Below are 144,179 nucleotides of genomic sequence, written 5' to 3'. Positions count from 1 at the left end.
CAAGTATAGAGATTTCTCTGCTCACTCTGGCAGTCTGCCAAGGTTTTAACAACATTGTAACTCTTCCATCTTAGATCAAAGGGATAAAACTTCTGTGTGAATATGCAGGAAGCTTAACCACTTAAAGTCTAAACCTTTTTCTGACACTTGTTTCTTACAGTTAAAATCAGATTTCTTTGCTAGAAAATTACTTGGAACCCCCAAACATTATATATATTTTTTTAGCAGAGGCCCTAGGGAATAAAATAGCGATTGTTGCAATATTTTATGTCACACTGTATTTGCACAGTGGTCTTTCAAACGCATTTTTTGGGGAAAAATACACTTCAATGAATAAAAAACAAAACAGTAAAGTTAGCCCAATTATTTTGTTTAATGTGAAAGATGATGTCACGCCGTGAGAATCGTGACCTATCTTCTAAGCAAGAAAATTGTGATTCTCATTTTAGCCAAAATCGTGCAGCTCTAGTTGGCGTACCACATTCATCTGGGCTAGTCGGGAGCAATGAGGATCACTCATCTCAAAGCGGTGAAGCAGACGAAAGTTTCTATGGACAGGAAATGCAGAATGGAATGCATGGGTATACTAATCTCGCCTTAACATTATATCATCCACTGCTTCCACTAGAGCAGTGGTTCTCAACTCCTGTCCTCGGGACCCACTAATAGGCCAGGTTTGCAAGATAACTGAAATACATCACAGGTGATTTCATTTGCTGATCAGTGATTGCAATATTCTAGTCTGCACCTCCCCAAGGTAATACATAAAATGTGGCCTGTTAGTGGGTTCTGAGGACAGGAGTTGAGAACCACTGCACTAGAGGATCCCCTAGTCTGCATTTGAACCTAAAGGCTGGGAAGTCTACATTTGGTGTCCTCTACGTCTCACCCCACGTGACACCATACCTCCCAACTTTTGAACTTCAGAATGAGGGACGCTGGAGGAGTAAAAAGAACTGTGGTGGGCAAGTGCCTAGCAGTGGGAGGGGCTTAAATGATGTGGTTAAAAAAAACCCATGCTTTCTTGTACCTATAAAATATGCTTTGATTGCTTTGCCTGAGCTCAGCTTGAAGAATTCATTAAAATAGTCAGACTGCATAGGAGAGATATGGACATAATACAGGAGGCGGTCAGAGACTGCAGACATGCCACAGGAGGCGGTCAGAGGCTGCAGACATGATACAGTAAATGATCAGAGACCATGAACAACCTACAGGGGTTGTTGGAGACTGGGGGGAATGCTTCAGCAGTCAATCATAGGCTGGAGACCTATAGTACATGACATAATACAGATAAGTGTCTGCAGGGGGCCAATGGGCCACACAAAAAGTGTCAATGGTCTACATGTGGCCCCAGGCACTAAGCACTGCATTGTACATTTGGAGGTAAGTGCACGTGCTTTTTCCAAAACCCCAAGAGCTAGCTCTTTTCTCCAGCTCTGGCAACACTGCCAGGATGCTTGCTATGAGAAGTTAAAATCTATTGCTGAGATCGGGGACATGCAAAGGCCAGTCTTCACTAGGGTGACCACATTTTCAAACTGCCATTCAGGGACACCCCCCTTCCCAAAAAAGATATGGGGGGGATTCAGCGGCGGGGGTGATGTCAGGCAAATGGCTGGCTGGTGTTGTACTACATTGTAATATATAATGAAATTGTTCAACTTGCCATAATGCAGAATCGGTGGGAGCCCTGAGCTTGCAGCTTGCCACTGTTGCCTGCCCCCAGATGCAGCTTGCCACTTTCCGCCCATAGCCTGCCACCAGTCCAACACACGAGCCCCAGGAAAGTGAACGCCCCTCCCGCCACTGGATGCTGTTGTGACTCCCTCCCTTCAGCTCTGAGGGGTTCATGCTGGAACCTGTAGTTCTTCACTGTTTGGGGGGGGGGGGGTCACAAAACTACAAGTCCCAGCATGAACCCCTGATATCTAAAAAAAAAAATTGAAGGGCTACAGGTCCCAGCATGGACCCTTGAGAATTAAGGGTGGTACCCCAAAGATTTCACGGGCTCATGCTGGGACCTGTAGTTCACTAATTGGGGGGGCCCATCACATCTTCAGTTCTGAGCGGTTCATGCTGGGACCTGTAGTCCTTCACTTTTAGGGGATGTGACCCCCCCCAAAAGTGAAGGACTGCAAGTCCCAGCATGAACACTGTCCTGATATCTAAGGATGTGTCCTCCTTGCATCCCTCCCAAGGTGTAATCTCATCTGTCAGTGTCCTCTCCTCCTCTTTTGCCAGCATACTTCTCTGCCTACCCTTATCTGCCGACCCGGTTGAGAGGTATGTGACACAGGTCTTGGAATACAGGGTGAACGGTTCACTTATTCGGGTCCAAGGTTTGCTGACTGACAAAATCTGCCTGCCGTGTATGCATGGCTGGAATGTGAAAGTCAACAAAGCATAGGATTTGCTATACCTTTTTGCCACAGCAGTACCTCTTCTGGTTTCTTCCTGATGATTGATGTACATCACCGCTGCAGTGTTGTCTAACTGAATTCAGATTGGATGATCTTCCAGCAGGATGGTCCAATGCTTCATAAACAGCTAAATTGTCTGAAGTTGCAGGCTGTTGATCAGAAGATTAGAGCGGTTACCCTTCGTTACATTTTTTTGGTTTGTTTGTTTGTTTTTTTTTTTTTTTTTTTGCCAGTGTCCATTTTCTTCTGTAAGATGGCAGTATAACCTCTAAATACAGTGAATTTATCATTGCACTGCATATCTTCTTTTGTTACTGATATTTTAAAGTGGTTCCAAAGCCTAAACATTTTTTCAATTTAATGCATTCCCTGCATTAAGTTAAAAAAATTTTAGGTAGCAAAATTGCCCCCCTCAGCCCCTTATACCTAGCTCGATCCAGTGCTGTGCCAAGCTTTTGTCTTGTCTACTCTCATAGGGATTAACAGGTAGCATGAGGAGCACTTGGCAGCCATGCTGTTTGTGTCAATAGACGCAGGCAACATGACTCAGGACTGAGCCTGCACGTATGCCATGAGGTGACTTTCTGTGGTGGCACACTAAGAAGAGGTTTGGGGCTGCTCTGTGCAATGCCATTGCACAGAGCAGGTAAGTATAAATCTGCTTGTTTAAAAAAAAAAAAAAATTACGACTTGAGTTTGAGTGTGCTTTTTTTATTATTTTTTTTTTTTAATTATAGGTTGTGATACAGAAGATCCTGGGTATCAAATGCATATTATACGGAGCAAAAGGAGTACATGTGACATTCACTAAATCAGTACTACAGGTGTAATTGCTGTAAATGAAAAGGCATGCACTGAATGTTTGGCGACTGTCACATTCACTGCTTTTGCAGATGCCTGCAATTTGTGGAAAGTGGCAGTATACCTTTTTTTTTGGGAGCACAGACTTGCTTTGTGATAGTGATTTAAAATGCTAGTTACATGTGCCAAAATAACTGCATGTACAGGCTTTTTATTCTTATATTGATCAAGCAACACTAACTGCACACTATCTTTACAGGTTGTTCTTTCAGACGAAAGCAACACTAAATTATTCTTCTTCATTTCTGTGACATGCTGCCGCACCTTGCAGATTGCCCCTCAGGATGATTTGCCTTATGTCCTGCTCGCCCCACTTTCCTCACTGTGGTATAATAAGTCTGTCTTGTTGGCTTTTGTAATTCAGGGAGATTTTTTGGAATTGAAGTTTGATTATCTGCAAACCATTTCCTAAATAAATAAAAAAATTACAATTGACTACATTGTGTAATTTATTTAACATTATGGTATATTATTATTATTTTTTTTTTTACCTAGTATACTGATATACGTTAGTAGATATTCAGTGGTTATATAAAAAAGTATCACATTTTGTTGCTTTGCAACTTTATATAAAGGCTTTTTTTTTTTTTTAATCCAGCTGTATTTTCTTATAGCATCCAAGTAAAAGATATAACACCATGTCAGAAAATTAAAAATCGAAATCAAAAACAGAATAACTGAGTTGGGAGAAGGATCACCCCCCCCCCCCCCCCTAAAAATGACTTGTAAAATCAGGTGTAGCTAATTGCCTTCTCAATAGCACACAAGCCTATTTGACTTTTCAACTATGATCGGCTGTGGTCATTTTGATTAACTCAGCATGAAAAGAGCTTTCCTGCAGCATTTCAGTCCCTGATATTGCAACTGAAGCAATCAACTATGAGTGGCAAGGCACTGTCAAAAGATCTTCGGGATAACGTTGCAGACAGGCACAAGTCAGATGTATACAAAAAAAAAAAAAAAAAAAAATTCAAAGGCTTAGAAGCACAGTGACCAAAAAATACTAAATTACTGCGCTTCCCTACAACCCCAAGCTGCAGTTCTAATTTGTAGGTACAAAAATCACATAAATTAAAATAATTAACAGAACCGTGCTAATGTGAAGATATCTTATATAATCGCAAATAATCTATAACAAGTAGAATTACCATTAACAAAATATCTCATATATTGTGTCAAGATTGAGACAACACAATATATTCTAAACCCAAATATTAACAAAACACCATGTGTGACTAAATAAATAGTTAATAAAAAATCGGTGAAAATTGTGACTGTATTGTAAAAATCTTTAAAGCAAATGAATCCTCAAAGTAATAAAGGAGATGAGTCCGTGACTGATAGTGACTTCAATGAAAACAGTCCTTAACATAGATGATTCCACCAGAAGTGATTGAAGGCTTAATTAGCAAACACCCCGTGAGAAGGATCCACCACCTATAATGATGTACGCTTACCAGAGGTAAGCTTTATTAAAGCTTATGTTAGAAATCCACTCTGCGGGGACACCACCATCGGTCTCAGCACAGGGGGAGGACAACCCGGAACTCTCCGTCCAAAGAAGCCAAAACTCAGCAGGAGGAACCCAGGGAAATGAAAGACACATCCTCCATAGTGTGAATCCGCATAAACAATTTATTAAATAAAAGTAACACACTTACATGGAAGTATCGAATAAAAACAGCAGTATCGTATGGCAGCCGGCCGGCCTGCATGCACCCGTTCACAGTGGGATAGAAACGATGACGTCAGCGCGTCTGCCTTCCGACGTACGTTTCATCCTATTGGATGTTGCAATAGGACGAAACGTACGTCGGAAGGCAGACGCGCTGACGTCATCGTTTCTATCCCACTGTGAACGGGTGCATGCAGGCCGGCCGGCTGCCATACGATACTGCTGTTTTTATTCGATACTTCCATGTAAGTGTGTTACTTTTATTTAATAAATTGTTTATGCGGATTCACACTATGGAGGATGTGTCTTTCATTTCCCTGGGTTCCTCCTGCTGAGTTTTGGCTTCTTTGGACGGAGAGTTCCAGGTTGTCCTCCCCCTGTGCTGAGACCGATGGTGGTGTCCCTGCAGAGTGGATTTCTAACATAAGCTTTAATAAAGCTTACCTCTGGTAAGCGTACATCATTATAGGTGGTGGATCCTTCTCACGGGGTGTTTTGCTAATTAAGCCTTCAATCACTTCTGGTGGAATCATCTATGTTAAGGACTGTTTTCATTGAAGTCACTATCAGTCACGGACTCATCTCCTTTATTACTTTTTGAGGATTCATTTGCTTTAAAGATTTTTACAATACAGTCACAATTTTCACCGATTTTTTTTTTTTTTTTTTTTTTTTTTATTAACTATTTATTTAGTCACACATGGTGTTTTGTTAATATTTGGGTTTAGAATATATTGTGTTGTCTCAATCTTGACACAATATATGAGATATTTTGTTAATGGTAATTCTACTTGTTATAGATTATTTGCGATTATATAAAGATATCTTCACATTAGCGTGGTTCTGTTAATTATTTTAATTTTTTAGAAGCACAGTGAAGTCTATTAAGAAGTAGAAGGTATTTGGTACAACACAGACCCTCCCTGGATCAGGGTGTCACTCCAAACTGGAGGAAAGAGCCAGGAGAAAACTGGTCAGAAAAGCTACTAAGAGGCCTACAGCAACTCTGAAGCAGTTGCAGAATTTATGACAGAAAGTCATCTGTGTGCATGTGACAAGAATATCAAATTCTCCACAAATGTGGCTTGTATGGGAGGATTGCAAGAAAAAAAGCTGCTCAAGAAAGGCCACATGCAGTCATGACTGAGCTTTGCCAAAATGCACCTTTTGAAATTTCTGAAGCCACATGAAAAAGGTGTTCTGGTCAGATGAGACAAAAATTTAATTATTTGATCTTGACATCAAACCATATGTCTGGTGGAAATCCAATACAGCTCACCATTGAAATAACACCATGCCTACAGTGAAGCATGGAAGGGGTAATATCCATGTTATGGCCTTTCTCTGCAGCAGGGACTGGGGCACTTGTCAGGATAGAAGGAAAACATTGATGGGGCAAAATACTGTTAAATTCTTGAGGAAAATCTGCTGCCCTCTGCCATGAAGTTGTCAATGGGAAGAGAGTTTACCTTCCGACATAATAACCCAAAGCACACAGCAAAAATAACCACACAGTGGTTTGAAGGTGAAAAAGGGAAATGTCCTTGCATGGCCTAGTCAGAGCCCAGACTTAAACCCCATTGAAAATCTGTGGAATTACTCAAAGACTGCTGTCCACAAATGGTCACCATCAAATTTAAGTGAACAGAGAAGCTGAGCTGATGCTGTCAATCGCAGGCTGTGTGCTGGAGATCCCTCCCATCGCTTTTTTTTTTTTCGCTCTCTTCTTCTTTCTTGGTGTCAGGAAAACTTGTCAGAAGTGATTCATGGAGATAGCAGAGGAATGAGACAGCACACAGAAATGACACTTAGTGCTCTGGATTGAGACAAGTACACACTGTAGAGGGATATGCTTTGTTCATATTTCATGTCTGAGGTTTACAGCCTTTTAAAGAGGAGCTCCAGCCATATTTGTGTGGTGTTTTAATAATAAAAAAAAAAAGTCAGCAAATGACCCCATTTTGGAAAGTAGACACCCCAAGGAAATTGCTAAGAGGCATGTTGAGCCCATTGAATATTCATTTTTTTTTTTGTCCCAAGTGATTGAATAATGACAAAAAAAACAATTTACACAAAGTCGTCACTAAATGATATATTGCTCACACAGGCCATGGGCATATGTGGAATTGCACCCAAAAATACATTCAGCTGCTTCTCCTGAGTACGGGAATACCACACGTGTGGGACTTTTTGGGAGCCTAGCTGCATACGGGGCCCCAAAAACCAATCACTGCCTTCAGGATTTCTAAGGGCGTAAATTTGATTTCACTCCTCACTACCTATCACAGTTTCGAAGGCCATAAAATGCCAAGATGGCACAACCCCCCCCCCCCCCCCAAATGACCCCATTTTGGAAAGTAGACACCCCAAGCTATTTGCTGAGAGGCATGGTGAGTATTTTGCAGCTCTCATTTGTTTTTGAAAATGAAGAAAGACAAGAAAAAAAAATGTTTTTTTTCAATTTTCAAAACTTTGTGACAAAAAGTGAGGTCTGCAAAATACTCACTATACCTCTCAGCAAATAGCTTGGGGTGTCTACTTTCCAAAATAGGGTCATTTGGGGGGGTTTTGTGCCACCTGGGTATTCCATGGCCTCCGAAACTGTGATAGGCAGTGAAGAGTGAAATCAAAAATTTACGCCCTTAGCCTGAATGTGGTGATTGGTTTTCGGGGTTCCGTGCGCGGCTAGCCTCCCAAAAAGTCTCACACATGTGGTATCCCCATACTCAGGAGAAGCAACAGAATGTATTTTGGGGTGTAATTTCACATATTCCCATGGCATGTTTGAGCAATATATCATTTAGTGACAACTTTGTGCAAAAAAAAAAAAAAAAATTGTCTTTTTCCTGCAACTTGTGTCACAATATAAAATATTCCATGGACTCGACATGCCTCTCAGCAAATAGCTTGGGGTGTCTACTTTCCAAAATGGGGTCATTTGGGGGGGTTTTGAACTGTCCTGGCATTTTATGCACAACATTTAGAAGCTTATGTCACACATCACCCACTCTTCTAACCACTTGAAGACAAAGCCCTTTCTGACACTTTTTGTTTACATGAAAAAATTATTTTTTTTTGCAAGAAAATTACTTTGAACCCCCAAACATTATATATTTTTTTTTAGCAAATGCCCTACAGATTAAAATGGTGGGTGTTTCATTTTTTTTTTCACACAGTATTTGCGCAGCGATTTTTCAAACGCATTTTTTGGGGAAAAAACACTTTTTTTAAATTTGAATGCACTAAAACACACTATATTGCCCAAATGTTTGATGAAATAAAAAATGATCTTAGGCTGAGTACATGGATACCAAACATGACATGCTTTAAAATTGCGCACATACGTGCAGTGGCAACAAAATAAATACATTTTTAAAAGCCTTTACAGGTTACCACTTTAGATTTACAGAGGAGGCCTACTGCTAAAATTACTGCCCTCGATTTGACCTTTGTGGTGATACCTCACATGCATGGTGCAATTGCTGTTTACATTTGACGCCAGACCGACGCTTGCGTTCGCCTTAGCGCGAGAGCAGGGGGGGACGGGTGCTTTTTTTTTTTTTTTTTCCTTTATTATTTTTTTGCTTTTTTATCTTATTTTTAAACTGTTTCTTTCATTTTTTTTTTTTTTAATCGTTTTTATTGTTATCTCAGGGAATGTAAATATCCCCTATGATAGCAATAGGTAGTGACAGGTACTCTTTTTTTTTTGAAAAAATTGGGGTCTATTAGACCCTAGATCTCTCCTCTGCCCTCAAAGCATCTGACCACACCAAGATCAGTGTGATAAAATGCTTTCCCAATTTCCCAATGGCGCTGTTTACATCCGGCGAAATCTAAGTCATGAAATGCTCGTAGCTTCCGGTTTCTTAGGCCATAGAGATGTTTGGAGCCACTCTGGTCTCTGATCAGCTCTATGGTCAGCTGGCTGAATCACCGGCTGCATTCTCAGGTTCCCTGTTGAGACAGGAGAGCAAGAGAGAAACACGGAAGACAGTAGGGGGGGCATTCCCTCCCACTGCTTGTAAAAGCAGTCTAGAGGCTAATTAGCCGCTAGGATTGCTTTTACATGAAAGCCGACTGCTGGCTGAAAAGAACGATACCAAGATGATACCTAAACCTGCAGGCATCATTCTGGTATAACCACTCAAAGTCGTGAATTGCGTACCTGAAGACAAAAAAATGGTTAACAATAAAACACAGTACACGGTAAAGTATAAAAATTGCATACCTGAAAAGCAAACATGATAAAACATAATAACAATAAAACATTGCAGAATAGAATACAGTAAAAAAGAGCAGAGCAATAGAGAGAGAATAGAGAGAGAGAGAACAATAAAACGACAACTATTTTTTTTTTATTTTATATATATATATATATATTTTTTTTACACTTTTGTTTTTTGTAACTAACTTTTATAACTGTAACCGGTTCCAGGTTCGGGTCTCTCAAAATGCGATGGCATCTTGGAAGACCCTGTGAAAGTGTGCCTAGTCTGTGCAATGCTGTACCCTACGCCAATACTCAACTAGTGAATGGTAGCGTTCAAAACATTCACCAATGCAAAGACCAGGATTGTCAGGACAGGAGGGACAATAATAGTGGGTGTCACGCCTATATCCGCGCTTGCTGCAGACACAACATCTTTATTGGGGGGGTTCGTTGGGTAGGGGTATTCGGGAGGACATAAAAATGCCTCTCATGCAGCCGGCTGCATTTGGTTGGGGATGTGAATGGGGGAAGTATGGGCGCTGCAGAAGTGGTGGGTTCCCAATTAGGATTGGCGAATGCAGCAGGAAGGGCACTATGGGCACGACGGGCCTGTGTTCGTCTTCTTCTTGGTGGCAGCGGGACACTACTTGTGCTTGCCACCTCACCAGCTTGAACTGCATTTATGGGACTCGCCACGTCACCAAGTGTTACTGCAGTGCTGGTTTGACTACGACCGGGGGGTACTAGGCTGCTGGTGCTTACCAGTTCACCAAAACGCTACCATAAAAAAACTGTTAGCGATCGCAGGGATCAGGCCTGACTCTGCGAGCGCTGCAGTTATGCATTTAGTGTTTTGTAAGTGACAGTGATCGATCAATACTGCACTTGGGTGGGCTGGGCTGGCGGGGGGGCAAAACGCAGGTGCTAGCAGGTATCTGGGCTGATCCCGCTAACACTGCATTTTTGGGAACCCTAAACTGCTGGGGACGATAGTATAGATCGGATCGGATATTGATCTGTTCAGATACTATACCACTAAGGCATCCATGGGTGTTAGCGGTACTGCCGCTAATCTGACGTTGCCTGGGGCGACGCATATCACCGCCAGGCGATTAGGGGGCTAAACCTTTATTTGATAATAAACGGCGGGTGTCCTGACACTATAAAAAATAAACGAACTAACCAGCGTCACCCGTAACGGTTATATGGTGATCAGTGGTGAAAGGGTTAACTAGGGGGCAATCAAGGGGTTAAAACATTTATTAGATAGTATATGGGGGTCCCTGTCGCTATAAAACGCTGACGGCAAACCTAAATATTTACCTCCCTAACTAGCGTCACCAGTGACACTAATACAGCGATCAGAAAAATGATTGCTTAGCGACACCGGTGACGGGGGATGATCAAGGGGTTAAAACTTTATTAGTGGGGGTTAGGGGGGTATCCTAGACCTAAAGGGGGCTACCACTAACTGCCCTACCACACTAACTGTCACAAACTGACACCATGCAGTAATCAGAAAAACTGCTTGGTGTCAGTGTGACGGGGGGATCGGGGGTGTAATGTGTGCCTGGCATGTACTTCTGAGTGTGTGTGTTGTGCACTCACATTACAGTCTTCTCTCCTAGGCGCCGGAACGGAAAATACCGAGACAAGGAGAGATGACATTTCCTTTGCTGCTGTTTAGCATACAGCAGCAGAGGAAGAACGTGATTGGCTGGGAGCGATCGCGAGGGGGGGGCCACGAATGGATGGTCTCCCCCTCGCCTCTCATCGCTCCCAGACACAAGCCGACCGCCTCGGGCACCGATCGGACCCCCCGCCCGTGGGAGGCAGATCACGTACAAGTACGTGATTCTGCCTGCCCGTGCCATTCTGCCGACGTACATCGGCGTGAGGCGGTCGGCAAGTGGTTAAGTATGGGGGAACAGTCACATTATCTTTCATAGGGAGATTAGTAGTCAATTCAGGATCCATATCTCCCCAAATAATAGAGATTACAAAGGGCAGACATGTTTGGCATCTGTCTGTCCCCATAGACAGTGGTGAACCGAGGATAGCCACCCTGAGGGCAGGAAATGTTTATTCACAGAATAAGCAGGTGAAAATAGATGTGGTGGCTGCATTCGTTTTCCATTTCCCCTTTAAGAACTGGTAAATTGCCATGTATTAAATTCTCTACTCCCTGAAGGAGCTGCTTGGTAATTTTGGGTTCTCTGTTGTGCGCCTTGACTCCAAGAACAACCGCAGCCCTTTGACACATTTGGTTAAGTGACAGTTACTGCGCGCATTTATAAGAATACACGAATGGATACCTTTTTTAACTTGACTATGAATTAGTATTAGGAAATGGCCAAAAGGATGTTTAGTGGTAAATAAACTTTGGTGTATTGGTTAGAGTAAATGGCGGTTTGAGTATAAATGATCATACAGAAGGGGTGTTCAGACATAGTCCACTAGACAGTATAATCTCTATGCCAAAGTCATTTATAATGGCGTTCTGTACAACTAAATGGGGATTACCTCATGAATTGCCAAAGTTGGCAATAAACAGTGCATGTAAGTTAGAACTGCAGTGTGTATAAGTCCTCATGCACACGGACGTTTTTACAGCTGCTTTTTTGAGCTTTTTTTGCAGCTTAAAAAGGCCTGTCTATGTTAGTCTATGGCTTCATGCCCACCTAGGCGTTTTTGAGCTGCAAGTGGCATAGGCGTTTTTAAGCTGTAAAAAAAACCCAGGACCAGTGGGTTCTGAGAGACGTTTTTCAGCTGTAAAAACGCTCTAACGCTGAAAAACGCTCAAAAACGTCATTCGTCAACGTTTTTTAGCGTTTTTGATCCATTGAAAAAAAAAAAAAAAAAAAGCTAAAAACGCTAACGTGGAAAAACGCTCAAAAACACTAAAAAACGCTATTGCAAAAACGCTGAAAAAAGTTTTAAAAAATCACTGCAAAGATACTGGCGTTCTCATAACGTTATTTTAACAGCCTGTGTGCATGAGGGCTAATACTATAACCAGTCTAGAGTGCATTCTAGGAGAATGGGTAGGGTATGGTGCAATGTTCCCTGAGATTTACCTCTTGGCATAAGCAATAGGTAAAGGTCTCTGTGTAGCAGTTGGAAAAAGACAGTTTTCAGTCCTAACTCTGTGCATTGGGGCCCAGTTGTACCATTTGGTGCACATGAGAATAGTCTCAGTCAATCTTTGGGGCAACAATAGGGCTACTAGATGGCTGTGTGGTCAGTTCCTAAAGGGCTCAATGTCTCTCATTAGAAGTGGAAGTCCCCACAGCAGCTCCCCAGTCCCAGTGATATTGCAGCTCACCATGTAATCACACACAGCAATTAGTCCATTCTCTGTTCTGAACCCAGGAGACTCTGGCTGTCAGCATACCTGGACTTGGCACTCTTGATCCCGCTCAGGCAGCCATTATGCAGCAGTGGTGGTGTACACTCTCCTGTCTCCCTCATGGTCATAGTTATGTCCTGTACAGACTAGGAAAATGCAGCTATTTTCCTCCTGGCAGTATTTCTCTGGGGAATGTAGATCAAAAGCTCTTGATTACAGTAGAGGTCTCCTCTGGACTACAATTCCCACAGTGCACTGCTGCTTGACTCAGTCTATTGAACATTTCTTGCTCAGCAGCTTCCTCCTCTTGCTGAAACAGCTGTTAACCAGTTCAACACTGCAGGGGAGTAGCTACAGCCATTGTTCTCTCATTCTTGGCCAAGCATCTGGCTACAAATGTTCTTTATGTTTAGGTATACTTTAGAGCTGCACAATTAATCGTTAAAGAATCGAGATTGCAATTCTACACCCCCCCCCCGCAATCTTAACACAGCACTTGCCCGATTCAATGTAGAGAGTTCTCTGCTTAAGCCAACAGCTGTCAAAAAAAAAAAAACAGGCAGCCTCACAAGTTTATCACAACATTGCTAAGGCAGTTATAAAGAGAAACATTGTAACATTTCCTTCTTTCCGATCAATGCAATGAACTTCTGTCTGTAGATGAGGGCAGTTTAACCACTTGAAGACTAAACCTTTTTCTAACACTTGCTTACAAGTTAAAATCATTTGTTTTTGCTAGAAAATTACTTAGAACCCCCAAACATTATATATAAATATATATTTACGCAGAGACCCCCTAGAGCAGGGGTAGGCAACCTGGGGCCCTCCAGCTGTTGCAGAACTACAAGTCCCATCATGCCTCTGGGAGTAATTGTAACTGCCAGCCTTGCGATGCCTCATAGGAAATGTAGTTCCACAACAGCTGGAGGGCCCCAGGCTGCCTACCCCTGCCCAAAAGCACAGGTGTCAAACACAAGGCCCGCGGGCTGAATCCGACCCTCCAGGCCATTTTATGTGGACCTCGCACTTCTCCTGCAGCAACCCCTTTGTCTCTGCTCAGACCTTGTCTCAGTCAACAGCAGAGTGGAGTACAGACCTCCTCCGGCAGATCCTGCACTTCTCTTTGCAGCCGCAGAGAGACTCATCTCTGCCCCCTCCCCATCTCAACAGTCAGCAGCAGAAAGGAGTACAGAACTCCTACAGATTTTGCACCTCCACTGGTCTCCTCCCAGATCCTACACTTTCTGCCTCCCAGCTCTTCCCCCAGCAGCAGCACAAGGTAAGAGGGGTGCACTGTGATGTAAGGGAGGGTGGGGGACTCTTGACTTCTGATGGTGGTGGGGCTCTTGACATCTGATGTAAGGGTGAGTGCGGTGCTCTGGACATCTCGTCTTACAGATGCAACCATAATGCTGATGCGGCCCGTGATGAAATAGAGTGCGATACCCCTGCCCTAGAGAATAAAATGGCAGTTGTTGAAATATTTTATGTCACACTGTATTTGCGCAGCGGTCTTTTAAAGGCAATATTTTTGGGAAAAAAAAACACTTTAATGAATTAAAAAAAAAAAGGAAACAGTAAAAGTTAGCCCAATTTGTTTGTATAATGTAAAAGATGATTTTATGCTGTGAGAATCGTGAACTTTATTCTTAGCAAAAAAAATCGTGATTCTCATTTTAACCCGAATTATGCAGCTCTAGTATACTTTAATAACATTTACCCCTGTGCAAGAGGGTTTATTCGAAATAGCTGTTTACGTGTTCCTTCTTTTGTTTTTGATACAGTCTTTGGAAGAAAAATAGTGCTTCAAAAAATTATGGACCAGCAGACAGAAAACACAATTGTTTCCTGGTGTAACTGACAAACTAGCCATTCTACACAATGCAATTTAATCTGAAAGACACCACTCTACTGGTAAAGGTCTATTCCTAGTGTCCCTTTTCTGCAGTAAAATATATGAATCTTTACTTCAATTTAAGTAAACATCCCACTGTGTCCTAAATTACATCTATAACAGTTTAGTGCATTTTTAAAGAGAAACTATAACAGCCCATTCATATCTACGAATGTGCGACACCACATGCCCTGCAACACACATGCATTAGAGCTGCACGATTAATCGCCAAGAATTATCACGATTTTTTCCCCGTACTGACAAAAGTGTTTCTCGATTCTTAAAGTGGAGTTCTAGTCATATTTTTTTTTTACAGTATTCTGCTGCATTAAATCTAAATAACAACCTTTGGAAAAAAAAATTTATTTTTTTTTACTCACCTTTTCAGGTCTGTTGCTAGGGGGTCCCTCGTAATCTGCCTCTTCCTCTCCAAGGTGCCTGATGTCATTTCCCTCGTCGCTAGTGCTGCTGGGAGATGGCTGTCATCATTTCCCAGGAGTCACTGGGCAGCGGCAAGGGCTTCGTTGCCATCACAACGGGGGGCGGGCACTTCCGACGACGACGCCCGCTGTGATGGCAATGTCTGTACGACGCATGCGAGAGAACAGGCGGTGCATGCTGGTCGCTCAGCTGCACCAGAGCCCCAGAAGATAGTACTTGTGGGCTTCACATGCCCACAAGCACTATGGAAACTGCCTGTAAAGAGGAATATAAATTATATTCCTCTACGAAATCGGCCATCGAGGGCCGATTCAGCAAAGAAACGTGAGTGCTCTAAAAATACTTATTAAATAAAGATATGGATCCTAAAAAAAAAATAACAGTGGGAACTCCACTTTAGGCAAAGAATTCTCTCTGCTCTTCTGAAGCCACAGCCATCAAAAGAAAGGAAGAAAAAAAACGGGCAGTCTGCCAAGAATCACATTCTTTAGCAGTGAGGCCGGGTTCACACTGGTGCAACACGACAGAAGTCCTACTTTGGATCCGTCTTTGCCCTGCGATTTGAAGCCGACATACGTTTGACTTTCAATGAACGGGGATCCGACTTGGATCCCCGCCAATACCAGGCACTGTGTTTGATATGAATCATGAGGGGGAACTCCACGCCAAATTTTAAATAAAAAACCGGCATGAGTTCCCCCTCCAAGAGCATACCAGGCCCTTGGGTCTGGTATGGATTTTAAGGTGAACCCCCTACGTTGAAAAAACGGCATTGGGGTCCCCCCCAAATCCATACCAGACCCTTATCCGAGCACGCAGCCTGGCCGGTCAGGAAAAGGGGTGGGGACGAGCGAGCGCCCCCTCCGCCTGAACTGTACCAGGCCGAATGCCCTCAACATGGGGAGTGGGTGCTTTGGGGCGGGGGGGCGCCCTGTGGCCCCCCACCCCAAAGCACCTTGTCCCCATGTTGATGAGGAAAAGGGCCTCTTCCTGACAACCCTGGCCGTCGGTTGTCAGGGTCTGCGGGCGGGGGGCTTATCTGAATCCGGGAGCCACCTTTAATAAAGGGGCTCCCAGATCCCGGCCCCCCACCCTATGTGAATGAGTATGGCGTACATTGTACCCCTACCCATTCACCTAGGAAAAAAAGTGTCACACTAGACAGGTTTTTAAAGTAATTTCTTAGGCAGCTCCAGGGGTCTTATTCCGACTTCGGGGGGTCTCTTCCTTCTTCTCCGTGCTCTACGGCCTCTTCTCCATGCTCTCCGGTTCTTCTCTCGCTCTCCGGTATCTTCTGCCGGGCTCCTCTGCTATCTTCTGCTCTTTTGCCCGCTCTTTTGCTAGTGATGGCCTGGTCTTCTCCGCCGTCTTCTTCCCTCTTCTCTTCTTCCGATGTTGACACGACGCTCTCTCCCACTGTAATGTCGTGACTTATATAGGGATGGGGCGTGGTCACCGGGTGATGTCACCCTGTGACCCCGCCCCTTATGACGTCCCAGTCCCCAGTCCCGGGGCATGATTGGATTGTGACGTCATAAGGGGTGGGGTCACCGGGTGACATCACCCGGTGACCACGCCCCATCCCTATATAAGTCGTTGCGGACCGCGCACACGGCATTACAGTGGGAGAGAGTGTCGTGTCAACATCGGAAGAAGACAGTTACAGTTTCTTGCTTTAAAGCGGAGTTCCAGGCTTTTTATGTTTATTAAAAGTCTGCAGCTACAAAAAGTGTAGTTGCTGACTTTTAATAAACAGACACTTACCTGTTTCACGATCAAGGGATGCGGCCGAATGGAGCATCGCTCCTCTCCCCCTCCTCTCCACTGGTGCCTCCATTGCCACTCTGGGCACCCGGCTGTGACAGCTTTCGGCACGATGCGCTCCCGGAGTGGACAGGCGATTTCCTGGGACCTGTCACGTGTCCCAGGAGATCGCCTAGAGGGAGGGGCCGCCTAAGGCGGAAGGAGGAGTCGCCTTGGCGGTCCCTGGGCAGAAGGAGGAAGTGGGACAGGAAGTCCCCCTCCTAACGAAGCCCCCCCCCCCCTGAAAAAAAATTACATGCCAAATGTGGCATGTAAGGGGGCGAGGAGTGCTTAAAGCGGACCATTTTTGGGTGGAACTCCGCTTTAAGTATAGGAAATCCCAGTCTCAAATCTTATATATGCTTTAGCATGCTAATGTAATTTTCAGTCTTTGCAAATCTGCATTTTTTTTTTTTTTTTAATTTCATCTGGTGATTCTGCCATGAAAGTCCTTGTACAAACATTTTCTGACAACATTATCCCCCCTCAATCATGCTCCTTTGTCATCCTTTCACATTCGATGGAGAGAAGTGGCCATTTCAACATTACATAGCATGGTCCCCTGTTATTACAATTAGGAAACCTCCCCTGAGAAAAGCCATACGGTAATTACTGGAATGCATGCATTTAGACAGGAAGGGCTTCAAAGAGGATACAGGAGATCTACAGTACTGAAATACAACAAAGAATAATAAAAAAAAAAAAGAATTTAAACAGTGTTTTATTTTTAAAAAAAAGCAGCAAAGGTTTGAGATACACAGTGTTTTAGTAAACTAATTGTCATTAGGTTAGGGTCCATTCACATACACACTGCCATAAACTTGCACATTAGTGCAACACATATTTGTACACTGCGTTGTCATTAATTGTGAATGGCATTCCAAACGCACTTCCACAATGCACATGTGCTGTGAAAAAGCATGTTTCATCATGTGCGAAGGTGCACTGCATTCATTCTGAATGGGCTACCTAATGCTATATGTGACAACACACAAAAATACATCAGCTCTCTGCTTTGCGGTTTAACCAATTAAGGACCGGAAAGCATTTTCCCCCTTAATGAGGCACTGCGTTGCTTTAACTGACAATTGCGCGGTCGTGCAACGCTGTACCCAAACAAAATTGATGTCCATTTTTTCCCACAAATAGAGCTTTCTTTTGGTGGTATTTGATCACCTCTGCGGTTTTTATTTTTTGTACTATAAATAAAAAAAAGAGCGACATTTTTGAAAAAAACAAACAATATTTTTTACTTTTTGGTATAATAAATATCCAAAAAAAAAGTTTAAGAAAACAAATTTCTTCCTCAGTTTAGGCCAATATGTATTCTGCTACATATTTTTGGTAAAAAAAAAAAAAAAATCACAATAAGCGAATAATGATTGGTTTGCGCAAAAATTATAGTGTCTACAAACTATGGGATAGATTTATGTCATTTTTATTACTATTTTTTTTTTAACTAGTAATAGCCGTGATCTGCAATTTTTAGCGGGACTGTGACATTGCGGTGGACAGATCAGACACTGTTGACACTTTTTTGAGCTAACAATAGCCACTGATTACTGTATAAATGTCACTGGCAGGGAAGGGGTTAACACTAGGGGATGATCAAGGGGTTAAGTGTGTTCCCTGGGAGGTGTTGCTAACTGTATGGGGGCTGGGCTGACTGGAGGAGGAGAGAGATTGCTGTTCCTAATCACTAGGAACAGTCGATCTCTCTCTCCTCCCCTGACAGAATCTGTTTGAATCTGTTTGTTTACAATGACAGATCCCCGTTCTGCCTGTTTCTGGAGCAATCAGGGGTGGCCGGCGGACATCGAGTCCGCCGGACCCACTGGTTGGCTCCCCCACTCGCAAATGGGCGTGTGGGCACCCACAAATTGCAGTATACGCGCCCAACATACAATGAGGGCGATTCACGCAGGGGAGCCAAACTGCCGTAGTAGAACTGCGACAGGCGGTCCATAACTAGTTGATTATTGTTAAACTTTGTCTACATCCAGAAAAGGCGTCTTTGGGATGGTAGTCCACTGTTTCCAAAATTTTTTGTGTACAGAAAGAAAACACTGAATACATTTGTAGTCTTCTTCAGTGATGGTAAACATGAGTCTTTATGTATGTATATACAGTATCTCACAAAAGTGAGTACACCCCTCACATTTTTGTAAATATTTTATTCTATCTTTTCATGTGCCAAACACTGAAGAAATGACACTTTGCTACAATGTAAAGTAGTGAGTGTACAGCTTGTATAACAGTGTGAATTTGCTGTCCCCTCAAAATAAGTCAACATACAGCCATTAATGTCTAAACCGCTGGCAACAAAAGTGAGTACACCCCTAAGTAAAAATGTCCAAATTGGGCCCAATTAGCCATTTTCCCTCCCCCGGTGTCATGTGACTCAGTGTTACAAGGTCTCAGGTGTGAATGGGGAGCGGGTGTGGTAAACTTGGTGTTATCGCTCTCACTCTCTCATACTGGTCACTGGAAGTTCAACATGGCACCTCATGGCAAAAAACTGAGGATCTGAAAAAAAGAATTGTTGCTCTACATAAAGATGGCCTAGGCTACAAGAAGATTGCCACAACCCTAAAAATTAGCTGCAGCGTGGTGGCCAAGACCATACAGCAGTTTAACAGGATAGGTTCCCCTCAGAACAGGCCTCACCATGGTCGACCAAAGAAGTTTAGTGCACGTGCTCATCGTCATATCCAGAGGTTGTCTTTGGGAAATAGACGTATGAGTGCTGCCAACATTCCTGCAGAGGTTGAAGGGGTGGGGGGTCAGCCTGTCGGTGCTCAGACCATACGCCGCACACTGCATCAAACTGGTCTGCATGGCTGTCCTCCCAGAAGGAAGCCTCTTCTAAAGATGATGCACAAGAAAGCCCACAGTTTGCTGAAGACAAGCAGACTAAGGACATGGATTACTGGAACAATGTCCTGTGGTCTGATGAAACCAAGATAAACTTATTTGGTTCAGATGGTGTCAAGCGTGTGTGGCGGCAACCAGGTGAGGAGGAGTACAAAGACAAGTGTGTCTTGCCTAGAGTCAAGCATGGTGGTGGGAGTGTCATGGTCAGGGGCTGCATGAGTGCTGTCAGCACTGGGGAGTTACAGTTCATTGAGGAACCATGAATGCCAACATGTACTGTGACATACTGAAGCAGAGCATGATCCCCTCCCTTTGGAGACTGGGCCACAGGGCAGTATTCCAACATGATAAGGACCCCAAACACACCTCCAAGACGACCACTGCCTTGCTAAAGAAGATGAGGGTAAAGGTGATAGACTGGCCAAGCATGTCTCCAGACCTAAACCCTATTGAGCATCTGTGGGGCATCCTCAAACAGAAGGTGGAGGAGCGCAGGGTCTATTTGGGTCAGAGGCCCCTCCCCTCTCCACTGTATACAGTCGGGAAGAGAACTACTAGCTCCAGGGGAGAGCCCACGGGCACCATAGGGCGGCCGATCGCTGCCTTCCACTTCACCCCAGGTGGGGGGTACAGAGATGTGCTGGGGGTTGGAGGTTCACAGCGAAGAGCGGCCCAAGTACAGGGGAATGGAAACTCTGGAAGGGGGGCAGCTGTCTGGGGACCCTGATGTAGAGGGGTGGGGGCAGTCTGGGGACCCTGATGTATGGGGAGGCCCTCTGGGGACCCTGATGTATGGGGAGGCTCTATGGGGACCCTGATGTAAGGGGGGGGCTCTTTTGGGACCCTGATGTAAAGAAGTGGCTCTCTGGGGTCCCTGATGTAATGAGGGAGGCTCTGGGGACCATGATGTAAGGAATGGCTCTCTGGGGACCCTGATGTAAGGAAGTGGCTCTCTGGGGGCCCTGATGTAAGTAGGGGGGCTCTCTGGGGACCCTGATGTAAGGGAGGAGGCTCTCTGGGGACCCTGATGTAAAGGGGTAGGCTATTTGGCGACTCTAATGTAAGGGGAGGCTCTCTGGGGACCCTGATGTAAGGGGAGACTCTCTGGGGACCCTGGTGTAAGGAAGTGGCTCTCTGGGGACCCTGATGTAATGAGGGGGGCTCTGGGGACCCCGATGTAAGGAAGGGGCTCTCTGGGGACCCTGATGTAAGGGGAGGCTCTCTGGGGACCATGATGTAAGGAAGTGGCTCTCTGGGGACCCTCATGTAATGAGGGGGGCTTTGGGTACCCTGATGTAAGGTGAGACTATCTGGGGACCCTGATTTAAGGAAGTGGCTCTCTGGGGACCCTGATGTAATGAGGGGGGCTCTGGGGACCCTGATGTAAGGAAGGGACTCTCTGGCATAAAAAAGGGGCTCTCTGGGGACCCTGATGTAAGGGAAAGGCTCTCTGGGGAACAAGAAAAAGAAAGAGGGCGCACTGGCCTAGTGCATTATCCTTTGGATAGATTTTATTAATAATGGATATAAAAGAAAACTACTCATAAACTTAGGTGAATGGCTCATAATGTAAATAGTTTCCACAAGTAGCAGCAATAAGTCAGAACCAGATACACTCCAGATGATCACAGAGGAAATGACGAAGGCCACTGCTGACTGACGCGTTTCGAAGGATCGCCTTCTTCCTCAGAGCCTGACGTCAATGAGATTTGAAAAAGAACATTGATCAAAATTAGAGAACACTTTTGGATCCCCCCCTCCGTTATTGGTGTTAATGCAAGAAATTAGCACAAGGTGCCAGATTATCTGACAAACCCTATTTAACTGGCAGCCTAATTGTCCAGTTTTCACTGACTTTGCAGGATGGTCAGCCATTCTAAGGTGACTGAAACCCTCTGGCAGCAGGTTGTCTAGATGAAGGCCAAAGGGATGATCCTTTCAGCCATAGCAAGAGAAGTTTGTTGTTCCAAATCTGTGGTTTCTAGAATATTGTACCCTGTTTCCCCGAAAGTAAGATTGTCAGTGATGGCTGCAATATAAGCCCTACCCCCCAAATAAGCCCTACCCTGTTTCCCCGAAAATAAGCCCTACCCTGAAAATAAGACCTACAAGGACTTTAACTAGGGCTTATTTGGGGGGTAGGACTTATATTGCAGCCATCACCGACAATCACGCTAGGTCTTATTTTCGGGGAAACAGGGTATCTTTACAAAGGCTGGTCGTCCACGAAAGACAAATGCAAGAGAGGACAGGATAATGTGGAGAATTTAAATGCGCAATCGGTTCAACACTGCAGCTGTGATTGCCCGCCAGTTCAGCATTGAACAGAGTAAGGATTTGTCTCGCCGTTTAAGAGAATTTTGACTGAAACCTACTCTGCAGTGACCAAACCTCTCATTAGCAGAAAGAATCTAAAGGCTAGACTAACCTTTGCTGAGGAGCATGTTGTGCGGACAGAGGAGAACTGGTCCAAAATTCAGTCTGATAGGAAACATGTTTATCATCAAACTGGGAAAAGACTGAACCCAAAGTGTGTAAAGAGGTCAGTGAATGGTGGAAGGGGAAGCGTCATGGTTTGGGGGATGTTTTCTGCAGCAGGAGTTGGGCCTCTTATACAGCTACATGGCAGAGTGAATGCAAATGTTTATCAGAACCTTCTTCAACAACATGCGGTTTCTTCCCTGTGTTCCTCACCCAATCAGCCAGCAATTTTCATGCAAGACAATGCCCCCTGTCACACAGCAAAACGGGTAAAGCAGTTCCTTGGAGCTGAAAACATTGAAATAATGAATAGGCCAGTACAGAGTCCTGATCTAAACCCAGTAGAAAACCTCTGAAAAATCCTTGGTGACAAAGTTATGGCCAAGAAACCCACTACAGTCACCAAACTGTGGAAGAGACTGGAAGAAGCATGAAACAAAATCACACCAGAATACTGTGAGAGACTAGTGATGTCCTGTGACTGCAGATGTGCTGAAGTCATTCAAAGCAAGGGCTTGTACACTTCCTACTAATTGTTGATTGTTGTAACCTTCAGAAATTTTAGTTTCTGTTTCCGTGCTACAGTCATTGCTGTTCTCTAATTTTAATGATTGTGTTTTCTACTAAATAGTTTTTTTTTGTTGAATTGCTTTGGTCATTTTGAAAAAGACTGTTCTATTAGCATGGTATAGACACAACAAAAATTCCATCAAATGTGGAGCAATGAAGATTACATTATTCCTGAAAAAATGAAGCGTTCATAAATTGTTCTTTAATTTTGATATCCGGTGTACGTGTGTATATATAACATTTTTACTACATTTAATTGTAAGTAAATTGTTAAACAAAAATGTGTGCAACTTCTGTCCACTTAAGGAAAAAAAAAAAAAAAACACAAAATACCCAGCAGGCTGCTTACCATAAATCAAAAGAATTATTACACGATATGGTCCCCACTACATCGCTCTTTTCTGGTCAGCTTGCTTGAACAGGCTATGTGCTGTTTCAGCTCTTCTGTGCACTAATAATAAGGTACGTGATTATTTCCAAAGGATCTGGGGCGCGAACGTACGTGTACGCGGTGAGGTATGTGACTATTTCCATCAGCTCTGGGTGCGCACATGCGTGCTGCTGCAGCCACGCTCCTGCTGTGATTGGACACAGCGGGAGCCAATCAGCAGGCCGGTGGCAGCGATAGTCACCCGCGATCGTTCGCTGGAGAAGCAGAACGGTGGTCTGCCTATATAAACAAGGTAGGCCGTTGTTCTGTCAGACAGGAAAAGAGAGATCTGTGATTCCTGCTAATCAGGAACACAGATGTGTCTCTTCCTCGAGTCAGTCCATCCCCCACACAGTGAGTGCTGATTCACACAGGGGCAACCCGACTTACAGGGCGACTTTGCAAGGCGATTTGAAGGCAAATTCAGCACGACTTAGAACAACTTACAGCACAACTTAAAGTCGCCTCCAGGACAGGCGACTTTGGCTGTGGCCAATCACAGAATAATCAGCTCTGTGGGAAGGATGGGGTTGCCTGGGTAAAGGTGGGGAGTACCTGGGTAAATTATTTTCTTTTTCCTTTAAAGTCGCTTCAGTATAGATGGAGATCTGACTTGGAGGCGACTTCCATAGGTACAAGTTGCCTAGAAGTCGCCTTGAAGTAATACAGGAACCTTTTCTGAAGTCAGAGCGAATTCTGTAGTGTACATTAACCGCTTGCCAACGGGCTCACGCCGATATACGTCGGCAGGGCACGTACAGGCAGATTAACGTACCTGCACATGGCCCTTTGAGAAGTGGTTTGCGGGTGCGCGCCACGACCTCCGTGAGTGTGATCACGTGTCCCGCGGCCTCGATGTCCGCAGGGATACCCGCGATCGTCTCAAGGAGAGGAAGAACGGGGAAATGCTAATGCAAACAAGCATTTCCCCATTCTGCCCAGGGACAAGGACACTGATAACCGCTCCCGGCAATCGGGAGTGGTGATCAGTGTCGTGTCACACATAGCCACGCCCCCCCCCAGTTAGAATCACTCCCTAGGACACACTCTTACAGTGCCACCTAGTGGATAACCCCTTCACTGCCAGTCACATTTACACAGTAATCAATGCATTTTTAATCTCACTGATCGCTGTATAAATGTGAATGGTCCCAAAATCGCGCCAAAAGTGTCCGATCTGTCCCTCATAATGTCGCAGTCATGATAAAAATCGCTGATCGCCGCCATTACTAGTAAAAATTATTAATAAAAATGCCATAAAACGATCCCCTATTTTGTAGACGCTATAACTTTTGCGCAAACCAATCAATAAACGCTTATTGTGATTTCTTTTTTACTAAAAATATGTAGAAGAATACGTATCGGCCTAAACTGAGGGAAAAAAATGTTTTTTTATATATTTCTTGGCGATGTTTATTATAGCAAAAAGTAAAAAATAATGTGTTTTTTTCAAAATTGTCGCTATTTTTTTTGTTTGTAGCGCAAAAAAAAAACAGCAGAGGTAATCAAATACCACCAAAAGAAAGCTCTATTTGTGGGGAAAAAAGGACGTCAATTTTGTTTGGGAGCCACCTCGCACGACTGCTCAATTGTCAGTTAAAGCGACGCAGTGCTGAATCACAAAAAGTGCTCTGGTCTTTGGGCAGCCAAATGGTCCGGGGCTTAAGTGGTTAAAGTGGTTGTTAACCCACTTTTGGTCATTTACACTATCCGTTCTGTATGCCCCCCTGTCTCTGTGTTTCATTAAAAAAAAATATCTCCTTCACCGTATTTCACGGTGGCCCCCAGCGTTCCTGTAACCAGCTGTTCTTCCTCTTTGCCCGTCTTGCAGAAGCAGGGGGTGGGGCCGAGGTTTCCCCGTTGACATCAGTGGGACGCGAAGGAGGAGAGAGAAGGCACAGCTGGTCACGTGATCGCCGGGAGCCGCCGTGAGATACGGTGAAGGAGGTATTTTTTTTAATGAAACACAGAGACAGCGGGGCACTCTATTAGCATACAGAACGGATAGTATACCAATGTTCATGTTATTCCTGCAGCAGGAGGGGATGGGGTGGCATTGTCACTAGGTGACACGCTGAGAAGGGGGGGGGGGGGGGGCACAGAGAGGACAGATACCGGATAGCAGGGCTGCGGCTGACGGAGGCGCGCAAATAGACCACTATGTCAGGGTCTCAGCAGCCATGATTATCATGGTCTGTTTGCATAAACTGGCAGGATCAGCCAGGTTTTTTACATGTTACAGGGGTCCAAATTATACAGCACAAGCAAATGTGCTGTATAAAATGCTTTAAAGCAGGGATAAGCAATTAGCGGACCTCCAGCTGTTGTAAAACTACATCAAGTCCCATCATGCCTCTGGGTGTCATGCTCGTGGCTGTCAAAGTTTTGCTATGCCTCATGGGACTTGTAGTTCTGCAACAGCTGGAGGTCAGCTAATTGCATATCCCTGCTTTAAAGGAACAGAATCTGTGTTGTTTTTTTTTTGGGGGGTTAACAAAGGCTTTAAGACAGCTCTTATTCACTTCTATGGCATTTCTTATGTCCAGCGACTTGGGGCGACTTGAGGAGTTCAAGTTGCTCTTTTTTTTTTTCACAAGAAAGAGTTCAAGTTGCTCTAGTGTGAACCGGCACTAAGAAAGCACACCCAGGGAACACAGTTAACCCCTTCCCTGCCAGTGTAATTTATAGTGTCAGTGTATTTTTTTTTATCAAGCACTGACCACTGGCCACTGTATTGGTGTCACTGGTCCCCAAAAAGTGTCACTTAGTGTCAGATTTGTCGGCCACAATGTTGCAGTCCCGCTAAAATTCACTGATCGCCGCCATTACTAGTAAAAACAATAAAGAAAATAAAAAGTCCATATAAATATCCCATAGTTTGTAGATGCTATAACTGTTGCACAAACCAATCAATATACACTTAAGTGGTTAAACGTCAGTCGCATCACCACAGTTCTACTTGAGGCTACATGTACTGTAAATGGGTGATTTAGCCCATCGGGATATAATTGTGGTTTTTGGTTGTTGAAAGGCACAGGTGCAGTGTATACCAGTTACTGTGGTATACTTTTAGGGATGTATACCTGCATATTGCCCTAAACGTAAGTACAGAATCCAGCTGCTGCATATTTTAGCCTGTTATAGATTCTGACAGGCTGCTGACAGTGGGGCTGGACACTGCACCTGCAATAAAAAACGCTGGGATTTGGCACTGACAGGCCAAATACACTTTATGACCACATGCACATAGACTATCTAAAGACAAAACTTTTTTTAAATCTTGGGTAGATTAAGAAATAGTTAAAAAATACAGTTATTGTTTTTTTTGTCATCTATGTTTCATTAGTGGGGGGGTCCTTTCTTGTCCCTTCGGCCACAACAGAGGAAAACTCTTGTAAACAATTACTAGCTCAACAAGTGTCCCTATTGGAAGATTCTCTCTGTAGGCCTGGTTCACACCTATGCATTTTATAGTGCACTTTCGGTTTTTCAGAAACACACTACAGTCCATTTAACATGGTTTCCTATGGATGTAGTTCACATCTGTGCATTTTATGGAAAGGGCCAGATTTTTTTTTTCTGGTTTTTGGTTCCATATACCAGTGTTTCTCAACTCCAGTTCTCAAGGCGCCCCAACAGGTCATGTTTTCAGGCTTGCCATTATTTTGCACAGGTGATTTAATCAGTTTCACTGCCTTAATAATTACCACAGCCATTTCATCTGAGGGAAATCCTGAAAACATGACCTGTTGGTGCACCTTGAGGACTGGAGTTGAAAAAACACTGCCATAGACTTCCATGGTTTAAAGATGTGTATTGAACAACGCAAAATGCACCTGCAATATGCAAACTGCAACCTGCACATGTGTGAATCAGGCCTTACTTCTGTTCTAGTGGCAAACTAAAATTTTGGTTTAGGTCATGATCACCAGGATAAAAAGAGGGGAGAATTGCCTTAATAGGTCCACAGATGGCAGTAAATACCTGGAGGGGTTAATCCTTCCTGACTTTTTTTTGTTTGTTCTGGATATAGAGTACAGAACAGGTGTTTTGTGCCGTTGGTTACACTAGAAATGAATAATTAGCGAATTGGCTCTGTTGTAAGTAATCCCTCTTGTGGTCAAATGTGGAACTATGCATGTTTCAAGGATTAGTGCACACTGAAATAAAAAAAAAAAAAAAAAAAAAAAGCTTACAAATGTTCCTTCCATCAGATAATGTCGTGATGCAGGGTTGCAAAGCTAATAAAATGTGCACATTTATTCACAGCTGCACGATAAGTTATCCCGCATTGTTATACCTGTTATAGAACACATCAGAAATTATACAATTTTAATCAATAAGATGTTCTATAACAGGTATAACAATGCGGGATAACTTTTACCGTGCAGCTGTGAATAAATGCGCACATCTATTGGCTTTGCAACCCCTGCATCATGACATCTAATGGAAGGAACATTTGTAAGCTTTCTTTTATTTCAATGTGCACGAATCCTTGAAACGTGCATAGTTCCACATTTGACCACAAGAGGGATTACTTATAACAAGGTTGCTTAATTGGGTTGAGATCAGGTGATTGACTCAGCCATTGCAGAATATTTTATTCCACTTCTTTTCCTTCAAAAGCTCCTGGGTTAAAAGCAACGTGTGTTTTGGATCATTGTCCATCTGTACTGTACTGTGAAGCGCCATCCAATCAACTTTGCTGCATTTGGCTGAACCTGGGCTGACGGTACATCTCTAAACACTGCAGAATTCATCCGGCTGTTTCTGTCACATCATCAATAAACACCAATGACCCAGTGCCACTGGAAGCCATGCATGCCCATGTCATCACACTGCCTCCACCATGTTTTAAAAGATGACGTTTTATGCTTTGGATCATGAGCTGTTCCAAGCCTTCTCCACACTTTTTTCTTCCTGTCATTCTGGTACAGATTAATCTTAGTTTCATCCATCCAAAGAATGCTTTTCCAAAACTGGTCTGGCTTTTTTTAGATGTTTTTTTGGCAAAGTCCAATCTGGCTTTTCTATTCTTCAGGCTTATGAACGGTTTGCACCTTGTGGTGAACCCTCTGTATTTGCTCTTGTGAAGTCTTCTCTTGATTGTAGACTTTGACAGTGATACGTCCACCTCCTGGAGAGTGTCCTTCACTTGTCTGGATGTTGTGAATGGATTTTTCTTTACCATGGAGAGGATCCTGCGATCATCCACCACTGTTGTCTTCCGTGGATGTCCAGACCTTTTTATGTTGCTAAGCTCACCAGTGTGTTCTTCTTTCCTCAGGATGTACCAAACTGTTGATTTGGCCACTCCTAATGTTGCTGCTATCTCTCTGATGGATTGCTTTGGTTTTTGAAGCCTTAGCCTCGGTTCACACTGGGACGACTTGTCAGGCGACCTAGCCACCTGACAAGTAGCGTCCCGTTCTGTACAATGGAACCATTCTAATCGGAGCGACGCAAGTCGCTCCAACTTAGAAAAAGGTTCCTGTACAACTTTGGGGGCGACTTGCATTGACTTCTATACAGAAGTCGTTTTGCAAGTCGCCGCTGAGTCGTGTCCTGGGTCGCCTGAGGCAGTCGTGCTGCCTCAGTGTGAACCGACCCTTACAGTGGCCAGTGTTCACTTGCATGGACAGCTCCTTTGAACATATGATTATAGTTTCATCGCAATAGATTCCAAATGCAAATATCACACTTAGAATCAACTCCAGACCTTTTGCCTGCTTAATTGATGAAGAAATAACGAAGGAGTAGCCCACACCTGGCCATGAAACAGCTTTTGATTCAATTGTCCAATTACTTTTGGTCCCTTTAAAAAAAAGGGGGGATGGTTATTCTTAAGAGCTGTACTTCCTAAACCCTTCCTGCGATTTGGATGTACATACCCTCAAATTAAACCTGAGAGTGTGCACTTTCAGCCCATATCCATTTTAGAACTATAGCTTGAATATGTTTTGGTAAATACCTGAAAAAAACTAAAATTGTGCCCGTGTCCAAATATTTATGGACCTAACTGTATATGCAGCACCTGTGCATCCCTGTGATGGTAAAAGATGACCCTGCACAGGGCAAATCACCCTGTACACCCCTGAAGCAGTGCAGAGTGCCACAAATCTGCGTTTGGCATCTGATTTGGCTATATTGAAATTCATTGCATTGCTGAGTTAAAAGCTAGCGTGTAAAGGTTTTACTGAATACACGTACTGCAATAAAAATGTGTAAGCCATTTATAACACACTATCTAACCTATGAAAAGTGGAGGAAAGAAAATCTGAGCTTAAATGTTGCTTACAGCAGGTAGATTTCAAGTGTTCCTTTTCTTAAACACTTAGCCGCCTGCTGCACGACGATGTATGTCAGCAGAATGGCACGGGTGGGCAAATGGGAGTACCTGTACGTCCCTCCATCATCACAGGCCTGCGGGTGCGCGGTCACCGCGCACCACGGGAGCGTGCCCAGGGGTCCCACGGACTCGATGCCCGCCGGTGGCCTGCAATTGTGGCAAGGAGAGGCAGAACGGGGAGATACCTATGTAAACAAGGCATTTCCCTGTTCTGCCTAGTGACATGACAGGGACCTACTGCTCCCTGTCATTGGGAGCAGTGATCTCTGTCATGTCCTAGTGACCCCACCCCCCATACAGTTAGAACACACTGAAGGAACACAATTAACCCCTTGATCACCCCCTAGTGTTTACCTGCCAGTGACATTTATACAGTAATCAGTGGCTATTTTTAGCTCTGATCGCTGTATAAATGTCAATGGTCCCAAAATAGTGTCAAAAGTGTCCGATCTGTCCGCCGCAATGTCGCAAATCACCACCATTACTAATAAAAAAAATAATAAAAATGCCATAAATCTATCCCCTATTTTGTAGACGCTATAACTTTTGGGCAAACCAATCAATATACGCTTGAATATATATCGGCCTAAACTGAGGAAGAAATTAGTTTTTTTATATATTTTTTTGGAATATTTATTATAGCAAAAAGTAAAAAATATTGGGGTTTTTTGTTTATAGCGCAAAAAATTAAAAAGGCAGAAGTGATCACATACCACCAAACGAAAGCTATATTTGTGGGAAATAAAGGACGTCAATTTTGTTTGGGTGCAACGTCGCACGATTGCGCAATTGTCAGTTAAAACAACGCGGTGCCATATCGCAAACAATTCTCTGGTCATTAAGGGGGTAATCTTCCGGGACTGAAGTGGTTAAATAAAAGAAACAATGGATTAACAGCTTTGCTAAATAAAAATTTTAACCAAACCTAGAGTAAAGTTATTAAATAGCCACTTGGGTTACATTCACAGCTCTACATGTTAGCATTTATAAACATGAAAGCCTGAATTCCAGCTTAAATTTCACCCTGAAAACCCAAAAATAAGTAATTTAGTTTAATATGCAAACATCAACTGCCTCCTGGGTCATTTACTTCTGCCCCCCCCCCCCCCCCCACACACACACACTATATGCCTATCACCTATTATGGGATGCCTTCATTAACCAATAAAAAGACAAGCAAATAGGCAGGGTCTTTGCATACCAGTGCATCCTAGTGTTCTGGGAGTTTTGGGAGCTCCAAAAGAAACAGAAGACACCTCAGTGTGCATAGGTTTACTATAATAATTATTTTAAAAGAAAGCCACACTGTAAAAGAAGACTACTCATACTCCTTTTCTGCACCTCTGAATGCTGCTCTCATCCTGAGCAATCTTCTACTGAAGTCTACAATGAACTTCGCACTTCAGGAGTGTTATTAGTAGTTTCTCCTGCTGACCTCCATGTCATTACTGTATTCTGCAATGGGTGATGGTCAGAGGAGACATTTATAGTTGTGGGGGCGCGGTGGCACAGGCAGCTAGAATGTCTTCCTTACTGGTATGTCTTCACTTTAAAATCATATAGCTACAGGGTCCCTGATGAGCAATATTACATTTTGCAGCACAGAATTGTTTTTCTTTTTTTTTTCCTTCTAAAAGTTGCTGTTTTTTGAACACCTCCAGCAAGAATGTAGATATTAAACTGTATGGATTATCAAGAACTTAGGAAAAAACTTTTGCCAGAGTAGGGAAGGATTGGAACCCCTGCCAGGCTTTAAATGCTGTGTGCCTCCACTAAGGAGATCCACCATTTCTATCTAGGGTAGTGACCCTTAGCACTGGGATAGAAAGAAGTAGGAAAGCATCATTTTATGGTTGTTGCCAGAGAAAAAGTTGAGAAGATATCTTCCAATGAAAACACGTTTGTTGTCTCCTCAATGCCTGTTTAACACCTAAAAGTCTGCACCACAACCGCATGCATTGCACATGATTGCGGTGCTGCCCTATTCAACTGAGTTGGTCATGTTAGCTGGGGGATCATTTTGCTGCAACATGATAAACCCCATATGGCTGCCTTTGCAGCTTGAGGGGTGGTAAAAATGGGGCTCAACTGCCTGTATTTAGCACTCCCAATTGTAAGTATAAACTAGGCCTAAAGCACCTTTCAGCTCCTGTTTGGGACTGCTAAACACAGATCTTAATGGAAATGCTGTCACAAGCTGCTAGCAGTCTTAAGCAATCCTTAAAACTTGCTGAAGCAACAGAAGCACTACAAATAAAGCTATATTAAACCCAAAACCAAAAATGCAATACATTACAGCTTATCAATCATTAGATGTGGTGGATGCATTAGTGTTCTTTTTTTAGACATTTTTCCTCTGTTTTCTCCTGGTGATCTGGCCTGTAAGACACCTCCTGTATTATAGCAGGCTTGGAAATATCAGTTTGTAAATGGATAGAAAACTGGCTAAAAGACAGAATTCAGAGAGTAGTGGTTAATGGTGAATGGTCTAAGGTTATCAGTGGTGTACCCCAAGGTTCAGTGCTGGGACCCTTACTCTTTAATATCTTTTTTTTTTAATCAGAAAGGTTTTTATTTTGCATAAAAAAAAACAAACAAATACAGATAGCATACAGATACTTGTACATAACATATACAAGTTTCGAAATTCTCACAAAGCATGTTATGGGAACATTTATCAGCTACCTAAAATTATTGTAAGACAGTTCCGATTATATCCTATCAGGAATATCACCTATCGTGCTCTTATCTTTTAGTTATAATATGTCTAACATGTAATATAATTCGCAAGGAGTATGACTCCAAATAAGGTACAAATTTAATCAAATACAAGCTATAATAATGTTACCCTTGTATGCTGAAAGCTCTAATGATCTCTGATTATCTTAGAGTGTAAAAATAGCAAACCCGTTGTTCATTTAACAGTAATATCAAAATCAACTCTACTGCATTATAATTCCGACAACCTTGACTTGATTCGTTATGTTTAGTTCAATATAGTATTCATCGGTAAAGTAAAGAAATAAAATAGAGGAGAAAGACAGGAGAAATAGAGAAAAGGAGAAAGAGAAAAAGAAAGATAGGAACAAAGCAGAGTAAAACCTTGCCATGCAGTACCTCATCATATATACTGTTATATATCCCACAGGGGCTGTCTCTTTTTATACTCCACACTTCCTTGCATGCGTATAATTTCTATACAGTAGTCAAGTCTACATCAACCCAAGAGTAACTTATCTTTAATTAATTGGTGCGGGGCCAAACCAGGAACGTCTAACCACGCCTGCCATATGGAGAGGAATTTTTGTGGAGCCTTCCTACGTTGGTAGGTTATTTTTTCTCTTATTAGGAGCCTGTTCACGCTGTCTATCCATTGCACTCTTGTGGGAACTCTCGGGGTAATCCACCACTGGGCAATTAGTTTCTTCGCTATGTATAGTAAACGAATAAGCGCTATACATGTAGGTGGGGGTGCTAACTCTTCATCTATTCCCCCCAGTACACATACCACTGGAGTTCTCTCAAGAGGTATCATATATACTTCTGAAATCGTGTCCAGTACTTCCTTCCAATATCTGAATAGCTTGGGGCATTTCCAGATCATGTGGAGTAAATTTCCATGATCCCGTTCACATTTCGGGCACAGGGGTGAGTCCCTAATTCCCCATTTATAGAGTTGAAGGGGGGTTCTGTACGCCCTATGTAGAAGGTAAAGATGTGAAAGTTTCTGTGACGTAGAAATTGATACCAGGGGAGCATTCATAAGGCATATCTCCCAGGTGTCTCCATCTATTGCTCCTATATCCTCCTCCCACCGCTGCCTGCATGGTAGTCTAGAGGGGTCTTGTATTCGTGCTATAAGTGTATTATAGCATCTAGATATCATGCCCTTTTTAACTTCATCCATAAATACATCCTGTATAATCGGATGTTCTGTTGGTTGGATCCTGACAGTTCTATTCTGGGTTTGTAAGGCATGTCGCAGTTGGAGGTATTTATAAAAATTATTATGTGGGATCCCAAACTCTGTTTGGATCTGCTGGAATGATTTGAGAGTGTTATCTTGGTATAATTGTGAGATATATTTGATGCCTGCGTCCTCCCAGCTCTTGAAGCCTTTTAGTTTTTGTATTTCTTTCAGTTGTCTATTTCGCCAGAGAGGCGTGCTGGACAGAAAGCCCGTGATGCCTATTAGTTTTTTGACATAGGCCCAAAGTGAAATCAATAATTTAACCGTAGGAGCTTCCGGGTCTAAGTGCAGGAATCCCGCCTCCAAATTTGTCAGTGCTGAATAGTTATTGTCTTCTAGTATTACAAGTTTACGAATCGGGTCTTTCGGGTCCAGCAAGCCCCATCCTCCTAGTTGTTGTAGCTGGGAAGCGAGATAATACATCCTGGGGTGAGGGACTGCAAGTCCCCCCTCCTCTTTGCCATATTGTAATGTTGATAGTTTTATCCTCGCTATTTTTTTCCTCCATATGAGCTCTCTGAATTGGGTCTCTATTCTATCGAACCATTTTTTAGATATCCATACCGGGGAATTGTTAAAAATATAAAGCAGTTGTGGTGCCCAGACCATTTTAATAAGGTTAATTCTACCAACGACAGACAGGGGTAGTTTACACCAGGCCCTGCTTTTTTCACGGAATTTAGTTAATAAGGGTGTTAGGTTCTGTTCAACATAAGTGGTTGGGTTAGGGGTCACCTGGATCCCCAGGTAGCGGAATGAGCTTACTTGTTGTATCATCTCTGCACCTAATGGTAATGGAGTGTTCAGGGGGTCAAGCGGCATCAGCACTGACTTGTCCCAGTTAATGGAGAAGCCCGATAATTCCCCAAAGTCCTTAATGAGGGACATGACTGTTTGTAATGAATCTTTTGTGTCTCCTAAGTAGAGCAGGGTATCATCTGCGTACATGGACACTACGTCTTTATTCATACCTCTTTGGAATCCCGCTATTCTAGAGTCTCCTCTAATTTTTGCTCCCAGAGGTTCCAGGGCCAAGGCAAACAGCAGGGGCGACAATGGGCACCCCTGTCTGGTGCCTCTAAATAAAGGAAAAGGTTCTGAAAGTTCCCCATTAATCCGTATCCTGGCTGTGGGCGCAGCATACAAAAGCTGTACCCATCGAATAAAGGTATCTCCCAGTCCCATGTTTTGTAGTGTTTTCCACAGATAAGGCCACTCGACACTGTCGAAGGCCTTAGCTGCGTCCAGCGAGAAAATTGCTCTATTGCCTGTGTTGTCCACTGGGAGCTGTAGGTTCAGGAATAGTCTTCTTATATTTTGGGCCGTGGATCTCGTGGGGATGAACCCGGATTGGTCCCTATGTACTATTTTATGAATTACCTTGGCCAATCTGTTTGCTAACATCCGGGCCAGCAACTTGATATCGGATGTGAGCAATGAAATGGGTCTATAAGATCCCGGGGAATTCGCATCTTTACCCGGTTTTAAAATAACAATAATGATCGCCTCATTCATTGAGCTTGGCAGTGAACCCTCCTTTAATGCCTCATTGTAAACTTTCAGTAGTGTGGGGAGCATGGAATCAGCGTAGCGTTTGTATATCTCTGAAGGGAGGCCATCTATACCTGGTGCTTTATTGTTTTTAGTTTGAGATAGGGCGATATCCAGTTCTTCTGCAGTTAAAGGGGCATTAAGCATGACCCTATCTTCTATTGGCAGACTGGGGAGTTCACAGCTACCCAAGAAGTCTGTTATTGCACTGTCAGTGGGTGTAACTTTAGAAGTATAGAGATCAGCATAGAAATCACCAAAGACCGTCAGGATATCAAGAGTAGAGCATTTCAGAGCGCCCTGTGCGTCACAGATGGCGGAGATGAGAGAGGTCGATTGTTGAGACCGCGCCATTACTGCAAGCATATGACCAGTCGTCTCCCCCTCCTCAAAATGTGATTGTTGCAAAAAAAAGCGTTTGTTCTCCGCCAGCTGCAACGCCAGTTGCCCAGACATTGTCTGTGCACTCAACCATGCCCTCTTATTGTCTCCTGTGGGGTTATTAATATAATCGTTTTCAGTCTCAGTGACTCTATTTCGTACCAATAGTTCCCAAGCCTTGGTGTCAGTTTTAATCCGTGATATTGTTTTGATAAGTTGTCCTCTCAAAAAGGCCTTCGCTGCATCCCAGACCACCCCCAGTCCAGCCGTACCAATATTATCCTGTAGAAACAGTGTAAGTGCCCTGGCTAGAGGGTCTGGTTCGGCAAACAGCGAGAGCCAAAAGGGATTGAGTTTCCACATTGGCCGTCTGTATCTATTTGGTAATGAAATGGTTACCCAAAGTGCCGAGTGGTCAGATATATGCCTGTCTGCATAGCCAGATTCCTCTATTAAATGTAGCATCTTGTCATTCCCAAGGCCCAAATCTATTCTGGATAACCCGTCATGTGAGGCTGAGTGGCAGGAGTATTTTTTATCGTTTGGGTGTCTGGATCTCCAAACATCTATTAGCCCTGTTTCTTCAAGTATTCTGGCAAAGGGGGTGCTACCTTTCACCTGAGATATGCCAGCAGTAGGTACAGGAAATTTATCTTTGAGAGGATTTAAGAAATTATTGTAGGGTACTTCTGGGTATTGGGCCATAAAACCTGCTAGGTGCCTGATAACCTCTGAGTTATACGGTGGGGGTATATAGATGCTAGCAAGAATACATTTGAGGCCTGTAATTGAGCATAGAAGAAAGACATATCTGCCAGCCGGGTCAATGCGTTTTCTAATGCAATTGAATTGAGTATCTTTTCTGAACAATATACTTGCTCCCCTTGAGTAAGTGGAGTGGGTTGCATGAAACTGGTTAGTATACAATCGTGGACTGAGGCTGGGGGGAGGGTCCGCAGAGAAATGGGTCTCCTGTAGGCAGACTACCCCCGCATTCAGCGACTTGAGATGTCTAAGGACCGCCCCTTTTTTTACTGGATTTCCCAGTCCTCTGACATTCCAAGTCACAATGGACAATTTAGCCATCCCCATCTTGTTTCAGGAGTATTGACCAGGCCGGCATAATTCTCATCAGACCTCCCAGGTCATACCATAACATATTATCTGGAAGGGGGGATAGGCCCCCTTTCCCCAAATCATGCTTGATTTCTCCTTTCAGAGAACATGTAGGTATTTGTAGACATGAAATCATGTTGCAAGGCAAAGAGAAATACATTATTAGGGTAGTATATAGGTACAGAAGACAGTAAATTGTTGGCTTAATGCATGTTACTCTGCATGGCAAGAATCTAAAGGTCAGCAGTTCACGCAGCCACTTGGCTGCAGTGTTAACTTTTCCCACACAACAGGTGTGGGGGGGGTAAAAGCCTTGAAAACTCCTAGTTAACCAGTAGGTTAGTTCCCGTAGGGGTTTCACAGCTACGGTAGGCACGTATTGCTTCATTAATTGCAGACAAAAATGTGGAAAAAAAGGGGCAAAAGAAACAAAAAAAACGTGGGGAGGAGGGTAAGACAAACAAACAGTTCTCCTCGACCGCCTGAACATCGAATATGAGAGTAGGAACTGTCCTCCTTAGATAACAATTGTTTTGAATCTTAAGGCCCAGGGATCTATCCCAGCAAAAATAGACCGGGTCTTGCCAGGTTTTTGCATATCTAGGACTTATCTCTTAAGCAGGGACATCTCTTTGTGGTCTGGCAGCTTTAAGGGCCCTATCCTCACGATCTAGCCATTGAGCCGCCATGTCCGGGCGTTCAAAGAAGCGGGTTTCTCCGAGTGCGACTACCCTAAGGCGGGCAGGATATAGCATCGCATATGGCAAGTTAAGGTCTCTTAATCTTCGTTTGACATCCATAAACTTTGCTCGCTGCTTCTGGAGTTCAGCCGAAAAATCCGGAAACAGGGAGATTTTGGAGTTTTCAATAGACAGCTTACTTCCCATGGTTCTGGCTTTAGCAAGGATGGCATCTCTGTCTTTGTAGTTTAAGAGCTTAAACAGAAAAGCACGAGGGTGATTGCCAGGGGGTAGTGGACGAGATGGCACTCTATGCGCTCTCTCCACCGCAAATAGCGGAGAGAATGCTTCTTTTCCAAATGTAGTGAGGAGCCATTGTTCGATGAAGGTGACAGGGTCTTTACCCTCTATCCTTTCTGGGAATCCTAAGGCGCGGACATTGTTGCGGCGCATGCGATTTTCCAAATCATCTAAACGCGCTGCATGCTGATCTGCAGTTATACTTGGCAGTTATACTTTAAATCTCTCTGCATGGGTACTAAATCATCTTCAATTACACTGACCCTGCTCTCCACTGCAGCTGTGCGCTCGCTCAGCTTTTGCATGTCCTGTCTCACAAAGGATATCTCAGCTTTAACACCCTTCACTTCATCAGTCAGGGTTGAGATGGATCTGTTGCATATAGTCACTGCAGAGAGAATGTCTCTGAGAGTGGGTTCAGCATTATCCAGGGGCATACTTGGTGTCTGAGTGCCCTGATAGGAATGTGATACTGTACTCACTGCGGCCCAGTCAGAAGGGGATCCAGCGCCATCCTCCAGTGGAATAGTATTATCCATCTCCAGCTGGCTTCCTTCTCCTTCACTGAGGTCAGATGTGGGTGATGGTAGTTCTTTTGATGATTTATTGCCAAACAGGAGTTTCTGGGCTGCCTCCTTATATTTTTCCTTTTGAGATCGCTGTGGCAGAGCACCATCTTGGGCCTGTGCTGCGGGCTGGCCTCCACCATTCTTGTCCCGTTTTGGCATGTTTTTCAGCTGCAAATCGGTCGGATGAATGGGTCTGCTGAGGCCCAGATGGCGTGCGGTTCCGATTGGAGGTATCAGCGGGCTGGATGAGTGATCCAAAGGATGATTACCAGGATTTTCGGCGGAGCTGAGGAGAAGTGTGTCCTGCTACATGCTCTGCCTGGCCACGCCCCCCTTTAATATCTTTATAAATGATATAGGGTCTGGGATCAAAAGTAACATTTCTGTCTTTGCAGATGACACCAAGCTATGCAGTGGAATAACGTCCTTACAGGATGTCTCCAATTTACAAGCTGACCTCAATGCACTGTCTAATTGGGCATCTATGTGGCAGATGAGGTTTAATGTTGAGAAATGTAAAGTTATGCACTTGGGGGCTAAGAATATGCATGCATCATACATACTAGGGGGAGTACAACCGGGGGAATCCGTAGTGGAGAAGGATCTGGGGGTTTTGGTAGATCATAAGCTCAATAATAGCATGCAATGCCAAGCTGCGGTTTCCAAAGCGAGCAAAGTCCTAGGTATGGACTCTAGAGAGAGAGATATCATTTTGCCCCTGTTCAAATCATTAGTAAGACCTCATCTGGAATATGCAGTTCAGTTTTGTGCACCAGTTCTCAAAAAGGATATCGGGGAACTGGAGAAAGTGCAGAGAAGGGCAACCAAACTGATAAGAGGCACGGGGAGCTCAGCTATGAGGAAAGATTAGAAGAACTGAATTTGTTCACTCTTGAGAAGAGGGGAATAAGGGGGGATATGATCAACATGTTCAAATATATAAGGGGTCCATATAGTGAACTTGGTGTTGAGTTATTCACTTTACGGTCAACACAGAGGACAAGGGGGCACTTTTTACGACTGGAGGGAAAGAGATTTCATCTCCAAATACGGAAAGGTTTCTTCACAGTAAGAGCTGTGAAAATGTGGAATAGACTCTCTCCAGAGGTGGTTCTGGCCAGCTCAGTAGATTGCTTTAAGAAAGGCCTGGATACTTTCCTAAATGTACATAATATAACTGGGTACTGACATTTATAGGTAAAGTTGATGCAGGGAAAATCCGATTGCCTCTCTGGGATCAGGAAGGAATTTTTTCCCCTGCTGTAGCAAATTGGAGCATGCTCTGCTGGGGTTTTTTGCCTTCCTCTGGATCAACTGTGGGTCAAGTATTGGGTATATTGGATTGTACGATTTTTTTTTTTTTTTATGGTTGGACTTGTGTCTTTTTTCAACCTGACTAACTATGTAACTATAGCGCTCCCACTCTGGATGAAGGAGCACATGGGTGCAGATTTAAATATACTAACAAATTGAAACCAAACTCCAGATCACACTTTATAATCAGTTACAACAAGCAGTTTTTTCCTTTTGAGATAAAGTTTTTTTCTACTTCTACTACTTTTACTACTTCCCACTGTTCTATTAATACTGTCGCAATAGAATCCAATTACTCACGAGATAGTATTTGGTTCCAAAACGTTTAGCCAAGTTTAAACCAACTATCTCAAATAAATGCTTTAGAGGTTGTGTAAATATTGGAAACTTTTTACATATATGGTGGGAATCCCCTAAAATATATAAAAAAAAAAAAATGGTCGGATATATATATATATATATATATATAAAACGATATTTATCTTATTTGGAGAATAAAAATTCCAAAAACCCTAAGAAGCCCTATTAAATCTCAAACCAAAAAATTCTACCAATAACCATTTCTGTCTTTTGACATTTTTATTCACTGCTGCTAACATTGACAAAAGCATGGTGGTCTTCTACTTCAAATTCCACATCGATCAGGAACAAAATGAATTGGTTTATGTCCAAGGAAAAACTTGCTGCTATAGTTTGTGATGATATAGACAAATTTGAGAAAATGTGGTCCCCATGGATTACATCTTGCCGTGTACACACGGGCGGACTTTTCGGCATCAAAGGTCTGACGGTCTTTCCGATGGACTTTTGAACGAACGGACTTGGCTACACACGATCACACCAAAGCCCGACAGATTCGTACGTGATGACGTACGACCGAACTAAAATAAGGAAGTTCATAGCCAGTAGCAAATAGTTGCCCTAGCGTTGGTTTTCGTCTGTCGGACTAGCATACAGACGAGCAGATTTCTCGATAGGAACTGGGTCTGGCGGAGTTCTGGTGGAAAGATTTGAAACATGTTCCAAATCTTAAAGTCTGTCTGATTTTCGACTGAAAAGGTCCGCTGCAGGTCCGATGAAGCCCACACACGGTCGGATTGTCCGACGGATTCGTTCCGTCTGACCAGTCTGGTCACAAAGTCTGTGTGTACATGGCATTACTTACCACAAAATTTTGATAAAACCCTTCTACGCTTATATTATATCCTTAAAAACTTATTTTATTTATATGTATTTTAATATACAAATTTGTTATGTATATGATTTGTACTTCTCTTTTTTCTTGAAAACAATAAAAATGTATATTAAAAAAGGATAAAGGTTTTACATGAATAAATAAAAACTGATTGTAAAACACCCATCAGTGGTAAATGGTTTGTCTTATCCTTGTAAAACTGATACATCTGGAAGAGAGCTTGCTCTTTTGAAAAACAACAGACCCAACAGGTCGGGTTCACATATGTGTGAATTGGATGCGGGTTTCCCTGCATCCAAACCACATGCCATGCGAGTGTGACTGGCTCTCAATAGAGGTGGTTCACTTATGTCTGGGGCGGCTGCAGTCCGCATTCCAAAAGGGTCCTGTGCATCTTCGGGTCCAATTCAGGTGCAAATTCAGGCCAAAATTTGGACCTGAACCGGTAAACTGGGATGCACCGGACACCATGCTGGGAACTGTGGCCACACATATGTGAACCCGGCCTTACTGGCTGGATCACCAGATGAAAATAGACTAAAAAAAAAAAGACAAATTAAAAAAACAATGCCTCCATCACCTCTAAGAACTGGTAAGCTGCAATAGAATAAATGTTTGGTTTTGGGTTTAATATCTCTGATAAGATCTGTTTCTAACAGGAGCTGAAAGATGCTTTAAAGGCTTTAAGTAAGCTGCTCAAAGCTTGCGGAAAGCTTTATAAAAGCTTGTTGTTGATACTGTTGTTCTACGAGCTGAAGCCTATATGACCTAGGCCTAAGAGAGGACTTCATCTTTCTCTGTTGGAGATGTCCTCCTACTTCCTGTGGTGTGTGCAGGACTAGAAAGTGAAGGGAAATCTTCCTAACACAACATACACAGCAAACCAAATACTGATGGGGTTTTAACCATTCCAAACTCTATCCAAAAAAACAAGCAAAAAAACAAACAAAAACTTGTGGCTATAGATACTTTTGCATAGATAGCAGGGAATATCTTGTGTCAATGATCTACTAGTGTGCTACTAGAAAACAGTTGTGCATTTCTGCATTATTTGTAATAGAAACCATTTTTTTTTTTTTTTTTTTATTAAACAGCGGTAATAGGTATACTCTAGAGAAGAGGTAAGCAGTCTGTGAGGCACAACCACAAATAAAGTCTTAGACTTTGATTCCCAGACTGGCACACATGCAATTTAACATTGATACAGAAGGATGTGTTTTTTTCTTTGCCATATTAAGACCAGCTTCCTGATAACGGAACCAACTCCTTTGTTTTTATGAACATGTAAATTCTTCCTAACCTTGCATCAGTTTAAAAATTCAATTAAAAAAAAGTTAAAAAGTACAGCTAAATGTAGTAGGTAACTAACTGTACAGGAGATATCTGTCCCTTCTGCACCCTAATGTTATTTTTGGCTGGTGTCATTATACACTGCACTTCCAGTACATAATTTTATGAACTAGAAGACTTTCCTCTTTGTTAAACGATCCTCTCCATAAATCTGAAACGTGTGCATATTCATAAAAAAACATGCAGAACTGATCATTAATGAAGTGTACAGTTCCAGTACTAATGTACAATTTTTATAACTAATCTAACTTGGCTTTCTCAAACTCCAGTGCAATCTTTAAAGCGGTGGTGTTGAGCCCTGTTTGCTGCATGTTGACTATTATAGTCACCACAATTCCTCTTGGTGGGATCACTGTCTGACTGTCCCATAACATGGGATCATCTTCAGGCATAATTAATAAGACACTACTAGCTCCAACTGCCCCTCCTGTGTGTGAAATGTAATGTTTCTGAAGCTTACACTGTCCATAATCCTGTTTTCTATCCACAGTTCCCCAACCCATTGCATATTTCCCATCTTTGTCCCAAGACATCTCAGTATTGGGGACTTGTCTCCACAGCATGCTGATGGTGCCCGGTTTAAGGTATCCTGGAAGACTCCCAGTTGTATTTTGGGCCTGGTAACTATAAAGGAGCACATTGCCGAACGTCAGAAGGTCACTCACAGTGGATAGAAAACCTCCACCTGCCCATTTGTAGGAGTTATCAACATATGGACTGTTCTTAAGCCGCTTCTTGTCACTAAAGATGTAAAACCTGTGGGGGAAAAAAAAAAGTTAAGCCTCAAAAGTCTTCTGACAATGGGAAACATTAATCAATCGGAGAGGTCTGGATCACCCACAAGGCAAAGGGTGCCTATGACATGGTGTATAATTGGGGTCCTGGTCTTAACACTCTTTGCAATTACTCAGTCATGCAACATTGTACCCATATGAATTTTTTGTCCTTTTTTTTCATGCAAATAGAGCTTTCTTTTGGTGGCATTTGATCACCTCTGGGTTTTTTATTTTTTGTGCTATAAATGAAAAAAGACCAAAAATTTTGAAAAGAAAAAAAAAAGGAAGGCCAAAATTTATACTGCTACATATCTTTGGTAAACATAACCCAAATTAGTGTATATTATTTGGTCTGTGTGAAAGTTAGAGTCCACAAGCTGTGGTGCCAATCTCTGAAAACTGATCACGCCTGATGTACTGAAGGCCTATCTCATTTGAGACCCTAACAAGCCAGGAAAATACAAATACCCTCCAAATTACCCCTTTTTGGAAAGTAGACATTCCAAGGTATTTAGTAAGAGGCATGGTGAATTTTTTGAAGTTGTAATTTTTTCCCCACAATTCTTTGCAAAATCAAGATTTTTTTTCTTTTTTTTTTTCACAAAATTGTTATATTAGCAGGTTATTTCTCACACACAGCATATGCATACCACAAATTACACCCCAAAACACATACTACTTTCTTGACTACCTCTTGCACTTTTGAAGGCCCTGGAGCACCAGGACAATGGAAACGCCCCCAAAATGACCCCATTTTGGAAAGAAAACACCTCAACATATAATCTTTGAGGCATAATGAGTCTTCTGAACACGTCATTTTTTTCAACAAGTTTTTGGAAAATGTGGAAAGAAAATGAAAACATTTTTTTTTTTTTTTTTTTTTTTTTTTTTTTTTTTTACACAAAGATGTCCATGTATACAATATTTCTAACACATAGCATGCACACACCAAAAATTACACCCCAAAATAGATTCTCCTACTCCTCCTGAGTATAGAGATACCACATGTGGGAGACTTTTCCACAGCCTGGCCACATACAGAGGCCCAACATGCAGGGAGCACCATCAGGTGTTCTAGGGGCATAAAATGTCAAATCTAATTTGACTACCTATTACACTTTTGTGAGACACTGATGGGCACTGTAGTGGCACTGATGTGGCATGGATGTTGTATAGATGCGGCATGGCTGAGTATGGCTGAGTATTGCCAAGTATGGCTGGGTTTTGCTACGTATGGCTGGGTTTTGCTACGTATGGCTGAGTATGACTGTGTACCGCTGGGTATTTCTAGGTAAGGCTGAGTATGACTGAGTATTGCTGGGTATGGCTGGGTATGGAAGGGGGTGGATGGGATGGCTGAGCATGGATGGATGGCCAAGTATGGATGGCATGGCTGAGCATGGATGGATGAATGAGTATGGATGGATGGCTGAGTATGACAGAGGGATGGCTGAGCATGGATGAGGCTGCAGTGTGCACAGAGCACATATGCACATTTACCATAATCTGTGATGCACTGGGTCCCTGGGACCTGGCGATCACGGATACTCCTGTGCGATTCTGGTAGGACGTCATAGTACGCCCTCCCAGAGTTATCGAGCTGCAATGTAGCCGTCATTCGGCGATAGCGCGGTTGTTAAGTGGTTAAGACAGTGCTCTTAATCTCAGCCTGTTACCTGTATAGAAGACATCTGGGAGCCAGAAATCTTGCTGATAGGGGATCAAATACTTATTTCACTCATTAACCACTTCCGGAACGCCGCACACTGATATACGTCCCAAGTTTGAAGAGGAGTATCACTGTTATGGCAGCAGCTAGCTGCCTAACCCCAGTATCCTCTTTTTCGTCCGGCGGTCCGGTTTCCGATAAGAGTGGTCTCTGCGGTGGATTTGCCAGGAGATCACTTTTATCAACGGCGGGAGTGGGCACCCTCCCACCGCGCTCCGGTGCCCTACACTGCTTACCGGAGCCTTCGGCAGCAGCAAAGGCGATCGGAAGTTTATCCATGCTGGGTATGGAGACAAGTGAGAGGAAGATGGCCCCCACCCGTCTCCATACCATTGCTGAGCGACAGAAGATATTTCAAAACGTCACTTCCGCCCATAGCTCTTAAAGGGCTATTTTTTAAAAACATTTTTAAAAGGAAATTTTTTTTTATTGCATTTTAATGTAAATGAGATCTGAGGTCTTTTTGACCCCAGATCTCATATTTAAGAGGTCCTGTCATGCTTTTTTTCTATTACAAGGGATGTTTACATTCCTTGTAATAGGAATAAAAGTAAAAATTTTTTATTTTATTTTTTTTAAAGAACAGTGTAAAAATAAAAGCCACCGAGCTCGCGTGCAGAAGCGAACGCATACGTGAGTAGCGCCGCATATGAAAACGGTGTTCAAACCACACATGTGAGGTATTGCGGCGATCAGTAGAGCGAGAGCAATAATTCTAGCCCTAGAACTCCTGTGTAACTCTAGACATGCAACCTGTAGAATTTTTTAAACGTCGCCTATGGAGATTTTTAACGGTAAAAGTTTGTCGCCATTCCACGAGCGAGCGCAATTTTCCAGCGTGATATGTTGGGTATCAATTTACTCAGGGTAACATTATCTTTCACAATATAAAAAAAAAAAAAAAAAAAAAAAAAAAAAAAAACTTTACTGTTGTCTTATTTTTTAATTCAAAAAAGTGTATTTTTCCAAAAAAAGTGCGCTTGTAAGACCGCTGTGCAAATACGGTATGACAGAAAATATTGCAACGACTGCCATTTTATTCTCTAGGGTGTTAGAGAAAAAAATGTATAATGTTTGGGGGTTCTAAGTAATTTTCTAGCAAAAACTGTTTTTAACTTGTAAACAACAAATCTCAAAAAGAGGCTCGGTCCTTAAGTGGTTAAAATGCAAATCAATTTATAACTTTTTTGAAATGCGTTTTTCTGGATATTTTTGTTGTTAATCTGTCTCTCGCTGGTAAAATAAACCTACCATTATAATTATAGATTGATCATTTCTTTGTCAGTGGGCAAACGTACAAAATCAGCAGGGGATCAAATACTTTTTCCCCTCAATGTATTTCAGGTTATAAAAGGGGCCAAATTACACAACACACGCACTGTGCTGTATAACATGCTAACAGAATCTCTTGGTTTTTTTTTAGGGTAACAAATGCTTAAAGATCACCTGGCATTGTGGGTATACATATGTTGGTAAATGTATATTCTGCCATCCTGGCTTTATTATCTAGTGATCCAATGACGTCTGAAAAGCTGCAACTCTTGTTCTGTATACTTGTGCCATGTCAGGTAGTGAAGCTAACATCAGGATCACAGCTCTGAAGCCTGCACTTTACAAATGAACTAGACGGAAGCTCCCACATACATTATAGCCTCACATGTTCATCCTGGTTTGGCCCTGTACTTTTCTGCAATGAAATGATTTGCATAATGATTTTGAAACTCAAATTCCTCAGCAATTTACATATTGTGACTTCTCTGCCATAAATAATTTGTAAAATATGTATTACAACAGAAGCCAGTGTGGATCCGAAGGAAAGATTTATAAATGCAAACTCTGTATGATTAACTATGGGAAAACATCAGTAAGAAACACCACAGCATTAATTTGTTAAACTATAAAAATCAAAATGCTCTTTTAATTAAAAAAACGCATAAAACAGAAGGCACTGTCATTAAAAAATACAGTGCCTTGCAAAAGTATTCACCCCCCTTGGCTCTTTACCTATTATGTTACATTACAGCCTTTGGTTCAAAGTTTTTTTTTAATCTGAATTACATGTGATGGATCAGAACACAATAGTCTAAGTTGGTGAAGTAAAATTAGAAAAATATATACATAAAACTATTTTTCAGAAATAAAAAAATGATAATTGGCATGTGCATATCTATTCACACCCTTTGCTATGTAGCCCATAAAATGCTCTGGTGCAACCAATTACCTTCGAAAGTCACATAATTAGTGAAATGATGTCCACTTTTGTGCAATCTAAGTGTCACAGCAAACCTGCCAAGAGACGGCCGCACACCAAAACTCACGAACCGGGCAAGGAGGGCATTATTCAGAGAGGCAGCACAGAGACCTAAGGTAACCCTGGAGGAGCTGCAGAGTTCCACAGCAGAGACTGGAGTACATGTACATAGGACAACAATAAGCTGTACGCTCCATAGAGTTGGGCTTTATAGCAGAGTGGCCAGAAGAAAACCATTACTTTCAGCAAAAAACATAATGGCACGTTTTGAGTTTGCGAAAAGGCATGTGGGAGACTCCCAAAATGTATGGAGGAAGGTGCTCTAGTCTGATGAGACTAAAATTGAACTTTTGGCCATCAAAGAAAACGCTATGTCTGGAGCAAACCCAACACATCACATCAGCCAAAGAACACCATCCCCACAGTTAAACATGGTGGTAGCAGAATCATGCTGTGGGGATGATGAGGGAAAGATGGATGGTGCTACATACAGGGATATTCTTGAGCAAAAACTGTACCACTTTGTGTGTGATTTGGACAATGACCCCAAACACACTGCTAAAGCAACACTTGAGTGGTTTAAAGGGGGAAACATATAAATGTTTTGGAATGTCTAGCCAAAGCCCAGACCTCAATCCAATAGAAAATCTGTGGTCAGACTTAAAGATTGCTGTTCACAAGCGCAAACAATCCAACTTGAAGGAGCTGGAGCAGTTTTGCGAGGATAAATGAGCAAAAATCCCAGTGGTAAGTTGTGGCAAGCTCATAGAAACTTATCCAAAGCGACTTGGAGCTGTGATAGCCGCAAAAGGTAGCTCTACAGAGTATTGACTTTAGGGGGGTAAATAGTTATGCACATTGACTTTTTCTGTTATTTTGCCCTATTTGTTGTTTTTTTCTTTTTTTTTCCTTTCTTCAAAGTTGTGGGCATGTTCTGTAAATTAAATGATGCAAATTCTTGGACTGTCTTGCATGAACTGCACGTTTGAGATCTCCCCAGAGTGGCTCAATGATATTGAGGTCAGGAGACTGAGATGGCCACTCCAGAACCTTCACTTTATTCTGCTATAGCCAATGACAGGTCAACTTGGCCTTGTGTTTTGGATCATTGTCATGTTGAAATGTCCAAGTACATCCCATGTGCAGCTTCCTGGCTGATGAATGCAAACATGTATAAAAAAGATCCTGTGAGCTTCCTCTGATTATAAATTGCCTAAATGGCCCCGTGAAACAGCTGGAAGCGTTAAACACGTCTCATAAAAACATGCAGATAAAAGCAGAAATAAATATATATGCTGTGCTTTCAAATATACTCTTCACATTATATATATGTGATAACCAAAGTGCAAATATGCGTGTGAGCCACACACCATGATACATCCAGTGACTACCGACTGTTAAAAGTGCTATAAGGTGCATCCATATGGTGAATGGTTGTAACAATAATTTTGATACAACCAATCACCATATGGATGCACCTTATAGCACTTTTTACTAGTGTGATTATTTATTTTCATTTATATGTTCATTTTTAAGTATTCATAACTATTTGTTGCACTATTATCACTTTTTACAGTCACTAGTTACTGGATGTATCACGGTGTGTGACTCACACGCATATTTGCACTTTGGTTATTACATATATATATAAAATGTGAAGAGTATATTAGAAAGCGCAGCGTATATATTTATTTCTGATGAATGCAATAGTTCCTCCAGTATTTTTTGACAACACACTGCATTCATCTTGCAAACAATTTTGACCAAGTTTCCTGTGCCTTTGTAGCTCACACATCCCCAAAACATCAGCGATCCACCTCTGTACCATTTATCATAGGCCTTGTCGACTCCTCCCCAAATGTAGTGTTTATTGTTGTGGCCAAAAAGCTCAATTTTGGGCTCATCACTCCAAATGACTTTGTGCCAGAAGGTTTGAGGCTTGTCTATGTGCTGTTTGGCGTATTGTAAGCGGGATACTTTGTGGCATTTGCTTAGTAATGGCTTTCTTCTGGCGACTCGACCATGCAGCCCCCATCTTTCTTCAAGTGCCTCCTTATTGTGCATATTGAAAAAGCCAAACCACATGTTTTCAGAGAGTCCTGTATTTCAACTGAAGTTATTTATGTTTTTTTCTTTGCATCCCCAAAAATTTTCCTGGCAGTTGTGGCTGACATTTTAGTTGGTCTACCTGACCGTGGTTTGGTTTCAACAGAACCCTCATTTTCCACTTCTTGATTAGAGTTTGAACACTGCCGATTGGCATTCTCAATTCCTTGTATATCTTTGTATATCCCTTTCCTGTTTTATACAGTTCAACTACCCTTTCATGCAGATCATTTGACAATTCTTTTGCTTTCCCCATGACTCAGAATCCAGAAATGTCAGTGCAGCACTGGATGAAAGATGCAAGAGTCTGTCAGGAGTCCAGAAACGCATTGACCTTTTATACACACACACCAATCACAAACAAACAGATCACAGGTGAGGATGGTTACCTTAAATAGCCATTCAAACCCCTTTGTGTCAACTTGTGTGCATGTTATCAGGCCAAAATCACCAGGGTATCATTTGGGTAGTTTCTGTTGCCATTATGATTTAAAAAGAGTAAAACACAGTTGATTGATAATAAATGGCTTCAGCCAAAACACTAACCATGAGTGAAAGAAAAGTTTTTGTGTTATCATTCATATTCTCTGAAAAATGGCCAAGAAATCAAATTCTGCCAGGGTATGTAAACTTATGAGCACAACTATATACAGTGGGGACGGAAAGTATTCAGGCCCCCTTAAATGTTTCACTCTTTGTTATATTGCAGCCATTTGCTAAAATCATTTAAGTTAATTTTTTTTCCTCATTAATGTACACACAGCACCCCATATTGACAGAAAAACATAGAATTGTTGACATTTTTGCAGATTTATTAAAAAAGAAAAACTGAAATATCACATGGTCCTAAGTAATCAGACCCTTTGCTCAGTATTTAGTAGAAGCGCCCTTTTGATCTAATACAGCCATGAGTCTTTTTGGGAAAGATGCAACAAGTTTTTCACACCTGGATTTGGGGATCCTCTGCCATTCCTCCTTGCAGATCCTCTCCAGTTCTGTCAGTTTGGATGGTAAACATTAGTGGACAGCCATTTTTAGGTCTCTCCAGAGATGGGTTTAAGTCAGGAGATCAGAAATGCAGCGCTAAATAAGACAAAAGCTTAAAAATAAATATGATAGTCCATAAAAGCCAATGGGGAGTAGAGATGAGATGAAACCTCCACCAAACTTCCGTGTGCAAAGGAGGAGCACACCACACCCAAGTGCTGTCAATCTGCTTACCAGAAGGATATGAAAAACAAACGATGTATTTATATAATGCAAAGGCTCAACAGTAAATCCAATTGGCACACTCCATCATGGGCAGACAGATTGGGTTGTCACATATCACCAGGAACTCAAAATTCCCAGCAATGGATCCTCTCACACAGCATGCCACTGTGTCTCTCTCTTTCTTTGGCTGGGCCATTCAAGAACAGTCACGGAGTTGTTGTGAAGCCACTCCATTATTTTAGCTGTGTGCTTAGGGTCATTGTCTTGTTGGAAGGTAAACCTTCGGCCCAGTCTGAGGTCCTGAGCACTCTGGATAAAGTTTTCGTCCAGGATATCCCTGTACTTGGCCACATTCATCTTTCCTTCGATTGCAACCAGTAGTCCTGTCCCTGCAGCTGAAAAACACGCCCACAGCATGATGCTGCCACCACCATGCTTCACTGCTGGGACTGTATTGGACAGGTGATGAGCAGTGCATGGTTTTCTCCACACATACCGCTTAGAATTAAGGCCAAAAAGTTCTATCTTGGTCTCATCAGACCAGAGAATCTTATGTCTCACCATCTTGGAGTCCTTCAGGTGTTTTTAGCAAACTCCATGCAGGCTTTCATGTGTCTTGCACTAAGGAGAGGCTTCCATTGGGCCACTCTGCCATAAAGCCCCGACTGGTGGAGGGCTGCAGAGATGGTTGACTTTCTACAACTTTCTCCCATCTCCCGACTGCATCTCTGGAGCTCATATATATATTTAATACTTTTAGGAACTTTTAGAAACTGGCATTGGACTTTAGGCACTTTCTGAATTACTGACCAAAAAGAATAAATGCATCACATTAGAGAGCTGTTGAAACACCCAATTTGCATTCTTGTTTCAAGTCCCTGACTCAAAGCATTGAAGCCAGAGGATCAGCATGATAGCCTCCACATATCTTTCAGCACAAGTTTCTTTTACAGGTCTTGTCTGAGGTGATTAAACCTAAAGAACACTACTTAAAAAGGAGAATCTGCAAAAATGTGAACATGAAAAAATGTAAAATCAAAAACTACTTTTGGCTAAACTACAATATAAAACTCTAAATGTGCACTCAATACATTTTAGTCATTTTTTTTCAAAAGTGTGGGACAGCTACTATTAACATTTCATTTCTGCTCCTTTGGTAGAGTACCACAGGTCAGAGCGATTACCTACAATATAAGGAGGTTTTCTAATTGCAAATCAATACTCCTTTCATACACACAGAATTCATTATTGTAGGAGAATACATTTACTCGACACCTGCCAAGCTCTAAAATAAGCATACTGATTTTTACCATGAACCAGAAAGGACTGATTTTCTGGACTCTAGTTGCCATTGTTTCAAATCCTGTAACAACTCTCTCTGAACAGCCACAAGATCACTGGAAGTATTTGGACACTACAAAGGCTGTGACAGTGCTACATCCAGATTTGGATAAAATAAATAAATAAATAAAATAAAATAAAAACAAATAATAATATCACCAGTCTATTAAAAAAAAAAAAAAAAAAAAAAAAAAAAAAAAACACATGAAAACAGAAATTCCTAAAAACAGCCAGCAGAGGTCACTAAAAGTATGTATTAGACTAGAGTATGAAGATTCAGATCTGAATTAAAGTGGGAGTTTGAGTCTTTGGTATAGATGACATGAAGAATTTGATTTTTTGGGCATCAAGTTGCTACAAAGTTTTGTTTGCAAAAGTTAAAAATTATTTTTTTTTCCCCCCACGAATGCTCTTTTTTTTTTTTTTTTTTATACAATAAGAACACTTTAGTAAAGGGCTCTACATATTACACATTTCACAGCATGCAGCATGAAATGTCTGGTTTTTCTTAACAGATCTTGCTGAGTGGATAATCAAATTCCTTTTCAGTGGCGGGAGCTGGATTTCTGGTCTAATTTCAGGACAGTAACAGTAGTCTGATTATGTACTTGTTGCGGGTCACTTTAGGACACATATTTATTGTGCAGAGTCAGAGAAAAATTCATCATTGTGGCATGTTTCTTGTGGTTTCTTGACCACTACTAGCATTCCTTCTTGCTGAATGATTCCTCATACATCTCTCTCTGCCGCCCTGGGGCGTGGATTGCTTTTCTTTCCTGTAGACTTCAGCCGGCTTATGTCTGGATATCTTAGATTGGACAGACAAGGAAGTCCCAGGTGTTCAGCGGAGAACTTTGTTAAAGGTAATGCAGATGTGTGGTTCTCTGGAAAGTTATATGCTTTGCCATACACCCACAACCATCAAGAGCAACATTGTGAAAAGGAAAGTAGATGGCAAATAAAATCTGACAATTATGAATGACTAACCAAGGGAAATCAAAGCAAACGTAATTTAGTTAAAATGTAGGCTGACTACAGAATGCACAGTCCTTCTGCCCTTGGGTAATTTTTGATCTTTTTGATTTTTTTTTTTAACTCATTGGAATAATCTGGGCGATTCATTCCTCTTTTCTACAAGTAGAGAGAAGAAGCAGTAGTCAAAGTGAAACTCCAGACAACCGGGCTGGACACAACTGAACCGTACACAAGTCTGACACACGTATTACATAGTTCAGCTTTGTGGCTTTCTATACCACTTCTCCATCTGAAATCGGCCTCATTACTTCTGTCCAAGGAGCAAGGAGAGCTCCAGTAAGCAATACTGCTAAAGCAAGAAGTAGCCTCATCTAAAGCTAGGTTCAAACTAGCCAAAGCTTTGAAAAGCAATCTTCAGTGAATCATTTCACAAATTACAGCTAAGTAGCTGTAGTAAGGTGTTCAGGGGGTGATCTTGCCACCTTCTAACCGCCCGTCCTTTTTTTGGGAGCTTATAATGTGGTTAATGCACAGCAACTGCAAGCCAAGCATTTGGGTAATGGTTGCAGTGTGGCCCCATTGACTTTAATGGCCAAGTTTGACAGGTGGTGCAAAGCATCGCAGCCCCTGCATGTGAATAGCTGAATGGCTACCTCCAGCTGCTGTTTAGTTTTTAGGTGGGCAGCTGGGGGGGGGGGGGGGGGGATGTGTAAAAACAGGTGACTTAGCTGCAGCCCCCCCCCCCAGCTGCCCACCTAAAAACTAAACAGCAGCTGGAGGTAGCCCCAACCAAAGAGGCTGAACAGAGCAAAAAGTATTACAAGAATGGCAGGCCAAAAATACAAAACCTTTTTGCAGGTAAACAGAGTGTATAATATAATACACACACACACACACACACACACACACAGTAAAACAAGTACTGATCGCGTCACCATTTAACTAGATAAATATACACTCACCAGCCAGTTTATTGGGTACACCTGTTCAATTGCTTGGTAACACAATTGCTAACCAGCCAAATCACATGGCAGCAACTCAATGCATTTAGCCATCTAGACGTGGTGAAGATGACTTGCTGAAAGTCAAACCGAGCATCAGAATGGGGAAAAAAGGGGACTTAAGTGACTTTGAACGTGGCATGGTTTTTGGTGCCAGGCGGGCTGGCCTGAGTATTTCAAAACTGCTCATCTACTGTGATTTTCACGCACAACCGTTTCCAGGGTCTGAAAAAGAGAAAATATCCAGTGAGCGGCAGTTGTGTGGACGAAAATACCTTGTTGATGTCAGAGGAAAACGAGCAGACTAGTTTGAGATGATTGAAGGGCAACAGTAGCACAAATAACCACTTGTTACAATTAAGGTATGCAGAATACCTTCTCTGACCGAACAACACATGGGACTTTGAAGCAGATGTCTACAGCAGCAGAAGACCACACCGGATGCTACTCCTGTCAGCTAAGAACAGGAAACTGAGGCTACAATTCGCACAAGCTCAGCAAAATTGGACAATAGAAGATTGGAAAAACGTTGCCTGGTCGGATGAGTCTCGATTTCAGCTGTGACATTCAGATGTTAGGGTCAGAATTTGGCATAAACAACATGATAGCATGGCTCCAACGGTTCAGGCTGGTGGTGGTGATGGTGTGGGGGATATTTTCTTGGCACACTTTGGGCCCCTTAGTACCAATTGAGCATCATTTAAACTCCACAGCCTTGCCCGAGTATTGTTGCTAACCATGTCCATCCCTTTAGGACTACATCTTCAGATGACTACTTCCAGCAGGATAACGCACCATGTCACAAAGCTCATATCATCTCAGATTGGTTTCTAGAACATGACAATGAGTTCACTGTACTTCAATGGCCTCCACAGTCATGAGATCTCTATCCAATAGAACACCTTTGGGATGTGGTGCAATGGGAGATTTGCATCATTGATGTGCAGCCGACAAATCTGTAGCAACTGCGTGATGCCATCATGTCAATATGGACCAAAATCTCTGAGGAATGTTTCCAACACCTTGTTAAATCTATGCCACGAAGAATTAAGGCAATTCTGAAGGCAAAATGAGGTCCAACACGGTACTAGATGTACCCAATAAAGTGGCCGTGAGTGTATTTCTAAAAGGTGCTATTGACATGAAATTTTCAGCACATGTCAGTAACAACCCATGCAATCCACACATACAAAAAACCCACCAAAAAACGGAAAAAAAACCCCAAAAAAACAAATAAGTTCAGAAATTAAGTTATGTGTAATAAAATTGAATGATTGATAAAGAATGTAGCGCTAAAAAATGTAAAGCAATAAACAAAAACAGTGTACAAAACGTTGTATGCAAATGATATGATAAGAATCACTCTCAAATGTATTAAATATGAGAAAGTACATAGATATAATGGGTAGAAACACAAGTGAACAAAGTCCCAAAAGGTGGAAATATCCTCCAGGTAAATTTATATAGAGTCCACCACAAGGGAGTTGTTGCTTAGAAGTGGGGTACAGCTGCCTTGGCAGGCATGTAGAGCACCAGGGATAATGTGTCCACCCAAGGTAAGGGATATACACTCTTACCGGAAGAAGTGGACTTGAGTTTCAGCGAGATTGAGTCAATCAAGCAAGGATGTCCTGATCAGCAGACTTCTGGAAACGGTCCAGGGAATCCAGCGAACTCGAGGAACGGTTCCAGGAAATCGAGCAGGTAAGCGTAAGGCTGAGATTTAGATGTTAAAAAGTCAGATTGGAAGGCAAAAAAAAAAGAAAGAAAAAAAGATGTGGTGTAGGTCAAAATGGTGGGTTTTATTGAAAAAAAAAAAAATATATATATATATATACATCCATAAAAATAAAACTGTAATCACAGCATAAAAGCAATGTGGGGAGCTGAAAGTCAAGTCTGACGGGTTTCGTCCCAATGGACGTCAACTGGGGCATATATCGGCTCCCCCACATTGCAGATATTTATAATTTACACATCAGTTAAGAAACCAATCAGTAAAAACATGGTATGCGGCATCAACCCAGAAGAGGTGCGGCCGGCATGACTATCACGCCCAAAAACCTGAGACCAGTAATTGGAGTAAGGCCAGTCACATGACAACATGAGCTCCAAGCCTCGGTCTGGGAACCAATGAATAGAGCAGACCAGATCCCACGACACCAAAAAATTACGTCATGGGGGCGTGACTGCACCTGCAGCGTCAACCCGGAAATTACGTGGCCAACATGAGGCAAACACCTCACTTGAAAAGCCCGCGAAACGGGTGATGCTGGTCACTTGACTATCGACAGACAATCAAAACCTCCCTGGGATCGGAGACATAATTGTCACCGCTAGGTCGCATGACCGTAAATACAGTGCCATGGGAACGTGACCCGATGTGAGGAGTCAACCTGGAAGTGACAACACCACAGGGCAGACGTTTCACTCAACAACCAATAGGTCGCATAACGTCGGTCACGCAATCAATGGCAATGCAAACAAGCCTTTTTTGGGGCCAAGAGCACATCAACACCAAAAAAATGGTGACCAAATGTGCTTCGAGCCTCAAAGGCAAGAATAACACCCCTCATTTAAGAAGCAGGACTGAAACAAAATAACTCCCAGATCATAATACGATACATGTAATGTCATAAACATGAGTATGAAATACCACTTATTATAAACCAATAGAACACATGTAGTAGAAAGTAGTATAGGCAGAAAATGAATAAGAATAAAGCATGAAGATTTAAGCTTGATCGATAAAAGAATTTATGTCCCATTTAACGTTCATACTGAACGGTGAGTAAGGCTTAAGCTCATGTATCCAGTATATTTCGAGGCGGGAGACACCGCGGAGGCTCCCCCCTCCAATGTGGAACGAACTTATCAATGATCTGAAACTATGTTCCTGCAGGATCTTTGTTGTGATATTTTAAATAATGGCGGGGGACGCTATAATTAGTTTGTCCCTTCTTGATACTGGCCAAATGTTCGTTGACCCTCACCGAGAATGTCCTAATAGTATGTCCCACGTATTGTTTCTTACAAGGACAAGTCAAAAAATAGACAATAAATCTCGTGGCACAGGTGGTAAAATGTTTCATTGGCTAAGTACATTGCATGGTGGATGAGGTAAATGTGTCAGTTTTGCGTCTCTCACAGATATTGTGGAGACACACATTACACCTACGGCATGGATAGTAACCCTTACATTGCTGAATTAATTTTGGGGGGGGGGGTCAATCACATTGGGCGCAATTTGTCCCTGTATTGACCGTGCCCCTCTGAATATGACACCAGCCTGTTCCGGAATAGCCGGACCCAAGGATTTTCCAATGTTTATTGATTATCTCCTTAATCTGTCTGAATTGAACAGAGTAAGTGGTGAAAAAAGACCATCTAAACTTATTATCCAAGACAGGCTTAGGACGATCAGTCAGCAAAGATGTCCCATCAGGGAAACCCTATTGATCTCTGTGTCAAGATCTGTAGATCTATAGCCTTTTTCCAAAAATCTATTTTTCTGAATCTGGGACTGGGAGAAAAAAAAAAAAATCAGTTGTCTTAGTACAATTCCTCTGCAGTCATAAGAACTGGCTGCGTGGAACTGAATTGAGCCACTGTGTATGGTGACAACTATCAACCGGAACGTAATGTAAAGTTTTGAATTCTAAATGTTGATCAATGACTGATATTTCGAGATCAAGGCAATGAATGGTAGCAAGGCTAACCTCATAGCTCAAAACAATGCCCCTATCATTATGATTTAGTGAAGTCATAAAAGCATCGAGAGATTCCCGATCGCCATTCCATAGGAGGAGGATGTCGTCAATGTACCCAGCCCAGAGAACTAGCTCTGGTCTCTTAAGGACATAGACGACATCCTCCTCCCACTGAGCCATGAACAAGTTTGCCAAACTGGGGGCAAACTTAGCCCCCATGACTGCACCCCTCTTCTGCAAATAAAATTGATTCTGAAACCAAAAGTAATTGTGTTGGGTAGCGAACTTGAGAAGTTCCATAATAAAATTCTGCTGAATCAAAAAGGAAGAGTTGTGTTTTTAGATAAATAATGTTCAGATCTACAGATCTTGACACTGAGATCAATAGACACATTTACCTCATCCACCACGCAATGTACTTACCCAATGAAACATTTTACCACTTGTGCCACGAGATTTATTGTCTTTTTATTGACTTGTCCTTGTAAGAAACAATACATGGGACGTACTATTAGGATATTCTCGGTGAGGGTCAACAAACATTTGGCCAGTATCAAGAAGGGACGAACTAATCATAGCGTCCCCCATTATTTAAAATATCACAACAAAGATCCTGCAGGAACACAGTTTCAAATCATTGATAAGTTTGTTCCACATTTGAGGGGGGAGTTCTACCTCCGCGGTGTCTTGCCTCAAAACATACTGGATACATGAGCTCAAGTCTTACTCGCCGTTCGGTATGAATGTTGAATGGGACAAATTCTTTTATCAATCAAGCTTAAATCTTCATGCTTATTCATTTTCTGCCTATACTACTTTCTACTACATGTGTTCTATTGGTTTATAATAAGTGGTATTTCATACTAATGTTTATGACATTATATGTTTCGTATTATGATCTGGGAGTTATTTTGTTTCAGTCGTGCTTCTTAAATTAGGTGTGTTATTCTTGCCTTTGAGGCTCAAAGCGCAATTGGTCAGCATTTTTGTGGTGTGGATGTGCTCTTGGCCCCGAAAAGGCATGTTTACATTGCCAGAAGGTGTTAACGATTAGGCATAGATGATAAATTCTCAATAGCATCCAGCAAATCCAGCCCACTGGAACCCCTCATCAGACCACAACATCCGTGGGATTTCCTTCACATATAAACATCTCCCAATGGTCACTTCAGAATTAGGCATTCAGGCATGTAGTCATCATATATCCGAGAAAAGAAAATGAAGGACCCATAGTGAAGCCCGTAATGATAGATAAAAAAACTTTTATTGTAGTAACTTACAGTTGAAGCTTAAAACAGCATGCGTACGGATGTCAGCCTGCCTGACATGTTTCATCGTAACAGAGGCCATGCCTCTGAAGACATCTGTTACGATGAAACATGTCAGGCAGGCTGACATCCGTACGCTGATTGCTGCAGCCGTTTTTTCCTATCATTGATGCATGCTGTTTTAAGCTTGTGGTCTGATGAGGGGTTCCAGTGGGCTGGATTTGCTGGATGCTATTGAGAATTTATCATCTATGCCTAATCCTTAACACCTTCTGGTAAGCAGACTACATTACCACGTGGTGACGAGTGACTCTTTCTACATCTGCACAATATATTTGGTGATTGGATTCCTCCCACTCTTCAATTTCATTTTTGACCTTTTCAGAGCCGCAATAATTTTTATGCATGTGACTTTTTGTTTGTTATCTACGAACTTTGCTGGCCGCTTGCTTTTTTCAGTTCAGTGCGAATTTTTACTTGTTTTATGCCATTATTGTTTACATTGCCGTTGATTGCATGACCGACGTTATGCAACCTATTGGTTGTTGAGTGAGACGTCTGCCTCATGGTGTTGTCACTTTCGGGTTGACTCCTCACGTCAGATCACGTTCCCATGGCACCGTATTTGCCGTCATGTGACCTAGCGGTGACGAAATTAGGTCTCCGATCCCAGCGAGGTTTTGATTGGCTGTCTGTCACATGACCAGCGTCACCCGTTTTGTGTGCTTTTGAAGTGAGGGGTTTGCCTCGTGTTGGCCGCGTAATTTCGGGCTTGACGCTACAGGTGCAGTCACACCCCCACGACATCATTTTTTGGTGTTGTGGGATCTGGTCTGCTCTGTTCATTGGTTCCCAGACCGAGGCTTGGAGCTCATGTCATGTGGCTGGCCTTACTCCAGTCACTGGTCTCAGGTTTTTGGGTGTGATAGTCATGCCGGCCGTATACCTCTTCTGGGTTGATGCCGCATACCATGTTTTTACTGATTGGTTTCTTAACTGATGTGCAAATTATAAATATGTGAAATGTAGGGGAGCCAATATATGCCCCAGTGCAAGTCCATTGGGACGAAACACGTCAGGCTTGGCTTTCAGTTTCCCACATTGCTTTTATTCTGTGATCACAGTTTTAACTTTATGGATGTATATTGTTTTTTTCAATAAAACCCACTGTTTTGACCTACACCATATGGAGGCATCTTTTTTCCTTCTATATCCCCACGGATGAGAGTTTTTGGCCTTCCAATCTGGCCGTTTAACATCTAAGTCCCAGCCTTACGCTTACCTGCTTGATTTCCTGGATCCTCTCCTGGAGTTCGCTGGATTCCCTGGACTGTTTCCCGAAGTCTGCTGATCGGGACATCCTTGCTTGATTGACTCGATGTCGCTGACACTCTTCCGGTAAGAGTGTACACCCCTTAACTTTGGGTGGAGAACACATTATCCCTGGTGCTCTACATGCCTGCCAAGGCCGTTGTACCCCACTTCTGTGCAACAACTCCCTTGTGGTGGACTCTATATAAATTTACCTTAAGGATATTTTCACCTTTGGGACTTTTTCCACTTGTGTTTCTACCCATCATATATATATGCACTCTCTCATATTTATTACATTTGAGAGTGATTGTTATCATATGTTTTCACCATTTGCATACATTTTGTACACTGTTTTTGTTTATTGCTTTACATTTTTTAGCGCTACATTCTTTAATCAATCCTTCACATTGAATTTTTGTCACATTCTTATGTAGCAGCTGTCCTTTCTCTCTTACACACTGGGTCAACGCAGTAATATCCCTTATCCATAATACAATGGAATGACACAGGGAAAAAAGTATTGAACACGCTAAATGAAATGTATTTAATACTTTGTACAAAATCCTTTGTTGGTAATGACAGCTTCAAGACTCCTCCTGTATGGAGAAACCAGTTGCATGCATTGCTCAGGTGTGATTTTGGCCCATTCTTCCACACAAATCTTGATGGTTCCGTGGGCCTCTTCTATGAACTCTGATATTTAGTTCTTTCCATAGATTTTCCATTGGATTCAAGTCAGGTGATTGGCTGGGCCATTCTAGCAGCTTTATTTTCTGTCTTTGAAACCAATTATGACTTTCCTTGGCTTGGTGTTTGGGATCATTGTCTTGCTGATATGTCCACCCTCGTTTAATCTTCATCATCCTGGTAGATGGCAGCAGATTTTAATCAAGAATGTCTTGGTACATTTTTCCCATTCACCCTTCCTTCAACGATATGAAGTTTGCCAGTACCGTATGCTTAAAAACAGTCTCACACTATGATGTTCCCACCTACAAACTTCACGGTTTGTATAGGGGTGATGTGCAGTGCCACTTAGCCTCCAAACATGGTGTGTATTATGGCATCTAAAGAGTTCAATTTTGGTCTCATCTGACCAGACTTTATTCTCCCAGTGTTTCACAAGCTTGTCTAAATGTTGTTCAGCAAACTTAAAACGAGCTTCAACATGCTTTTTCTTCAGCAATGGAGTCTTGCATGAGGAGTGTGCATACAGGCCATGGCAGTTGAGTGCATTAGTTATGGTTTTCTTTAAAACATTGTACCTGCTAATGCCAGGTTTTTCTGAAGCTCTTAACAAGTGGTCCTTGGCTCTTGGACAACTCTTCTGATAATTCCTTTCACTCCTCTGTCAGGAAATCTTGCGAGGAGCACCCGGTTGAGGCCGGTTGGTTTATGGTGAAATTATGTTCTTTTCACTTCCGGATAATGGCCCCAACAGTGCTCACTGGAACATTCAGAAGTTTAGAAATCCTTCTGTAACCAATGCCATCGGTATGTTTTACGACAATAAGGTTGCGAAGGTCTTGAGAGAGCACCTTGCATGAGATGTTTTGCGTGTGACACCTTGGAAATGAGACACCTTTTTATAGGCCATCAGTTGAGACTGAACCAGCTGATATTAACTGACAAGGAGCAGGATTTCTTTCTAATTACTGACAGATTTCAGCTGGTGTCTTGGCGTTTCATGCCTTTTTGCGCCTTACTTTCTTCATGGTTTTCAATACTTTTTCCCTATGTCACTCCATTTTACTACACATAACTTAAATTTCTGAACTTATTTGTTTTAGTTTCTTTGTATGTACAGATTGCATGGGTTGTTACCGACATGTGCTGAACATTTCATGCCAATAGCACCTTTAGAAATATATTAACCTAGAAAAATGGTAACGTGTTCAATTTTTATTTTACCGGTGCATGTGTATGTATATCTATCTATCTATCTATCTATCTACCGCCCTTCACATTTTTGTAAATATTTTATTATATCTTTTCATGTGACAACACTGAATAAATTCCACTTTGCTACAATGTAAAGTAGTGAGAGTACAGCTTGTATAACAGTGTACATTTGCTGTCCCTTCAAAATAACTCAACACACAGCCATTAATGTCTAAACCGCTGGCAACAAAAGTGAGCACACCTCTAAGTGAAAATGTCCAAATTTGGCCCAAAGTGTCAATATTTTGTGTGGCCACCATTATTTTCTAGCACTGCCTTAATCCTCTTGGGCATGGAGTTCACTAGAGCTTCACAGGTTGCCACTTGAGTCCTCTTCCACTCCACCATTATGACATCATGGAGCTGTGGAGATTAGAGACCTTGCACTTCTCCACCTTCTGTTTGAGGATGCCCCACACATGCTCAATAGGGTTTAGGTCTGGAGGCATGCTTGGCCAGTCCATCACCTTTACCCTCAGCTTCTTTAGCGAGGCAGTGGTCATCTTGGAGGTGTGTTTGGGGTCGTTATGTTAAAATACTGCCCTGTGGCCCAGTCTCCGAAGGGAGGGGATCACGCTCTGCTTCAGTATATCACAGTACATTTTGGCATTCATGGTTTCCTCAATGAACTGTAGCTTTCCAGTGCTAGCATCACTCATGCAGCCCCAGACCATGACACCTCCACCACAATGCTTGACTGTAGGCAAGATACACCTGTCTTTATACTCCCCACCTGCTTGCCGCCACACACGTTTGACACCATCTGAACCAAATAAGTTTATCTTGGTCTCATCAGACCACAGGACATGGTTCCAGTAATCCATGTCCTTAGTCTGCTTGTCTTCAGCAAACTGTTTGCGGGCTTTCTTGTGCATCATCTTTAGAAGAGGCTTCCTTCTGGGACGACAGCCATGCAGACCAATTTGATGCAGCATATGGTCTGAGCACTGACAGGCTGACCCCCCCCCCCCACCCCTTCAACCTCTGCAGCAATGCTGGCAGCACTCATACGTCTATTTCTCAAAGACAACCTCTGGATATAACGCTGAGCACATGCACTCAACTTCTTTGGTTGACCATGGCGGGGCCTGTTCGGAGTGGAACCTGTCCTGTTAAACTGCTGTATGGTCTTGGCTACCATGCTGCAGCTCAGTTTCAGGGTCTTGACAATCTTCTTATAGCCTAAGCCATCTTTATGTAGAGCAACAATTCTTTTTTAGATCCTCAGAGAGTTCTTTGCCATGAGGTGCAATGTTGACCTTCCAGTGACCAGTATGAGAGAGTGAGAGCGATAACACCAAATTTAACACACCTGCTCCCCATTCACACCTGGGACCTTGTAACACTAATAAGTCACATGACACCGGGGAAGGGAAAATGGCTAATTGGGCCCTATTTGGACATTTTCACTGAGGGATGTACTGACTTTTGTTGCCAGCGGTTTAGACATTAATAACTGTGTGTTGAGTTATTTTGAAGGGACAGCAAATTTACACTGTTATACAAGCTGTACACTTTAAATTGTAGCAAAGTGTCATTTCTTCAGTGTTGGTACATGAAAAGATATAATAAAATATTTACAAAAACTGTGAGGGGTGTACTCACTTTTGTGAGATACTATATACATACACACACACACACAGTATTTAAAAAGTGTACTCATGGGTTGGGCTGGAGTCCTGCTTTAACTGCACATTGGTTGCTTCTTAGCAGCACACAAGTGAAAGCAACAGGTTTTGGTCTCCTTGGCCATCTTTTTAGGGAGACATAAATCTGAATAAAGTAAAAAACATAAAACACTGTTTGGTGTTCATGATGTTGTCTGGAAGGCTGTAGTGTGGGAAAGCAGAATGTGGTCTATTTCACTGATGCAATGCTCTCGTCATACTCAGCATGTCGTGACAACCCCCAACTGCAAACTTGAACTGTTCAAAGCAATGATATGCTGCTGTATTTCTGGTTGACTACATATTGCACACACAGGCACTTGCGTATTCTTGAGTAAAAATAAATAAATAAAAAAATAAATAAAAAAAAGCAGCCTCAGCCTGACTACATCCAGGCCACGCACCCCAACATGTTTCGCCCCATCCACCTTACCTCCATGACTAAGCCCCGTGGGTGGGGCGAAACATGTCAAGGTGTTTGGCCTGGAAGGAGTCCAGCCAAGGGTCCTATCACCTATAACACGCTGGGCTTGTATGGTGTATGGTGGCTGAGATTTTTCTCTACTTGTTCTGTGGAGCACTCTTGCTCCTGTTTGAAGTCCAACCAGGTTTTCCGGTATTCTGTTTTTTTCCCCACATTCCAAAGCCAAGCTGCTAGGTTAATTGCTGCTTTCTAAAATTGGCCCTAGCATGTGTGCGCATGCAAGATGGGGACCTTGGATTGTAAGCAGTTTGAAGGGCAGGGACTTGTATGAATGTACAATATGTAATTGGCAGTGCTATATACTGTACCTATAATAATATAATGGATTTACTGGGAGGAAAATGTATTTTGCTCAATATACTGGATTAACAATGTCTGCATCTAGGTAATAAAAGCAGGGGTGCAGTGTCTGCTGGACATTTCTGTTTGAACCTGGGTTACAGCTTTAGGGTAAACATGTCACCAACATAGCTATAGAGCCAAGTTAAGTGATATGCAGACTTTGACTTTTGTTCTCTCCCCCTCTCCCTATTGCTCTTTTATTGGCATTTAAATGTGATTGACGGCCTCACTGACCAACAGCTAGGTTAAGGAAGTGGGAGAAAGCAGGGCCAAGCTTGATGTTACCAGAAACAATTTGATTTTCACATTAAGAATCTTATGTCTCTGGATCAACCAATTGTTATGACATACAGTTTTCACTAATGGTAACCTCTGCTTATGTATTTTTCATCAAATGAACAAAGGCACAAGCAGAGATTTGAACTGCCTTCTTTCAAATGCCCAGGAATTTTTTACATGTTTATTTTAAAAGGGGTTGTAAACCCTCGTTTTTTTTGTTTAAATAACAAACATGTCATACTTACCTCCACTGTGCAGTTGGTTTTGCACAGAGTGGCCCCAGTCCTCCTCTGCTGGGGTCCCTCAGCGGCGCTGGTGGCTCCTCCCCACATCGAGTGTCCACATTGGAGAAGACTCTCCTAAGGTGGACACCCGTGCAGGCGTGCTCCTGAGTCCTGCATCTGTGCCCATTCACACATAAAGTAGGACTCAGCCCTGCCCCCCGGCACCACGTCATTGGATTTAATTGACAGCAGCGGGAGCCAATGACTGCGCTGGTATCAATCTATCCAATCAGGACATGAGACACCAGCTATGGTGTGCTCATTCTCGGTCGGGGATGACAGCATTCAGGTAAGTAAAACGGGGGGATGCAGCACTACAGAAGGTTTTTCACCTTAAAGCAGAGTTCTGCTAAAAAGAAAAAAAATTAAAAAATCAGCAGCTACAAATACTGCAGCTGCTGACTTTTAATAATCGGACACATACCTGTCCCAGGGTCCAGCGATGCGGGGGAGAGAAGCCCCGTTCGTCTCCCCCTCCTTTCTGCGGCGCCAGCATTGTAAGTGTGGGCGCCCGGCTGTGGCTTCACAGCTGGGCACCCACTGCGCATGCGCGAGCCGTGACTGGCCGGGCAATCATCTGGGACCTGTGACGTGTACCAGATGATCGCCGAGAGGGAGGGGGAGAGGTGATCTCCCTTCCAAAAGGAGGAAGTGGGAGCTGGGACCCTCTAAAAAGAGGGTACTAGCTCCCCCCCCCCCCCAAAAAAAAAATGTCATGCCAAATGTGGCATGTCAGGGGGTCACCTCCCTTAAAGCAGAAGTTCCATTTTTGGGTGGAACTCCGCTTTAATGCATAGAATGCATTAAGGTGAAAAATCATGAGGGTTTACCCCTTTAACGTCTCTGGGTCCCTTTGGATTCTATAGTGCTTCTCATACGTATATGTACATTTGATAAGAAATCCTGTTCACAGACCATTATGGTATGTTTATATATGAAATACAGAAATCCCAGCTCACTGTCACAGCTTCATTGTGAATGGCCCCATATTAGGAAAAAATAGTTTACATATTTTTTTTGTCATAGAAAAGGACGAATGAGGTTATACAGTGATTAAAGCGTGGCTTCCCTGTCTGTTCTCCAGAATAAAACTTTACAGAAGGAGTCCTAACATATCAGAAATACAGATCTCTTTGTTCCCTTGCTGGACTGTTACTGCTCTCTAGATTTCCACCCCTCCTGTAGTTCCTACAGCTGAGTCAACAAAGTGTTTAAAATTGTGAGAAGATTTTGTGGTTGAGACTTTTTTTATATCACAAGACTTCAAACCTATCTCCATAGGCAGTGAATCTGTACTTTGTAGACTTTTCTAAATAGCTGCAGGATTGACAGTCTTTACACTGTCATATACCCAACACCACAACTACCATTACAGATAGAAAATCTTGGTATCCCCAGTTCATATTTGCTCTTTTTCCCTTGTTTTGTTTTAGAAGTGCGTTTGCCTTTCCCTTTCACCACCTCTACCAACAAGCCCATCAAGCTTCTTGATAGTAAATGGTAGTTATTTTAAAATAGGTTCCCACATACAGCAAGAAAAAAAATGAACTTATCAGCAAAACATGCAATCACTTAACCTCTTCCCACCTAAGGGTAAAACAAATCTAACAGCCTAAGCCCAATTTTGCAACTTTGACATGTGATAATAAAACCGTACATATAACCACAACTACTTTGTGCATCCAGGTGGATAATACCACACTTTGTTCAGGACAAATTGGGCTTTCATTTGGTGGTAAATGGTAATAGATATCTCCTGATTTTTTTTTTTTTATTAAAGAAAACCTGGCCCAAAATAGTAAAAATAAATAAATAAAAAGGAAGAAAAGCAAAACAATTCTCCTGCTCCTATCGATCGCAGCGATACCACATATGTGTATGTTAGTTGTTGTTTGTACCCATAGTACAGTCCAGAAACAATAGTGCGCATTTTGCTTTTTTTTTTTTTTTAAATCCTACCCAAAACACAAACACTGATACCAATTTAAGAAAAAAAAATACTCATCCCAACCTTTGACCCTTACCCAAACACTAACCATGGCAGTGACCTAGATCAAACCTTGATCTGGGTTTTTTTTTAATTTTTTTCAAATTTTTTTCTCTTCAAGGGCAGAGAATGATACAATGTATCTCTCCCATTCAAAGAGGCAGAAAAACGGGAGCGGACTTCACAGTGACTGATCAGTGTGACAGCCAATCAGAGGCCATCACAGCGATCAAGTAACCTGGAATCGGCCGTTCTGGGTCCCGATCATTAGAATTGGGCCTTGGGCTCTCGGTGAGACCCCAGTCTCCATGCTGGGAGCGCACCCCGCACAAAAGGGAGATACGCAAATATGCAGCCCCTTGGAAAAAGCCCAGTGCAGTGGGGCTGCATATTTGCATACGGTCGGTGTGAAGGAGTTAAACTCTCTCTGCTCAGCACTACTTTTGGTCATCATTCATTTTTTAAATCATTTGAGCCTGCTTCTGTCAAACAGGCATGCTGGAAAGCAGCATGCAATCCACGCTGGCAGCCAGTCTCCCTGTCAGAACACAATAGCTCAGCGGGGAGATCTCTATACTTGCATCGCATAGTTAGTATAGCGAGTTTCTCCCAAGCTCCTCAGTTTTAATTCGATCAGTATGCTGGGTTGAACGAAAAAAAAATCATAGGATTCTTTTATTTTTGGTACGTTTATTATATTTTTCCACCATAAAATTACCTGTTTTTCTGTCTTGCCAGAGGCTAACAGTTTGGAAAAAATGTGCATTTCCCTTTAAGTATATTGTCACATACATTTTGGAAACATCACAAGTGTCCCTGTAGTAATGGTACTTCAGTAATGCTCCTTACTGCTGCGGTTTTAAATGTATCTGCATCATTTACAAACATGTGAACTGCTCTCTTTAAGAAAATATTAAAGCTGAACATCCGATTAGAGTAAAAGATGGCAATTTAATCAAGTTATGTGTATAATAATTAAATATAGACAGTGTAAGTAACTGTGTCTTTAAATAGCTCTCCATAGTCCTCTGCACAGCAGGACTAGGAATGGAAAGGAAGTGGCACATTGGGTGCTAGTCAGGCTCCACTACACTGTAGAGTGTGTTGTCAATTAACCCTCTATGTTTTTTCATTAAAAGGAGGGAGCAGAATGATGACCTCATCCGGGAGGATTTTCTCTTGCTGTCCAATAGTCAAGCTGAAAGCAGTGACCAGCTGTAGTGCTTACTGCAGCACAGAAAAAAGGGAGCCAGTTGGCTAGTTTTTACTTTCTGGCAGGGGTATTTGCCTCACAAGACTGGTTGAACAGCGCAGCTTTAACAATAAGTGAGAGAGAATTACATTTGTACATTTTCTCCTAAAAATTATTTCACAGGGCTGGTAACTGCAGGAGGGCTTCCAGCTCCTGTGTTGTTTCAGCCATTGTACTTCTGTCTGGAGGCTAAGGGTAATCTGTACACAATATGCAGCATTTGAGCCAACAAGGTGAGACATGATGCTAGACTCATTACACAATTTACATATGGCAGTTAAAGTGGAGGAAAAGTTTAACTAAAAGTATTCCTAAGAATCTTCCCTCACTTTTCTCTGTAGCAGCTGCTCACTGACACAGGTGTGCTGGAGCTGCAAGATCATATGACTAGACTAGGTTAAAAAAACATAAGTGTACATATACATTTTATACAGGATAGGTAGGAGGAGGGGGAGAGGGAACATTTTTGGAAATAGTTATGCCCCGTACACACGGTCGGATTTTCGTGTTGTCGGAAATTCCGGCCGTGTGTGGGCTCCGTCGAACATTTTCCATCGGATTTTCCGACACACAAAGTTGGAGAGCAGGAGATAAAATTTTCCGACAACAAAATCCGTTGTCGGAAATTCCGATCGTGTGTACACAAATCCAACGGACAAAGTGCCACGCATGCTCAGAATAAATAAAGAGATGAAAGCTATTGGCCACTGCCCCGTTTATAGTCCAGACGTACGTGTTTTACGTCACCGCATTCAGAACGATCGGATTTTCCGACAACTTTGTGTGACCGTGTGTATGCAAGACAAGTTTGAGCCAACATCCGTCGGAAAAAATCCTAGGATTTTGTTGTCGGAATGTCCGAACAAAGTCCGACCGTGTGTACGCCCTATTAGACTTTTCTTCCACTTTAAGGAGTGCTAGGCAGGAATTAAAATGTCTGCCAAATGTCCTTTGTTAGTTATTATGTAAACCGGAGGTTGGCAAGCCATCAATCGCGATCGACCGCGTGGAGCCGACAGGTGGATGGTGACCACAGCTCTGCCTCCCCCCAGCCTTTGCTGCTCTGAAGTTCTCTGCAGAGTGGGAGGCATCATAGTGCTGGATGGAGGGCAGGAGCCGCCTCAGTGACTGGTTGCTAGGCGGTCCTAGCAACCAATCACCAGCTTGCCATTATGAAATGTTAACTCCAGCAGCTCCTGCTTCCACCCAGCACTATGTCATCTCCCAATCTCCGCTGTACACATGCTGGCAGGTAGGTAGTGCTACCTACACAGCGCTGTGTGTGTGTGCCCTTGTACGTGCGTGTGTGTGTGTGAAGGGGACAGAGGAGACACTGTTGGAGAGGGGATAGAGGACACTACAGTGGGGGGGGGGGGGGGGATTTGTGATGAGAAATAGACAGACGACACTGCTTTGGGGGACAGGGAGGCAGAGGACACTGCTTACAGGCGGCAGAGGACACTGCATTGGGGGGGAACAAGACACTACTATGGTGGGGGGGTGGATCATCAGAGGACACTACAGTAGAGGGTGTGATGTGAAGGGGGCAGAGAACACCTCTATGCGGGGCAGAGGACACTACAGTGGGAGGGTGATGCAAAGGGGACAGAGGACACTACTGTTTGGGGTGATATGAAGGGGGGCAGAGGGCACTACTGTGGAGGGGGGGGCCATGATCGGGGCAAAAGACACTACTGTGACACACTATGTGTTCTTCATGCCATCTTTTTATTTAGAGCTTGATATAATGTCCATCCCTCCCCTGCAGATCTTTGCCTTACTTCATGATGTCCAGGTAGATCTCAACCTCCGAAAGGTTGCCTACCCCTGATGTAAACGAAGCCCAACAGAAAAAAAAATTAAAAAAAGTATTATCAATACTACATCAAATAAGTCTTTAAAAAGAACACACTTTATAAAAATGGTTTCTATGTACCTTTTTTAATCACTACCCTTCCTCATTTATGTTTTCTATACAGTATGATATTACCTGGCTCTGTTGTATATAATAGGCTCATGTTCCTCAGCCACAGTATTCTTCATGCCCAGATCCCGGAACATCTGCATCATGTAATCCACAAACTTTTTTCCAGAAGCGCGTTCAACCACAGCGCTTAGCAAAGTCCACGCATGAGTAGAATACAGGAACTGTGTCCCTGGAGTGGAAAGGAACAGGCTTAAAAATGAACACAAGTGTGCAGAATGAAAGAAATATCAGAAAACAAGAGATATAAATATGTTCTGGTGTTAGAATCTGTAACAAAAGAGAAAATATAAATTGAAAAGCTATAGGTGTAGGTCCATTTATAGGTTTCAGAAGCTGCTCTTGCAAAGTATAATGCATAAACTAGCTGAGAAATGCAGGTGCTATAGTGACCACCGTCCCTCGCAATACCTATACAAAATAACAGATAACTGTATCAACATTCACCATCTGGCCTATTACCAGAACATGTACAACTTTTAAAAGACCTTTGTGTTCAATTTATACTTGCAATTACATTCTATATTTTCAAAGAATTCAGAACAGCCCAGTCTCAGATTCGAATAAGTAGTTCATTGAATAACCAAACACAGGGTAATGTACATGGTAAATAAACATATGTTGGATGCTAGCCATTCCTTTACTGTATGTTATAAATGACAGATGTATTAAAACTTGTGGTTACAAGCTGTCAGCTGATGTTTTCTTGTGTGGTTTTATTTGCCGACTATGAGGCAAGACCCAAGCTGATCAACGTTCAGGCCAGTTAGTGGGATGCCGGTCTTCGAAGCCACACAATATAAAAGTAACTCTACCCTGTCACGCGGCATCTGAGCAAAGCACCATGACTGGTCCATCTGGGCGTAACCTTTAGAGGCACACCGTAGATTGCCCTACCCACACTTTCTTGGAAAAAGTCATAAAGCTATAACAGTGATAAGCTTAGCTTTGTTTCCTGCTTCAAACAGAAACTATTCTTCCTGGTGATCGTAAAAAAAAAAAAAAAAAATTTATACTAACACAAAAGATGGCAGCCATACACGTGCCCATGATTTAACTACGAATTACCAGTTTTCATTTATTTTTATGTAGCTGAATCGGGAACAAACACACTATTATTAAAGATTGTTTTCCAGAAAACATGCAGACACTTCCAACACTGGCCCTAAAATGTGGGTTAGAGGGAAAAAACAAAACAAAAAACAAAACACAACACACAAAAAACGTATTTACGTGTACTTATGGAAATCATTTGAAAATAGATGTAATCACTGCCCAATAATTTCTGTGGTGAGGGCAGTGTCACTAGTGTCTACAATACACCTTGAAATTAAACTACACTGCATCTGAGCACCATAAACACTATTTAATTACTTTTTAATATTTAAAGTAAACTCCCCAACCATCCAATGTCTCCATGCTTTATTTTTCTGAGAAATTATTTTGAAAAACGCCGTTAGCGTTTCCGGGCATGGCCATCTTGAGTAAAGTCAGATGATTCATGCAGCATTTACTTCCTGGAACCCATCTGCCCTTAGCTCAGGCATGCATGCAGGAGGGTGTGCTTAGTGGAGAAAACCCCTCCTCCCCTCTGAAGACTCCAGGCATGTATGACAATTGCCTAGGCATGGAAACCAGGAAGTAGCTGAAAAAAAATGTAAAATAAAAATAATAAAAGTTTAAAACAAATATATACCTTTCTATCTATTTACTAATGCGAGTAGCGTAAGGATTACAAATAGTCAATGTTAAATGAGAGTTTCGCTTTAAAGTGGTTAAAACCTTACATATACCAGTGACCAGCCTCAGGTGATTCACGGAGATTAAACAAATCCTCTTACATACAGTAAGTAATACCCATTTTATCTGCAGCCCTCTCTCCTCTACATCAGTTGAATGTCCAGAATTTACACAGCATTTCTGAGCTTCCAGAGGCAGGTGGGGGGGATCTGACTTCACACACTGCACAGCTCAGAGAGGAGAGGTGAGGTGAGTGTTATCTGACACCTGAGTGGAGGGAACGGACACCCCCCCATCCAATCTTATAGGAAAACATGCAAAGCTGAGGCCATCAATCACAGGCTGTGTACTGGAACTCCCCTCCCTCATTGCTTTAAACCCCTTGGAGTCCCACAACCTTTTAGAAATGACTCTGAGAGATAGCAGAACAAAGAGGCAGAAATCGAAACTCTCGTGATTGAGGCAAATGCACCACTATAATTGTACATTTGTGCTCATAAGTTTACATACCCTGGCAGAATTTATGATCTCTTGGCCATTTTTCAGAGAATATGAATGAAAAAAAACTTTTCTTTTATTCATGGTTAGTGTTTGGCTGAAGCCATTTATTATCAATCAACTGTGTTTACTCTTTTTAAATCATAATCACAACAGAAACTACCCAAATGATCCTGATCAAAAGTTTACATACCCAGTTCTTAATGCCATGTATTGCCCCCTTTAACATCAATGACAGCTTGAAGTCTTTTGTGGTATTTGTGGATGAGGCTCTTTATCTTCTCAGATGGTAAAGCTGCCCATTCCTCTTGGCAAAAAGCCTCCAGTTCCTGTAAATTCTTGGGCTGTCTTGAGATCTCCCCAGAGTGGCTCAATGGTATTGAGGTCAGGAGACTGAGATGGCCACATCAGAACCTTCACTGTATTCTGCTGTAGCCAATGACAGGTCGACTTGGCCTTGTGTTTTGGATCATTGTCATGTTGGAATGTCCAAGTACGTCCCATGCGCAGCTTCCTGGCTGATGAATACAAATGTTTCCCCAGTATTTTTTGATAAAATAATGCATTCATCTTGCCATTAATTTTGACCAAATTTCCTGTGCCTTTGTAGCTCACACATCCCCAAAACATCAGTGATCCACCTTCATGTTTCACAGTAGGAATGGTGTACCTTTTATCATAGTCCTTGTTGACTCCTCTCCAAATGTAGCATTTATGGTTGTGGCCAAAAAGCTCAATTTTGGTCTCATCACTCCAAATGACTTTGTGCCAGAAGGTTTGAGGCTTGTCTCTGTGCTGTTTGGCGTATTGTAAGCGGGATACTTTGTGGCATTTGTGTAGTAATGGCTTTCTTCTGGCGACTCGACCGTGCAGCCCATCTTTCTTCACGTGCCTCCTTATTGTGCATCTTGAAACAGACACACCACATGTTTTCAGAGAGTTCTGTATTTCATCTGAAGCTATTTGTGGGTATTTCTTTGTGTTCCGAACAATTTTCCTGGCAGTTGTGGCTGAAATTTTAGTTGGTCTACCTGACCGTGGTTTGGTTTCAACAGAACTCCTCATTTTTTGACTTCTTGATTAGATTGAACACTGCTGATTGGCATTCTCAATTCCTTGGATATCTTTTTATATCCATTTCTAGTTTTATACAGTTCAACTACCTTTTCCCGCAGATCCTTTGACAATTCTTTTGCTTTCCCCATGACTCAGAATCCAGAAACATCAGTGCAGCACTGGCTGAAAGATGCAAGGGTCTGTCAGGAGTCTTTTAATAGCCATTCAAACCCCTTTGTGTCTACCTGTGTGCATGTTATCAAGCCAAAACCACTGGGGTATGTAAATTTTTGATCAGGGTCATTTGGGTAGTTTCCATAACCATGCGTGAAAGAAATGTTTTTGTGTTTTCATTCATATTCTTTGAAAAATGGCCAAGAAATCTTTTTTTTTTTAAATTACGAGCACAACTGTGTGATATATATTATATATATATATATTCATTATATAACCTTCCCAATCATTTTGTTCCCTGGTAACAAAAAAACTACATTTAAAAAACACATTTAAAATGAGCATAAATGTATGTTACAGTATTGTGCACCAAAATCGCATAACACTTCATGTGCATTCGTGTATTTGCACCCTGTAATGCTGTTCTACTGAAAAAAAAAAAAGAAACAGATGTTATGTATAGTACTAACCACTTGATTACACCATACATACCTGGCTTAAACACCAAAGGATCATTTTTAAAGAGCTCCAAGGAATCTATTACACTGTCAAATTTGTCCTTGATATAAAACTCTTCTGGTTCAAGAGCTTTAGCCTTCTTGGATTTTCTGCAGCCCGCTTCCTTGGTCTTGCCTTGTTCTTCTGCTTTACTCAGTCCAGTATTATTACACTGCTCTCTCTCTGTGCTGCTCTCTGGGGAAGTTGCAGCCTCAGAAATTTTTTTTGCAGTTCTTTTCCTGATTTTTTGGATGTCCTTGTCATAGTGTCTGATCCCACTTAGGTGAGAGGCCAACAACCTTGTTGTTATTGCCACCTACGATACAAGCCAACATTTAATAAATACAAACTAGAACCTACATACTGCACATAGACATACAAGCAACAAACTTGGCAGTTCTTATTAATTAATGATTTAAAGAACAACAATCTGTACTTACACATAGCAATCATACATATTTCAGACATTACAGCAGGAACACCAAGACCCCTTTCGCACTGGGGCGGGCGGGCATTGATGGTAAAATGCTGCTAGCTTTAGCAGCACTTTACCGTCATTTTAGCGGTGTTATTCAGCCGCTAGCGGGGCGCTTTTAACCCCCGCTAGCAGCCGAATAAAGGGTTAAATGCGCCCGTGTATCGCCGCTGCCGAGGCGATTCGGCAGCGGTGCCCATTCATTTCAATGGGCAGGAGAGGTGGAGGTGCGGTGTATACACTGCTCCTTCACCACCCCAAAGATTCTGCTTGCAGGACATTTTTTAACCTGCCAGCGCAGCGCCCCAGTGTGAAAGCACCCTAGTTTTTCAGGCGCTATTTTTAGCCCAAAAGCGCCTGAAAAACCCCCCAGTGTGAAAGGGGTCTAAAGAAAAGTGATCTTTGGTTGGTTGGATTACACCTCATTGCATGAATGACACACTGTGGAGGAAAACGTTCCACATAATGAACTGAAAGCGTGGCCTTGCTTTCCCGCAATGTAGAAAAATAGTCGTAAGTGTACAGTGTGACAGGTAAAATGAAAAAATCTAGCAGAAGGGAAGTAGGAAGTGTAAATTACAGCAATGCCCTGTGCTGTATCTAGAAAGGAAACAAGGGGAAATCCTCCACCGGTGAGGCACAACAATAAAGCACACACAGGATTTAACCTCTCTATCAAAATCTAAGGGCAAGCTTATACTACTTTCCATCACCAAAGAAAGGGGAACACCAAGGGTCCTGTCACGCATTTCTACTCCCTGCACTAAGTATACAGTATATTTCTAAATGTTTTTCACACTTTTCTATTCATTATGAACTAAAACATTCACATTTTTTAGAGAAGAGTATGCTTTTTTTCTAAATGCTCTGTGACCATACTCCTGATGAAGTAAAGCACTTAGAGGAACACGCCGGGGTTGATTTACTAAACCTGAAGAGTGAAAAATCTGGCGCAGTTGTGCATGGTAACCAATCAGCTTCTAACATCAGCTTGTTCAACTGCCCTGTAGCACTTTTACTGCTACAGGGCGGCAGCTGTGTGCAGTATCATGTATATATATGCACAAGATTCTGCACTTCCGCCTGCAAAGGGCGCGCGCTGCCAGCGAGCCACTTCTGCTGTGATAATTCACATCAGAAGCTGATCTGCGGGTGCTGTGTACTCGATGTCCTCCGGCAACCGCCAATCATCCGTAAACTACACAGAACGTGGATCTGCTGACATAAACAAGGCAGGCTGCCGTTCTGATGGGGGAAGGGATGGATTCTGTGTTACTGCAAAGCAGGGACTCAAATTCCCATAGTAAAAGCAGCACACATAGTAAACACACTGGCAAGGCACACTGTTAATCCTTTCATCGCCCTAGATGTTTAACCCCTTCCCAGCCAGTGTCATCAGTACAGTGACAGTGCATATTTTTTAGAACTGATCACTGTATTAGTGTCATTGGTTCCCGCAAAGTCTCAAAAGTGTCAGTTAGTGTTCAATTGTCCGCCGCAATATCCCAGTCCCGATATAAGAGTCACTGATCGGCGCCATTACTAGTATAATAATAAAAAATTAATATCCATAAATATATCCCATAGTTTGCAGACGCTATAGCTTTCAGGTAAACAAATCAATATACGCTTATAGGGATTTTTTTACCAAAAACATGTAGCAGAATACATATAGGAAGAAATTTGATTTTTTTACATTTTTTTTTTATTAGATGTGTTTTATAGCAGAAAGTTAAAAAAAATAGATTTTTTTTTCAAAATTGTCGGTCTTTTTTTTTTTGTTTATAGTGAAATAAAATAAAAAATGCAGTGATGATGAAATACCACCAAAAGAAAGCTCTATTTGTGGGGGAAAAAAATTTAAATTTAAAATTTGGGTACAGCGTTGCACGACCACCCAATTGTCAGTTAAACTAACACAGTGCCATATCACAAAAATGGCCTGGTCATATTGGGGGGGTAAATCTTCCGGAGGTCAAGTGGTTAAGCTTTGACAAAAAAAGTCACGCGCAAAGAGGCAGAGCCAACTGTCAATCAGACAGGTATATTTTGACAATACTGACCTGATCCTTCCAGAGCCTGGAACCTCCCTGCCCCAACAGCTGACTCTGGGTCACAGGAGAACTAAAGTAAGTGCATTTCTGTGACCCAAAAGAAAAGTATGGCCAAAAAAGCTTTGACCATACTTCTCTTTTAGAGGTAACCTTATTATATATAAGGTATATATCTGATTTTGCAATTGCATTTATTAGATATAAGTATTTACCCCCTTCCTGATTTTATTTTCAGATCATCAAACAAATGTTAATATTACACAAAGATAACCCGAGTAAATCCAAGATGCAGTTTTTAAATTATTATTTCATTTATTAAGTGAAAAAAGCCACACCCAGGCCTGGTTACTGCCAGACCCGTTGAATCAAGAAATCATATAAATAGAAGCTGTCTGACAAAGTGAAGCACTCTAACACAGTGGTCATCAACCCTGTCCTCAGGGCCCACTAACAGGCCAGGTTTTATGTATTACCTTGGGGAGATGCAGACTAGAATACTGCAATCACTGAGCAGCAAATGATATCACCTGTGATGTATTTCAGTTATCTTGCAAACCTGGCCTGTTAGTGGGCCCTGAGGACAGGGTTGATGACCACTGCTCTAACAGATCACAAAAAGCCACACATCATGCCACAATCTAACAAAAATTCAAGAACAGATGAGAAACAAAGTAATGTACATGTATCAGTCTAGGAAGAGTTTCAAAGCCATTTCTAAGGCTTTGGAACTCCAGTGAACCACGGGGAGACCTACTATCCACAAACGGATATAACTTGGAACAGTGGTGAACCTTCCCAGGAGTGGCCGGCCTACAAAAATTGCTCCAAGAGCATAATGACGACTCATCCAGGAGGTCATAAAAGAACCCAGAACAATATCTAAAGAACTGCAGGCCTCACTTGCCTCAGGTAAGATCAGTGTTCATGATTCAACAATAAGAAATTGGCAAACATGGCATCCATGGGAGGAATTCCAAGGCCAAAGTCACTGCTGACCAAAAACACAAACGCTCATCTCACATTTACCAAAAAACATCTCGATTATCCCCAAGACTTTTAGGAAAAGATTCTGTGGACTGATGAGACAAAAATTTTACTTTTTGGAAGGTGTGCGTCCCGTTACATCTAGCATAAAACTAATACAGCATTTCATAACAAGAACATCATACCAACAGTCAGACATGGTGGTGGTAGCGTGATGGTCTGGGGCTGTGTGACAAATATGCAAAAAAAAAAAAAAATAGAGTTAGGTACCTGGTAACTCTTTTTCTAAGAAGTCTTCCAGGGCAGCATCTGAGAGATAGGCTCCTCCTCCCTGAAACAGGAAACACATTAGTCCACCATTATAAATTTCACAGTCTTACCTGCGTGCCTCAGTTGTATTAAAGCACCGAAGGAAATCTCAGTAAATCTTAAAAGCTCCCCCGTTGTACCTGGTATTTGTCTTTTCAAGGGTGGGAACTAGTGCTGCCCTGGAAGACTTCTTAGAAAAAGAGTTACCAGGTACCTAACTCTATTTTCTCGAATCGTCTTCCAGGGCAGCATCTGAGAGGATGTATAAAGCAATACTTACTAGGGTGGGGATAGAAACTGGAGCACCTTGCGACCAAGTGCCTGGTCTTGGTCAGACAGCTGGTCTATGCGGTAGTGCCTTGAAGGTACTGAAGCTCGACCATGTCGCTGCCCTGCAGATCTGCTCCGGAGTTGCCCCTGCTTTCTCTGCGACCGAGGTAGCCCAGGCTCTGGTTGTGTGTGCTCTGATCCCGCTTGGCGGAGTGAGGCTTTGTGCCTCATAGGTCGTCTGTATGGCCATTCTTATCCATCTGCTGATGGTATTCTTGGAAGCCTGTTTCCCTTTGTTGACTCCTGCATAAAAGGACAAAAAAGGGAGGTCGTTCTTCGCCACTCCCACGTTCTTTCAAAGTATGTTTCCTACATCGCGTTTGTTGTGAGTGTGTCTCTTTTCGCTAGCCATAGATTTTGGAAGCAAAAGTATGATGATATTTTGGGGTCTGGAGAGAGAATTATTTTGTCTAAATGTATTAGGCAGTATGGTTCCATTATAGACAGTGCTTGGATTTCAGTACAGTCTTTAAGGTGAGGTTTTTGTCTGAGCTATCTTCCATCGGTACAAATGGAGGGGAAAGAAATCCTCTAAGTACTGTGGGCATGTCCCAAGTTGGAGTTCTATTCATTTTGGCTGGTCTAGCTCTTTTGAGTGACATCAGGAATCGCTTTATCAGCGGGTCCTCTGCTAGTCTTGTGTCTATGAACGAGTAGAGAGTGCTGCAACATGTACCTTCAGCGTACTTGGGGAAATATTTTTGTCTGCTCCATCTTGTAGAAAATCCAGGATTGTTGGGATTATTCCTCTTTTGGAATATGGTTTGTTTCTGTTCCAGGAGACAAACTTTTTTCCCTCACTTCCTCGTAGATCGCCCTAGTTCCGGGCTTCCTGCTGTTTAGGATGGTATCGATCCCATTGTCTGACAATCCTTTGTTCTGAAGTCTCACCCCTTCAGTACCCAGGCCAAAAGCTTCAGGATTCTGTGGTTCGGGTGGTTGACTGGGCCCCGCGATAGGAGATCTGGCTGGTCCGTCAGTGTCAGCTGAGGCTGGATGCTGAGGTTTTTCAAGTGGCTGAACCATGCCCTTTGTGGCCAGTGCAGTGCTATTAGTATCACCATTGCTCTCTCTCTGCCTTTATTTTTTGAATCACCCTTGGTATTATGGCAGTTGGAGGGAATGCATAACATAATTGCCATACCCAGCTCTGGTTGAAGGCGTCTATGCCGCTGTTGCCATCTATGGGGTCCAGAGAGAAGAATGTTGGTGATTTTGCAATCGCTTTGGAGACGTATAGATCTACCTCGGGTACTCCCCACTTTTAAATGACTTGTGCGAAGGTCGCTTTTTTCAGAGACCACTCCGTCTGTTTTATGGTCTTCCGGCTCAGGAAGTTTGCCAGCGTATTGTCTGTTCCTTTCAGATAGATAGCTGATATTGACTTTGTTTGATTCTGCCCATAGTAGGATTTTCTCCGTCAGCTTCATCAAGCTTCGGGACTTTGTCCCACCTTGTCTGTTTAGGTATACCACAGTGGTGACGTTTTCCGATTGTAACTTTACGTTTCTCCCCTGTATTGCTGGTTTGAACGCTTTTAATGCTTCCCCCACCGCTTTTAGCTCTCTCATGCTTGAGGAGGCTTGGGACCATTTGGAGGTCAATTTTCCCTGTGAGCAGAGGCCCTCCAAGTGTGCCCCCCAGCTTAGGGCACTGGCATCGGTGGTGATCCCGATTGGCTTGGATTGGGCCCATTTGCGTCCTTCGATGTATCGAAGTAGATTGAGCCACCATTGTAGTGTTAGTTTGACTGTGGTTGGAACAGGAAAGGACCTGTCTAGGGATGAGTGGCTGCCATCCCACTGGGACAGAATGTAGTTCTGTAGAGGTCTCATGTGAATCTGTGCCCAGGTGATAGCTGGAATAGAAGACATCATCAGTCCTAGTACGGTCATACCTTGTCTGAATGTTATGGCATTGGTCCTTATTAGGAAGGTTACTGCCTGTGTGATTTTTTTCGTTCTTTTCTTCCATTAGGAAGGTTTTCGTTAGTCTGGAGTCCAGTGTATATAGCCCAAATATACCACTCACTGGCTTGGGGTCATCTGTGACTTTTCTGCATTTATTATCCATCCCCGGTTTTGCAGATAGGATATACTTGTGCACAGGCTGCTTTCTAGGGCCTCTGCTGAGTCCGCAAAGATCAGTAAATCGTCTAAATATGGTATTATGCCAATACCTAGTTGTCTTAGACCTTTTAACGCTTCTGCCATTATCTTTGAGAAGATTTTTGGTGCAGAGGAGATGCCGAAAAGGAGAGCTGTGTATTGAGGGTGCGGCGTAGTTGCTGGCCCTTGTACTGCGAACCTTAGGAATTTTTGGATGACCCTCCTTTATGGGGACATGTAGGTAGGCATCCTATAGGCCTATTGTCGCCATAAATGTCTCCCGTGGAAGGATGTCATGTCTTTGGAGTGTGGGAGGAAACCGGAGTACCTGGAGGAAACCCACGCAGGCACAGGGAGAACAATCAAACTCCAGGCAGGTAGTGTCGTGGTTGGGATATGAACCAGCGACCCTTTTTACTGCTAGGTGAGAGTGCTACCCACTACACCACTGTGCTGCCCTCCCTAGGCGTGTCTCTCTCCAGAAGTTCTTGAAGCTGGGTTAGCCAGATTGATAAAGTCCGGGCTGTGCAGGTGGAAGCTATTGCCGGATTTCCATGGGGTCACTTAAGGTACCTGCGTCGTCAAAGGCCAAGTCAGATTTATTTGTGACTTTTGCCAGAGAAGCATCCACTTTGGGGCATTTAGCCCAGGTTTTGGTGTCCGTCTCTGCAAACGGGTCTGCGTTTGACTGTGGCTGGCATGAAGAGTTTCTTCTCTGGGTCTTCCCACTCTTTTTTTAAAAGATATCTTTATGAGTTTGGTGTAGAGGGAATGTACTAGGCTTTCTGGGTTGTAGCTCTTTATACATCTCGTCATGTATTGTGAGTTCTGCGGATTTATGTTCTTTAATACCTAGCGTGTCCGCTATGGCTTTTAGAAGGCTATTCGTATCCCCTGATAGAAATAAAGTTGCCCTCTGAAACCGCATCTCCTGAAGGAACGCATATCCGGTGGTAGACGGGGTATTGGTCTGACTGACGCTTGATGGCGCTTCTAACTTTTTAATAGCTGAGCGTAGAGGCGCCATGGTGCTCTGTATTTCTTTCTTGAAAGAGCTGAGCAGATCTTTCAGATACCCTTGCGATTCTTTGGCCACCATTTTGTCTATACATTTTTGATATAGGGTTTTTTTTTTTTTTTTCCTTCTGGGGAAAACCGGTGGCTGCACAAAGCACATGTTTTGTTGCTTTCCACTTCCCTTTCCTCAGGGGTCTTTGCCTGAAATCAAGCACAAAAAAGGTCCCCATGAGGTAGGCGTGTAAAGGCTGCCTGTAAGTAGGCAGTTTTACAGTAAAGTTAAGTCAGAGGTGACTCTTGAGTATTCTGGCTTACCTTGGAGCTGTCCTGGCTTGCAGGATCTGCAGGGCAGAGAAGCGTCAGACATGGTCAGCCACCAGGATCCTCTGCTTAGAGGGGCCTTTTTAACTGCTTCCTGCTTAAGCTCCGGCCCCGCCCCCAGCTGACCCCGTGCAGGTTGGTGGATATACCTGCACATGCCACTGCAATTGGTATCCTCCCTTCTGGGCCCAATAGGGAGGGGGACTCTGCTGCAGTATGCATGTATATTGATATATTTGCCATGATTAAAAATCTTTTTTTTTAATTCCCGCCCCCGGAAGTGATGTAACCGTAGCCCACTTTGTATCCCTGGAAGCAGGCTCCAGGAAAATGGCCGCTAACCCAGAAGTGTCTCCGACGCCATCTTGGTACACCCCACCAAGCCTCCATGAGGAGAGGCTTGTTTTGCAGTGTGTAGAGGACGCCGATCGCGGCAAAAAAACAGGCAATCAAGTGGGCGGCGGGTGCGGACATCACAGGGGTAGGAGAGGAACAAAAAATAAGCAGTGAGGCACCTACCGGTCCGGCGTGGCAGTGGCTGTAATCAGGGGGTAAGGCATCCATGCACCCACACCACTGTACGCTCTTCATGTCTGGGAGTATGTTACCAGAGTTTGCACATGGAGTTCCCTGGTGAAAAAACTGCAGCAGGTCCCCTGAGCAGTGGCATGGGGGAAATGTCAGTGCATTATTGCAGCTTGGGGGGATGATTGCAGACCCCTCTGTAGGGGTGAAATCTCAGGCAGAGCAATACTGCTCAAATATGCTGCCCCTGCTCGCCCTCCCAAGGCCCGCTGGGCTGGATGGGATGCTGGCAGGGAGTCTCCTGCAACTAGCACAGAGACTGAAGTAAAATAACAAACGTTTCTTTTGCAGCTCCTGTGGGTCCGGAGGAAACACAAACAACTGAGGCACGCAGGTAAGACTGTGAAATTTATAATGGTGGACTAATGTGTTTCCTGTTTCAGGGAGGAGGAGCCTATCTCTCAGATGCTGCCCTGGAAGACGATTCGAGAAAATTAAAATTCAGAGGGGGGAAATGCTTTTTCACAGCACTGTGTGTGTATATAAAATTTTATATATTATATACACACATACACACACACATATATATATACATACACATATTTTTTTTTTTAGAGGTCGACCGATATATCGGGCGATTTTTGGCATTTTTTAATTGAAGGACATTGGCTGATTGTGCTGCAAACTAGGCCTATTAATTTATGCACTAGCTTGTTCACACAGGGGCGTTCCGACTTGCGGGGCGACTCAGCATGCCCCTGCACAGCGCGACTTTAGCGCGACTTGCAAATTACTTCTGTAATAGAAGTCAAAGCAAATCGCCTGAAGTCTCCCCATTGGAGCAACTTGAGTCTCTCCTATCTGGGCAACCTGCCAAGTCTGAGAACATTGCTGATAAGAAGCAAAGAGATACAATGTTTCTACTTATCAAAGGAATGAACTCGGTGTGTAGAAGATCTCAGTTTAACCATTTAAAGTGGAGTTCCACTGGTTTTTGAGTTTATTAAAAGTCAGCAGCTACAAAAAGTATACCTGCTGACTTAGCTGTCCCACGGTCCAGCGATGAGGCCGCTCGAACCCTCCGTTCTCTCCCCCTCCTCTTTGCGGCGCCGACATTGTGAGTGTGGGCGCCCGGCTGTGACAGTTTGCGGCTTCACAGCCGGCCGCAGCGCTGCGCTCCGTCAATGGCCAGGCAATGTTCTGGGACCTGTGACATGTCTCAGAACATTGCTGGGAGGGAGGGGTCGCTTAGGCGGTCAGAAGTCTGAAGAAGGAAGTGGGACAGGAAGTCCCACTCCAAACCAGGTACCCAGCCCCCCCCCCCCCCCCCAAAAAATGACATGCCAATTGTGGCATGTCAGGGGGCGAGGAGTACTTAAAGCGGAAGTTCCACTTTTGGGTGGAACTCCGCTTTAAAGACAATCTTTTCTGTCGTGTTGCTTACAAGTAAAAATCCAGAATTTTCTGCTAGAAAATCACTTAGAAGCCCGAAACATTATATATATTTTTTTAGCAGAGACGCTAGAGAATAAAATGACGGTTGTTGCAATATTTTATGTCATACAGTATTTGCGCAGCAGTCTTTCAAATGCAATTTTTTTGGACAAAGTTTTGATTACCAGTTTTTGTGTATTTAATATTTAATATACATAGTTTTTTTTAAATCTAAATTATACATACAAGTGCACTGATTGGAGGCTTGTTGTGTTTAATAAATGTTTAATTTAAGAAATTTTCTGTATCACTTCTCATTACTTAACTGTTAGATTTTATGAGATGAAGGGAAAAAAAATAAAAATAAATAAAATCGGCCTAAAATATCGGTCCAAAAAGAAAAAAACGGCATCATATAATCGACATCGACCAGAGAAAAACCCATATCAGTTGATATCACATACACACACACACTGTACACATCATAAAAACCTTCCTCCAGTATGTAATGTTTGGGCCTGAACACTGTAATACGAGGGAGGAGTTGTCTTCATGAAATTAGCTTTAACGTCGCCCAACACAGAGCTTACAAGCTTACACAGGGTTTGACTCCAGACTCCAATTGAACAAAAGAATAGAAGGAGAACATGCCAAAAAGTGACAATGACAAAAAGGGGATTGTTCTTTTAAGAGACTCAGTCACTTTGCCCCAAATGAGCAAAGCAACAGAGTCTTGTTACCTATCAGTATAACCATTTCAATAAAATTTATATGATATTCTTATATTAAAATATACGTCTGCCCTTTAAAAAAATATGATTAACTAGCAAAATATAGGCAAAGTTGAGCAGCTCCAACATCATTGCAATATTAATAAATGCTTGTGACTTTTCACACCTTTTCACCTTCAAACTCCTTTTCTGGGAACTCCGGTACATACTTCTGCACTGGTGCGTCTAGATCTAGCCGACCCTCCTCCCAAAGCTTGGCCACTGCCGTCATAGTAAAAGATTTGCTGATACTGGCTACACGCATGACACTGTCTGCTGAACACGGAATCCGGTTCTCCACATCAGCAAACCCAAGCCCTATGGGAACAGAGTACAAGGTGCAATGCGATGTATGTTACTTTATGGATTTTTATAAATCTAATCGTGACCTCTTAGATCACTAGTGAAGGACCTTTCGAATTATTGTCATAAGTGCAATGTTTGTATCCCATAAGTTATGACCTCATTTGGGGCTACAGGAACACTTTTGACGGTCATTAATATTGAAATATGCTGCAGACATTAGGAGTGGTGCAAGTAAGAGCAAGAAACATGTTGATTATTTCCTACTGCAGACACCTGGCTGTATTAGCTATGAGTAGTGATACATTAAAGTGTTTGTTAACCACTTCCCGACTGCCGCACGACTATATACGTCCTAATTTTGAACGGGGATATCGTTGTTATGGCAGCAGTTAGCTGCCATAACCCCGGTATCCCCGTTTTCGTGCGGCGGCCGGCTTTCAGATAAAAGTGGTCCCTGCGGCGGATTCGCCACAAGATCACTTTTATCGGTGGCGGGAGAGGGGCCCCCCCCTCCCGCCGCGATCCGGTGCCCTCCGCCGCTTACCGGAGCCGTCGGTAGCGGCGGAGGCGATCGCATCCTGCTCAGTGGTTTGTCTGGAGACGAGTGAGGCCAAGATGGTGCTCACTCGTTTCCATGACACTGCTGGGCGGAAGCGACGTCAAAACGTCACTTCCGTCCACGCCTCTTAAAGGCATATTTTTTCAAATGTCATTTTTCTAAATGACTTTTTTTTTTTTTTTTTTATTGCATTTTAGTGTAAATATGAGATCTGAGGTCTTTTTGACCCCAGATCTTATATTTAAGAGGTCCTGCCATGCTTTTTTTTATTACAAGGGATGTTTACATTCCTTGTAATAGGAATAAAAGTGACACAATTTTTTTTTTTTTTTTAAACAGTGTAAAAATAAATAAAATATTGTAAAATAAATAATAAAAATAAAAAAAAAATTTTTAAAACCCCCCTGTCCCGACGAGCTCGCACGCAGAAGCGAACGCATACGCGAGTAGCGCCTGCATATGAAAACGGTGGTCAAACCACACATGTGAGGTATCGCCGCGACCGGTAGAGCGAGAGCAATAATTCTAGCCCTAGACCTCCTCTGTAGCGCAAAATATGCAACCTGTAGAATTTTTTAAACGTCCCCTATGGAGATTTTTGAAGTTTGACGCCATTCCACGAGCGGGCGCAATTTTCAAGCATGACATGTTGGGTATCAATTTACTTGGCGTAACATTATATTTCACAATATAAAAAAAAAATAGGGATAACTTTACTGTTGTTTTATTTTTTTATTCAAAAAAGTGAAATTTTTCCAAAAAAAGTGCGCTTATAAGACCGCTGCGCAAATACGGTGCAAAAAAAAGTATTGCAATGACCGCCATTGTATTCTCTAGGGTGTTAGAAGAAAAACCATATATATTGTTTGGGGGTTCTAAGTAATTTTCTAGCAGAAAAACCTGTTTTAAACATGTAAACACCTAAAATCCAAAACGAGGCTGGTCCTTAAGTGGTTAAGGAAATATTAAAAGACTATGCCAGCCCCTCTATTAGAGGCTGGCATAGCACACAGTGTAAGTTGTATTTAAAAAGAAGCAGTGTAAACACTGAATTTCAGCTGTCTTCAGGCCGGTCACATCACTCGCGTCCCCTTTCCAGCTCTGAGGGAGGTCATGTGGCCGCTCGTCTCCTCCGTAGTAGCCATCCATTGGAGCTGGAAAGCGGCCGCTAGTCACGTGACCGGCCTGAAGACAGCTGAAATTCAGTATTTACACTGCTCGTTTTTAAATACAACTTACACGGTGTGCTATGCCAGCCTCTAATAGAGGGCCTGACAGTGACAAATTTAATATTTTATTATTACAATAATGGCGGCGGGGGGTGGGGCTGGGCCGGAGACAGACAGAGAGGACGCTGACAGACAGGAAGGAGGGGAGTGATGGGGGAGAGAGTAGAGCAGAGAGCAGGCAGCCTATCACGGAGGGAGGCACTTTGACCATGGTGATCAGGGCGGCGCTGCCCTGGTTATTTTGGTCTGTTTAGAGAGGGCATACAAGGAAGTGGTAGGTTTAGGGTTTTTTTTTTTTTTTTTTTTTACAGTTTAGAGGGTGGCAGATTACATAGCACAAGCACTGTGCTGTGTAATCTGCTTTAAGAGACCAGAATCAAAAATTTTTTTTTCGGGTTAACAAACGCTTTAAGGGGCATTCTTTTGTGTCCTGGGGAGGGAGCCATGCTATGTAGCAGGGAAGGTTCCATCATGCTAAATTTCTGACTGCAACAGAAGCAGTAAATTGAGTACCCCCCATCTACTCCGCTCACACACAGGACTGCAGTGAAGAGGCTGTAATAGGTCTGCATCAATGCATGTTTGACTGTGTACACAGTATGAGAGCATGTGTGAAGGTGTATTAGCGAACGTACAGTATGTATGTGCCATATATGTGTATATTCACTCTGCCTTACCAGTGCAGAAGAACAGAACAAATAAACTAAATTGTCCAATCTGCAGATGCCAAATGCTAGTAATGCATAATCTCCTCCATCCATTGATAATACTACAGGGAAATGCTGCAGAGTGACTGCTAAAAATGTCTGCATCATACTCCTAGAAGAGCTCTAAAGCAGTGGTCATCAACCCTGTCCTCAGGGCCCACTAACAGGCCAGGTTTTATGTATTACCTTGGGGAGATGCAGACTAGAATACTGCAATCACTGAGTAGCAAATTATATCACTTGTGATGTATTTCAGTTATCTTGCAAAACTGGCCAGTTAGTGGGCCCTGAGGACAAGGTTGATGACCACTGCTCTAAAGTTCACAAAAAATAAAATAAATTATAAAATGTAAATTTTTTGCAGGTAAAAAAAATGTGCATTTATTATTTTTTATTGCAGGAGCCTGTAAAGCATTGCACCAGCAATCAGCAGATCGCTGAGGGCATGCAGGATCACTGCAGACCTGTCAGTGTTTCTGCTTCCTCATACCTCATAGGAGGAAGCCGATACATTCTGACAGTGGAATCAATGAACTACCACAGTGCTCCACAGACCGGTTGCAATACACACTGGCCGATTGCCGCATGACATTCGGCCCGTTTGTACTAGGCTTAAGTGTAACCCTAATGCCAATCCACAAAAAGCATTTGTCATGTAAATTAGTGACAAAGACCAGCAGCCTCTGGTTTATCTTGTATGATCCCCAAAGGTCAAAGATGTCAAGTGACAATCCAGTTACTGGGATCAAACACTCTTTAAAACTGCACCTAAAAATATATTATTTGAGGTTATGATAAAACAAAAGGTTGGGAATATATATACATGGTGTACAGGAAATCTGTATTGAGAAAATCTATGTAAATGCAGCTTATGATCACTGATTCTGAAAATGCAAGTTGCCTGACTTCCATGTTAATCCACGGGCTTCAATACTTTTTGAGTCACTAAACACATAATTCGATCAGAATTTCTGACTTTCTTATTCAAAATCAGTGACAGCCTTAGGCAGAACCAGCCCATTACTCCTAAGCTGCAGCGACAGGGGAGGCTGTGAACATTATATGCAAAGCAACAGAATAGCTGCTATACAAAGTAAGCATTTGCTGTCTATTGCCTGATCTTGAACTTGATTTTTGTATAAATACAGCCATGCTTTAAATAAAGTCAGATTTATGAAGAATTATATGGGCTGGGATTGCACACTAGTCTTTATTTAGTCATTGGGGTTGATCTACTAAAGGGAGTATAGACTGTTTACTTGCTCACATTTCAAGGAAATTTTCACTTAGCTTAGCGAATGTATTAAAGAGCCGCATACTTCAATCAGCCTTCATTAAGCTAAGGATGGCCCATACATTATACAATTTTCTTGTAGCATTTTCCTATTTACCAAAACCATATAATATGAGGTCAAATCTAAACACTTTCAATTTGAATGCAATCAGACAAGCCCTTGCACTACATAGTTAAAGGTAAATCTAAAGGAAATTGAACAATAAATGTGTATAATGATTGGCCAGCTTAAGAGAAAATTCTCTTCCAAAGTGAAAATTCACTTTGCAAGGTAAACGCGCTCTACTCCTTTAGTATATCAAACCCCATTGTCTCAGTGACCAGAATGTCTTTTATACATGACTTTTCTTTCAAAAGACAATGTACATCAAATATACATTATGTATGATGTCACTGGCTGGCTGGGGAAAATAAACAAAACCATTATCACCTAGATTTAAAAGTATTTACATACACTGACAACATAAATATCTGATCAGGACAATGACACATTTTTGCAACCAAACTAAATATGAAATATTAGATACTGCAAGTGCAAATTATCTTTGTCTGAGGTTCCATGATACACCAGCATGAAAACAAATGAGCTTTGTGTAGCTTATTTTTAAAGCAGTTTATTTTCATAACAGAAAACGCTATTGAAATTGTGTTTTGTGCACACAAAGGGATTAGAGAAATTTGTCTCCAGACTATCACCTCTTACATAATACGCAGATCATTCATAAATTAGAAGAGTAGTATTCCAGACACGCTTACCTTCTGTCCAAATAGTTTCACCATCCACAGACACACCCACCACTATTCCTGGAGATCCAACCTCATCCTACATGAAAAAAAATAAAAATAAATCAGCTTAAAGTCACAAAACAAAAAAGTATCCTTTAGCACGGGGATCTCAAACTACGGCCCTCCAGCTGTTGCAGAACTACACGTCCCATGAGGCATTGTAAAACTCTGACATTCACAGACATAACAGAAATTGTAGTTCCTAAACAACTGGAGGGCCGTAGTTTGGAGACCCCTGCTTTAGCAAGTCCTTTTTCAGAAAAGGTACCCACATCATGAAAAGACTGTCATCTTATAACTGCTATTCCCACAAGAGGAGGAGAAAGATAAAGGAGGAGCAAATAATTATTAATTGCATGCCCCCAACACCCCACCCCGTAAGCTCCTGGTCACACAGCAACAATCAAGAGCTGGTAGGATGGGCTCCTGATCACATGATCATTGTGACATCCTATCACAGTGGTCACATGACTGGGAAGACCATGAAACACCCCTGGTGTTTACAACTGCTAAAAAGGGAAAAGTATACTGTATTGTTGTCAGTGATATCACAAATGAAACTTGTAAGTTTAAAAGAGAAGTATGGGGTTTTCTAAAAAAAAGATTTATACTCACCTAGGTGGTTGCAGCATCAATCCGATGCTGCATCTGTCCCCACTGATTCTAAGGTCAGTCATAGACTGTTCGAATCTCGGCCAGTTCCTGCTGAACCCACCGGAAGAATACAATGACTCAGCAGGACGAATTCACCCTGTCAACATTGTCTGTTTTGATGGGGGAAATCGAGCGAATTTGCACTGTGTATGGCCGGCATAAGACTGAGAACTGAGTGTTGAAAGACAGCTGATCACTCTCAGTTCTCAGTCTTCAGCGAGCAGAGAAGCAGTGACTGTCAGTCTTCGTCTCTCTGCTCCTCTAGTGCTAACTAGCGTACCAGACTGTGGAGGGGGAGGGAGTGGCTCGCTCAGTCTCCCTGCGACCCGCTGAGAGGCTGAGCCAGCTGCCTGTCCAGGCATCTGGGTGGATTTCGACTGTAAAGTCAGGAGCTTTCCCAAAGCCTGGACCAGCTAAGTGACATGAGCCGACAGTGGATTTTAGCCCACTGTCAGCTGAAAATAGGTCACAGGAGTGCAGAACCAACTGCACTCCTGTGATCCCCAAGAGTAGTACAGCCAAAATAGCTTTGGCTATACTTCTCATTTAAGGAAATGGACGAATTGCTGGCATAAAGGGAATGCGCGGCTTACCACAATGCATGTCCATGAGTGGGCCGACACACTGAAAACAATGTGTTTCCCATGCTGCTAATATCTTATCTCAAAAGTTGTTAAGCTGAGAAACAGCAGTGAAACATACTGAGCAAATATGGTTGCCTCCATGCCCATATATAACTGCAAACTAAACACACACAATGAAGGTTTTTAAAACATTTATGTGCATATGTAGAATTATTTATGCGCTCTCTTGGTCCCTGGCAAAAATATGCATTATTTTACCTGAGTATATTAGGTATAAATAACTTAAAATATATAATCCCACTTTATCTTTTAACCCTTATGAGACTGGGAAACACTCTCTCCTATTTTTAATGGCTTTCAGGTGGACTTCCTTAGATATTACTGCTGGTGTTTTTGGCATAGCTGGTTATGTCTGGTGATGCTCAGATATCTAATGGTACTGAAGACGTCACATGCTGACAGCGTCAATTTGTCTCAAGGAGCCATTAAAGTGGTTCTAAAGGCTGAATTCTATACATGAAGGTAAAAAACCTTCTGCGTTCAGCGCCCCCACCCCCCCCAATCCTTACCTGAGGCCCTCCGAACTAGCGATGTTCATGATAGCCTCGGCTGTATGGAGACACTCCCTCCTCATTGGCTGACACAGCCTGTGAGCCAATGAGGAGAGAGCGGGGACGGAGGCGGGGTCGAGCTGTGGCTCTATTATATGGCATACAGCAGCAACTCGAAAGCAAGCATGCAGCGGTGCCCCCAGGGGAAAGGGACTTTCTCTGGGGGCACTGCTCAAGGGGGAGGAGCCAGGAGCAGTGGAGGGGGACCAGAGAAGAGGAGGATCGAAGCTGCGCTGTGCAAAACCATTACACAGAGAGGGCAAGTATAGCAGGTTTGTTAGTAAAAAAATAAAACAAAGCTTTATTATCATTTTAAAGTAACTACACATTAATTGGTAATAGTGATGAAATCATGATTTAAAATACCCAATATGTGCAACCCTCATGCACTGCAAGCGACTCTGAAATGTTAAACCTGTATCCCAAAACTGGTGAAAAGGAATCTGCCCATTTAGCCGTGAATGGTCAAATAGAGCCAAAAAAAAAATACAGATTAAAAAAGTGATATAAAATGTTTGATTTCATAGCTCTCTCTAAACAGGTAGAATTGTCCTCATATTTATTCCTTATTTGTGACCTTCATTAAACTTCTACAAGGTACCAAGGTTCTCTGAACACAGTAACTTTGTGTGTTGCCATATTAGAGAAATAATAGAAGCTTTGTCTGTTTCTCAATGAAAGCCATCATCTGTAAAAATAAAAGTGGTTAGAATTGCCATCCATGCCCCTTTCATCTTCTCATTATCTGTTTTCAGGAGGAGGCACAGCATTTAACCCCTCAGTTCAGTTTAATGAAAAAGGAGATGCTTTTTTTTTTTTTTTTTTTTTTTTTTTTACAATTTGAGATATACTTTGAGATCAAGAACCTCATCCTGCTGACTGGACAATAAAAGGAGCAACACCACATGGATGACGTCACTGATGATGCAGGGAATCAGCATCATGGCCAAGTTTTAACACACGTGGCCAGAAATGTAGGTATGCAATATTTTGTTTCCAGTTTTGCAGTCAGTTTTGAGAAAACCCCATTATATGTTTGTATACTAGATTATTATGAAAGACTTACCTTGAAACAAAGCCCTCCAGCGGCATGCTGTCAACGCTGCAGAGGCTTCCATCTTCACCCGTACTTCCTTCTAGGTTTGCCGGCTGCAGCCGCTTAAATGGCCGAGGCGTGATATCACTCCCGTGCATGCGCGGGAGTCACTGCACGGAGCTCTGAAGGAACAGCAGGGGTATGCCTTCAGAGCGCATGCGCCAGCGATGCCACCGGCTGCCATACAAGTGAATATCTCTTAAGCGGTGCACGTTTAGGAGATATTCATTTACTCAGCAGGTAAGCTTCATTATAAGCTTACTTGTAGGTAAAAATGAAAATGCGCTGTTTACTACCGATTTAATACTTTGTTGAGACAGTGTTCATATCTAGTTTGCAACTTTTAATGCAGCTTAAGAATCGTAGTGGCTGCATTAGTCTTTTTTTTAGGCTTTTTCCCCCCTCTGTTTTCACCTGGTGATCTGGCCAGTAACCCACCTCTTGTATTAGAGTGCCCCCACTCTGGATGAAGAAGAACAGGGGTACCTTTGGACAGCAGCATTGTTAGTCTGGGGAGGAGGGAAGGCTTGGATGTAGTAGCAGATTTAAATACACTAACAAACTGAAACCAAAATCCAGCTAACACCTTATAGACAGTTATAGCAAACATTTTTTTTCCCCATTTGGGATAATGGTTTTACATAAATCAAAGCGGATCATTGTAAGCACCCCTGTCAGTGGTAAATGGGCTGTCTCAACCCTCTAACTGCTACATTTCCAGGGGAGCCTGTTTTTTTGAAAAACAACAGACTTACTAGCTGTATTACCAGGTGAGCATAAAGGGAAAAAAAGCCTAAAGAAGTTATGGAGTCATCACATCTAAGAATTAGTAAGCTGCAATATAATAAAGGTTGCTTTTGGGTTTAATGCTGCTCTAATTATGGCAAACACAGCTCACCAGCCCCACCATTATCAAAGTGGATGTAAATACCCAGTGAAGTGAACAGCCTCAGATGATACAGAGATTAAACAAATCTCCCTACATACGTTTTACATGTATATGTGCCGTCTACACATCTTTATATATTCTTTAGAAAGTGCACATAGTGTTAGGAGATTCTGTCTTCCTGGTTACCACTGCAGTGAAGTCTATAGCTTCGCCGGAGCCAACGCGCGTGGCCAGCCTACCCAATGTCTGCCGGCCATCCATGATCGCTCCACAGAGAGCCAGAATGGGGATCACCTAACCCCTTGTTCGCCCCCTAGTGTTAACCCTTTCCCTGCCGGTGTAATTTATACAGTGATCAGTAGTTATTTTTAGCTGATCGCTGTAATAATGTCACTGGTCCCAAAAAAGTGTCAAGTGTCCGATCTGTCCGCTGCAATGATGCATTCCCGCTAAATGCTGATCACCCAATTTATTAGGTCAAAAAAAAAGGAAATAATAAAAAATTCCATAAATAGATCTCGTATTTTGTAGACCCTATAACTTTTGCGTAAACTAATCAATATACGCTTGAAGCCCTTAGATCACTCAAAGGCCACCCAACGATAACCATCAAACCCTCTGACAAGGGGGGCAACATTGTTGTGATGAGAGGTACGTGGAAATGTGTAACAAAATACTCAACAGCCAAGAATGGTATTGTAAAATTCCGGCCACCAGAATTGAGAGATTCCAAAAAGTTTTTCAACCTTGCGGACCATGCCTACACTGAAAACATTCTCAACAAAGCAGAATGGGACTTTGTACGCACACAACTTCCACGTACCCCAACGTTCTATTCTTTGCCCAAACTCCACAAAAGCATGACATCTGGTAGACCCATTATATCAGGGAATGGCTCCCAAACAGAGAAGTTTAGTAAGCTCCTAGATGGATATCTACGTCCCCATGTTCTCAACCTCCCAAGTTACATTCGGGATGCTATGCACTTGTTACAAAATATTGATGGGCTGTGCATCCCCTCCACATCTGTGCTTGTTGCAAAAGATGTGGAGGCTTTATACAGCTCAATCCCACATGACAAGGGCATTGCATGCATACAACACATCATTGCTCAAAACAGCAGATCTAAAAAGAAGATCAATGATTTCCTCGTGGGTGCCCTGGAGTTCACTTTCTCCCATAACTACTTTACCTTCAATGGTTCCCACTACCTACAGGTGCAGGGTGTCGCGATAGGGACCTCATGTGCCCCATCTTATGCCAACCTGTACCTGGGGGAGTGGGAACGCATGATCAACTAATCTGAATCTCTTGCCCCCCACGTGGAGAACGTCATTTTTGGTACAGATACATTTACGACGTCCTCCTTGTTGTGGAATGGACCCACGGACCAGCTGCCAGCCTTTCTTGAAGAACTCAACTCTAATAATTTTAACCTGTCATTCACCATGACATGGGACTGCAAATCTATCACATTTCTTGATGTCACAATACACAAAGACATCAATGGATGTTTAACCACCAGCCTATATAGGAAACCCTCGGCTGGCAACTCAATCTTGCATGCCAGCAGTTTCCATCCTCAACCCCTGATTTCCTCAATCCCGTACAGTCAGTACCTACGGACAAGGAGGAACTGTACGGACGATGAGGTTTTCAAAAAAGAGGCTAATATACTCAGAACACGACTACAGGCACGGGGGTATTCCAATAAATGTCTCAAAAAGCATTCAAACAGGCATGTACCAGAACCTGTGACAACCTTCTTTATAACCCATCTTCCAAAAAGAAGAAGCAAAATCCCATTTCCATCATCACCAGATGTTCAAACCATCACCTAACTATCAGACAGTTGGTTAAAAAGTACTGGCACATCCTAACCATGGACCCCCTAATTGTTCCATTTGTACCAGATACTCCAGCATTCACCTTTAGACGGGCTGGCTCCCTTAGAGACCAACTGGTGTGTAGTGAGTTCAGAGGAGATGGCAAACGGGACCCCTGTAAAAACAAAAGAACCTTTACGTGTGGTGGCTGCAAATATTGGCAGTTTATTAACATCTCCAAAAGCATCACATTACCTAATGGCGAGATGTTCAAACCCAGACATTATGCTAACTGCCAAACACCTGGCGTAGTTTACCTCCTAATGTGTGAATGCATGTGCTTCTGCGTGGAAAAAAACATCCAGGAATTCTGGCGTAGAGCATATAGATATATAATCGCATCCATGAGAACATTTAATCCCAACTTTCCACTTGGCAGACATGTGACTTCAATACATGAGGGTATTTGCCCTAAATTCTCCTTCCTCATCCTGGATCGTGTTCATCCGGGAATACGAGGGAGAGATTGTAACAGAATGGGAGCCCAATGAACCACCTTAACCTCCCTGGCGGTATGATTATTTCGGATTTTAGGTGCTGAAAGCGGTACAATTATTTTGCATGGAAATTTGGCGTTTTATATTGTAGGTCTGTAAATCTTAACAATAACACACTTAAATCTGTCCAAACCAGAGTCTAGTAGATATCCCGGGTATGATAAAGTTTGAAACACAAAAACATAAATTATAATATAATAAATAAAAATAAATAATTTAAAAAAATTAAAAAAAAATAGTAATAAAATAAATTTCCCCACAATTCACTATCGCTCAATTCTGCAAGTGTTCTAATTTACTATCGCTGTTTTCTAGCTGGTCTAAAGCCACTTTTGACGTAAAGGGACACTTTTTGGTTGCTATGGACAATCTCCAGTTTCCAGGCAGAAAGAACAGTGTATATCATGTAAAACTGCATGCAGGGCATGGGCCAGAGCACTGGGGACAAAAGGGATGTGAAATCATTTCATACAGTACTGTAATCTGTAAGATTACAGTACTGTATGCGTTATGATTTTGACAGTTTTTTGAATTTGCCGCCAGGCTCCGCCCCCGTGCGTTGCGTCGCGCCGCTCGCAGGGAACGGAGCCTGGCACGGAGAGGCTTCGGAGGAGGACGGAGCCCTCGGACACTGCGGGGGACATCGCAGGATCCCAGGGACAAGGTAACTAACGCCGCCCCAGGATCCTGCAATGCGATCCCGAGTGTGGCTCGGGGTTACCGCTAATGGTACTGAATTTTAACCCCGAGCCACACTCGGGAAAACCGCCAGGGAGGTTAATCTATATACTCAAACTTTCAACCCACTCTCCCCTTTCCCTGCATGCTTGGTTGTTTTTTCCCCTTCCTCTTTTTTGTCCCCCCCCCCATCCCAACCAAACCCACCCCTTCCCTAACCCCCCCCCCTTCCTAAATACACATAAAACACCTTTTACCAAAACACTATGCATGTCGATATTATGAGATAAATCCAGCTCGTTTTTGGGATCTGTATATACCATTATCCATTTGCCTTTTCTATGTATATATTTCTTATTAATGCTCGTGAATTTTCATGTTTGCTATTTACTTAATTGTAGGTACATTGTAATTTACTGTCATCTGTTTGATCTGTTTTCACACCATCTTGTCCCATCATGCACAATTATCTGTGCACAGATAGCCTAAGTTTGTTGTAATGTCCTGTTGACCTGTAGTTCCTATGTCCAGCGGGGTCCGTCTGACGTGGACCCATGGATCTTCCCCACTCGACGCAGGGGGGCCGTTCTGTGCCTTTTGACACAGGCGGCCCCTACAAGGGAAGCGCAGTCGCAGGTCACACTTTTAGACTGCTCCTCCCATTCCAACTGCGTCACGGGCCGCCCACGCGGGCCTCGGTCACCGCACCGTCACGGCCGGCATCGGACGTCTGACGTCACCGCGTCCGGCATTCCAAACGCTGGTTGCGACCATCACCCCATCGGCTCGGGGGGGGGGGGGGGATGGGGGGCGGCTACACACCCCTCAGCCTTACCCCTTAGACACACAGGGATTGGCCGTTTGCCCCAGCCCCTCACAATACTTAAACCCATCCCCAGCCTGACACCATCATGCCCGATATCCACAGTAGTCACCATCACCCCTCTGTTGGACATTGCTTAATCTCATGTCATACAGGTATGTTGTTCCTCCTCATGTCAGGGGCTGCTGGTTATGCAGCCCAGATATATCTTCACTCCCCAACACTGTGCAAGGAGGGCACCCTCCTATGACTGCTGACACTCTCATTTTCCCTCTCACACAGGTTATCACAACAGCCTGCACATGCAGACCTTTCCATCCCATACCTGCCTCCTTAATCATCTTTGATAAGGCTCCTGGTCCCTGTGTTGGTGTTCGTACTCATACAAAACACTGCAAGCAATATTTTCAACATAGCTGTGACATCTGTGTTTTTCAGGCTACCAGGAATGATTATCTCACATTATTTTTTACCTTTTGATTTTTTGTTTTGGTTTTTTGTATGGTGTTTCAGTTTTGGGGGGGGTTCCTTTTTAGTGGGGGCTACCTCCATGTACCCCGTCGATCCTCACACAAAGCCTGGCACACTGTGTTCCCCCTTTGTTCCCATAGCGACTACTCCTCGCTCCCTGGACCGTGGCCACATTGACCAGGGTCTTGCCACCCTCTGTGGGAGAACTTCCCCATGGGCCTCCGTTGGTCACCCCCTGCCCAGACATCCTGGAACAAGTATCGCGCAGGACACTAGCATCCCATCCCCCTTCTCCTGTTTTTAGTGGATACAAAATATCTGAATTCCTAAGCAATATTTTATGGTCAGTGTAAAATAAAACTTTTTAACATAAGTATGCATGATTTTCTTTTTATCCTGCCATTACATTTTATGTTTACAACTGTCTTTTTAATCTATAGACGTATCCTTCGTCATGGTCACAATCTTATACCCCTGAAGAAAAGTAAATATCAATCCTAAACTCAAAACTTTGGGTTTTTTCTTGTTTGTATAATCACATACAATGGAGCCTAGATTGTACCTTAACCGCTTCAGCCCCGGAAGATTTTAACGCCTTCCTGACCAGAGCGTTTTTTGCGATTCGGCACTGCGTCGCTTTAACTGACAATTGCGCGGTCGTACGACGTGGCTCCCAAACAAAATTTACATCCTTTTTTTCCCCACAAATAGAGCTTTCCTTTGGTGGTATTTGATTGCCTCTGCAATTTTTATTTTTTTGCGCTATAAACAAAATAAGAGCGACAATTTTGAAAAAAAACGCATAATTTTTTACATTTTGCTCTAATAAATATCCCCCAAAAATATATAAAAAAACATTTTTTTTCCTCAGTTTAGGCCGATCGTATTCTTCTACATATTTTTGGATTAAAAAAAAAAAAAAAAAAAAAAAATCGCAATAAGCGTTTATTAATTGGTTTGCGCAAACGTTATAGCGTTTACTAAATAGGGGATAGTTTTATGGCATTTTTATTAATAATTTTTTTTTTCCATTAGTAATGGCGGCAATCAGCGATTTTTATTGTGACTGCGATGTTATGGCGGACATGTCAGACATTTTTGACACATTTTTGGGACCATTGTCATTTATACAGCGATCAATGCGATTAAAAATGCACTGATTACTGTGTAAATGACACTGGCAGTGAAGGGGTTAACCACTAGGGGGCAGGGAGGGGTTAAGTATGTCCTAGGGGAGTGATTACTAACTGTAGGGGGATGGGCTCTGTGTGTGACGTCACTAATCTCTGCTCCAATGACAGGGAGCAGAGATCGACACTAGGCAGAACGGGGAGATACTGTTTGGCATCTCCCCGTTCGTCCTCTCCGTGAGGAGATCGCGGGTATCCCCGCGGCGATCGAGTCCGCGGGACCCGTGACCCGACTCACGGAGCTCCCGGCCGGCGCGCACGCAATGGCACGGTGGGGAATTCAAATGGACAGACAGGTACGCCCATTTGCCCAGCCGTGCCATTCTGCCGACGTACATCGGCGTGCGCCGGTCGGGAACCGGTTATGTATTGCATGTTTATTCTCTGATCAGATTTTGTGCATCCTGTATACCCACCTAGAGACTGACTCTAGGCTTTCCAGACAAGAAACAGGAAGTGGGCTGTATAAGGTATTTACTGGCAGAAAAAAAAATGTTTTACTATCCAAAGTTAAAACAACAAGGGCAGAAGATTTAGACTCCATGCACACTGGAGCTGATAAACTGCAGTTTATTGGAGTTTGGGCGTTTTTTTTTTTTTTTTTTAAAAGCCCATAAACTCCACTCTATGTTAGCCGATGTGTCCATGCACACATGGACATTTGTCAGCTTTAACGAGCAGTGGAGTTTATGGGCTTTTTTTCTCTCAACGCCCAAAAATCGCGTTCAAAGTGCAATTTTTTTTTCCTAAAAAAACGCCAAACACCAATAAACGCTGATGAACGTCAATAAGCGCTCAAAAACGTGGCTCACCAGTTTTTGTTAGCGTTTTGATCCATTGAAAAAAAACGCTAACCAAACGCTAATAAACGCTATTGCAAAAACGTTAAAAAACATTCAAAGCCTCACTGCAAAGCTACTGGAGTTTTTATAACATTATTTTAGCGTCCAGTGTGCATGGAGCCTTAATAGATGGAAAGTTGAAAAAATGACTGAAGGTCCACTTTAAGTTTTCTTTGGACCTCACAATGACAGGGCCACTTATAGGGTTCATGCACACTGACAGTTACAGGCCTTACTTAAACCCCACTACAAACTATTAGATTTTCTGCAGATTTTTGTCTTCAGATTTACCAATACCATATAATATGAGGTCAAATCTTAAGAGTTTCAATTTGTATGCAATCAGGCAGGCCCTTGCACTACATGGTTTTGGTAAAGACAAAAATCTGCAGAAAATCTAATAGTGTGTATGGGACTTTAGACTTTCTCTAATTGAAACATTGGGACAGAACATGCGACTGTCGCAGACAACCCCTCCCATACAGAACACAGGAAGGAAGTGGGATCAGGTGTGAATGTCTACTAAACAGTAGGAGGTTCATATTTAGGCCTCGGCCTAGTACGTGATCTGACACTTCCAGGTCCAAGGGGTGTGCACATGCTGCCGGCGACCTGCTCCCGCTGTGATTAAACAGTGGCGGGTACTGCAGACTCTATGTCCACTGGCTCCCACGGATTACACAGGACACATGCAGAACGGCGATCTGCATATGTAAACAAGGCAGATTGTTGTTCTGTCAGAAGGGAAGGTATTGATCCTGTATTTCTGCAAAGCAGGAACAAGGATCTTTGCCTTCCCCTAGTCAAAAGCACCTCCCCCACATTGAGTAAGCACAACCTAGGCATACAGTTAACTTTTTGATCGCCCCTGATGTTAACCCCCTCCCAGCCAGTGTCATTAGTACAGTGCATATTTTTAGCACTGATCACTGTATTAGTGTCACTGGTTCCCAAAAAGTGTCAGTTAGGAGTCCAATCTGTCTGCCACAATATCGCAGTCCCGCTATAAGTCGCTGATCGCTGCCATTATTAGTAAAAAAAAAAATTAAATAAATAAAAATATATCCCATGGTTTGTATGCTATAACTTTTGCGCAAACCAATCAATATACGCTTATTTACCAAAGATACATATACCAGAATACATATTGGCCTAAAACTGATGAAGAAATGTAGTGTTTTACATTTTTTATTGGGTGTGTTTTATAGCAGACGTAAAAAATATTGCTTTTTTCCCCCCAAAATTGTTGGTCTTCTTACCTTTTTATTTTTTAAAAGCCAAACCTTTAATACCACTTTAAAGGTAAAAAACTCCTTAAAGTAGGCTCCATGCCCACTAGTGTTTTTTTAAGCTCCAAGAAGCTTAGTGGTGTTATCCTACGTGTCCATGCACACTACTTTAGGCTATTAGCATTTTTTGAGCTTCAGCGTCTAGGAGCAGAAAAAAAAATTGTTTGCTTCTAACAGCTTTTTTTTTTTAGCCTTTTTTTCTCTTAATGTACTGCAAAAACGCTAAAAAAAATGCTACTAGAAGCTGGCAAAAAAATGCTATTATAAGCATTTTTCATCCAGTGCTTTTTTCTAGCTTTTTTGGAGCTTATGAAAAACACTAGTGTGCATGGAGCCTTAGCCTTTACAACCACTTAAAAATGGAAGTCCGGGATAACCCTAACTAAAGCTGTCCGAGCAGCAGCATGTGATCATGTGCTGTGATTGTGCCACAGCAGACATATCCGCAGATGTCCCGATCATGCCCCCACTAAAACATGTGTGAGGGCTTGCTTAGGCTCTGTTTTTTTCCACAGTCACTTTCAATATCAGTACATACTTCAAAGGTTGTGTCTACATGAGGTGCACATGTAAAAAGCTAACAGTGGCCGGACAAACCTAAAAATACTGGGAGAAAATAATTTATTTCAGGCATGCCACCTCTTAGCTGGTATATACTTGCACACTGGAGCATACATTTCATAGCAGACCACACTTGTTGGTAAATTACACACTGTGGCTTCACAGAACATACTGTGAGAATATGATGTGGTCGCCTGGTCATGTCTGATGCACCATCATACATACATAAGCTTTACGGCTCACTTACAGTTCTCCGTTTTGATGTGTTAGTATCAAATGTTACAGGGGTTTACGTGTTGCAGTGCCATTCATTTAGAATTACTATAATTATTATACAGGATTTATATAGCGCCAAAAGTTTGAACAGTGCTTTACAACATGAGGCAAACAGTACAGTTATAATACAATTCAATACAGGAGGGATCAGAGGGCCCTGCTCATTAGAGCTTACAGTCTAAAAGGAAGGTTCAAGTGGAACAAAAGGTAACAGTGGTGGGGGGATGATCAGATGGAGAAAATGAAAATACAGTTGTTATGTGTGGGAGGGATAGGCTTCTCTGAAGAGGGGAGTTTTCTGGGATCGTCTAAAAGCTAATAGAGTTGGAGATAATCGGACAGATTGGGTTAAGGAGTTCCATAGGATTGGAGAGGCTCTGGAAAAGTCCTGGAGGCGAGCATGGGAGGAGGTGATGAGGGAGCTAGAGAGCAGGAGGTCTTGAGAAGAACGAAGAGAACAATTAGGTTGGTATTTATAGACTAGGTCAGTGATGTAGCTGGGGGCAGAGTTGTGGATGGCTTTGTAAGTAGTTGTTAGTATTTTGAATTTAATTCGTTGGGTGAGCGGAAGCCGGTGGAGGGATTGACAGAGAGGAGTAGCGGACACAGAGCGATTGGTAAGATGGATGAGCCTGGCAGCAACATTCATAATGGATTAAAGGGGGGATAGACTATGTAGAGGTAAGCCAATGAGGAGGGAGTTGCAGTAATCGAAGCGAGAGATGACCAGGGAGTGAAGAGCTTTTTTGTGTCATGGGTTAGAAAGGGGCGTATTTTGAAGATGTTGCGGAGGTTGAGGTGGCAAGATTTGGACAGTGATTGGACATGGAGAGTTCAGACCTAGGACCTTAGCATGTGGGGATAGGCTTACAGTTGCTCCATCGATTTTGACAGAGAGATCAGGGGAAGAGGCACGTGGGGGAGGAAAAATGATAAATTCAGTTTCGGATAGATTAAGTTTGAGGAAGTGGTGTGATAAATTAGTGATACGTGAGGAGACTGAAGGAGTGAGCTGAGAGATAGAGAATCAGATTTAAATGTCGTCAGCGTACAGATGGTATTGGAAGCCATGGGAGGCTATCAGCTGACCCAGGGAGGAGGTGTAGATTGAAAATAGAAGAGGTCCAAGAACAGAACCTTAGGGTACCCCAACAGAGTAAGGAAGAAGAAAGGAGTAGGTAGAACTGTAAGTAACGCTAAATATGCGATTGGATAAGTAGGAAAAGAACCAGCGAAGATTACAGTCATGGAGACCAAAGGTGTGGAGTTTTTTTGAGGAGGAGGGGGTGGTCAACCGTATCAAAGGTAGCAGAGAGGTCCAGGAGTAGAAGTACAGACAAATGTGTCCATTGATTTTGGCCGTTAGTAGATTGTTTGTTAGTTTTAGGAGAGCAGTTTCTATGGAGTGTTGAGGACGCAATCCAGACTGAAGGGGATCAAGAAGGCTATTATCAACAAGGTGGTCGCTTAGTCAGTTGTAGACCAGACGTTCAAGGAGTTTGGATAAAAAGGGGAGCAAGGAGATGGAGGGTAGGTTAAGATTCAATGGGTCCAGTGAGGGCTTTTTAAAGAGGGAGTCCACCCAAAAAAAAAAAATATTAAAAGCCAGCAGCTACAAATACTGAAGCTGCTGACTTTTAATACATGGCCACTTACCTGTCCCAGGGTCCAGCGATGTCGGCAGCCGACGCCGATAAATCGCTCGACTCTCGCAGCTGCCGCCGCCATCCTAGGTGAGGGAATCAGGAAGTGAAGCGTTGCCGCTTCACTTCCCGGTTCCCTACTGCGCATGCGCGAGTCACGCTGCGTGTCGTAACTGGTCCCCGCTATCTCCTGGGACCTGTGTGTTTCCCAGGAGACAGTGCGGAGGGACAGGAAGAGGCATAGACTCCCGTGGGAGTCTATGCCGGAAGTGGGTGCAAATACCTGTCTTAGACAGGTGTCTGCACCCCCCTCCCCCCTGAAAGGTGCCAAATGTGACACCGGAGGGGGGGAGGGTTCCGAAAAGCGGAAGTTCCATTTTTGTGTGGAACTCCGCTTTAAGTATGGCTTTTAAGTATGACAAGTGCTTGTTTTAGAGAGTTGGGGGAAGATGCCAGAAGAGAGGGAGAGATTAATGATATGGTTTAGAGAGTGTAGAATAGAGCTAGAGGATGAACATAGCATTTGTGAGGGAACAGGATCCAGAGGGCAGGTGGTAAGATGGGCCTTAGCAAGTAGTTTAGCAACCTCATCTATAGTGGTGGGGTTGAAAGAGGGAAGTAATGATTGTACCTGTGGGCATGAATGGTAAAGCATGGAGGTTATCTGAACAGTAGGGATTTCCTCAAAAATTGTATCAATCTTCTGTTTGAAGTGATTGGCAATCTCCTGGGTAGTGAGTGAATTGGTGGGTGGAGGCAGTGGAGGAGGAAGTAGAGAGTTGAAGGTAGAGAAGAGTTGACAGGGACGGGATAAGGTGTTAATGAGAGAGATGAAATAGGTCTGCTTAGCAGTGAGGAGGCTGGAATTGTATTTTTGGAGGGCAGATTTATACTGGCTGAAATCTTTCTGGGACTTTGTCTTATGCCACAGGCGTGTGTTTGTCATATTTGTTTTGTATCAATTTTGTTTGGGTAGAGCGTCGCACGACTGCGCAATTGTCAGTTAAAGCAACGCAGTGCCGTATCGCAAAAAAAGGCCTGGTCATTGAGAAGCCAAATCTTTAAAAAAATTAAAAATTGCGATTTCGAATCAACCCCCCTCACGATCTTAATCTGGCACTTCTACAATTCATGTAACAAGTGCAGAACCGTTCTCTGCTCAGAGCTGTCAAAAAAAAAAAAGAAAAAAAGCAGCCGGCTAAGTTTATCACAACACTGCTCAGCACTGAGAAATAAAGAGAAACATTGTATCATTTGGTTCTTTTAGATCAAAGGAATGAACTATGATCTGTAAATTAGGTCAGTTTATTCACTTAAAGTGGACCTTCAGTCATTATTTTCATCTATTAAATCTTCTGCCCTTGTTGTTTTAACTTTGGATAGTAAAATATTTTTTTTTATGCCAGTAAATACCTTATACAGCCCACTTCCTGTTACTTGTATGGTCATTAGCCTAGGCTTATGACATCATGCCCAGCTCTCGTTCTCTAATGCCGCGTACACACGACCGGACTTTCCATCAGAATAAACTCTGACGGTCTTTCCGACGGAGTTCCTGTGAAACGGACTTGCCTACACACGATCACACCAAAGTCCGTTCGTTTAGAACGCGATGACGTACAAAGGGACTAGAAAAGGAAGTTTAATAGCCAGTAGCCAATAGCTGTCCTTGCGTCATTTTTGGTCCGTCGGAATAGCATACAGACGAACGGTTTTCCCGATAGGAATTGATTCCGTTGGAAAGATTTAAAACATGTTCTATTTCTAGGTCCGCCGGAATTTTTGAAAAAAAAAAGTCCAATGAAGCCCACACACGATCGGAATATCTCATGAAATTATTCCGTCTGACCTTTTCTGCCGGAAAGTCCAGTTGTGTGTACGTGGTATTACTCTCATGAGAGTTTGTCAGGAAGGGAGGGGGATGAGTCATAAGAGGGCCAATGAGAGCTGCAGAGCTGGATGTGTGCCTCTGTGTAAATCCAGGAAGTGAACAGGCAGCAGCTTTAGCTGCTCACAGTTAAAATGGCTACAGCCAGGCTCAGTGGAGGGAGATTTCTGCAGCATATTTGGCAAGTACAGGATAACAGTATATAAAAAATAATATGCAAAGTGATTGGAGGGAAGCTTCAGAATGGCAGAGATGTTTTTATTACAAATCATATGAGCAGACTGCAGTTCCTCTTTAAAGACTAAAGCCTCGTACACACAAACGGATTTTCCGAAGACAAAGCATCTGACTTTGTTGGGGCGTTGGCCGTGAACTTGTCTTGCATACAAACGGTACACAATTGTCGGCCAACAAACACGAACATAGTTACATACTATGAGGAATTTCAGCTCTTGAGCACTACCCTTAGGGCACCTTCTTCTAATGTTGTGTTTGGTGAGCATCGATTCTGAGCATGCGTGTTTGTACTTTCAACTTTTTTGTGACGGATTTGTGTACACACGATATGAAAATCCGATCGCGTGTACGAGGCTTAAGCCTTTTTCTGACACTTGTTGCTTACAAGTTAAAATCAGTATTTTTTGTGAGAAAATGACTTAGAACCCCCAAACATTATATATATATTTTTATTTTCTAGGGTCTCTGCTAAAAAATGGCGGTCGTTTGTGCAGTGTTCTTTCAAACTGAATCTTTTAGGAAAAAATACACTTCAACGAATTAAAAACAACAAAAAAAACCTAAAAAACAGTAAAGTTAGCCCATTTTTTTTGTATAATGTGAAAGATGATGTTACGCCATGAGAGAATCGTGATCTTTATTCTAAGCAAAAAAAAAAACGTGATTGTCATTTTAGCCAGAATCGGGCAGCTCTACCATACACACTTCCATAAGACCTCTTTCACACTGCAGGTACTTTTCAGGCCTTTTAGCGCTAAAAATAGTGCCTGAAAAGCGTCTCTCAAGCCTCCCCAGTGTGAAAGCCCGAGTGCAAGCAATATCTTTGGGGCGGTGCGGGAGAGGTGTATACATCGCTCATAAACCACCCATGCCATTGAAATCAATGGGCAGCGTTGCCGAAGCACCTGCAAAGCGCTTCGGCATCAGCGCTTTGTGGGCGGTTTTAAGCCTTTCCTTGGCCGCTAGCGGGGTTGAAAGCGCCACTATAACAGCGGTAAAGCCTGTGCCCCAGTGTGAAAGGGCTCTAAATGATGGATTTATTTTCTAATTGATCTCTCCCGATTGGAATAATCGATCTATAGTGGCTAACCCATTTGATCAATATTGCACATGAGGAAGTGAAATTCAATGGATAGTCTGAAGATAGAATTGTAAGTTAGTTATTGATCGCATCAGCATGCAATCTCATAATCTGATTGATGAAAATATGACTCAAATCATGACCAAAGCATCTCGGTTCTACCGATCAATACAACACAACCCATCACTTTTGGCCCTGGCTGATCCACTAAATTTGATCAAATCCAATCTAAATGGAGTCTAAAGCCTCGTAAACACACGATCGGATTTTTGTCCGGGAATTGTGTGATGACAGACTGTTGTCCTAAAATCCGACCGTTAGTACGCTCCATCAGACAATTGTTGTCCAACTTTCCGCCAACAAATGTTGGATGGCAGGCTAGTAAATTTTCGGCGGACAACAGTCTGTTTTCAGATTTTCCTATCATGTGTACACAAGTCCGTCACACAAAAGTCCAAAGTACAAACACACATGCTCGGAGTCAATGCTTACCAAACACGACATTAGCAGAAGGTGCCCAAAGGGTGGCACTCAAGAGCTGAAATTCCACGTCGTACGTCACTATGTTCGTGTTTGTTGGCTGACAATTGTCTACCGTTTGTATGCAAGACAAGTTCCTGGCACATGCCCTTTGGACAAAAGTTTGACACTCTGTTGGCCAACAATCCGATCGTGTGTACGAGGCTTTAGGCTCGGGGTACAATACTTTACACCTGTGCAGGGCCAGATTTACCAGCGCAGGTGTTCCATGTATCCCTGTACCATTGATGTCTTTTGGGGCACAAACAACCCCCCCCCCGCGCGCTGTTTGCTGGTCAGTCCAACACTTACCCCATTGTGGCGGGTGGCAGGCAGCGTGGTGCAGCTGTTCGGCCTGAGTGTCCTCCCCTCCTTTTCCTAGGCGTCCAATAATATTGCCTGTCCTTTCAGCCAATCAGGTGAACGGTGTCAACCCCGCTTCCTGATTGGCTGGGAGGAGGATCAGTGTTACAACAGCAAATATTCATTTGCTGTTGTAACGCACTCTCTGCGACCCAAGCCCACCCTATATTGAAGCCTATTGGAGCCTCTGGCTCTAATCGGTGCTTCAAAAAAAAAAAAAAAAAAAAAAACAGCCCCTCCGCATTGGAACCCACGCGCCTGTGTCCTGAAAGGGGCCGGACGCATGGATAGGGGAGGCGGCGCCCGTGCGCCCTTAAAGCGGAGGTCCGGCTGTTTTTTTGTTTTGTTTTTAAATTCAGCAACTACAAACACTGTAGCTGCTGACTTCTAACCACTTCCGGACCGCCCACTGTATATATACATCATTTTTTTGAAGATGGATATCTCGGTAACGGCAGCAGCTGCTGCCACAACCGAGGTATCCATCTTTTCAGCGGGCGGTTCCGTACATGATAATGGTGGTCTCTGCGGCGGGTTCGCCGCGAGATCACCGTTATCGGCGGCGGGAGAGGTGCCACCCCCCCTCCCGCCGCTCTCCCGCACCCTCCGCCGCTTACCGGAGACGTCGGTAGCAGCGGAGGCGATCGGGTCCTTTCCCTGCTTAGGTATGGAGACGAGTGAGGCTAAGATGGCCCCCACCCGTCTCCATACCATGTGACGGCTGGAGCGACGTCATTACATCAGCTCCGCCCACTTCTCTTAAAGGCACAATTTTTTTTGTGTCATTTTTTTAAACGACTTTTTTTTTTTTTTTTTTTTTGCATTTTAGTCTAAATATGAGATCTGAGGAATTTTTGACACCAGATCTCATATTTAAGAGGACCTGTCATGCTTTTTTCTATTACAAGGGATGTTTACATTCCTTGTAATAGGAATAAAAGTGATCCAAATTTTTTTTTTTTTTTAAAAACAGTGAAAAAATAAATAAAATAAACCACACATGTGAGGTATCGCCGCGACCGGTAGAGTGAGAGCAATAATTCTAGCCCTAGACCTCCTCTGTAACGCAAAACATGCAATCTGTAGAATTTTTTAAACGTCGCCTATGGAGATTTTTAAGGGTAAAAGTTTGACGCCATTCCACGAGCGGGCGCAATTTTGAAGCGTGACATGATGGGTATCAATTTACTTGGTGTAACATTATATTTCACAATATAAAAAAAAATTGGGCTAACTTTACTGTTGTCTTATTTTTTTTTTCAAAAAAGTGAATTTTTTTCAAAAAAAAAATGCGCTTAGAAGACCGCTGCGCAAATACGGTGCAAAAAAAAGTATTGCAATGACCGCTATTTTATTCTCTAGGGTGTTAGAAAAAAACCAATATATAATGTTTGGGGGTTCTAAGTAATTTTCTAGCAAAAAAAACTGTTTTAAACACCTAAAATCCAAAACGAGGCTGGTCTTAAAGTGGTTAATAAGTAAGGACACTTACCTATCCAGCGAGCCAGCAATGTCGGCCCCCCGAGGCCGATTCGTCCATCGGATCGGCTGCCGGCGCCGCCATCCTAATGAAGGGAAACAGGCAGTGGAGCCTTGCGGCTTCACTGCCCGCTTCCTAAGTCGCGCGGCGCTTTGTGAATGGATGCCTGTCTACTGGGACGGACAGACACGTCCCAGGAGACAACGTGAGGAAGGACAAGAACCGCGTGGTAGGAAGTGGCAGATTAGGATGATCTGCCTAGCAACAGCCATTTCTGGTAAGTAAACAAATTATTTATTTTTTTTTCAAAATGTTTTTTAATGTATTTTAAGGAGCGTGTTTATTTTATTTTTTTTTTTTAGGGTGGACCTCCGCTTTAATGGACGGGCCTCCACTGGTCCCAATATGGCATCTGTGTGGGTGCGGGGCCCTGAATGCAGACAATGTGAGCTAAGGGCCCCCCATGTCATATCGGAACACAGTGGCCGTGCATCCGTTGTGCCCCAATAGAAATCAATGGCACGGGACACATGGAACTCCTGTGCAGGTAAACACAGCCCTGCACAGGTGTACGGTATTTGGAAGGAGGCCTAAATCTATGGGACAGGAGGGTTATCATGACTATTCAGTCATTTGCAGATCAATCAGATAATAAAATCAATGCATGTATGATCCCTAGTGGACTTGATTGTACATGTAGTCATACTTCATGTATGTTGTAGCAATCTCTGCCTACATATGGCATTATAAAGGACATGATTTCACCACACACACAATGTGCCATTAGAAGGGCTCCTTGAAGCCTGATATCAGCGTTCATCATGTGTGTAGGAGATTAGGAGCCTCCACTGACGGTGCCCAGGTGTGCAGTGTTCCCCGCACAGCATGCTGGGAGTTGTAGTGTATGGAGTCCCCGGCCCTCCTCGGTTACCTTCACCCTCCTCAGTAACTCCCGGCTCCTATCTATGGCCGTGCCGTAGGCCGCCCGGCTTTTCCTTTTCCTCTGCCCGTCCTCCTCCCCGGGGCTCTCCGAAACGCTCGCCGCTGCCATGGCCAGACCCAGACCAAGCAAAACTCTCGGGAAGCCGCGGCCAGGTCGCAGCAGTCTGGACAACATGGTTCCTGTCAGTCCCCTCTCCGGACTACAGATCTACTCCAACCCCGGGGTACGGGCCCACTTCACGGCCACACACAGGGGAGGGCCGGGCCTCGGTGCCACCTCCCTCAGTCACTTGGTACAGACTGCCACTCAGAGGGAAACGACGAGGAAGGAACCAAGTTCATATCCCGGGGGGGGGGGTACACATTAAAACAATACTCTAATAATGCCCTTCTCAATTAATTCTCATACATGTGTTTACATGGACTTGTATTGTGCTCCCAAATGTTTCATTTTCACATGTAGGGGAGAGTAAACCAAATTGCAATTCCTGTGTCCAATACCATAGAAACTTTAAATAGAACTAAAGGCAAAACTTTTTTTTTCATCCTCCATAGAGTAGAGGCCTGTACAGACGCTACGAAAATACCGCTTTCGGTGCGATAATTGGATCGTTAGTACAGAGCTATCGAGCGCTGATCACGACAATTCATCCGATATTATTCGGACAAGCACGAAAATTTTCCTCGTACGATACCAGATCGTATGATTTTTGTTTAGTCAGTACAGTTGTCGTCCGAAAATACAATACAAATACATTTAAACACATGACATCACTTCCGATTTTTTTTTTTTTTTCTGTCGTACGAGAATTTTCATGACTTTAGTACAAACTAGCCTCAGAACCTATGTAATTCATGTGTGTTCAGGTTTAAAGGGATGAAGTGGCACCCTACTCTCACTTCCTGTTTTGGCTATGGGACAGGAAATGAAGGGAAATCTCCCCAATAGGACACAGATCGCAAAAAAAACCCCCAAAAACCTCACAGGGGTTATAACCCTCCCTTATGACCAGTACTTATGATCCGAATATTGTACGACAGATCGTACAACTTTTTTTGGTTAATAAACGCAAGTAGTAATTGAATAGGTTATTAATACTTGCGATTACACAGGTTCTGAGGCTAGTTTAATTACCACCTTAATCAGCCTCAGAACCTGTGTAATTAATGTGTGTTCGGGTTTAAAGGGATGAGGTGGCAACCCTAAGCCCCGGTTCACACAGGGGCTGCACGACTTGCAGGTCGCCTCACCGAGGCGACCTGCACACGACTTCCACGGCGACTTGCAAAACGACTTCTGTATAAAAGTCTATGCAAGTCGCCCCAAGTTGCCCCCAAAGTAGTACAGGAACCTTTTTCTAAGTCGGAGCGACTTGCGTCGCTCCTATTAGAACGGTTCCATTGTACAGAACGGGAGGCGACTTGTCAGGCGGCTAGGTCGCCTGACAAGTCGCCTCTGTGTGAACCGGCACTAAGTGAGAGGAAGCCCTGCAAACTGAAGAGGCGTTTCGCCCGCCCCACAAAAAAAATTAAAAGCCAGCAGCTACAAATACTGTAGCTGCTGACTTTTAATATATGGACACTTACCTGGCCTTGCCTTCGGATCAACTCCCAGGTGCTACCACCGTCATTCCTTGTAAGGGAAACCGGCAGTGAAGCCTTTCAGCTCCACAGCCGTTTCTCTACTGCGCATGCACGGAGTGCGCCTACGCATTGTAACTGCCCCGGTGGCAGAGGAAGGAGGAGGGGGCTGAACTTCTGAGGGATGGTGCCGCGACGCTGTCTCCCAGAAATAGGGGAGGGTACATGTCAAAATGTGGCACCAAGGTGGGGGGGGTGAAGCAGATAAGCGGAGCTCCCACTTTTTGGTGGAACTCCTCTTTAACCAGGACCGGAAGGATTTGCACCCTTAATGACCAGGCCATTTTTTGCATTACGGCAATGCGTCGCTTTAACTGACAATTGGGTGGTCGTGCGACATTGTACCCAAGCAAAACTTATGTCCTTTTTTCCCCCCACAAATAGAGCTTTCTTTTGGTGGTATTTGATCACCTCTGCAGTTTTTATTTTTTGCGCTATAAACAAAAAAAGATTGATAATTTTGAAAAAAAAAAAAAAAAAAAAAAAAAATATTATATATATATATATATATATATATATATATATATATATTTTTTTTTTTTACTTTTTGCTATAATACATATCCAAAAAAATGGAAAAAATGTCTTCATCAGTTTAGGCCAATATGTATTCTTTAACATATTTTTGGTAAAAAAAAAAAAAAATTCGCAATAAGCGTATATTGATTGGTTTGCGCAAAAGTTATAGCGTCTACAAAATAGGGGATAGATTTATGGCAGTTTTATTAGCAATGGCGGTGATCAGCGATTTTTTTTTTTTTAACGGGACTGCGACATTGCGGCCGACAGATTGGACACTTTTGACACTTTTTTGGGACCACTGACATTCATACAGCGATCAGAGCTATAAAAATGATTACTGTATAAATGTGACTGGCAGGGAAGGGGTTAACACTAGGGGGGGATCAAGGGGTTAAGTGTTCCCTAGGGACGTGTTTCTAACTGTATGGGGGCTGGGCAGACTAGAGGAGGAGAGAGATCGCTGTTCCTGATCACTAGGAACAGCAGAGCTCTCTACTTCCCTGACAGAACTGGAAACTGTCTGTTTACATTGACAGATCCCCGTTCTGTCTCTCTGTGGAACGATCGCGAGTCCTGGTGGAAATTGCCGGCCACGCACATCGGCTCCGGCATAACTGTGTGGGGGATGCTTTGACAGGGGGAAGACAGAGAGCCGTGTTCCTGCTTAGCAGAAACACAAGATCTCCATCTTCCCCTCTCACAGAAGGATGGTATGCCTTGTTTTTATTGGCAGACCACCGTTCAGCCTCTCCTGAGAACGGTTGTGGGGTGCCAGTGAACATCGGGTCTGCCAGACCCGCTGATTGGCTCCTGCTGTGTCCAACCACAGCAGGAGCGTGTCACCGGTGGCGTGTTCCCTAGACCCAGTGCACAAAATCAAGTACAGGTATTTGATTTCACGCAGGAGGGCCGTCCTATCGCAGTATATCTACGTTGGGCAGTCCAGAAGAGGTTAAACACTCTAGGATTAAAGCAGAACTGAACCCTCCTGTCCTCTGCAGCCAAGGAAGCCGCCATCTTAGCCTCTGTCTGATCTGCACATGTGATCAGTTATGACACCAAACATTTGATGGTTGGTTGAGAGCACAAGCAAATGTAACAGCATTCCTGGCATACCTGGAATGTAACTGTTTTTTGAAGCTGTTAAATCGATGGGTTTATCTTTAACCACTTGCCGCCCGCCATATAGCAGAATGACGGCGGCAAAGTGGTTGTGTTATCCTGACCGGATGTCATATGACGGGATCAGGATAACATAGCCAGCTCGCACCCACGGGGGTGCGCAGCGCGGCGATCGGAGGTGTTGTGTGTCACTCTGACACACTGCAACTCTGATCGTGGTATGGAGCCTCTGACAGAGGCTTCTTACTACGTGATCAGCTGTGACCAATCACAGCTGATCATCACGTGAACCGGGAAGTGCGGGTAAACGGCTTTCCTCGGTTCACGCTGAAAGGGAGAGCCAATCGGCGGCTCTCCCTGTCAGTGGGGGGGTCTGTGCTGATAGTAAACACATTGATTATCAGCCCAGCCCCCATCAAAAGGTGCCCATCCGCTGCCAATCAGTCCCCAACGCTTGCCAGCCTGTCCCCATAATAAACACAACAGTGCCGAACAGTGGCAATCAGTGCCCAAAAAAGTGCCAATCAGTGCCCCATCAGTAATGCCTGTCAGTGCCCCATCAAAGTGCCAATCAGTACCACTCAGTAATGCCTGTCGGTAGCTCCTCATCAGTGCTGCCTATCCAGTGCCACCTATCAGTGCCCATCAGTTTTTTTTTTTTAAATTGTCGGTTATAGCACAAAAATTTAAAACCGCAGAGGTGATCAAATACCACCAAAAGAAAGCTCTATTTGTGGGAAGAAAATTATAAAAATTTTAGTTAGGGTACAGTGTTGCATGACCGTGCAATTGTCATTCAGAGTACAGCGCTGAAAGCTGAAAGTTGTCCTGGACAGGAAGGGATGAAAGTGCCCGGTATTGAAGTGGTTAAAGTGATCTTGTCAGGAAAATAACAATCTCCAAAACCCTCACCCTGCAATAGAAGACTAAATATCTACTACCTGCACCATCAAACACAGCTCTGTTGAAGAGAAATCTTCCTTTGAAATTGGTTGAGAAACCAACACTTCCAATATCGTTCATCTGTTGCGTCCAGAGGTTTCTCGTATCACTACTACATCTCAGCAGACCCTAGAGGAAGATTAGGTAGTTACTCTTTTTTTTTTTTTTTTTTGCAGAGCGTTGCCTGCTACTGTGTAGTGTGTTGGTGTGCCATTCAAAAGGTCACCTCAGTGCATTGCACCATGGTTCTCGTGTACCCTGCGTTGTGGTAATGTGCCATAAAATATGCGTTTTGCCACAGCTTAAAGAGGTGAGTGGGTCCTAATTCAACCACCAAGAAAATAAAAAAATAAAAAAAACACACACTTGTCACACAAGAGGATGACCAAAACAGAAATGTCTGTAGGTATCGACATAGTTGGACATGAAATCCCGAGACCTCAACAAGAGATGTTACATTGTACAAAGTTGGAAGAGGATCACATGATCTGTAAAATCCTGTGGGTTTTGGTGTTTTTATCAGTAAACAGAAATGTTTGTAAAGAGGCAGAGAAAAAGAGCAGAACAATGTGAAAGGAAGACGAATGGAAAAGCAAAAGTTAATGGGAAATTAGGGCTAGGCATAGCTGTGTAGCTTTCTAACTGAGCATAAATAAAGAGTCTCACTTTACATTTCAGATTTTTTATTTATTTTATATTATGGACAATGCAGCAAGAGGAAACACCCCAATGTGGATGGGTACAAACAAAGCTTCAAGCGGAGTTCCACACAAAAATGGAACTTCCGCTTTTCGGAACCCTCCCCCCCTCCGGTGTCACATTTGGCACCTTTCAGGGGGGAGGGGGGTGCAGATGCCTGTCTAAGACAGGTATCTGCACCCGCTTCCGGCATAGACTCCCATGGGAGTCTACGCCTCTTCCCGTCCCCACCGCGCTGTCTCCTGGGAAACACACAGCTCCCAGGAGAGAGCGGGGACCACTTACGATGCGCAGCGCGACTCGCTTCCTGATTACCTCACCCAGGATGGCGGCGGCAGCTGCCGAGAACCGAGTGGGTTCTCGGCGTCGCCTGCCGACATCGCTGGACCCTGGGACAGGTAAGTGGCCATGTATTAAAAGTCAGCAGCTGCAGTATTTGTAGCTGCTGGCTTTTAATATTTTTTTTTTTGGCGGTGTGGGTGGACCCCCGCTTTCAATATGGGCAGAAACAATGCCAGGGTGATCTCATCTTTGTAGTCCCAAAGTCATTCACATAAGAAGCCGGGAGTTTTATTAAACAAGTCCACCAGACTACATCCAGAACCAAAATATCGCTGCTAGATGGGCTGACCTTGTAATTGTGATGACCTAGGTCCTAATGTATCAAAGGTGAATCTTGCCACCGTAAAAAATAATGTTATCTAAAATTTAAAAAGAATTTCTGTGAGCTCCTGAACCTTTTCCCCCTCTTTTTTTTACATTTATTTGGAATAACCAGTTCACGTTAAGCCTGGTACACACTAGTAGAACTGAAGCACTCAAGAGGAGCCGCCGCACTAATGCCCTGTACATACGATAGGATATTCCGACAACAAAATCCATGTTTTTTTTTCGATGGATGTTGGCTCAAACTTGTCTTGCATACACACAGTTACACAAATCTTGTCGGAAATTCCTAACGTCAAGAACATGGTGACGTACAGTGGGGACGGGAAGTATTCAGATCCCCTTAAATTTTTCACTCTGTTATATTGCAGCCATTTGCTAAAATCATTTAAGTTCATTTTTTCCCTCATTAATGTACACACAACACCCCATATTGACAGAAAAACACAGAATTGTTGACATTTTTGAAGGTTTATTAAAAAAGAAAAACTGAAATATCACATGGTCCTAAGTATTCAGACCCTTTGCTCAGTATTTAGTAGAAGCACACTTTTGATCTAATACAGCCATGAGTCTTTTTGGGAAAGATGCAAGTTTTTCACACCTGGATTTGGGGATCCTCTGCCATTCCTCCTTGCAGATCCTCTCCAGTTCTGTCAGGTTGGATGGTACACGTTGGTGGACAGCCATTTTTAGGTCTCTTCAGAGATGCTCAATTGGGTTTAGGTCAGGGCTCTGGCTGAGCCATTCAAGAACAGTCACGGAGTTGTTGTGAAGCCACTCCTTTGTTATTTTAACTATGTGCTTAGGGTCATTGTCTTGTTGGAAGGTAAACCTTTGGCCCAGTCTGAGGTCCTGAGCACTCTGGAGAAGGTTTTCGTCCAGGATATCCCTGTACTTGGCCGCATTCATCTTTCCCTCGATTGCAACCAGTCGTCCTGTCCCTGCAACTGAAAAACACCCCCACAGCATGTCAGGTCACCTGAGATCAGGTGACAGATGCACTCCGTGGGAGTCAGGAGTGCACCGCTAAGGTAGTGGACCCTAGGACTGACTGCTGGGGATTGAACCCTGGGAGGTTCAGGAAGCAGGTCTACTGGATCACTAACACAGATCCCACTGGGAGCTAGAGCATAGATTCCCCAGGGCACGTAGTCTAAGAGCCAGCAGCTGTTCACCAGAGCCTCTAGTGGTGAGGATGGACTGTGCTGCAGTCTGGCTCCAGGTCGCAGCCCCCAGGGTCTCACAGCTCACGCTAGATTACAGGAGAAGAAGAAGGAGGCAGCAGGCTGGAACAACAAGGAAAGTAAGGGATAAGCCAAATGGGGCGACTAGCAGACAAGGATAAACATAACACGCCAAAGGTCAGGGTCACAAGCAGACAGGGATAGTCGAGAACAGGCCAAGGTCAGTAACTGGAATCAGACGTAGGAAACACAGCAAGTACACATGAAAGCTAACACACAATAGTTGATCAGCAAGGTTGGCTTGCAATGTCCAGGTTAATAGAGTGTTTCTAATTAGAGATCGGGTGGAGCTGAGGGAAGATTATTGTAGGTGAGGGTGGCTGGCCTCTAGAGGTGAACACAGAAGGAAAGGTGAGCTGACAGACACACATTACTGCATAACCCCTCTTACGAGGGCCCCCCCCCGCCTGGGCCCAAGCTTAAAGTGAAACTCCAGATGGAACCTCCTCAACAGATGAGGAGCAAAGACCTCAGATGCAGTGATCCAAGACCTCTCATCAGGACCAAACCCTTTCCAATGTACAAGGTACTGAAGAATGCCTTTACGGAGCCGGGAATCCAAAACTTGACTAACCTCGTACTTTAGATTATCCTCAGAGACCGGAACCGAGGTAGGGAGAGGACGAGAGGACTTATTGAGGACTAAAGGCTTTTTAGGAATGGGTAAGGGCATGAGAAGACAATCAGGATTCTGATGGAAATCAAATATTCCGCGCTTAGGATCAGTGATAACAAGGAACTGCAGCCCCCCCCAAGCAAAATGGAAACACCGAAGTGAAATCCACATAACCAAAATATTCTAAAAAGGGGAATGGCGCTGTTCGCAAATATTGAAAAAATCAACAAACGTGATATACAACCCACCCAAAAAATTTTTTTGTAATAGGAAAGAGAAAATGTGAAAAAAATTATATATATATAAAATAAACAATGAATGTGCAGAGTGCACCGAGGTCACAGCAACATGTGTGAGAAAACTCTAAAAATAATGTAAATTAAACCAATACGTGTATGGCATAGGGTGTGAATATGTAGGTCACAACCATAAATAAAGAATTGCAAAATCGTACATAGTACAAAAATATCATCAAAAGTGATATCGTTGTTTAAAAATCCCACTCAAATGTCCAATATCATAAGCAATACATAAAAAATACATATAAGTGTACCACATGAACTTCTGTGTTCTTCCTGATGTGAATAGTGAAAAAAATGAATGAAAAAATGTGTTATGAAAGTAAAAAAAGAGTGTTAAATAGAATATAAATAAATTAGCATATGTGATGCAATCAAAATCGTCCAATATAAATTGTCCAATGGAGGTATGTCTGACAGGTGTGTTATCCCCAACGAATATTAATGTTTGATGTATCCGTGACTGGCAGGCCCCCTCTTGTGCCCCCACTCACCAGAAAGCCCAACCCCTGCAGGGGTAAAGGGCATGAATAGATCCTGTGGCCGGAATCCTGGAGACCCGAAATCCCCCTCTCAGGTTCAACGAGCCCCCTCCTCCTGGATCCGTGTTATTCTTCACATAAGTATCCACCGGAACAAAATATGTGTGGAGAAACAAGGAATCCTCATAGTGTAAATCCGTTTGGAAATAAAAGTTTATTGTCAAAAGAATGATGAATAAATGTTTAAAAACGACAGCTGACAGTGCTCTCCTAGTAAAACAGAGGCAGATGGTGTATAGGTAGCGAGGTGACGGCGTGCGTTCCACCAGCTAAACTACCGAAACCGGAAGTGCAGAGTAAGAACGTAGAAGCGACGTGTGCGTACCGTATGACCACGCCTTACGCGTTTCGTCATCAAGACGTCATCTGACGACGTCTTGATGACGAAACGCGTAAGACGTGGTCATACGTAACGCACACGTCGCTTCTACGTTCTTACTCTGCACTTCCGGTTTCGGTAGTTTCGCTGGTGGAACGCACGCCGTCACCTCGCTACCTATACACCATCTGCCTCTGTTTTACTAGGAGAGCACTGTCAGCTGTCGTTTTTAAACTTTTATTCATCATTCTTTTGACAATAAACTTTTATTTCCAAACGGATTTACACTATGAGGATTCCTTGTTTCTCCACACATATTTTGTTCCGGTGGATACTTATGTGAAGAATAACGCGGATCCAGGAGGAGGGGGCTCGTTGAACCTGAGAGGGGGATTTCGGGTCTCCAGGATTCCGGCCACAGGATCTATTCATGCCCTTTACCCCTGCAGGGGTTGGGCTTTCTGGTGAGTGGGGGCACAAGAGGGGGCCTGCCAGTCACGGATACATCAAACATTAATATTCGTTGGGGATAACACACCTGTCAGACATACCTCCATTGGACAATTTATATTGGACGATTTTGATTGCATCACATATGCTAATTTATTTATATTCTATTTAACACTCTTTTTTTACTTTCATAACACATTTTTTCATTCATTTTTTTCACTATTCACATCAGGAAGAACACAGAAGTTCATTTGGTACACTTATATGTATTTTTTTATGTATTGCTTATGATATTGGACATTTGAGTGGGATTTTTAAACAACGATATCACTTTTGATGATATTTTTGTACTATGTACGATTTTGCAATTCTTTATTTATGGTTGTGACCTACATATTCACACCCTATGCCATACACGTATTGGTTTAATTTACATTATTTTTAGAGTTTTCTCACACATGTTGCTGTGACCTCGGTGCACTCTGCACATTCATTGTTTATTTTATATATATATATAATTTTTTTCACATTTTCTCTTTCCTATTACAAAAAAATTTTTTTGGTGGGTTGTATATCACGTTTGTTGATTTTTTCAATATTTGCGAACAGCGCCATTCCCCTTTTTAGAATAATCAGGATTCTGAGCAGGGTCCCCCAGACCCTTAAAGATGAGCTGGACATCCAGCACAGGACCATCAGACTGGGCAGAGGTCAGTGGATCCCTGAGGTCAGGTTGGTTATAAGGTGACGTGCCACAAGAGTCAAGCTGGATAGCTGAAACACAAAACAGAATGCAGAGCGCCCTGAAAAAAAGATTGAAAACCCCACCTGGCCGAATGAGACAGTCTATCCAAAGGATGGATTGAGCCTCTTAAACAGGTTTAAACGGACGTAGTAGCAGTAGGGTGAGGCCAGGTTACAGAAGGTCCTGAACAAGAAGCAGGAAGCTCACTGGGCATAGGCTCGACTGGTGCAGAGGCCGACTGAATAGCATCGCCAGGTTCAGCGACCACCAGATTTGCATCGCAGGGCGTATCGACTGTGGAACTGGTGTACGAGTCAGCCTGAGTGTGCGCCCAAGGGGGTCCAGGGACAGGCAAAGGTAAATGGCCATGCAAACTGGAGTGAATGATCAGCTCAGGTTCACAGATGGGCTCCTCATCCAGAGTGCCACCCGACCCAGAGAGTGCCTCAGCCCGACTATTGCAGGAGACATTCCAGAAATCGCTATATGCAGCGGGAAGAGCAGAAGATACTGGGATGGTGGCAACAGGAAGGTTCTCTTTTGGGGTAACCTTGAGTAGGCAGGAGGAGGAACAGGAGGAACCCCAAGTCAAGATCTGTCCAGCAGTCCAGTCAACGTGTGGAGAATGGAGCCGTAACCAAGGAAGACCTAATATGATAGGAGATGAAGCCTTAGGTAAGACAAGGAAGGATATCCACTCCTGGTGGAGTGTCCCTACCAAAATCTTAACAGGGAGGGTCTGGAAGCAGATAGGACCCCCTGGAAGAACAGTGCCATCAATTGCCAAGACCACCAATGGCATTGTGAGGGCCAAAAGAGTAAGTCTCATGGAAGATGCAGTTCCCCAGTCCATGAAATTGCCAGCGGCTCCGGAATCCAGATATGCAGAGACCGAACAAGGGGAAGCGCCGACATGAAGGAACACAGAAAGGAAAAGACGAGAAGGTGAAGGTGATATTTAAGGGTCCAATACTCCACCTTCCAGATGCATTAGCCCCGAGCGTTTTTCCGGACGAAGAGAACAAGTATCACGAAAATTACCTTTGACCCCACAGTAGAGGCACAGGCCCAGAGTTCTGCGCCTAGCGCGTTCTTTGGGATATAACTTGGTCCAGCCCAGCTGCATAGGTTCCTCAGCAGGCAGGAGGTGCTCCTCGGACCGAAGAGCAGGGACATGGAGCTCAGGCTGCCTAAAGAACGATGAGTGCTGGCGTCTATTTTCCAGGGCCCTCTCCTGAAAGCGAATATCGATCTGGTTACACAAGGTGATGACACCGTCCAGATCAGCAGGGAGGGATCTTCCTGCTAATTCATCCTTCACTCTATCAGAGAGGCCATGCAAAAAGGTTGCAACTAGGACCTCATTATTCCAGCTCAAAGTCAAAGTACGAAAATGAAGAGCGTACTGTCCCACAGAAGCGGACTCTTGACGGAGACGTAAAAGGGTGCTGGCCCTTGACACGACCCGCTTCCACGAAGATATTCTGAAAAAGTTTCAAGAAATCATACAGGCTAGAAACCACTGGATCATTCAGTTCCCACAGAGGGGCAGCCCAGGCTAACGCCTCACCGGACAGGAGGGATATAATATAGGCTACCTTTGCCCGATCAGACAGGAAGTTTTGGGGCTGAAGCTCAAAATGAATTGTGGCTAAGGAACCCCCTGCAGGCCTTGGAGTCCCCAGAGAAACGGGCCGGAGCTGGCAGTTGTAATGAATGTGTGGCTGCGACTGGTGCGCTAGGTGCAGCAGCAGATAGCGGTTGAGGTTGTTGAACCGGGGGTCCTAATGAGGCCTGAACCTGTTCAAAACGAGAGGCCAAATCCTGAAGGAATCGCATCACCTGGGTCTGATGCGATTCCTGGGTCTCAAGTCTGCAGGCTATGCCCTGTAATTAATCATCTGCAGGAAGCTGCACATCAGCCGGGTCCATGGCTGATCAAACTGTCCGGTCACCTGAGATCAGGTGACAGATGCACTCCATGGGAGTGAGGAGTGCACCGCTAAGGTAATGGACCCTAGAACTGACTGCTGCGGATTGAACCCTGGGAGGTTCAGGAAGCAGGTCTACTGGATCACTAACACAGACCCCACTGGGAGCTAGAGCATAGATTCCCTAGGGCACGGAGTCTAAGAGCCAGCAGGTGTTCACCGGAGCCTCTAGTGGTGAGGATGGACTGCGCTGCAGTCTGGCTCCAGGTTGCGGGCCCCAGGGTCTCACAGCTCACACTAGATTACAGGAGAAGAGGAAGGAGGCAGCAGGCTGGAACAACAAGGAAGGTAAGGGATAAGCTAAATGTCGGGGCGACTAGCAGACAAGGATAAACATAACACGCCAAAGGTCAGGGTCACAAGCAGACAGGGATAGTCGAGAACAGGCCAAGGTCGGTAATTGTAATCAGACGTAGGAAACACAGCAAGTACACACGAAAGCTAACACACAATGGTTGATCAGCAAGGTTGGCTTGCAATTCCCAGGTTAATATAGTGTTCCTAATTAGAGACCGGGGTGGAGCTATGCTGAGGGAAGATTATTTAAACAGTCAGGTGAGGGTGGCTGTCCTCTAGAGGTGAACACAGAAGGAAAGGTGAGCTGACAGACACACATTACTGCATAACCATGACACAGCATGATGCTGCCACCACCATGCTTCACTGTTGGGACTGTATTGGACAGGTGATGAGCAGTGCCTGGTTTTCTCCACACATACCGCTTAGAATTAAGGCCAAAAAGTTCTATCTTGGTCTCATCAGACCAGAGAATCTTATTTCTCACCATCTTGGAGTCCTTCGGGTGTTTTTTTTAGCAAACTCCATGCGGGCTTTCATGTGTCTTGCACTGAGGAGAGGCTTCCGTCAGGCCACTCTGCCATAAAGCCCCGACTAGTGGAGGGCTGCAGTGATGGTTGTCTCTCTACAACTTTCTCCCATCTCCCGACTGCATCTCTGGAGCTCAGCCACAGTGATCTTTGGGTTCTTCTTTACCTCTCTCACCAAGGCTCTTCTCCCCCGATAGCTCAGTTTGGCCGAACGGCCAGCTCTAGGAAGGGTTCTGGTTGTCCCAAACATCTTCCATTTAAGGATTATGGAGGCCACTGTGCTCTTAGGAACCTTTAGACCCCTTTCACACTGGGGCGGTTTGCAGGCGGTATTGCGCTAAAAATACCGCCTGCAAACCGCCCCTAAACAGCCTCCGCTGTTTGTTTAGTGTGAAAGCCCAAGGGTTTTCACACTGAAGCGGTGCGCAGGCAGGACGGTAAAAAAAGTCCTGCAAACCGCTTTTTTGGAGCGGTGAAGGAGCGGTGTATTCACCGCTCCTTCACCGCTCCTGCCCATTGAAATCAATGGGACAGCGCGGCTATACCGCGGCTATAGCCGCGCTGTACGAGGGATTTTAACCCTTTTTCGGCCGCCAGCGGGGGTTAAAACCGCACCGCTAGCAGCCGAATACCACTGCAAGAACGACCTGAGTTAAATATGTGAGTGTCACAGCAAAGGGTCTGAATACTTAGGACCATGTGATATTTCAGTTTTTCTTTTTTAATAAATCTGCAAAAAATGTCAACAATTCTGTGTTTTTCTGTCAATATGGGGTACTGTGTGTACATTAACCACTTGCCGACCGCCTCACGTCTATATACGTGAGCAGAGCGGCACGGGCAGGCAAAATCACGTACCTGGTACGTGATTGCCTTCCCGCAGGTGGGGGGTCCGATCGGACCCCCCCCCCCCGGTGCCATTGGCGGTCGGCATGTGGTTGGGAGCGATGAGAGACGAGGGGGAGACCATCCGATCGTGGCCCCCCCCCTCGCGATCGCTCCCAGCCAATGAGAAACATCCCCTGCCTCTGTATAGTACACAGAGGCAGAGGATGTGATGTCATCTCTCCTCGGCTGGGCAGTTTCCGTTCCAGCGCCGAGGAGAGACGACATGTAAGTGCACCAACACTCACACACAACACAGTAGAACATGCCAGGCACACTAAACACCCCCGATCGCCCCCCGATCCCCCCCAATCACCCCCCCATCACAAACTGACACCAAGCAGGTTTTTTTTTTTTTCCTGATTACTGCATAGTGTCAGTTTGTGACAGTTACTGTGGTAGGACAGTGAGTGTTAGCCCCCTGTAGGTCTAGGGTACCCCCCTAACCCCCCCAATAAAGTTTTAACCCCTTGATCACCCCCTGTCGCCAGGGGGTGATCAAGATCATTTTTCTGATCGCTGTATTAGTGTCACTGGTGACGCTAGTTAGGAACGTAAATATTTAGGTTCGCTGTCAGCGTTTTATAGCGACAGGGACCCCCATATACTATCTAATAAATGTTTTAACCCCTTGATTGCCCCCTAGTTAACCCTTTCACCACTGATCACCGTATAACTGTTACGGGTGACGCTGGTTCGTTCGTTTATTTTTTATAGTGTCAGGGCACCCGCCGTTTATTACCGAATAAAGGTTTAGCCCCCTGATCGTCCGGCGGTGATATGCGTCGCCCCAGGCAGCGTCAGATTAGCGCCAGTACCGCAAACACCCACGCACGCACCATACACCTCCCTTAGTGGTATAGTATCTGAACGCATCAATATCTGATCCGATCAGATCTATACTAGCGTCCCCAGCAGTTTAGGGTTCCCAAAAACGCAGTGTTAGCGGGATCAGTACAGATACCTGCTAGCACCTGCGTTTTTCCCCTCCGCCCGGCCCAGCCCAGCCCACCCAAGTGCAGTATCGATCGATCACTGTCACTTTTTTTTGTAGCGTTTTGGTGAACTGGCAAGCACCAGCGGCCTAGTACACCCCGGTCGTAGTCAAACCAGCACTGCAGTAACACTTGGTGACGTGGCGAGTCCCATAAGTGCAGTTCAAGCTGGTGAGGTGGCAAGCACAAGTAGTGTCCCGCTGCCACCAAAAAGACAAACATAGGCCTGTCGTGCCCATAATGCCCTTCCTGCTGCATTCGCCAATCCTAATTGGGAACCCACCGCTTCTGCAGCGCCCGTACTTCCCCCATTCACATCCCCAACCAAATGCAGTCGGCTGCATGAGAGGCATTTATATGTCCTCCCGAGTACCCCTACCCAACGAACCCCCCCAAAAAAGATGTCGTGTCTGCAGCAAGCGCGGATATAGGCGTGACACCCGCTATTATTGTCCCTCCTGTCCTGATAATCCTGGTCTTTGCATTGGTGAATGTTTTGAACGCTACCATTCACTAGTTGAGTATTAGCGTAGGGTACAGCATTGCACAGACTAGGCACACTATCACAGGGTCTCCCAAGATGCCATCGCATTTTGAGAGACCCGAACCTGGAACCGGTTACAGTTATAAAAGTTACAGTTACAAAAAAAAGTGTAAAAAAAAAAAAAAAAACACAAACAAAAATAAAAAAAAAATAGTTGTCGTTTCATTGTTCTCTCTCTCTCTATTGTTCTGCTCTTTTTTACTGTATTATATTCTGCAATGTTTTATTGTTATTATGTTTTATCATGTTTGCTTTTCAGGTATGCAATTTTTTATACTTTACCGTTTACTGTGCTTTATTGTTAACCATTTTTTTGTGTGGTTATACCAGAATGATGCCTGCAGGTTTAGGTATCATCTTGGTATCATTCTTTTTAGCCAGCGGTCGGCTTTCATGTAAAAGCAATCCTAGCGGCTAATTAGCCTCTAGACTGCTTTTACAAGCAGTGGGAGGGAATGCCCCCCCCCCCCGTCTTCCGTGTTTTTCTCTGGCTCTCCTGTCTCAACAGGGAACCTGAGAATGCAGCCGGTGATTCAGCCAGCTGACCATAGAGCTGATCAGAGACCAGAGTGGCTCCAAACATCTCTATGGCCTAAGAAACCGGAAGCTATGAGCATTTTATGACTTAGATTTCACCGGATGTAAACAGCGCCATTGGGAAATTGGGGAAGCATTTTATCACACCGATCTTGGTGTGGTCAGATGCTTTGAGGGCAGAGGAGAGATCTAGGGTCTAATAGACCCCAATTTTTTCAAAAAAGAGTACCTGTCACTACCTATTGCTATCATAGGGGATATTTACATTCCCTGAGATAACAATAAAAATGATTTAAAAAAAAAAATGAAAGGAAAAGTTTAAAAATAAGCTAAAAAAACAAAAAAATAATAAAGAAAAAAAAAAAAAAAAAAAAAAAAGCACCCCTGTCCCCCCTGCTCTCGCGCTAAGGCGAACGCAAGCGTCGGTCTGGCGTCAAATGTAAACAGCAATTGCACCATGCATGTGAGGTATCACCGCGAAGGTCAGATCGAGGGCAGTAATTTTAGCAGTAGACCTCCTCTGTAAATCTAAAGTGGTAACCTGTAAAGGCTTTTAAAAATGTATTAATTTTGTTGCCACTGCACGTTTGTGCGCAATTTTAAAGCATGTCATGTTTGGTATCCATGTACTCGGCCTAAGATCATCTTTTTTATTTCATCAAACATTTGGGCAATATAGTGTGTTTTAGTGCATTAAAATTTAAAAAAGTGTGTTTTTTCCACAAAAAATGCGTTTGAAAAATCGCTGCGCAATTACTGTGTGAAAAAAAAAAATGAAACACCCACCATTTTAATCTGTAGGGCATTTGCTTTAAAATAATATATAATGTTTGGGGGTTCAAAGTAATTTTCTTGCAAAAAAAAATAATTTTTTCATGTAATCAAAAAGTGTCAGAAAGGGCTTTGTCTTCAAGTGGTTAGAAGAGTGGGTGATGTGTGACATAAGCTTCTAAATGTTGTGCATAAAATGCCAGGACAGTTCAACCCCCCCCCAAATAACCCCATTTTGGAAAGTAGACACCCCAAACTATTTGCTGAGAGTCATGTCGAGTCCATGGAATATTTTATATTGTGACACAAGTTGCGGGAAAGAGACAAATTTTTTTTTTTTTTGCACAAAGTTGTCACTAAATGTTATATTGCTCAAACATGCCATGGGGATTTGTGAAATTACACCCCAAAATAAATTCTGTTGCTTCTCCTGAGTACGGGGATACCACATGTGTGAGACTTTTTGGGAGCCTAGCCGCGTACGGGACCCCGAAAACCAAGCACGGCCTTCAGGCTTTCTAAGGCCGCAAATTTTTGATTTCACTCTTCACTGCCTATCACAGTTTCGGAGGCCATGGAATGCCCAGGTGGCACAAAACCCCCCCAAATGACCCAATTTTGGAAAGTAGACACCCCAAGCTATTTGCTGAGAGGTATAGTGAGTATTTTGCAGACCTCACTTTTTGTCACAAAGTTTTGAAAATTGAAAAAAGAAAAAAAAAAAAAAAACATTTTTCTGGTCTTTCTTCATTTTCAAAAACAAATGAGAGCTGCAAAATACTCACCATGCCTCTCAGCAAATAGCTTGGGGTGTCTACTTTCCAAAATGGGGTCATTTGGAGGGGGTTTGTGCCATCTTGGCATTTTATGGCCTTCAAAACTGTGATAGGTAGTGAGGAGTGAAATAAAAAATGTATGCCCTTAGAAATCCTGAAGGCGGTGATTGGTTTTCGGAGCCCCGTATGCGGCTAGGCTCCCAAAAAGTCCCACACATGTGGTATCCCCGTACTCAGGAGAAGCAGCTGAATGTATTTTGGGGTGCAATTCCACATATGCCCATGGCCTGTGTGAGCAATATATCATTTAGTGACAACTTTTTGTAAATTTTTTTTTTTTTTGTCATTATTCAATCACTTGGGACAAAAAAAATAAATATTCAATGGGCTCAACATGCCTCTCAGCAATTTCCTTGGGGTGTCTACTTTCCAAAATGGGGTCATTTGGGGGGGTTTTGTACTGCCCTGCCATTTTAGCACCTCAAGAAATGACATAGGCAGTCATAAACTAAAAGCTGTGTAAATTCCAGAAAATGTTCCTAGTTTGTAGACGCTATAACTTTTGCGCAAACCAATAAATATACGCTTATTGACATTTTTTTTACCAAAGACATGTGGCCGAATACATTTTGGCCTAAATGTATGACTAAAATTTAGTTTATTGGATTTTTTTTTATAACAAAAAGTAGAAAATATCATTTTTTTTTCAAAATTTTCAGTCTTTTTCCGTTTATAGCGCAAAAAATAAAAACAGCAGAGGTGATCAAATGCCATCAAAAGAAAGCTCTATTTGTGGGAAGAAAAGGATGCAAATTTCATTTGGGTACAGCATTGCATGACCGCGCAATTAGCAGTTAAAGCGACGCAGTGCCGAATTGTAAAAAGTGCTCTGGTCAGGAAGGGGGTAAATCCTTCCGGGGCTGAAGTGGTTAATGAGGTAAAAAATGAACTTAAATGATTTTAGCAAATGGCTACAATATAACAAAGAGTGAAAAATTTAAGGGGGTCTGAATACTTTCCATCCCCACTGTACAACACGTACGACGAGCCGAGAAAAATGAAGTTCAATAGCCAGTGCGGCTCTTCTGATTCCGAGCATGTGTGGAAATTTGTGCGTCGGAATTGTGTACACACGATAGGAATTTCCAACAACGGATTTTGTTGTCGGAAAATTTGAGAACCAGCTCAAATTTTGTGTGTCGGAAATTCCGATGGAAAATGTCCGATGGAGCCTACACACGGTCTGAATTTTCTACAACAAGCTCCCATCGAACATTTTTCGTTGGAAAATCTGACCGTGTGTACGCGGCATAAGGCTCCATGCACACTGGGCTTAAAAAAATTAATTTTCCTTTGGGGAGTAAAAAACGCTCATATAGAGCATTTTTTGTACAAAGCTTAGACGAGTTTAGGAGAGTTTTAAATTTTTTCTGCCTCCAAGCTCCAATCAGAAACGCAAACCAGAAGGGGTGTTTTTTTCTGCCTCTAAACGTTAAACTCAAAATGTGCCTCTTAACGTCCTAATGTACATGGACACATAGGATTACACTGAGCTGCTTCTAAAGGCAGAACACTTCTGTAGAAGCAATGTTTTTTAAGCCCGTTAACGCTCCATGCACACTGGAGCTCATAAACAGCCATTTTTTGGAGTTTGGGCGGTTTTTTTTAACAGCCCATAAACTCCACTCTATGTTATCCTATGTGTCCATGCACACATGGACGTTTTTGAACTTTTATCAGCAGTGGAGTTTATGGGCCGTTTTCTGAACACCATAAAATCACATTCAGAAGTCGTTTTTCTGACCACAAAAAACGCCAAACGCTGATAAACGTCGATAAACGCTCAAAAACATAGCTCTCCAGAGTTTCTTTTAACGTTTTTGATCCATTGGAAAAAAAAAAAAAAAGCTAGAAAACGCTAATGCGGAAAAACGCCAAAAAACGCTAATAAGCGCTATTGCAAAAAAAGTTAAAAAACGTTGAAAAAATAATTGCAAAGCTACTGGCATGGTGCCGAACAATCTTATGTTAGAGCCGATCGGCTGCTCCTCTGACGGGGGGGGGGGGGGGGGTCTGTGCTGATTGATTATCAGCGCAGCCCCTCTGAGGATGCCCACATTGGGCCACCAGGGACGCCACCAGGACCACCAGGGATGCCACCACTAGTTACCACCAGGTATGCCACCCTAGACCACCAGGGATGCCAATCAGTGCCCACAATGGGCATCACTGATTGGCAGGCATTGTTTGTCACTGATTGGCATCCATCAGTACCATCCATTAGTGTACATCCGTGCCACCTATCAGTGCCCATCTGTGCCACCTATCAGTGCCCATCTGTGCCACCTATCAGTGCCACCTATGTGTACCCATCAGTGCTGCATATCAGTGACACCTATCAGTGCCCCATTACTGCCACATATTAGTGCCCATCATCAGTGCCACCTCATCGGTGCCCAGTGCCGCCTTATCAGTGCCTGTCAGTGCAGCCCCATCAGTGAAGGAGAAAACATACTTATTTACAAAGTTTTGTAACAGAAACAAAAAAAAAACATTTTTCTTTTAAAATTTTCGGTCTTTTTTTAATTTGTTTAGCAGAAAATTAAAATCCCAGAGGTGATCAAATACCACCAAAAGAAAGCTCTATTTGTGGGAACAAAATGATAAAAATTTAGTTTGGGTAGAGTGTAGCATGACCGCGCAATTGTCAAAGTGCAACAGCGCAGAAAGCTGAAAATTGGTCTGGGCAGGAATGTGTATAAGTGCCCTGTATTGAAGTGGTTAATACAGTAAAACCTTGGATTGAGAGTAACTTGGTGTGATAGTGTTTTGCAAGACAAGCAAATTTTTTTGTTTAAATTTTGACTTGATAAACGATTGGTGTCTTGATATACAAGTAGCATCATGGTTGATGATTAAAACAGGCACATAAGTATGCAGATATCCGGGGTAAAGCTGTCCACATAGACCATCCTCCACACCGCCATAGACGTCATCCCTTCCGCACTGCGCTCCACGAGTGCTTCAAGCCTCGCTTTCAGATTGCTCTACTGCAGGGTAGTCTTCCCGGTCACGATTGCAGACTGACATCGTTGAGAGCTGGCGGTGCCGAAGACGGTCTATGTGGACAGCTTTACCCCAGATGCCTGCATACTTAGATGTGCTTGTTTTAATCATCAACCATGACGCTACTTGTATATCAAGACATCTCTCGTTTATCAAGTCAAAATTTATTAAAAAATGTGTGCTTCTTTTAATAATCAACCATGCGAGTTGCTAAATGTTGTACCTTCATTAACTATAACCATGCTACACTTAAAGGCGCCTCTCTTCTCTTTTATACGATCTCCTGCTGGATTTTTCTTCTAATCCCCTTGTGGAGGCTGCCATTTGTGGATGGACATTTTATGGTTACACAACCCATCACATTGCTATAATATTTTTATATGGAATTTAAATGGAAGGACTTATGAATAAATGGTTGTGGAACGAATCATCTGAGTTTCTTTTATTTCTTACGGGGAAATTCACTTTGATATACGAGTGCTTTGGATTACAAGCATGTTTCCAGAATAAATTATGCTCGCAATCCAAGATTTTACTGTATTTTTTTTTTAAACCAACGTTTAGTGTCACTTTAATGAAAAAGTATAAATTATGTAAAATAACATGGAAAGAGAAAAGTCATTCCTGGAGAAAATCACTGGTATAGCCAATTTCTTTGAGGTCATTGTCCGTGTTTTGTTTTTCATGCAGGCAAGACACTATGGGGATGCCTATACTTCTCACTACTTGCCTTTGCCTTTTTTTTTCTTTCATCCTTCGTTGTTTGTTCCCTCAATTTTTCCATTTCCCTTGCTGCTGTCTTCCTTCCATTCCTTTTTTTCCCTAAACTCCTTCTGGCACTTATTCCTTTCACTCTGCAATTCTGTTTTCTTTCTTTCCCACTGACCCAAACTATACAACACGATTCAGTAGTGATGTAAAGTCGGCTAGAGAAATCACAATGCAAAATGGGGGAACTAGGAATCCAACTCTCCTGGAAGTGTTGCGGGGGTCTAGGTTTCTTCAAACTGTTATGAGTATATAGTGGAGGCCTAAATTGCTGATTTGTACATATGGCATCTATTTTTGTTAAACCATACTTATTTGATAAGTAAAGTCGTTTTGATCTTTTAACCACTTCAGCCCCGGAAGGATTTACCCCCTTCCTGACCAGAGCACTTTTTACAATTTGGCACTGCGTCGCTTTAACTGCTAATTGCGCGGTCATGCAATGCTGTACCCAAACGAAATTTGCGTCCTTTTCTTCCCACAAATAGAGCTTTCTTTTGATGGTATTTGATCACCTCTGCCGTTTTTATTTTTTGCGCTATAAACGGAAAAAGACCGAAAATTTTGAAAAAAAATTATATTTTCTACTTTTTGTTATAAAAAAAATCCAATAAACTCAATTTTAGTCATACATTTAGGCCAAAATGTATTCCGCCACATGACTTTGGTAAAAAAAAATGTCAATAAGTGTATATTGGTTTGCGCAAAAGTTATAGCGTCTGCAAACTAGGGTACATTTTCTGGAATTTACACATCTTTTAGTTTATGACTGCCTATGTCATTTCTTGAGGTGCTAAAATGGCAGGGCAGTACAAAACCCCCCCAAATGACCCCATTTTGGAAAGTAGACACCCCAGGGAAATTGCTGAGAGGCATGTTGAGCCCATTGAATATTATTTTTTTTGTCCCAAGTGATTGAATAATGACAAAAAAAAAAAAAAAAATTTACAAAAAGTTGTCACTAAATGATATATTGCTCACACAGGCCATGGGCATATTTGGAATTGCACCCCAAAATATATTCAGCTGCTTCTCCTGAGTATGGGGATACCACATCTGTGGGACTTTTTGGGAGCCTAGCCGCGTACTGGGCCCCGAAAACCAAGCACCGCCTTCAGGATTTCTAAGGGCGTACATTTTTGATTTCACTCTTCGCTGCCTATCATAGTTTCGGAGGCCATGGAATGCCCAGGTGGCACAAACTCCCCCCCCCCCCAAATGACCCCATTTTGGAAAGTAGACACCCCAATCTATTTGCTGAGAGGCATGGTGAGTATTTTGCAGCTCTCATTTGTTTTTGAAAATGAAGAAAGACAAGAAAAAAAAAATTTTTTTTTTTCAATTTTCAAAACTTTGTGACAAAAAGTGAGGTCTGCAAAATACTCACTCACAATTTACGAAAGCCTTAGAAAGCCTGAAGGCGGTGCTTGGTTTTCGGGGTCCCGTAGGCGGCTAGGCTCCCAAAAAGTCTCACACATGTGGTATCCCCGTACTCAGGAGAAGCAACAGAATGTATTTTGGGGTGTAATTTCACATATTCCCATGGCATGTTTGAGCAATATATCATTTAGTGACAACTTTGTACAAAAAAAAAAAAAAGTTTAGTTTTCCCGCAACTTGTGTCACAATATAAAATATTCCATGGACTCGACATGCCTCTCAGCAAATAGCTTGGGGTGTCTACTTTCCAAAATGGGGTTATTTGGGGGGGGGTTGAACTGTCCTGGCATTTTATGCACAACATTTAAAAGCTTATGTCACACATCACCCACTCTAACCACTTGAAGACAAAGCCCTTTCTGACACTTTTTGTTTACATGAAAAAAATTGTTTTTTTTGCAAGAAAATTACTTTGAACCCCCAAACATGATATATTTTTTTTAAAGCAAATGCCCTACAGATTAAAATGGTTTCATTTTTTTTTCCACACAGTATTTGCGCAGCGATTTTTCAAACGCATTGTTTTGGGAAAAAACACACTTTTTAAAATTTTAATGCACTAAAAACACACTACATTGCCCAAATGTTTGATGAAATAAAAAAGATGATCTTAAACCGAGTACATGGATACCAAACATGACATGCTTTAAAATTGCGCACAAACGTGCAGTGGCGACAAACTAAATACATTTTTAAAAGCCTTTACAGGTTACCACTTTAGATTTACAGAGGAGGCCCACTGCTAAAATTACTGCCCTCGATCTGACCTTCGCGGTGATACCTCACATGCATGGTGCAATTGCTGTTTACACTTGACGCCAGACCGACGCTTGCGTTCGCCTTTGCGCAAGAGCATGGGGGGACAGGGGTGCTTTTTTTTTTTTTTGCTTTTTTATCTTATTTTTAAACTGTTCCTTTCATTTTTTTTTTTTTTTTTAATCATTTTTATTGTTCTCTCAGGGAATGTAAATATCCCCTATGATAGCAATAGGTAGTGAAAGGTACTCTTTTTTTTGAAAAAATTGCGGTCTATTAGACCCTAGATCTCTCCTCTGCCCTCAAAGCATCTGACCACACCAAGATCGGTGTGATAAAATGCCTTCCCAATTTCCCAATGGCGCCATTTACATCCGGCGAAATCTAAGTCATATAATGCTCATAGCTTCCGGTTTCTTAGGCCATAGAGATGTTTGAAGCCACTCTGGTCTCTGATCAGCTCTATGGTAAGCTGGCTGAATCACCAGCTGCATTCTCAGGTTCTCAGAGCCAGAGAAAAACATGGAAGACGGTGGGGGGGGGGGGGCATTCCCTCCCACTGCTTGTAAAAGCAGTCTAGAGGCCAATTAGCCACTAGGATTGCTTTTACATGAAAGCCGACCGCTGGCTGAAAAGAATGATACCAAGATGATACCTAAACCTGCAGGAATCATTCTGGTATAACCACTCAAAGTCCAGCAGCATACCAGTACGTTGCTGGTCCTTGTTGGGCATATATTGTAATCTTTTTTTTTTCATGCAGCCTGTGGGCTGAACGAAAAACAGAGATTGATCGGTGGGTATGCCCACCATTAGAATACCTCCCTTCATCCACCCACTTCTAATGATGGGCATACATGCACCATTTATATATGCCGAAGCATGGGGGCATCCTCCCGCAAAAGGTAGGAGCAAATCGCTCCTCCACCCCTGCTGCCCCCATGCTTCGGCATATATCACCTCCACTGGAGTCACAGCTTTATATATCGTGGGAGCAAACGCTGTTGCTGTCAAGATAAATAAATCCACGCTGCAGCTGAATGGCGTACCTGAAGACAAAAAAATGGTTAACAATAAAACACAGTAAACGGTAAAGTATAAAAAATTGCATACCTGAAAAGCAAACATGATAAAACATAATAACAATAAAACATTGCAGAATAGCATACAGTAAAAAAAGAGCAGAACAATAGAGAATAGAGAGAGAGAGAGAACAATAAAACGACAACAATTTTTGTTTTTATTTTATATATTTTTTTGTGTTTTTTTTTTTTTTTTTGTAACTAACTTTTGTAACTGTAACCGGTTCCAGGTTCGGGTCTCTCAAAATGCGATGGCATCTTGGGAGACTCTGTGAAAGTGTGCCTAGTCTGTGCAATGCTGTACCCTACGCTAATACTCAACTAGTGTATGGCAGCGTTCAAAACATTCAGCAATGCAAAGACCAGGATTGTCAGGACAGGAAGGACAATAATACCGGGTGTCACGCCTATATCCGCGCTTGCTGCAGACACATCTTTTTTGGGGGGGTTCGTTGGGTAGGGGTACTCGGGAGGACATAAAGAAAATGCCTCTCATGCAGCCGACTGCATTTGGTTGGGGATGTGAATGGGGGAAGTATGGGTGCTGCAGAAGTGGTGGGTTACCAATTAGCATTGGTGAATGCAGCAGGAAGGGCACTATGGGCACGACGGGCCTGTGTTTGTCTTCTTCTTGGTAGCAACAGGACACTACTTGTGCTTGCCACCTCACCAGCTTGGACTGCACTTATGGGACTCGCCACGTCACCAAGTGTTACTGCAGTGCTGGTTTGACTACGACCGTGGTGTACTAGGCCGCTTGCACAAGTATTGCACAAATAGTAATTTATCCTAGAAATATATTAATCAAAGCTCATATGTAGAGCTAGTAGCTTACATATAAAATACCATGATGAGCAAAGTGTATACATATATCCACTACTGTAATAAATACTAGAACATCATTTTGGAGTTCTACTTTAGCAATATTTTCACAAGAAATTCTGACTTATTTCCTGCATACTCTATGTACAGTATCGATTCATTTCACATGCAGCCAAGCAACTAGCCTTTTCAAGAGAAGGCTAGCAATGGCGGCCTTCATGTTTCTTTTATGACAGGTTTACTTTGATCTCTCAAACTTGAAACTCAGAATACTCGTCACAGGTATGTGGTTTGTGCTTATTTTAGCGTGAATATATACGGTAACTTAAAAGAAAAACAACAGTTGTTAAGTTTGCAAGTTTTACCTCTACTGGTTCTTAGGACATGCTTAATCTTGTAAAAGAATGTAGATGACAAAATATATTTTCTTGAAATATCTAGTATCACAGCCTATTTATGTATGTACATGCATATGTGTATGTATGATGGATAAAGATATGGATAGATATTTATTAGGGTTGCACGGATACTGTTTATTTTTATTGACGAGTACCGATACTCGCCGATACTGAGTACCGATACTTTGCAGTGCAATTTGCGTCAATAAAAAAATGAATGGGCTCAAATCGCACTGCAAATAATCAATCCTGTCCAAATTGTGTGCGATTTCTCCCACCGCTCCTGTGTGTATGAACCAAGTATAGAAAGGGAAGCACCATCTAGTACAGCAATGGGCAGTTTATTAAAAATTTTATTACAACTCACATTAAAAACGAACATATTTAGTCAAATCCAAATCTGTTTAGTGCCCCCACCAATGATACAAAACCACGGCCGCTGGAGGTGCTCCCAACCATCACTACCTGAAGTATCAACACCCAAATCTGAGCCAGATGATGTTAAGTTAACTGCAAGACTGTGGGAAGGCCATAGAGAATTAACCAGAGGCTTGAGACCAGGACAAATGAGAACAAAACTCAGAAAAATGATGCCACCTGAAGCACCTAGAAGAACAAAAATCACTAAAACAGGTGGAATAAAATAACTACTTGATAAGGATGAAACAGGTCCCAAACAACCAACCCTTTGGTCAGGGGGTCCTTCTGGAGAGGGGGAATGCTAAGGCTAGCAGTCAGTACTACAGAATCAGAGGATGTAGAATTCTCCTGAAGAAGGGATTGAAAGTCAGTGTGAGGCACAACTCTCTAAGTTAAGCTCCCATTTGAACAGGAACATTGGATCCCAGGGTGCAAGGAGAGAAAACACTGCTACAGTGGGGAAAATAATTATTTGATCCCCTGCAGATTTTGTAAGTTTACCCACTTATAAAGAAATGAAGGGTCTAATGGACAGAATATCGACCACAAATCCAGAAAAAACACATGATGCAAATGTTATTTTAGTCACTGAACTGCAACTCAATTTACTGTATAAGTATTTGATCCCCAAGCAAAACATGACATAGTACTTGGTGGAGAAACCCTTATTGGCAAGCACAGAGGTAAGACGTTTCTTGTAGTTTACCAGGTTTTCACACATCTCAGGAGGGATTTTTGGTCCACTCTTCTTTACAGATCTAAATCCTTAAGGTTTCTTGGCTGTCGCTTGGCAACTCGAAGTTCAAGCTCCCTCCATAAATTTCCTATAGAATTAAGGTCTGGAGACTGACTAGGCCACTCCATGACCTTTGACCTTAATGTTCTTCTTCTTGAGCCACTCCTTTGTTGCCTTGGCAGTATGTTTTGGGTCATTGTCATGCTGCAAGACCCATCTTCAGTGTTCTGGTAGAGGGAAGAAGGTTCTCATTCAAGATTTTACAATACATGTCCCCTCAATGCGGCAAAGTCAGCCTGTACCTTTAGCAGAGAAACAGCCCCAAAGCATAATGTTTCCACCTCCGTGCTTGACTGTAGGGATGGTGTTCTAAGGGTCATAGTCGGCATTTTTCTTCCTCCAAACACAGGGAGTCGAGTTAATGCCAAAGAGCTCAAAATGTGGTCTCATCTGATCACAGTACTTTCTCCTAATCCTTCTCTGAATCATTTAGATCAGGGGTGCCCAACCTATTGAAGAGCGAGGGCCACTTTAGCGACTTGGTAACCAGTCGCGGGCCACAATGATTGGAGCGGGCAGATGACAGGTCTGTGTCCACTCTGCATATACAGAGCAGACACAGACCGCTCTACTCTATGGGCCCTCTGATCCGCCCAGACAGAAGGGGACAGATCCCCTTCTGTTTTTTTTAAGCAGATCGGATTGGAGATAGGCGGGTGTAAATGAACACAAGTTCGTTTTCATCTGCCGCTCTATAGAGGTGAATGGGGAGTGTTTGGGTCCGCATGAAAAACAGACAGGCGGAACTGATCGGTCCGATCGCGTGAAAGGGGCCCAAGGCTGCTTTCACACTGATGCAATGGGATTTACCTTCACCTAAACTGACCTCAATCTTCACTTCTTCCTCAGGATCCCTGCAGGGTTCACTGGCTGCTGCCGTTCCCCAGGTGGGTATGGCTGGGGGCTGCTGCTGGGTTTCTCTACCAGGGCGGGTACTGCCGGTGGGTACTACTGGGGGTATCCCTGGTGGCTGCTGTCCCAGATCGCAGGTTCCCGACCCACCATCCCCCAGCATCAGTGTGACAGGAGCAAGCGGATGAAGTAGAGAGCAGAGCAGATGCTTCCTGTACCGCACCGGGAACTGTCACAGGTGGAGTACATTTGATATCACTTCGCCTGTAACAGGAGTCGGCGCTATACAGAAAGAATCGGCTCTGCTTCCACTAGCACTGGCTCCGTTCCTCATGCTAATGCTTGGGGATGGCGGATCGGGAACCCGCAATCTGGGTTTGCTGACCCACCCTCCAAGAGCAGGAGGTGGTGGGCCACATCAGAGGACCCCGCGAGCAACAATACTTCTTTTACTCACGGAACTGCAACTCAATTTATACCATATGTATGTGTTTTTTTCTGGATTTTTGGTTGACATTCTGTCTCTTTCATTTTAAATACACCTATGATAAAAAATTATAGACCCTTCATTTCTTTGTAAGTGGGCAAACGTACAAAATCTGCAGGGGATTCAATTATTATTTTCGCATCTGTATGTGTAGTAGCACACACAAAATGGTGAGAGGCAGCTGAAAGGGATGCCAGACAGGGGTTAGCCTATGGGGACCAAAAGCAGAGGAGGTAAACTACCCAAGAATACATATGGATATGGAAACAGCTCCCCACTTATAAAAGTGGGGTGCATCTTCATGAAGGTGGCTTATCAGAGGTGTTTGCTAACCTCTGGCTTTAAACTCCACAAGCTGAGTGGGGATTAAGCTCTGAAGTCGATGGCAGTAGATGGCATAGTTAGCCAGGTTGGAAAAAAAAAAAAAAAAAACACACACAACCCCCTGTTCCCACCAGGCCTGTAACAACCATGTGCATTCGCATGGTGGGCATCTCACAGGTTCACACAAGTACATATTTTCCTAACCACCTGGACATTTCCTTCCTGGACTTCCTTACAATAAACCTGTGAGACCCCCCCCCCCCCACCCCCAGCTGAATGTTTTGCTTCACTGGATAATGACTCTACGCCGCACAGGGGTGTAACTATAGGGGTCGCAACTGTGACCTGGGCCCCATGCATCAGGGGTCCCCTGCGGCTCCCATGTCAGATTTGTCTGCTCCTGGATAGGGGGGTGGAGTGGGCGGGCGGCAAGTAGTTAAGGTTGGGTTCACACTATTGCAAATTGGACGCGGGTTCCTCGCATCCAATTTGCAATAGCAGGAGATTTTGACCGGCTTGCTATGGAGCCGGATCACACATCTCCGCTGCGGCTCCAGTGCGAATTTGCACAGGAGCCCTGTGTGTCCTTTGGTCCATTTCATGTCCAAATTCAGTCAAAAATTCAGGCTGAAATCGGACCTGAAACAGTGAAAGAGGTCGCACCGAACCCCTGCTGTGAGCTGCATGCGAAGATAGTGTGAACCCAGCCTTAAAGTGCTTAACTTTTCACCAAGTTCACTATTTAGACCACTTATGCATTTATACATGGTTAGCATATTCCCCCTTAATTGCCTCTTTCTCAATAGGAAATAAATTCAGTTCAACTAATCTTTCCTCATAGCTGAGCTCCTCCATACCTCCATCAGTTTTTTGCCCTTTTCTCCAGTTAAAGCGGAGTTCCACCCAAAAGTGGAACTTCCGCTCCTTGTACTCCTCCCCCCCCCCCCTCAGGTGCCATATTTGGTGTCTTTCACAGGTATCCTGTTCCCACTTCCAGGAGCCTCAGCGTTGACGTCACCGCCCGGGCTCCCTCCTCCTTCCCCGGCCGCCGGGCAAGAAGGAGAGAAGAGCGGAGTCTCACGCATGCGCAGTAGGGTTCCCCGGTTCCCTTACTCGCAATGGAGGCGGCTTGCACCTGACAGCTGATGGAAACGTCAGCTGTGGTGTCGACATCGCTGGACTCCAGGACAGGTAAGTGTCCGATTTTATTAAAAGTCAGCACCTGCAGTATGTGTAGCTGCTGGCTTTTAATTTTTGCAGCAGTGGGCGGACCTCCGCTTTAAGTCTATGATCTACCAGAACACTGAGATACCTCGACCATTGACACCCCAAGTTGGTCTGCTCCCAGAATATATGATGCATTCATGTTTTTAGCCCCCTAATTCATAACTTTTATCAACATTAAACCGCATTTGCCACATAGTTGCCCAATCAAACAACACATAAAAAGGTAGGTTTGTAAATTGGAGACATCCTGTAAGGATATTAATCCAATACATCGTTTGGTATCATCTGCAAAGAGAAATGGAATTTTAATCCAAACGCTAAATCGTTTATAAATAGGGTAAAAACTAAGGGTCCCAACACTGTATCTTGGGGTACACCACTAATAACCTAAAATCCATTCAGAGTATGAATCTCTACTCTGAGCACAGACTTTTAGGTCAGTTTTCCATTTATAGATTCCATTTCCTAAGCCTATAGTCTTTAACTTGCACATTAGCCATATGTGAGGAACTGTGTCAAACATTTATGCAAAGTCCAAGTATACAATAACAACAGCCACTCCTTTGACTACTTGTACTCTATCTAAAACCATTTTATGTGGTCTTTTATCAAACTCAAATATCTATACAAGTTTACCGCTTCAATACTGGGCACTTTTACCCCCTTCCTGCCCAGGCCAATTTTCAGCTTTTAGCGCTGTTGCACTTTCAATGACAATTGCACGTTCATGCAACGCTGTATCCAAACAAAAGTTGTCTTTTTTTTTTTTGACAGATAGAGCTTTCTTTTGGTGGTACAGGGGGTCCCCTACTTACAAACATCCGACTTACAAACGACTCCTACTTACAAACAGAGGGAGACAACAGGAAGTGAGAGGAAATCTACCCCTAGGAAGGGAAATTCTCTCCTGTAAGAGTTAATATGGGAAAAAGGTGTCTCCACTGATGCTTTATCACCTATCCTTATTTCCCTAATAACCCCAAATTTTTAAAATCCAATTGTCATTGGGACAGAAAGTGAGGTGAAATCTTCTGAACAGGGGCACAGACAGCAAAACAAATGTTACAGGGGTGATAACCCTTCCCTATGCTATCTACAAAACTTAAAAATAGATTTTTTGGCTGGAGCTACACTTAAAAAATGTACCTGTTCCGACTTACAAACAGATTCAACTTAAGAACAAACCTAAAGTCCCTATCTTGTTTGTAACCCGGGGACCCCCTGTATTCAATTGCCACTGGGTTTTTTTGCTAAAAAAAACTAAAAGTAGATCCAAAAATTAAGAAACAAAAAGTTTCTTCTTAGTTTCTGGTAGAAAATGTTGTAAATAGGTCTTTTTCTCGTGCACCACTCCTGGGTACTGTTGGGGCTGCACTGATAATCAGTGCCCCGATTATCTGTGCCGGTCTTCCCTGTGAGAAAGGGCTGATGATCGGACACCGTCATTGTGAGGAGAGGAAAGCAGATAACCAGCTTTTCTTTGTATACATGTGATCAGCTGTGATTGGACACAGCTGATCACAGATAAAATTGCATATTTCAGATTTCCTTATTAAAGTTGTCTCACTATATCCAATAAAGCTTCCAATATCCTGGCTACCTTAGCAGACTTCAAACCAAAGGAATGTCATATTGCTTGCAAGGGGAGTTGGCCACATCCTTACACATAAGTCCTATATACTACAGCTAAAACTTGGCATAATTGTCTTGCCTCAGAGCTGCCATCATGCATGCATCCGATTCTGGTCCTCTGTGCCACGCCATATACAATGGAAGGACCTGTGGCAGAAAAGGCATTCTTTAGTTAATGTGGGTCTAAACTCACATATACCCTGTGAAATGAACAGCTTCAGATGTAACAGAGTAAACAAACCCTCCTACATACAGTTGTGCTCATAAGTTTACATACCCTGGCAGAATGTATGATTTCTTGGCCATTTTTCAGAGAATATGAAAAAACACAAACTTTTCTTTCACTCATGGTTAGCGTTTGGCTGAAGCCATTTATTATCAATCAACTGTGCTTACTCTTTTTAAATCATAATGACAACAGAAACTACCCAAATGACCCTGATCAAAAGTTTACATACCCCAGTTTTTAATACAATGTATTGCCCCCTTTAACATCAATGACAGCTTGAAGTCTTTTGTGGCATTTGTGGATGAGGATCTTTATCTTCTCAGATGGAAAAGCTGCCCATTCCTCTTGGCAAAAATCCTCCCGTTACTGTAAATTCTTGGGCTGTCTTGCATGAACTGCACGTTTGAGATCTCCCCAGAGTGGCTCAATGATATTGAGGTCTGGAGACTGAGATGACCACTCCAGAACCTTCACTTTATTCTGCTGTAGCCAATGACAGGTCAACTTGGCCTAGTGTTTTGGATCATTGTCATGTTGGAATGGCCAAGTATGTCCCATGCGCAGCTTCCTCGCTGATGAATGCAAATGTTCCTCCAGTATTTTTTGATAACATACTGCAATCATCTTGCCATCAATTTTGACCATACATCCTGTGCCTTTGTAGTTCACACATCCCCAAAACATCAGCGATCCACCTCCATGTTTCACAGTAGGAATGGTGTACCTTTCATCATAGACTCCTCTCCAAATGTAGCGTTTATGGTTGTGGCCAAAAAGCTCAATTTTGGTCTCATCACTCCAAATGACTTTGTGCCAGAAGGTTTGAGGCTTGTCTCTGTGCTGGCATACTGTAAGTGGGCTACTTTGTGGCATTTGTGTAGTAATGGCTTTCTTCTGGCGACTCGACCGTGCAGCCCATCTTTAGTCAAGTGCCTCCTTATTGTGCATATTGAAACAGCCACACCACATGTTTTCAGAGAATCCTGTATTTCACTTGAAGTTATTTGTGGGTTTTTCTTTGCATCCTGTACAATTTTCCTGGCAGTTGTGGCAGAAATTTTAGTTGGTCTACCTGATCGTGATTTGGTTTCAACAGAACCCCTCATTTTCCACTTCTTGATTAGCGTTCAGCATTCTCAATTCCTTTGATATCTTTTTATATCCCTCTCCTGTTTTATACAGTTCAACTACCTTTTCCTGTAGATCCTTTGACAATTCTTTCGCTATCCCCATGACTCAGAAATGTCAGTGCAGCACTGGATGAAAGCTGCAAGGGTCTGTCAGAAACTCATTGACCTTTTATACACACATAAATTACACGCAAACAGATCACAGGTTAGGATGGTTACCTATAATAGCCATTCAAACTCCTTTGTGTCAACTTGTGTGCATGTTATCAGGCCAAAATCACCAGGGTATGTAAACTTTTGATCAAGGTGGTTTCTGTTGCCATTATGATTTAAAAAGAGTAAACACAGTTGATTGATAATAAATGGCTTCAGCCATGAGTGAAAGAAAAGTTTTTGTGTTATTCATATGCTCTGAAAAATGGCCAAGAAATCATAAATTCTGCCAGGGTATGTAAACTTATGGGCACAACTGTATGTTTTGTTTATCTGTAGTCTTCTCTCCCCACCCCTTCATAAGTGCAGAACACCCCCATTCACACAGCAGAATAACTAAGCTCCGACTAGATAAGCTCCGTTCTTCTGAGCTCTCCAACACCCCCCCCCCCCCCCCAAATCCACAAATTTACCTCATATGTCAGGAAAACTTCTCAGAAGTGACACATGCTAATGACAGAGGAACAGAGCACCAGAGAGAAATGACACTTTCAGCAGGAGAGAGAAGTAAACACTACAATAGGTGCTTTGCTCAGATTCCATGACTGAGGTTTATAACCACTTCAAGTATTCTTGTTATACTTTCTATTACATTTGTTATCTGTATCGGTCATTGCTTAATTAAATGTTATACTTTTTGTTTTTGGGGTTGTATTCAAGATATGCAAAGAGATCACACACTATCATGTATCCATAATATCTTGTAAAGGGTGTACATCATGCTCAGACCTGACCTTTTTACTATTAATGTGAAGATCTTTTGAGGGTTTCTCCTACTCTTTTGCAACCTGATGTTTGTTTTCAATTGATGCAATCTTACTTTCCTTTTCATATTGTTATATTCTTTGTAACTTTCAAATAAATATTGGTTTTTAAAATGCTTTTTTTTTCTTTTTAACAGACATGAGCCACGTAGCTTTTACTTTAAGCCCTTTAAACTTATTGGCCATGGAAATATATTTTGTAGTGCGTTTGCATACAACTTGAAAGCTTCCCATTTCAGTTCTGTGTTTGACGACAATATTTCCTTCCAATTGAAGAATGAGAGAAGACTTCAGAGTATGTGTGAGGTCATCAGCACTCAGGATTTAACCCCTACCACAATAAATCCAGCAGCAGCATAAAGTTTGAAAATTCAAAAACCAGTATAAACTGTATGGTAGCTCCAGATGGTTCAGCCTGAACAGCTCACTCACAAAGATAGTCACCACAAAAAGTGCCACAATACAGAGTCCAGTGTACCTGAAGGTCACATTTCAGGCTTGTCCTCCAAAGCTAGGCTGAAGAAATGCAAAGCGGGATAGCCGCTATATGAAGACCATGTTAAAACCACTTCAATACCCAGCCATAGTAAAATTACATCCTTAACTTTAGGGCGGGATATCTGAATGATGCCTGCAGCTAGAGGCATCATTCAGATATTCTTTGCAGCTGGCAATTCTGTGCACAATAAGAACAGTCACAACAGCAGTTCCACCGCTTGATTGTTCTTATATGTGAGGGGTCTCTCTCTCGGGGAGAGATGTGGGGTCTTGCTCTTACTGACCCCCCACATCTCTCCATAAAGAGGACCTGTCACATTTATTCCCTTGTAAGAGGAATCTAAGTGATAAAAAAAAAAAAAAAATTAAATTAAAACACCCGTCCCCGGTAGCTCACGATCAGAAGAGAACACACATAAGTCCCACCCACATATGTAAACGCCGCTCAAACCACACAGGTGAGGTAATGCCGCGTACATTAGAGCGTGTGCAACAATTCTAGCAATAGACCTCCTCTGTAACTCTAAACTGATAACCTGTAAAAAAAATTTAAAGCGTCGCCTATTGAGATTTTTAAGTAATGAAGTTTGGCACCATTCCATGATTGTGCGCAATTTTAAAGCGTGACATGTTAGGTATCTATTAACTCGGCGTAACATCTTTCACATACAAAAAAAATGTGCTAACTTTACCATTTTGTTATTTAATTCATGAAACCGTTTTTTTTTTTCAAAAAAAAAAAAAAAAAAAAAAAAAAGAAGGCGTTTGAAAAAT

General features: G+C 43.0%; 2 protein-coding genes across 6 annotated transcripts in view; one reads left to right on the top strand and one right to left on the bottom strand.

The window, feature by feature from the left end:
- The window catches only part of RPS27L (ribosomal protein S27 like), a 14,857-nt gene extending 11,138 nt beyond the window's left edge, over nt 1-3,719 (top strand). Inside the window, exons 4-5 of one of the 4 annotated variants that reach the window (XR_012242794.1) lie at nt 450-581; nt 3,484-3,719. Coding sequence is in view for 3 of the 4 variants with exons in the window: in XM_073619142.1 (XP_073475243.1) it covers nt 3,161-3,234 (74 nt within the window). In the remaining variant the exon portion in view is untranslated. The other 3 variants (XM_073619143.1, XM_073619142.1, XM_073619141.1) reach the window with 3 other exon arrangements.
- Nucleotides 3,720-41,747: 38,028 nt separating this feature from the next.
- On the bottom strand, nt 41,748-109,686 carry LACTB (lactamase beta). Of its 2 annotated transcripts, XM_073619139.1 has the most exons (7): nt 109,356-109,686; nt 94,630-94,701; nt 88,837-88,903; nt 84,113-84,303; nt 73,653-73,974; nt 69,699-69,864; nt 41,748-42,545 (listed from the first exon to the last, which is right to left on the bottom strand). In XM_073619139.1, exons 1-7 carry the CDS (start codon nt 109,539-109,541, stop codon nt 42,029-42,031), a joined length of 1,521 nt encoding a protein of 506 aa, XP_073475240.1. In that variant the 5' UTR covers nt 109,542-109,686; the 3' UTR covers nt 41,748-42,028. The 2 variants fall into 2 exon arrangements, with proteins under 2 accessions (XP_073475240.1, XP_073475241.1); XM_073619140.1 differs by lacking the exon at nt 94,630-94,701 and having other exon boundaries at nt 109,356-109,685.
- Nucleotides 109,687-144,179: the final 34,493 nt, after the last annotated feature.

The sequence above is a fragment of the Aquarana catesbeiana genome, linkage group LG03 (genome assembly GCF_042186555.1).
Source record: "Aquarana catesbeiana isolate 2022-GZ linkage group LG03, ASM4218655v1, whole genome shotgun sequence".
NCBI classification, from domain to species: Eukaryota; Metazoa; Chordata; class Amphibia; order Anura; family Ranidae; genus Aquarana; species Aquarana catesbeiana.
Note: the sequence above shows the minus strand (reverse complement) of the source record. Positions and strands in the feature narration are given on the sequence as shown.

What these genes read in the sequence shown, in the direction of transcription:
- LACTB (XM_073619139.1), bottom strand. Translation starts at nt 109,541, where the DNA reads ATGTTGTCCAGACTGCTGCGACCTGGCCGCGGCTTCCCGAGAGTTTTG. An exon ending in TGAAACTATTTGGACAGAAG is followed by an intron (nt 84,304 to 88,836) that starts GTAAGCGTGTCT and finishes CTGTTCCCATAG; the next exon opens with GGCTTGGGTTTGCTGATGTG. An exon ending in ATTATATACAACAGAGCCAG is followed by an intron (nt 42,546 to 69,698) that starts GTAATATCATAC and finishes TTTCCCCCACAG; the next exon opens with GTTTTACATCTTTAGTGACA.